At 47.8% G+C, this 141345-nt stretch overlaps 1 protein-coding gene across 6 annotated transcripts; it reads left to right on the top strand.

The window, feature by feature from the left end:
- Nucleotides 1–36357: 36357 nt before the first annotated feature.
- LRP4 (LDL receptor related protein 4) lies at nt 36358–141122 on the top strand. 6 transcript variants are annotated; one of them, XM_073348231.1, is made up of 38 exons: nt 36358–36650; nt 84614–84760; nt 101471–101587; nt 103914–104027; nt 104541–104657; nt 107027–107149; nt 107675–107794; nt 107925–108050; nt 110060–110185; nt 110652–110786; nt 110981–111106; nt 112066–112296; nt 112556–112712; nt 113334–113551; nt 113928–114104; nt 115152–115277; nt 116059–116267; nt 117000–117081; nt 117711–117816; nt 118953–119154; nt 119502–119691; nt 119936–120067; nt 120826–120966; nt 122004–122090; nt 122308–122479; nt 122579–122741; nt 123019–123244; nt 124541–124844; nt 125265–125483; nt 125877–126011; nt 126222–126330; nt 126657–126801; nt 129363–129476; nt 129808–129931; nt 131634–131701; nt 132285–132372; nt 135864–136005; nt 137977–141122. In XM_073348231.1, exons 1-38 carry the CDS (start codon nt 36446–36448, stop codon nt 138310–138312), a joined length of 5859 nt encoding a protein of 1952 aa, XP_073204332.1. In that variant the 5' UTR covers nt 36358–36445; the 3' UTR covers nt 138313–141122. The 6 variants fall into 6 exon arrangements, with proteins under 6 accessions (XP_073204332.1, XP_073204331.1, XP_073204330.1 ...); XM_073348230.1 differs by having other exon boundaries at nt 107021–107149; nt 115155–115277; XM_073348229.1 differs by having other exon boundaries at nt 107021–107149.
- Nucleotides 141123–141345: the final 223 nt, after the last annotated feature.

Raw genomic sequence — 141345 nt, 5'->3', positions numbered from 1 at the left:
TATCATCATGCCCCGTTCAGAGAGAGTAGAGCAGGAACTCTTGGTCACCCTTTCCTCATACAAGGGCAAGGAGCCAGTCCCTGAGGTTGAAAGGCACATTTAAACGTGACAACATTTTTGTGGTACATTACCAGTTACCTTGTGGAACTCACTCCCCAGGACATCATTGAGGCCAGGAGCTCAGCCCAGTTTGAAAAAGGATCAGATATTTTGGATAATGAGTACATACAGAGTTGCATTAGTATGAATTAAAAGAAAACCAAAAAAAGCCAGAAATTTGGAAGGAATGCACACTCTTATGTGTAAGGACACAGGCCAGTTATCTAGCTGATGGGGGTTTGGAATATAATTTTTCCTTATGAGTAAGTTATTCCATAACTGTCCACTTTGAGGTTTCTTGCATCTTCCTCTGAACCATCTGGTACTGCCCACAATTGGAGATGGGATAGTGGGTGAAATGGACCCCTAGTCTGAGCAGATTTAGCAGTTCCTATGCTCTTAAACCTGGCAAAGATTTCGACTTTCAAGAGCAGCTAAAATGATCTACTAGAGCAAGTCAATTTAGCTACCACTGAAAAGCCAAATCTGAATGACTTGCTTCCCCTCAGCTGCCAATAAACTCAGCTAGGAGGAAACTTCCATGGGTTGTACACTGCTCCTTGGTTGGTTATTCTCTGTAAACCACAAGCTCTCTTCTGTCAACATCTGGAGCTCTCATTTATGAGAGGCCTTTTAAGTCCAGTTTTAAATGTTATGTTCTAATATTTCTCTAATTCTCTGGGATTCTTCTGCTGTTACTTTTTGGCCTCTGTGGATTCGATTTTTTTTCTTTTTTTAACTAGCTAAGGGAATAAATCTTCCTTTTGGACACTAAGAACATTTGTGGTTGTAATAATGATATGTTACAGCACGAGTGGCGCCTGACTGTTAATGACTCAAAGAAAACTAAATAAAAACAAGATGTCATTTCTGGAGCCATTCACAGAGTTTCCCTTACGTACTATCACTTGTCCCTTGTCCTGCTGGAGCCTGGCTCGGGTGACCTGCAGGACCAGCTGTAGGACTCACCTGTTCTCCCAGGCTTATCTGGTGAGGGGGGAGAGTTACTGAGATGGAGCTTGTTTTTAGGGCTGTGGATGTTTGAAGCTGGTTTGGGGTTGCAATGTCTTTGGGACCTGTTTCTTTATTATGTGATTTTAACTTTATGATGAGTTTGGAGAACTCGGATGGGCTCAAATGGAAACAAAGGTCAATAAATAAACACAAAGATCCCTCTATATTAAGCAACTATTGGGACTGTCACTTGTCACAGACATATTGAAGGAATTTGTAATGGACTCCAGTGGAGTAGCAGAAGATTAAACCATTCTGGAGAATAAACAGCCTTATAAAGAGAAATCTCTTGTGGTTCAATACTATTTTTTCTAGACACTCCACCTTCAATTCTTGTTTTTCTTTGCTGTCACTGTATTTAAGGAATTAGGAGTTATAATTTCTGTTCATTAATAACTTTGCTACACTGAAGCTAGTCCCATGCAGAGATGAGATGACAGAAAACTTCAGTGATAAGAGGATTTTGGGAGTGTAGCTTGGTTTCTATTTACAGAGTCACAAACATTAAAGGTTGAAAAGACCTATTGGGTCACACAGTCCATCTCCCATGCAGGGTAGGTGTGACATCAGGGTCCATACACACCAACGGGAGAATAGGGGTCTGAACCCCAAGTGAATAAGCAATTGAATCAAGATATGTCAAGTAATGGTCATTTGGAGATATGTATACAGACTGTGGTTGTGAATTTATGTATTTGTGTAGATATAAAGCTGTGCTCAATTTGTGCTGCAACATTCAGCTCCACCTCACACCAGGAAGGTGGTCAGCCAGGCGGGGAGGGGCTGCCTCCCCAAACCGACAAGACTAGCTCCAAGAGTCTAACATTTTACAATGCAGGAAAAGACAAATGATGGACCTTTACAGTTAGTGGAAACACATTGAAACTGAAAAGAAAACCCCAGTCTTGGAAAACTAAGAAAGGGGGAAGTTTCCCCCACTCTGAATAACCATGAGTCATCCTGCCAGGAGAAAGAGGAAAAAAGAGCCAAAAAGCAGACAATTGGCTGAGTTTTATGTCTAAAACTGAAGGACAGTCTCAAAGGCAGTGAACACTGGATCCCATCTTAGGGCTGCAGGCACACTGGGAAACTGTTCAGAGGCAATAGTAACTGGTATTAGAAAAGGCAATTTGTCTAATACATAAGTGTAGAGCCTGGAGTTGTGCCTTTCTGTTTATTTTCTATCTAACTTCTATGTGTCCATTTTCCTTGCTATTTCACCTTTGAATCTGTGGTTTTTCTATTAAATAAACCCTTTGTTTATTTTTACCCCAAACAGGTCTCTGTTGTACAAACTGTGTGTCGCAAAGTGAACTGAAAACGGGTGAGCAGTGTTCACTTCTTCAGTGGTGACGATCTAGAGGGGAAAAGTCCAAGTGGCTGGTAGTCAAGAACTCAGGGTAGACAGATTTGGGGCAAGTTGGGACTGGGAGGGATGTTGAAGTCACCCTGCAAGGAGTAATGAGGCTGGTGGAAGCCAGCTGTAGGCTGGCTACAGGTGACAAGGCTCTGAGCCATAGCAATATAGCAGTAAGGCACCCAAATTTATAAAGCAGGCAGTGAAAGAACCCTTCACTGGTGTGAGAGATCCCAAAAAAACACAGTAGGATTGTTTATGACTATATTTTTTAGTGTTTTGTTCAGACTAGTTTGAATCGTCCACTGTGGTAGGATTCCATCCCTTCATTTGGGAGACTTTTACATCACACATTAGCCACTGACATATCCCAGGGAACCATTTCTGATATTCATCCTGGATTATTTCTTTCTTAATTTCATTCAGGTTCTCCTTCTGCTACTCTTCCCCTGCATCCTACCTCAATAATTCCTCTCTTCTCAATTTCTATACCCTTCAGGTATTTGTAGATTGATGTCTCCCCTGCAAGCCCATTTAATCATCTTTTAGACAAACATGAAAGCAGCTCAGACTTAACACAGATTCCTGCAATATCCCCCTATAGACTTAAACTCAGTATACTATTGTTTATCATTAGCTTTTGTTCATGATTCATTAGTCAAATGGACCATAATCCCAATTACAATATTTATAGCTAAAACAGTTTGAATTAATTTTGAGAGTAAGATTTATAAGATGCAGTATCAAATACTTCACTAAAATCCAAATGTATTTAATATCGCATCTACTGTTTTCTATTAATCCACTCATGTTTTAATCCTATTAGAAAAAGCAATCAAGTTTGTTAGGCAACATTTACTCTTTATAAATGCCCTATGCTGTTTATTGCTTGTGGTTCCATTAGCTGGTCACTGAATTTCTCCATCCCATATGTTCAACTATTTTACAAGGGATAGAAGTTAGATTTACAAGATCGTAACTGTCAGGATCACTCTTCTTCCCTTTTGTGAAAACCAGTACCACATTTACTCTTCTCCAATCTGCAAGTACCTCCCAAGCTCTTAATTACTTAAAGAAAAATTGTCAGTGGTACAGTAAACTTCTTAGCTAAAGTCATTATCCAAGTACCTAGAGTTATAAATGTTATAGATAATTTCCTTGATATCTTAGAATATGTATCCTCAATTTTATGTCAGTATTATAAATGTTTCTCAGCAAATTAATGATCAAACTTAGATCAGACTCCTTTGCTTTCATTCATTCAAACATATTTTGGGTGCACTGCTGAGTTTTCTCCTTACTGTTTCTCTCTTTGGCCTTTTGCTTGGTGTTATCAAAGCCAAAGAGAAACCTCTTTCCCTTCATTAAAGTTCTCTTAAACAGGAGCTACTCATTCAGAAAAATAGGCTGTGTGTCTTATAAAAAATAATAAATAGAAACAGATATCAAGCAAAATTTCCAAGGGAAATATCTTGGTATAAACGGGCTCCATCATTGGAAATGTTTCATCTGGCTCCCTTATCTTCCAGTTAGATTAAAACATTCTAATTGCCTAGGACTTTGGCAACTATTTCTACAATAACTACATAAACCCTGACTATGCTAGAGGGAGCAATTTAACTGAACTCCAAGGTCTGTGGAATAGTCTTGAAGCAAGAAGAGCGATAGAAACCCTCTTGCTTAAGACATTTATAACTAAGTTGTATACTCAGGTTCTTTGTACTGTGTAGGCAGTCTCCAGTCCTGCTTTGGCTCTAACTTCTATTAAATTACTGTAAACTAGGTTCACAAGACACTTTGGGAACAAGTCTCTTGCTTCTAATCTGACCTTTAAGCTCTCACTCTGATGGGCATAGCTATGGCCTCACCTCCTACACCACTTAGTTTTTGTTTAAAAAAAATGAGGAGTACTTGTGGCACCTTAGAGACTAACAAATTTATTTGGGCATACGCTTTCGTGGGCTAAAACCCACTTCATCAGATGCATGCAGTGGAAAATACAGTAGGAAGATAATATATACACACAGAGAACATGAAAAAATGGGCGTTGCCATACCAACTCTAACGAGACCAATTAATTAAGGTGGGCATTATCAGCAGGAGAAAAAAAAACTTTTGTAGTGATAATCAGGATGGCCCATTTCAAACAGTTAACAAGAAGGTGTGAGTAACGGTGTGTGTGGGGGAAATTAGCATGGGGAAATAGTTTTTACTTTGTGTAATGACCCATTCACTCCCAGTCTTTATTCAAGCCTAATTTAATGGTGTCCAGTTTGCAAATTAATTTCAACTCTGCAATTTCTCGTTGGAGTCTGTTTTGAAGGTTTTTGTTGTTGAATAATTGCGACTTTTAGGTCTGTAATTGAGTGTCCAGGGAGGTTGAAGGGTTCTCCGACTGGTTTTTGAATGTTACAATTCTTGATGTCTGATTTGTGTCCATTTATTCTTTTGCGTAGAGATTGTCTGGTTTGTACATGGCAGAGGGGCATTGCTGGCACATGATGACATATCGCATTGGTAGATGCGCAGGTGAACGAGCCTCTGATAGTGTGGCTGATGTGGTTAGGTCCTATGATGCTGATCCTTGAATAGATATGTGGACAGAGTTGGCAATGGGCTTTGTAGCAAGGATAGGTTCCTGGGTTAATGTTTTTGTTATGTGGTGTGTGGTTGCTGGTGAATATTTGCTTCAGGTTGTGGGGGCTGTCTGTAAGCAAGGACTGGCCTGTCGCCCAGCATCTGTGAGAGTGAGGGATCATCCTTCAGGATAGGTTGTAGATCCCTGATGATGCGCTGGAGAGGTTTAAGTTGGGGGCTGAAGGTGACAGCTAGTGGCGTTCTGTTACTTTCTTCGTTGGGCCTGTCCTGGAGTAGGTGACTTCTGGGTATTCTTCTGGCTCTGTCAATCTATTTCTTCACTTCAGTAGGTGGGTATTGTAGTTTTTAGAATGCTTGATAGAGATCTTGTAGGTGTTTGTCTCTGTCTGAGGGATTGGAGCAAATGCGGTTGTATCTTAGCCCTGGTCTACACTAGGAGTTGAGGTCGAATTTAGCAGCATTAAATCGATTTAACCCTGCACCCATCCACATGACGAAGCCCTTTTTTTCGACTTAAAGGGCTCTTAAAATCTGTTTCCTTACTCCACCCCCAACAAGGGGACTAGCGCTGAAATCGGCCTTGCTGGGTTGAATTTGGGGTACTGTGGACGCAATTAGACGGTATTGGCCTCCGGGAGCTATCCCACAGTGCTCCATTGTGACCGCTCTGGACAGCACTCTCAACTCAGATGCACTGGCCAGGTAGACAGGAAAAGGCCCGCAAACTTTTGAATTTCAATTTCCTGTTTAGCCAGCGTGGCAAGCTGCAGGTGACCATGCAGAGCTCATCAGCAGCGGTGACCATGATGGAGTCCCAGAATCACAAAAGAGCTCCAGCATGGACCGAACGGGAGGTACGGGATCTGATCGCTGTATGGGGAGAGGAATCCGTGCTATCAGAACTACGTTCCAGTTTTCAAAATGCCAAAACATTTGTCAAAATCTCCCAGGGCATGAAGGACAGAGGTCATAACAGGGACCCAAAGCAGTGCTGTGTGAAACTTAAGGAGCTGAGGCAAGCCTACCAGAAAACCAGAGAGGCGAACGGCCGCTCCGGGTCCGAGCCCCAAACATGCCGCTTCTATGATGAGCTGCATGCCATTTTAGGGGGTTCAGCCACCACTACCCCAGCCGTGTTGTTTGACTCCTTCAATGGAGATGGAGGCAACACAGAAGCAGGTTTTGGGGATGAGGAAGATGATGAGGAGGAGGAGGTTGTAGATAGCTCACAGCAAGCAAGCGGAGAAACCGATTTTCCCAACAGCCAGGAACTGTTTCTCAAGCTGGACCTGGAGCCAGTACGCCCCGAACCCACCCAAGGCTGCCTCCCGGACCCGCTAGGTGGAGAAGGGACCTCTGGTGAGTGTACCCTTTAAAATACTATACATGGTTTAAAAGCAAGCATATTTAATGATTAATTTGCCCGGCTGGATATACTCCCAAAGCTTTTGCAAAAGGTTTCTGGAGAGGGCAGCCTTATTCTATCCACCATGGTAGGACACTTTACCACTCCAGGCCAGTAGCACGTACTCAGGAATCATTGTAGAACAAAGCATTGCAGTGTATGTTTACTGGCGTTCAAACAACATCCGTTCTTTATCTCTCTGTGTTATCCTCAGGAGAGTGATATCATTCATGGTCACCTGGTTGAAATAGGGTGCTTTTCTTAAGGAAACATTCAGAGGTGCCCGTTCCTGCTGGGCTGTTTGCCTGTGGCTGAACAGAAACGTTCCCCGCTGTTAGCCACCGGGAGGGGGGAGGGGCTAGCCACGTGCTGGTGGGAGGCAAAATGCAACCTTGGAATGAAAGCACATGTGCTATGTATGTAATGTTAACAGCAAGGTTTACCGTGAAAGAGTGTACCCATTGTTCTATAAAATGTTTCTTTTTAAATACCACTGTCCCTTTTTTTCTCTCCACCAGCTGCATGTGTTTCAAGGATCACAGGATCTTCTCCTTCCCAGAGGCTAGCGAAGATTAGAAGGCGAAAAAAACGCACTCGCGATGAAATGTTCTCTGAGCTCATGCTGTCCTCCCACACTGACAGAGCACAGACGAATGCATGGAGGCAGACAATGTCAAAGTGCAGGAAAGCACAAAATGACCGGGAGGAGAGGTGGTGGGCTGAAGAGAGTAAGTGGCGGGCTGAAGAGAGGGCTGAATCTGAAAGGTGGCAGGATTCAATGCTGAGGCTGCTGGAGGATCAAACTAATATGCTCCAGCATATGGTTGAGCTGCAGGAAAGGCAGCAGGAGCACAGACTGCTGCTACAGCCCTTGTGTAACCAACTGCCCTCCTCCCCAAGTTCCATAGCCTCCTCACCCAGACACCCAAGAACACGGTGAGGGGGCCTACGGCCACCCAGCCACTCCACCCCAGAGGATTGCCCAAGCAACAGAAGGCTGGCATTCAATAACTTTTAAAGTTTTAAACTTTTAAAGTGCTGTGTGGCCTTGTCCTTCCCTCCTCCACCTTCCTGGGCTACCTTGGCAGTTATCCCCCTATTTGTGTGATGAATGAATAAAGAATGCATGAATGTGAAGCAACAATGACTTTATTGCCTCTGCAAGCGGTGATCGAAGGGAGGAGGGGAGAGTGGTTAGCTTACAAGGAAGTACAGTGAACCAAGGAGCGGGGGGAGTGGGGTTTCATCAAGGAGAGAGAAACAGAACTTTCACACTGTAGCCTGGCCAGTCATGAAACTGGTTTTCAAAGCTTCTCTGATAGGCACCGTGCCCTCCTGTGCTCTTCTAACCACCCTGGTATCTGGCTGTGCGTAACCAGCAGCCAGGCGATTTGCCTCAACCTCCCACCCCGCCATAAACGTCTCCCCCTTGCTCTCACAGAGTGCACAGCAAGCAGTAATAACAGTGGGAATATTGGTTTCGCTGAGGTCTAACCGAGTCAGTAAACTGCGCCAGTGCACTTTTAAACATCCAAATGCACATTCTACCACCATTCCGCACTTTCTCAGCCTGTAGTTGAACAGCTCCTGACTACTGTCCAGGCTGCCTGTGTACGGCTTCATGAGCCATGGCATTAAGGGGTAGGCTGGGTCCCCAAGGATAACTATAGGCATTTCAACATCCCCAACGGTTATTTTCTGGTCTGGGAAGAAAGTCCCTTCCTGCAGCTTTTGAAACAGACCCCAGAGTTCCTGAAGGTGTGCGCGTCATGTACCTTTCCTGGCCATCCCACGTTGATGTTAGTGAAACGTCCCATGTGATCCACCAGTGCTTGCAGCACTATTGAAAAGTACCCCTTGCGATTTATGTACTCGGCGGCTTGGTGCTCCGGTGCCAAGATAGGGATATGGGTTCCGTCTATGGCCCCACCACAGTTAGGGAATCCCATTGCAGCAAAGCCATCCACTATGACCTGCACATTTCCCAGGGTCACCACCCTTGATATCAGCAGATCTTTGATTGCGTTGGCTACTTGCATCGCAGCAGCCCCCACAGTAGATTTGCCCACTCCAAATTGATTCCCGACTGACCGGTAGCTGTCTGGCGTTGCAAGCTTCCACAGGGCTATTGCCACTCGCTTCTTAACTGTGAGGGCTGCTTTCATCTTGGTATTCTTGCGCCTCAGAGCAGGGGAAAGCAAGTCACAAAGTTCCATGAAAGTGCCCTTACGCATGCGAAAGTTTCGCAGCCACTGGGAATTGTCCCAGACCTGCAACACTATGCGGTCCCACCAGTCTGTGCTTGTTTCCCGGGCCCAGAATCGGCATTCCACTGCATGAGCCTGCCCCATTAGCACCATGATGCCCACATTGCCAGGGCCCATGCTTTGAGAGAAGTCTATGTCCATGTCCTCATCACTCTCGTCACCGCGCTGACTTCGCCTACTTGCCCGGTTTCACTTTGGCAGGTTCTGGTGCTGCATATACTGCTGGATAATGCGTGTGGTGTTTAATGTGCTCCTATTTGCCAAAGTGATCTGAGCGGGCTCCATGCTTGCCATGGTATGGCGTCTGCACAGAAAAAAGGCGTGGAATGATTGTCTGCCATTGCCCTGACGGAGGGAGGGGCGACTGATGACATGGCTTACAGGGTAAGCTTACAGGGAATTAAAATCAACAAAGGGGGTGGCTTTGAGAGAAACTGAATGGCCCCCTCAAGGATAGAACTCAAAACCTCACAGATAGAATTCAAAACTGGGTTTAGCAGGCCGTTGATTTCACAGAGGGAGGGAGGAGAAAATGAATACAAAACAAATCTGGTCTCTTTCTTATTTTGAGCCACTTCATCTATCTTTATACATCTTGCTGGCAGCAGACTGTGCAGTACGACCGCTAGCCATCGTCATCTCCTGGGAGCTCGGCAGAAGATGGTGCATTATGACTACTGGTCATCGTCTTCTGCTAGCTGGAGATTAAAAGACAGTGCACTGCCGGTAGGACTCAATCGCCATGAGACGAAACAAGGGAAATGACCTGCCTGAGTCACTCCCATGTTTGCCCAGGTGCCCGGTTAAAAGAGCACCCAGGACTACGTTGACGACGGCTACCAGTCATATTGCACTGTCTGCTGCCAAAAGGCAATAAACTGCTGCTGTGTAGCAATGCAGTACCACGTCTGCCAGCACCCAGGAGACATATGGTGACGGTTAGCTAAGCGGGCTCCATGCTTGCCCGTGGTATGGCGTCTGCACAGGTAACTGAAGAAAAAAGGTGCAAAACGATTGTCTGTCCTTGCTTTCACGGAGGGAGGGAGGGAAGGGGGGCCTGACGATATGTACCCAGAATCACCCGCGACCATGTTTTAGCCCCATCAGGCACTGGGATTTCTACCCAGAATTCAAGTGGGCGGCGGAGACTGCGGGAACTGTGGGATAGCCACCCACAGTGCAACACTCCGGAAGTCGACGGTTGCCTTGGTACTGTGGACACACTCCGCCGACTACATGCACTTAGAGCATTTGTGTGGGGGGACACACAATCAACTGTATAAAAATGCTTTCTACAAAACCGACTTCTATAAATTCGACCTAATTTCATAGTGTAGACATACCCTTAGAGCTTGGCTGTAGATAATAGATCGTGTCATGTGGTCTGGATGAAAGCTGGAGGCATGTCGGTAAGTATAGCGGTCAGTATAGGGTGAGGTTTATGTGGCCATCGCTTATTAGCACTGTAGTGTCCAGGAACTGGATCTCTTGTGTGGACTGGTCCAGGCTGAGGTTGACGATGGGATGGAAATTGTTGAAATCATGGTGGAATTCCTCAAGGGCTTCTTTTCTAGGAGTCCAGATGATGAAGATGTCATCAATGTAGCGTAAGTAGAGTAGGGGTGTGTAGTGAGGTCATATTGGAAAACCCGGGAGATGTTTCTAAAGGCCCCTCCCGCAGCCTAGTGGGAGGGACCACAGGGACCAAGTAAATGCAAGGGACAACTAATGAAAAACAGGATGGAGTGAAGGTCATAGGTTCAAAAACAAGGATACCAGATGGGGACACCAAGCAGAGAACCCTGGACAGCTCCCACTGCTCCTCAAAGCTGTCAAGGGAGCCAGCGGACACTGCCCAGTGGAACTCTGCCTGGATGCATGAAACTAGGGAGGAACAGAAATAGGCCCCACAGTCGCAGAGCACCCCCTCGTCCAACATCCTCCTCCTGGTATTATAGATGGAAACTTTGGCCAGGTCCAGGAGGAGGTTGACAAGGAGGTCTTGTGACTTCATGGGGCTATGGACAGGGTGTGCAAAGAGGAACAAGTGTGGGAAGAAGTGCAGCCAGAACTTCAACAAGAGGTTCTGGAGGAGCCGGAATAGGGACTGTAACCTGGCGCATTCAAGATAGGCGTGCACCAGGTTCTCCCTCACACCGCAAAAAGGGCAGGCCACAGTTAGAGGGGTGAACCGCGCCAGGTGCACACCTGTGCTCATGGCTCCATGAAGGAGCCACCAACCGATGTCCCCAGCGGGCCGTGAGACCAAGGTGGTATAAAGGCTGGCCCACCGGGGCTCCTCACCCTCTTTCGGTGGAAAATAGTCCCGCCATTTGATGTTGGGGCGGGACGCAAGGGTGAGGAAGTGCAGTGTGTGGAGCTCGAGCATGTACAGATGGTTTCTGGGCGCAGTTCGAAACCGGACCAGCTGTTGGGTATGCAGCCAGCTCGGAGTGTGAGAGCGGGGAGGCCAGGGAAGGGGGCTCGTGGAACAGGGGCCAAAGAAAAATGTCTGGAGGGCCAGGGGTAAGGGGTGGGCGGAGAGTGCCCTCTCACAGGGCTCATCACAGGAAAATGAGAGAATCGGGTGACAAGGCAGCCTTCACCTCCTGGAGTACATGCCTAGGGGTCGGAAGGGTGGAAAGCCCCATGCGTTGACTGAGCACGCGGGCGTCACCCAGTCCCCGCTGTCGTAGTCTAGGAGGTCTCCGACTCTGGTGGTTTCTGCCAGGACCAATCTCCAACACACCGAGGGAGACTCCGCCACCTGCACACGTAGATCGAGGTTGTGTAGCAGGGACACCACGAGGAGATCCACCCCCTCGGTGGCCACAAAGGACCTGGTCACCGAAAAAAGGTTCGAGATCTGGAGGAGGTCCTGGTAGAAGACTGGCAGCTCGGAGGTGTCTCGCGGAAGACCTCTCGGATAGATAAAAAAGAGCTGCCGGTCATATTAGAGCCCTCGGAGACAGTGGAGGAAGGCGTGCGCCAACGTGCTCCACGCTGGTATACCTGTACCATAAAGGAGCCTCTGCAGGGCCTGGAGACGGAAGACATGGACCTGGCTGTGCAAGCAAACCAGGCTCTGTCCTCCCTCCTCCAGGGGGAAGACTCAGGACCCCTGTGGAGACCCAGTGCAGCCCTGGCCAGAAGATCTCCAGAGCCATCCTCTGGAGCCTGGCCAGGATCCTCGGGGCTGGGGTCAGGGTGTTGAGCCGGTGCCAGAGCATGGACAGGACTAGCTGGTTCAGCACCAGCATGCTCCCTCAAAGGGAGAGGCACCAGAGTAGTCCTGTCCATTTCCAGAGCCACTCTGTCACCCTGCCCTGTAAACCATGCCAGTTCTCCGGCGGAAACGGATGCATGGCAGAAAGGTAAACGCCAAGATAGAGCAGTAGACCTGTGCTCCACTGGATGGCTTGAAGCACAGACAGGAGGGAGCTTGCCTGCCACCTGTCCCCAACCACCAGGCCAGAGCTCTTGACCCAGTTGACCCGGGCGGAGGAGGCCACTGAGTAAACGGCCTTGCAGGCCTCCACCCGTACCAGGTCATCTGGGTCCTGGACCATGAGGAGCACGTCGGCGGCATACACCGACAGGACCAGCCACAGCTCCAGCTCCCGAAGCACCAACCCCATCAACCTCTGGCGGAGGAGATGGAGGAAGGGCTCGATCAGCAGAGCATACAGCTGGCCTGAGAGGGGGCACCCTGCCGTAGTCCCCGTCCGAAGCTGGCCGGTTCAGTCATGGTTCAGTTGAGCCTGACCAGACACTCTGCGTCAGTGTACAGCACCTGGAGAAAGCCCACGAACTGGGGCCCAAAGCCGAACACCCGCAGGGTGCCTAGGAAATACCCGTGGTCCATCCTGTCGAATGCCTTCTCCTGGTCCAGGGACAGGAGGACGAACGACAGACCATCCCTACACCCAGCTCCAAGAGGTCCTGGACCAAATACAAGTTATCAAATATGGTCCAGCCTGGGACAGTGTAGGTCTGGTCGGGATGGACCACGTCCGCCAGCATGGACCCCAGCCGCAGCGAGATGGCCTTCGCTACGACCTTGTAGTCCGTGCTGAGGAGCGAGACGGGACGCCAATTCCAGAGGTCGCGGAGGTCCCCCTTCTTTGGCAATAAGGCGAACATGGCTCGCCTGCATGAGAGAGGGAGGACCCCGCTTTGCAAGGACTCGGCCCAGACGAAGACAAGGTCCGGGCCGAGGACATCCCAGAACACGCGGTAGAACTCCATGGTCAGCCCGTCCATACCCAGAGATTTATTGGTGGGCATGCGGCAGAGGGCTTCCAAGAGCTCGGCCAGTGAGAGAGGCAGCTCCAGCCAGTCTCGGTCGCCCACGCTGACCATCGGGAGTTCGGTCCAGAGCACCCTATGGGTTTTGGTGTCGGTCGGATCTGGAGAGAAAAGGTTAGCATAGAAGGCCCTGGCCCTTCCACGCATCTCCTCTGGATCTGTGAGGGGGGTACCGTCCTCTGCCAGGAGGCAGGTGACGTGCTTTTTGCCCCCCCTCCTTTTCTCCAGGGCATAGAAGAAGCGGGAGCCGCGACCATCTCCCAAAGGGGACGGATGCAGGATCGAACAAAAGCTCCCCAGGCTCGATGGTCCTCCAGGGCCTGGAGCTTCTCCTGCTTCTCCTGGTATGCTGCGCAGAGGGCTGGATCCTTGGGGCTGGAGGCCAGACACCTCTCTAGTTCTAAGACCTCCCGCTCCAACTGCCCTATCACCACATCCCTCCGCTGGTGGTGCCCCAGGTGTAGTTGCAGCAGAAGAGCTGTGCGCGCACCTTCCCCACATCCCACCACTGCCTTGCTGAGGGAAAGGCACACCACTGCCCCCGCCAGGCCAGCCAGAACTCCTGGAAGGACACCACGAAGCCCACGTCCTCCAGCAAGCTGTTGTTAAAATGCCAATAGGCCGGCCCTGGCCTCTCCAAACTGAGAGAGGCTGTCACAGTCACCATGTGGTTATCCGAGAATGGGGCCTGCCAGACGCTGGAGGCATGGGCTTGTGCCAGATGGAAACGCGAAAAATAAATGCGGTCCAACCCAGAGTGGCGCAACCGATCCTCCTCCACCCAGACATAGGTAAAGGTGACATCGTCATCCAGATGGTGGTTGTGCCAGACATCCACCAGGGAGTGATGGTCCACGATCTCCCTGAGGACGCCCGCGGCTGCCTGCGATGTCTCGACTCCTGAGTGGTCGCAGTCCTCAATTCCAGAAGTCGCGGAGGTCCCCCTTCTTTGGCAATAAGGCAAACATGGCTCGCCTGCATGAGAGAGGGAGGACCCCGCTTTGCAAGGACTCGGCCCAGACGAAGACAAGGTCCGGGCCGAGGACATCCCAGAACTCGCGGTAGAACTCCATGGTCAGCCCGTCCATACCCAGAGATTTATTGGTGGGCATGCAGCAGAGGGCTTCCAAGAGCTCGGCCAGTGAGAGAGGCAGCTCCAGCCAGTCTCGGTCGCCCACGCTGACCATCGGGAGTTCGGTCCAGAGCACCCTATGGGTTTTGGTGTCGGTCGGATCTGGAGAGAAAAGGTTAGCATAGAAGGCCCTGGCCCTTCCACGCATCTCCTCTGGATCTGTGAGGGGGGTACCGTCCTGTTGAAGTGGTGTTGAAGTCCCTGCCCAGGACCAGGCACTCGCGAGGATCCAGGGCGCTGGATGGAGGCCGACGCCTGCCGATAGAAACGCACTTGTTCCAGGCCCGCGTTCAGGGCATAGACATTGACCAGGTTTAATATCAGACCCTCCACACAGGCCCGGACGTGCAACAGATGACCCGGCACGACCTTGGCTATCCCCAGCACCTCGGGCCATAGCTCGAGGGAGAACAGGGTGGCCACCCCAGCTGAACAAGCGCCGAGGTGGTTAAAGTAAACCTCATCCCCCAACTCCAGTCACCAGCTAGCCGCAACGGCTGGAGCCATGTGGGTCTCCTGCAGGAAGATCACAGAGTACCCCCACCTCCCGAAGAAAGGGGAGCACCTGGCTCCTGCGGAGACTCATGCTACAGTCCCTGGTGTTCAATGTAGCAAAGATGGTGTCCTTCATAGGGAGGTCTGGGGCGAATCCTCAAGGGCAGGGTGATCGACTGCCTCCAGCGGGCCCTGCAATAACCGATGTTCGACCCCAAAGGTCATCAGGGAGTTGTGGAACTTGTGGGCCCGCTGGTAGGCCGCAATGCCCTGCCTCTGGCTCCCTCACCCTTCCCCCAGAAGGGCCCTCATGGCCCGGAGGATGTGATGGAAATCCCCCCAGCACTGGAGGGTGAGCTGCACCTTGCCCTTTGAGCCACGGGTGTCCAGCAGGAAACGGCGCAGCTCTTCCCTCAGTGCAGAGGGGGACGTGGCAGCCAACCCGTCCTCTGAAAGATCGTCGCGGCCTGCAGAGACGGGCAAGCAAGGGGCGGAGCCCTGGCGCAGTTGCGCTGGACAGCCCGTCCCCGTCCCCATCCCCAGCACGGGAGGGAGCGGTGGAGGAAATAGTGCAGCCCCCATAGTGTTGGGAAGAGGGGACGCGAAAACCACCCCCTGAGGGTTGTCCATGAGTAATGAGAATGAGACAACCTCGGGGGCAGCAATAGCATGGGAGGTGGCAGGGAAGGGAGCGAGCAACACTTCAGGAACAGAAATGGGATCAGAGGCGGGAACAGGGACAGGGACTAGGGCAGAATCATAGAATCATAGAATATCAGGGTTGGAAGGGACCCCAGAAGGTCATCTAGTCCAACCCCCTGCTCAAAGCAGGACCAATTCCCAGTTAAATCATCCCAGCCAGGGCTTTGTCAAGCCTGACCTTAAAAACCTCTAAGGAAGGAGATTCTACCACCTCCCTAGGTAACGCATTCCAGTGTTTCACCACCCTCTTAGTGAAAAAGTTTTTCCTAATATCCAATCTAAACCTCCCCCACTGCAACTTGAGACCATTACTCCTCGTTCTGTCATCTGCTACCATTGAGAATAGTCTAGAGCCATCCTCTTTGGAACCCCCTTTCAGGTAGTTGAAAGCAGCTATCAAATCCCCCCTCATTCTTCTCTTCTGCAGGCTAAACAATCCCAGCTCCCTCAGCCTCTCCTCATAACTCATGTGTTCCAGTCCCCTAATCATTTTTGTTGCCCTTCGCTGGACTCTCTCCAATTTATCCACATCCTTCTTGAAGTGTGGGGCCCAAAACTGGACACAGTACTCCAGATGAGGCCTCACCAATGTCGAATAGAGGGGAACGATCACGTCCCTCGATCTGCTCGCTATGCCCCTACTTATACATCCCAAAATGCCATTGGCCTTCTTGGCAACAAGGGCACACTGCTGACTCATATCCAGCTTCTCGTCCACTGTCACCCCTAGGTCCTTTTCCACAGAACTGCTGCCTAGCCATTCGGTCCCTAGTCTGTAGCTGTGCATTGGGTTCTTCCGTCCTAAGTGCAGGACCCTGCACTTATCCTTATTGAACCTCATCAGATTTCTTTTGGCCCAATCCTCCAATTTGTCTAGGTCTTTCTGTATCCTATCCCTCCCCTCCAGCGTATCTACCACTCCTCCCAGTTTAGTATCATCCGCAAATTTGCTGAGAGTGCAATCCACACCATCCTCCAGATCATTTATGAAGATATTGAACAAAACCGGCCCCAGGACCGACCCTTGGGGTACTCCACTTGATACCGGCTGCCAACTAGATATGGAGCCATTGATCACTACCCGTTGAGCCCGACAATCTAGCCAGCTTTCTACCCACCTTGTAGTGCATTCATCCAGCCCATACTTCCTTAACTTGCTGACAAGAATACTGTGGGAGACCGTGTCAAAAGCTTTGCTAAAGTCAAGAAACAATACATCCACTGCTTTCCCTTCATCCACAGAACCAGTAATCTCATCATAAAAGGCGATTAGATTAGTCAGGCATGACCTTCCCTTGGTGAATCCTTGCTCGCTGTTCCTGATCACTTTCCTCTCATGCAAGTGCTTCAGGATTGATTCTTTGAGGACCTGCTCCATGATTTTTCCAGGGACTGAAGTGAGGCTGACTGGCCTGTAGTTCCCAGGATCCTCCTTCTTCCCTTTTTTAAAGATTGGCACTACATTAGCCTTTTTCCAGTCATCCGGGACTTCCCCGGTTCGCCACGAGTTTTCAAAGATAATGGCCAATGGCCATTAAGAAGAAGGGGTGGGAACAGGGACAAGGGTTGATATTGGGACCAGGACAGGAGAGGGGTTGGGAGGAGGCATAGGAACAGGAGCGGGTTCACGGTTCCTGGCAGCCGGGCTGCCGGAATGCAGCTCCTCTCAGCCAGGATTGGGGGCCAAAGGAACAGGGGCTAGAGGGGGGCCTTCACAGACACTGGGCAAGGGAGCTGTGATAAACATGTCATCTGCAGCCACCGTGTCAGGCACTACGGAAACTTCAGTGGGGACCCCCTCCAGAGGGGAGACTAACCGCTCCGTCCAGGTGGTAGAGGGTGCGCCCACAGGCTCAGGGCCCGACCGCTCGGCATCGGCCGTCGCCTCTGGGGGCTCAGTGGCCTCGGGTGAGGTGCCATCCGCAGCCGGGCAGATAGGGAGAGCCAGGGGTGCCCCAAGGACCAGAGCGGGGGCTACAGCTGGGAGTGAGGGGCAGGGAAAAGGAGGAGGGGACAGTGGAACTGAGCCGCCACCCAGATCAAGGCCCGCTGGCGGGGGAGTCGTCCTCCCCCTGGGTGACCAGGGTCAGACCCAGGGCCTCGATCTCCTCAAATATGGATGTAAATTCAGTCCCTGCAGCTCCAGAGTCCTCCCTGCCAGTAAACGGGGCAGTAATAGCCCCGGTATCAACGGCGGCGGAGGGCACAGATGGCAAGGGGGCCGGGGGAACTCCCACAGAGGCCTCCTCATGGGGGGGGACCTCAACAAGGGGGGCGGGGGTGTCTCCGTCCGCTGCCATGGCTCCCGTGGCTAGCGCCTCCTGCCGGGCTCCTTCCGGGGGTGTGGCGGAAGATGTAGCGACGTCAGCCCCACACAGCATCTTTCGGGGGGCCTCCTCTCCCTCCTCATCAGAGGGGAGGGATCGAGCCCGCAATTTGCGTGCGCCGCGGTTCCCCTGGATGAGGACCCAGCCCTCCAAGGTGGAGGCGGAGGGCTAGTCGGCAGGGGCAGGGCTAGGGTTCTTGGGCATGGGGCAGCAAAGGCGGGACAATGCGGGGAGGGGAAACCTCCCCCTGGGGCGGACCCTCTCCCTCAGCTGGGAAAGGTCTTGCCGCCCTCTCCTCCACAGGAGGAGGGGCAGCGGCAGCCGGGTTGCCAGGGTTGCCGGTGATGACAGGGCTGGCGCCCTCCCAGGTCTCGGGGGTCCCAGATGCTCCTCCGGGCTGGGCCAGGGGGCAGTCCCTCCGGACGTGCCCCATCGCCCGGCAGAGAAAGCACTGGGCCTCCCCCGTCGAATAATGGACCCAGTAATGGGCCCCCTGATAGGGTACCAAGAAGGACCCCTCGAGCGCCACCCCGCCACACGTTGCCGGCGGCACTTGGATCTGCACCTGCCGGCAGAAGGACAGAACGTGGCGGAGGGCAGGGTCCTTGCAGCCCAGCGGGAGAGGGCTGATGACGGAAATGGGCTCCCCAGGGCGGAGAGGGCAGGCAACAGGGCAACACTGGGCAGGAAGGGCGGGACGGAGGTCAATACCACCCATACGTCCAAGTCCTCCAGGGGTTCTAAAGGGACGAACATGCCCCCTACCGCCAGGCCCTTCTGTACTGCCTCCTGAGCGGCGGCCTCCGACACTAGGAAGAACATAACTTTACCATACATCTTGGAGGCTGCCACGACGTCTGTGGGCCCTACCACCCTCGCCAGTGCCCGTACGTACGTTTCAATGTGGGGCGAGGTGGGCACCAGGAGGCAGCGGATGCCATGCCTCCTGGTCAGCGAGGGGAAGGGATCCCGGTCACCAGGGATGGTACTGGAGGCAGCAGTTGGGGCAGATGGCACGGTGGCATGTGGAGGGGTGGTGGCCACCTGAGCATATGCTTTGGGGGCTAAGGATGGAACACTCCCAGAGCTGGTGGAGGGAACGGCTGGGGAGGAAGGGGCCATGGCAGATGTCGGGGCCGCGGTAGGGAGGGCAGCCCTGCCAATGGAACGTTTTGTTTTCCGGGTGGGGCCTTTGCCCTTTTTATTCCCCTGGCCCTTTTTGCTGGTGGAAGGGGTGACCATGGCAGTGGTGGAATCTGGGCTAGTGGTGTCCAAGAGGACATCCGCTGTGGTGGGCAGGGATGGTGGCAAGGAAGGAACCACGGGGTCAGCAGGGGCAGGGGAAGGAGCAGGAACAGGGTCCTCCTCCATGATGGCGAGAGGCAGGAGGAGGCCCCAATATGGGGGTGGGGGCAAGATGGGTAGCCGCTCCTCCCCACTAAGCAATGGGCAGGGGAGGAGGGTCCTGTGGGAGGGGCAGGGGAATGTGGCAGAAAGGGCTAACCACTCCTCCCTGTTAAGCTGTAAGCAGGGAAGAAGGGCACCCCTTGGGTGGGGGAAAGTGACCACTCCTCCCCATTATGCTGCAGGCAGGGGAGGAGGGCGCCAGCAGGGGCAGAAAAGGGGCACAGTTATGGGGCAGGGATACTGGCTCCTCCAGCTGCACTGGGAGTGGGAGGGACTACAGTTTCATCAGGAGGGCTGTGAACAGTTGGGGGGGGGACTGAAAAGGACACAAGCGCTTATGGGGGGCACATAAGGAGAGCTGAACTGGGGGGGGGGGAAGGGAGGGCAGGGGGAAAAGGGAAAAGCTAGGCAAGTCACAAATGCTACCTACAAATAAAAGGGCGGGGCAGGCAACCAAACTAAAACCCAAAGTTTGGGGCGGGGCAGGTAGCAAACGCGGAAGGGCTGGGGCGGGAGAGGCAGAACTAACAGAAAGGGAACTTCCAGGGGAACAAAGCAAGTAGCAGGTGGGGCAGGCTGCAGGCGGGGTGGGCGAGCTAGCACAGGGGGGCTGCGGGGCACAGCAGGGAGGGGACCTCACCAGCCAAACACAACTTGTGGGACGGAAAGTCCAAGGTAAGGAGACATGTGTGCCCACATGCGCTTGTGTAGCTTAGTCTATTGCCGCTCACTGACGCAAACAGTCCCAGGTGGTGAAGGGGGGGAAAACAATCAGCCACGTCAAGGGGCAAAGAGCAGGTCCAGTTGGTATGTGGGGTGGTGGAGGGGGTGGTGGTGATGGTGGGGGTGGTGGCGGGGGAGCAGATGGGCAAGGAGAAGGGCTCCACGCCTCTCCCCCTTGCTCCCCACAGCAACAATAGTCACCACCGCCCCAGGGGCAGAGATGTCAAAAGTCACTCAGTTTGTAAATAAACCCCCTCCAAAATGTCCCTCTGTGGGAGTCCTCTTCTTCCTCCTCCTCGAGGGCAGCAGTGGTTCCCACAGCAGCAGCAGCAATCAGCTGGCCAGGCAGGAGGGACCCATAGATGGTGGCAGTGGTGATGGTGGTGGGGTCCTGGCTCCTCCCTCCCTCCTGAGTGTTCCCCCTCACTCAGCAGCAGTGGCAGCAGCAGTCCAAAGGGGGGAACTCCAGCCAGCTGGGCAGCCCGAGCAGACTGACCTCTCCCTCCTGCAGCAGGGTGGATACCTGCTCCTGCCCTGTGGGGCTTGAAATCAGCCCTGGGAGAGGGCTGTGGCTGGGACCTATTGGGTTCTGGGAAGTGGGCGGGCGGGAGCCCGCCCACTGCTTAAGGACCCGCCCCCCAGCCTAAGAGGAGGATCTAAAGGCCTGGAAACCAAATGATTCTGTGGGACAACTAATGAAATAACAGGGACGGAAGTGCAGTCAAAGGGTCAAAAGAAGGGAGCCTGACGGGGACACCGAGCAGAGAACCCCAGACAGCACCCACTGCTCCTGAAAGGTGTCAAGGGAGCCAGTGGACGCCGCTCAGAGGAACTCTGCCTGGATACGTGAAAGGACAGATGATCGGAAACAGGCCCCACAGTCACAAGAGTCTCCATTGGCCAACCTCCTCTCCCTGGTTTTATAGATGGCCGTTTTAGCCAGGGCCAGGAGGAGGTTGACCAGGAGGTCCCATGACTTTGTGGGGCCATGGATAGGGAGTACATAGAGAAGGAGGTGTGGGGAAAAGTGCAGCCAGAAATATAACAGGATATTAAGAAGCGGGAGTCGCACTCCATCTCCCGAAGGAAGCAGATGCAGGATTGAAAAAAAGCACCCCGGGCCTGATGGTCATCGAGGGCCCAGAGCTCCTCCCGCTTCTCCTGGCATGCGCTGCAAAGGGATGGATCCTCAGGGTTGGTGGCCAGACACCTCTTTAGCTCTAAGACCTCCCATTCCAACTGCTCTATTGCCGCATCCCTCCATTGGCTGTTGCCCCGGGTGTAGTCATGGCAGAAGAGCCGGGCACGCACCTTCCCCAGGTCCCACCACCGCCGCACCAAGGGAAAGGCAAGCTGCTGCCCTCGCCAGCCCAGCCAGAACTCCCGGAAGGATGCCATAAAGCCCACATCCTCCAGCAAGCTGTTGTTAAAATGCCAATAGGCTGACCCCAGCCTCCCTGCACAGAGAGAGGCCGTCACGGTGGCTAAATGATGATCGGAGAATGGGGCCGGCAGGATGCTGGAGGAGTGGGCCCGTGAAAGGTGGAAACGTGATAAGTAGATGCGGTCCAAATACGGGAGCCTCCACCCGGCCAAAGGTGAACGTTGAGACGTCGTCCGGGTGGTGGTCGTGCCAGACGTCCACCAGGGAATGATGGTCGACTATCTCCTGGAGGACATCCGTGGCGGCCGGGCACTGCTCGGTCCCCAAGTGGTCCCGCTTCTCGAGGTTAGTATTAAAGTTCCCACCCAGGACCAGGCACTCGCGAGGATCCAAGGTGCCGAGGAAGGCGGACACCTGCTGAAAGTAATGCAACCACTGCGGGCCTGATGTCGGGGCATAGACGTTAACAAGGTTGACCACGAACCCCTCCATGTGGACCCAGAGGTGCAGCAGGCGGCCTGGCACAGCCTCAGTGACCCCCAACACCTCAGGCCGTAGGTCGGGGGAGAACAGGTTTGCCACTCCAGGGGTACGAACTGTGAGATGGCTAAAGTAGACCCTGTCCCCCCACTCCAGCGGCCAGCTGTCTTGGGCGGCCGGATCCATATGGGTCTCCTGCAGGAAAACCACAGAGTACCCCTCCTCCCAAAGGAAGGAGAGCACCTGACACTTGCGGAGACCCATCCTACAGCCCCGGGTGTTCATTGTTGCAAAGGTGATAGGTGCCATGAGGAGGGCTGGGGGGAATCCTCGCAAACCGTGACCTACCCCGAAGGTGAGCAAGGAGTCACGGAAGCTGCAGGCCCAGTGGTAAGCCACGGCGCCCTGCTTCCTGGTCCTTTTACCTTCCCCCATGAGGCCCTCACGGCCTGGAAGATTTGATGAAAATCCCCACATTGCTGGAGAGCGAGCTGCACCTTATTACTGGAGCCACGGACGTCGTCTAGAAACTCCTGCAGCTCTTCTCGCAGCTGATGGGAGGGTGGGGTCACTGGCCCCGGTTGTCCTCTGGTGGGGCCCCTGGCACAGCCCCATGGCCCACTGAGATGGACAGGCAAGGGGCGGACCCTCGACATGGCACCCAACGGGCTGGCACCACATGGCCTGCCTCAGACCCCAGCTCAATGGGGGGCGGTGGAGGGAAGATAGCAGCCCCTAGTGGTTCAGGACAGGGAAACACAAATGCCGCTCCCTGGGGGTCACCCTCTGGGAAAGGGAAGGAGACAGCCCCAGGGACGGCAATGGCATCGCGGGAGGTGGAGGGGATAGGGACGGGGTCAGGAGTAGGGGCAGGGCAGGGGTCAGGAATAGGGTCAGGGAGATGGACAGAGGCAGGATCCTGGGCCCCAGTAACTGGACCGCTGGGATGTGGCTCCCCTCGGTCTGGCTCAGGGGTCTGATGGATGGGGAGGGAATCCCCAGTGATGCCAGGCTAAGGCTCAATGGCAGGTGTGATAGCCACAACATCAGGAGGTGGGCAAGTTTCAGTGGGGCCCCTGCCAGGGAAGGAAGTCAGTTGCCCCACGCCAACGGGGGATACCCCTGGTAACTCAGCTCCCGGCCGCGAGGCACTGGCTGTGACCTCAGCAGGCTCGGCCGCCGTCAGCAGAGTGCCACCTGTGACCAGGCAGGTCGAAGAGTCCAGGGAACCCTCGGAGGCGGGAGCAGAAGTAGTGGTTTTGGGGAGGGGGCATGGAGAAAGGGGGGCTGGGGTGAGGTCGCTCAGGTTGAGGCCCGCTGGCAGAGAGTCGTCCTCCCTCAGGGTGAGCGGGGTCAGACCCAGGGCCTCGATCTCCTCATAGATGGAGGGGAGATCGCCTCCCACCACCCTGGGGCCCTCCCTGCCAATGCCCGGGGCGATGCTCGCTTCGGGGCTTGCAGGGGTTTCAGATGTTAAGGGGGCAGGAGAGGCTCTATCGGAGGCCTCCGTGGGAAGGGACCCCGACGGAGAGGCGGCGCTCCTCTCTGGTGCTGCCACGTCTTCCCCCGCCAGCACCGGTGGATGGAACGCGGCCATGGGCAGGGCGGAAGGCTTAGCAGCGGTGCCCCCCTTCCTGGTTTTCCGGGGGGCCTCTGCATCGGATGGCAGGAGCGGAGCATGAGCCTTCCGCTTGCCCCGCTTTCCCTGTACTAGGGTCCAGCCCTCCATGGCATTGTCTGCGGGCTGAGTAACAGGGATTGGGGCTGGGGGCAGGGAGGATGACTCAGGGACCCGGGAAGGCAACGGTGGGGCAGCACGAGGGGAGGGGGGCAGATTCCCCCTGGGGCAGGCCCTCTCCCATGCCTGGCGATACCCCCACCACACCCTCCTCTGCAGGCCCCGCCAGAGTGCACACAGCAGAGGCGGGGCTCTCCTGCTCATCTGGGCGTACTGGGGGAGGTACCCCTAGGGCCTGAGTGAGAGCAATGGTGGGCTGGGAAAGAGGAGGGGTGGCTCTGGGTGCCGGGCAGCCAGGGTTGTTGGGGATATATTATTGGGGATACTGTTCCTGACGGCTTGTAGTCCATCTTTGTGTGGAATGTTGGTGTAGAGGGCTTCTACATCCATAGTGGCCAGGATGGTGTTTTCTGGAAGATCACCGATGGATTGTAGTTTCCTCAGGAAGTCAGTGGTGTCTCGAAGATAGCTAGGAGTGCTAGTAGCGTAGGGCCTGAGGAGAGAGTCTACATAGCCAGACAATCCTGCTGTCAGGGTGCCAATGTCTGAAATGATGAGGCGTCCAGGATTCCCAGGTTTATGGATCTTGGGTAGCAGACAGAATACCCCTGGTCATGGTTCTAGGGTTGTGTCTGTGCAGATTTGCTCCTCTGCTTTTTCAGGGAGTTTCTTGAGCAAATGCTGTAGTTTCTTTTGGTAACCCTCAGTGGAATGAGAGGGTAACGGCCTGTGGAATGTGGTGTTAGAGAGCTGCCTAGCAGCCTCTCATTCATATTCTGACCTATTCATGACCTATTCGTATTTTTGTTGGTGGTTTCCGATCCAAATGTTGACCCAGCTCTACTTAGCATGTGAGATTTAGCTAGGTGACAGGCCAAAATGGTACAGTTGCAGGGATAAAGAAATGGTTATTTCAGGTAAACCATCAGCTAAAATCTGCCTCCTTCTGCCTTTAGTCCCCCCAGACTCAGCATTTGCCACATCAAGAAATATTTCTTCTTCTGTAATCCTTTAGAATCCCAATCAAAAGGGCTGAGCTGCCTCATAATGATCTGGATTATGAGTGATCTTGGAAGGGCATCTGGCTGCTCGTAAATGCAGATATGTAGAGCCCCAGAGCCACTGGACTGGAACATTCACAGAATGAGGGCTTTTCAGCTCTTTGATTATTTTTATTGGGTTGTTTGGGCACATACCTGTATGTTTAATATTTATTGTTATTTAAAATTATTTATTTGGATTGTTGACCCTTTGACCCAAGCAGTTAGCCAATATTTGGGGCCTTGGATTGTTTTAGTTAGGATGAGAATTTGATTACAAGAGTCAGGTATTTCACTGGTACAATCCTGTTTATTTACAAAAAATGTACATAAAGTACTGTTTCTCTAAACACAATAGGAACAAACAAATGGAGGTGGTTTCCTTGTTCAGAAATCCAAGTGTGCCTTTCCAGCGAGCACTGTGCCCAAAAAGGGTCAGTCAGTCCTCCTGTCTCTGTGTCTGCAATCAGTCCCCACAGAAACCCCTCAGCCTACATAGCTTAGCTTCTGCTCAAACCTTGCCATGCTGGTCAGTATCTTCGGCAATGGCTTGTATTGTTTCAGCTGTCGCTATGCAAAGGGGCATGTGATTGCTCCTTCTATTTACCCTGATCAAAAAGTACCTAGTACACGCAACGGCTTTAACCAGGTCTGTGACTGATGACTGCCATTAACACCATCGAGCACAACAGTATCCTGGTAGGACAGACAAGGTAACAGGCACTGTTCACACACACAAGAACACAGTCCCTGCCCCAGACAGCTTCTAGTCTAAAAAGACAAACAGACAAAGGGTGGGTAAGAGGGGTAAAATCCATTTAAAAAAATTAATTTCATGCATTGGTTATTCTTTTAGCCTTGGCAGCAGAGAGAAATCTTGAGAGGGATATGAAGCCACAGAGAATTGTGGCTTTACAAACTATTATTTATTTGTATTACAATGTGTTTATAGATAAATAGATTACGTTTTGATTACTAGTGGTCCAGTTTTAGCTGGTAATAAAATAGTGCAACAGGAGTAGTCAAGCTTGATTGCCTTTATCAATAAAGTTCCCTTTATTCTTTAAGAATAGTGCATCATAAGAACAGATGTACAATACTCAGTCCTTATAGAACCAAAACTTGCAGCTGATGATAGTCTGATCCCAGTCCTGTCTGATTCAACCAACAACTCAGACTTACAGTTATTTATAGATAGATTGTTGACAGCCTATAACTTCCTTTTTTTTTTTTAAACATACAAGACAGTTATGCATACCCCTTTTGTCGGTTACATGTTGCAGATTTCCAAGCATATATTGAAATATCATCCAGACTTTCCATATGAATGTGGTTAGTGCATTTGTGGTTAACCACGCTTATTCTAATCAATAGGATATTAGACTAAACATTAAAAGTGGAAAGTTTTGTTGCTTAATAAAGGTTAAACAACTTTATATCATTATTACAAATTATTCCTAAAGATTCCGAAGGGTTTGATTCACTTAACAATAGGTCATTACTTAGCAATAATCCCTTTTGGCTTAATGGTCAGCAAGTAGTACCTAGAATGTTCAACTGAAATCAGGGTCCCATTGTTCTGTGCACTGTAGGAGTATGTACTAGCTGAGGCAGGGTGATTAATTTATGAGAGGCGTTGTGGAAATGGCCTAGAAACCCTTGTGGAATTACTGATTTAAGTATTGAAATGATAAATATGCTTACCAAATTCCCTAAGCACATTCACTACATAATAAAAAGATGAGCAAATTGACTTCATGTTAGTTAAAGGATTCAGCCAAAAACCCAGTGAAATGACTTTATGAAAATCCCTACCCTGTAGTATTAATGAGCTCTCAGGAGACAGGTTGGTTGCAGAGAAAGATTGGTACTTTTTATTAACTACTGCACTCAGCTCAGCCTGAGCCTGCTCAAGCTGCAGAAAACATCTAGAGCATGCTGGACACAACCCTTGGCTTAGTCACTCCTATGCTAGCAGTTTGATGCTACTCCTTTAATATCCCCTCGAAAGAAACCTCAACTCACTTTCTCAGGGAAAAGCCTAGGCAAACAGGTAGGCTTGCATTGTGATCTGGAGGTCAACAAACTTCAGGGGAGTCTTGGTCAGAGTTAAAGGCCTTTCACAGCCAACATCATGCCAGAAGTTATAATCTGGAGGCTATTAGCACAAGCATTTTAAGGGTTCTCAACAAATGGAAGACTTCACTATGAAAGATAGATGTCTCTGAAGCAGCCAAGTCTCACACCATAAAGTGCTTCAACTTTAACACCTGCAATTGCACCTAGAACTCTTATGACAAGTGCCTATTTCACTGCTAATGTAGCAGAAGCAAATAGAAATCTGCAATATCTTGGAAAATTTTCCATTTTTACTTATTCACCTGGATTCTTTATGGGTTGGTACGAGTTTTATTTTGTCCCCTTGGGCTGGTGAATATAAGGAACCTAAATGGAGATCTGATGTCCCCGTGAACATAGTGTTCTCATTTGGAAGTCTCTATAGGTTGCTGGAACCCTACATTCATAATGCCTTAGGTTTAATATTGTTCCCAGATCATAACACAAGAACTAGGGGTCACAAAATGAAATTAATAGGCAGCAGGTTTAAAACAAATAAAAGGAAATATTTCTTCACACAACACACAGTCAACTTGTGGAACTCCTTGCCAGAGGATGTTGTGAAGGCCAAGACCATAACAGGGTTCAAAAAAGAACTAGATAAATTCATGGAGAATAGGTCCATCAATGGCTATTAGCCAGGATGGGCAGGAATGATGTCCCTAGCCTCTGTTTGCCAGAAGCTGGGAATGAGCAACAGTTGATGATTACCTGTTCTGTTCATTCCCTCTGGGGTACCTGGCACTGGCCACTGTTGGAAGACAAGATACTGGGCTAGATGGACATTTGGTCTGACCCAGTAGGGCCATTCTTATGTTCTTATGTCCTTACATTCAAAATATAAATTGCTTTAAAAAAATTTAAAAAAAAAGTCCTGAAACATTTTTCCTTACCCCAGATCATAATATAGCTTTTAAAATCTGTGCGATCTGTTTAGGTCAAGAGGAAGCATTATATGCTGCGGAGTGTAGGTTGTGCAAGCTGCATCTTCATATCAGAGTCGAGGGTGGCTGCAAGTGGCATTATAGATCTCTAACCTACATTAAGAACAGAACCCAAATGTTGGCCATCCTTGAGTTCAAGCCTCAGCAACGAAAATTGGCTTTTTTCTGTGATAGTAAATTGGAGAATAATCTCTCAATAGTTTCTGTTCACATTATCTCTTCAGAAAGGAAAAGGCAACATCTTTAAAAGTACTTAAGTACCAAGTGAGTAACCCTTCTCTGCTGGAATGCCGCCCTGCTAATGATGCAGAGAAGAAAAACATCCATTTCTGGCAGAGTTTACAGGATATCTTATGCCAAACAAAAAAGTCTAAAACGCCTGGTAAAAATAAATATTGCTTGGAAATTCTGGCACAGGAAACATTTCTGACGGCCAAGGCTTAGCTCATCCTGGGGGGTAACCCAAGAAGGCCTGTGCTTTTCATTCTTCATTCTTGACTGTTGAATATTCCCTGTAACCCTCAGCAGCCAGGACTATGTCTATCCGCTGTGTATGTGTGTGCCTGTGCACACAAAAGAGAGATAGACAGAGTTTGAGTGTGACTGTGTATGAGAGAGATGCAGCCTCTTGGGCTGTAATCAGGCAATAATTCTGATGGATTATACAGCCTGTCATGGAAAAGAAGCCTGTTTTCTGTATTCAGAATGGAGAATATTTAATAATGTAAAAGGGACAAAGTAAGGAATGGTCATTGTCTCTCCTGCTGGTTACACAGCACCTGGGACATTTTCAAGAGTAACAATATTTGTAGTGCTATATGGAGAGAAAGTGGGAGCCATAAAGTTTTGTAGTAGTTGGGGAGCTTAGAAAAGAGAAACTCAGATGTACATGTGTGATGTTCCCCTTTTTGTTATCTGGACCGGTGATCTGCTAAATCACTCCAATTCGGAGAGCCAGCCTTACCCTGCTCCTGGTCTGTTCACGCACAGCCTCTGGCATGTAAGCTGCTCCTTGGATTGTGCAACCGAATGACACTAGCCAATATCTCTGGTCACAGACACAACCCTAGAAACCTCCATCTTGTAGTGCCCAGTTATGCCCGCTGGAAGCTGCAAACTTATGAGTTTGTCAGTTTAACAAAGAAATTGATATGTACCAGGTTTGTTATCCTAAGGGGAATCTCTGACATGTTTCAAACCAAACACACTGCTTCAGGTAGAATAAACAAATGAATTTATTAACTATAAAAATAGACTTTAAGTGATTATAAGTCAAATCATAACAAGTCGGATTTGGTCAAATGAAATAAAAGCAAAACACATTCTAAGCTGATCTTAACACTTCCAGTGCCCTTATAAACTTAGATGTTTCTCACCACAAGCTGGCTGGTTGCCCTTCAGCCAGGTTCTCCCCTTTTATCAGTGCTTCAGTCACTTGGTGGTGATGTCTGTAGTTGGAGGCGGAAGAGAGAGGAAGAGCATGCTAAACGTGTCTTCCTTTTCTCATGTCCTTTCTTCCCTCTTGGCTTTGTCTCTCTTTCCCCCCCACCTCCCGCCTTCAGAGTCAGGTGAGCATTACCTCATCATAGTCCCAAACTGACCAAAGGAAGTGGGGTGACTCACTCAAGAGTCCAACAGATCCTTTGTTGCTCCCTAGGCCAGTGTCCTTTGTTCCTGTGAGGCTGGGCTGGGTTTGTCCCATACATGCCCTGATAAGGTGTGAACTGCCCCTCTGCTCTTGGAGAATTTTGTCTGGACCTGTTTTAAGCCATGAGGACACATTTTCAGCCTCATAACTATATACATGAAATTACAACCAATAACATTACTATAAGATTTATGTAACAACAATTACTATAACAACAATGCTCAGTGCATCATGAGCCTTCTGAAGACACCCGACATGACAAACTTTGCATTGGATACCACACAATTATTTTATAAGGATGAACAAGGGGGTGTAGGGTGTTCCCACGAGGTACAGAACGTCACAACATGCAAGAAAGAAGAAGTTTTAGATAAATGAGTTAGTGAGAAGAGAAACTACAGCGAAAAGGAAGGGAACAAAAAAAAAGAGACCCTGGCAAATAATTCTAAAATGGAAGGGGGAAAAGATTTTCCAGAATGAAATAGAGAAATGTTGTTATGGCCTATTTAAAATTAAAATGAAAAATTTGGGAGATTGTATTTAAATTTCTCCTTATGGCTTGTGAAATAAACTGCACCATTAAGCTAGCTCCTAAAACACAGAAAATGAAATTGACTAGTCCAATCCCCTACCCAAATTGAGAGTGAAATACAAAATAGTAAAGAAACCTCTTTAGGGGTGAAAAGTCAATCCAAAGTTTATACGTCTTTCATTGAGTGTCGTACAGTAATAAGAACAGAGGTAAGAATTATTATTCCTTAATGAAGAGCTTGAACGTTGGGGGAAGCTCAGATCTAGATCAAAACTTTATGACTCGAGTCCATTTCTATGATTTACTGAGCATACCTGATCAGCAGTACCAGTGCTAACCCATTGGGAGCCCTAAGCAGGAATATTTTTGGCCCCCCCACCCCACATACTAATAACTAATAGGGAGGCTCCTGGAGCTACTCGGGGCTCTAAACAATTGCTTAGTTGCTTATGCCTTCCCCTGACTCTGCTGATCATATCTCTGGTGGTGTTCAAAACAGAGAAGATACTGTCTCTGCCAGGAAAGCTGATAGTTTGTATTAAGGGCTTGAACTTGTGCCCACTAAAGTCAATGGTAAAGCTTCCCCTGACTTCACTGGTTTAGGATCAGGAGCTAAATAAACAATGCAGCACACATACACTGCCTCAGATTGTCAGAATTTTAATGTATGTTTTAAATATGCAGCTTTCCCTACCACCCCCAGCCATTTCACAAAAAGGTTGTAAAAAAATATAATGGGAAGAATGATTTTTTTCCACTCTCCTCATTCTCAAAAGCACGTAAACTATTTTTGCTTCAACAATCCAGAAACTTCACCCTTGGGCAGAGACCAAATCTGGAAAATTTCAACACAAAACGTGAATATTTTGCAAGTTGATGAGTGCCTAAAACAGGGCTTTATAATGGAAACTGTTTGTATCCTTAACTATAACGGTTGATGCCTCTCCAACTTTGAGTTTCAAGTGAAAGGATTTGTGTGGATGCTGCAGAGGCCAGGCAAACTTCACTGCCACAGAGAAAATGCCAGCAACACAGAAGTGAGAGCTCAGATTAATTAGTATTACCCCTCCCCATAATAGTTTTATTGGCAATGAGATGTTTAGTCTTTCACCCCAGGTCACCAGTTCAAAGTTAGCCCATAACGGTAGTAAACAAATGTTATCATCTGTTTTCAGTGGCCTGTATGAAATGATGGGGGCAGGAAAAAAGATTCCCACTGGACTGGTAGCCCAATCACAAAATCTTACCATTACAATCAACAGTTTAGCCTTCCTGTTGCAGAGAGACAAATAACTGAATGAGACATGGAGATTGGATTTTTTCTTCCCCCATTAGAGGTGGGCCCTCTCTCTTTCAGGGTTTAGGCACACTGGCAGTGGGTAGATGTGAGAAAACATGCGGTACTGCCACTGCCTTTTCTGTGGATAAGTAGATGATTCCATCTCTAGGACTACCTAGATGGTGCCTTGCATGACCACTAAACACAAGTATAATATTTTAAATAATAATCAGATCTTTTACTATTAAAAAAACAATCCAGTGATCTAATGTTTGTGTGTAATGAAGTCCCAACTCTGCAGCGACCTGCGTGAACATATTGGTTGCAGGTATATATGGCTGGGAGGGAGGTTAGATGTGTGGGGAGGGTGGCCGACCTCAGACAGGTGTGGAGACATAGAGGGTGTGTGCAATTGTGTAACTTACCCTCATCAGTGCCTTCATGCAGCTCCAATTTAGTGCAGTCAAGAAGCAATTAGTTGGTTCCAATCTTCTCTCAGACACTTTTATCAAGAGCAAAGTAGAGAAATGGGAGAGGTATGAAGAGGAATCTCTGAGTCAGCCATCTGATAGGGAGGCAGAAGCTTGATAAGCTATATCTCTATCAGACAGATCTAAGGGTTCTGTCTTTTACCTGTTGGCAGCCCTTGCCCAGCCTACATGCCAAAAAAGTAAAAGGACTGATTCATCTCCAAGAAAGCACACACCCACATATTTCTAGGTTTCAGAGGAGCAGCTGTGTTAGTCTGTATCCACAAAGAGAAAAGGAGTACTTGTGGCACCTTAGAGACTAACAAATTTATTTGAGCATAAGCTTTTGTGAGCTACAGCTCGCTTCATCTGTCTACATTTTTACATATCCCTCATCACCATAGTAGCTGAGCTCTTGATAACAAGAGACCCATCTCTCTTACTGAGCAGATTTGTGGGGCTGAGAGAATTATATGTTTGTGCCTTTCACTTCCCTTTCCTTCCCATGAGGATTTGTGGAGCAACAGCTTCCCTTTGAGACCCAATTCATACACATCAGTGTTTCAGGAATGGGGAGCCTTATCTCATCAGGCACAGGAGCACCATGTCTCAGATGCTTGCTTAGGATAAGTCAATCCCCTCCTTTCTAGGTAATGTGATGGAATTCCACCACTTGGTCACAATGTTAGGCTGAGAGGCTAACATTTACAAACTAAATCGGTAGCCTGAAATCAAAGAGACTTATAGGTGCTCAGCTCCTTAGGAAAAATCAAACTACTTTTTTAGATGCTCAACACTGGAGTTAGGAAACCAACTTTATCCTCATACATTTGAATGCATAAGTCTGGGAGGTTAGGGGCATTTGCCATCCTTTAAACTAAATTACCAGAGTGCCATTGCGAGCTCTTAAATGGACATCTCCCTTGTTTACTTTTTCCTTTTTATCAGGCACAAGGCAGTCAATTGTGATGTTCCTGAGGCTAGATTTCAGGCTACATTTGCAACTTTGGCTCTGTGAAGAGCCTGAGTAATCACCATTTCACCGCAGGGAGGAGTCTCATCAACCATGCAAGAGTGTTAGATTTAGATTATTTTTCATAAAGTATTTAAGGGAACAGGTGCTAGAAGGAGAAGAGGACCAGCCTGGAGAAGACACTCAAGAAAACTTGGTGCCTAGAAGAAAAAGCAAGAGAAGGATTTTTGTATTTGTAATAAGTCAGTCTGTTTTAGTTTAACATTCATGGTGGCCACAGGGTGAGTGGGCTGGCAGGCTGGCCCGAGCCCTATCTTTCCATACAGTAACAGAGAGGTAAATTCAAATTCATTCTATAATTTGGTTATTAAGCTACAAAGCTATGTCTATGAGAGTTTCCTATCTCAGACTGTGAATAAAGACACTTAATGTGTGTTTTGTTTTGCAAATCTGCAGTGTAAAATATAGCACTGATGGTTGAAAGCAGTATACAGGAAAGCAGTAGAGTTTAACTGACAACCATAAGCACATCTGGGTAAAGTAAAAAAACCATCTATGGTTAGAAAACTTCAGGGAAAGCAACCAAGGGAAGAGGCGAATCCACAGTATAAAGTATTCACATGAAGATGCCAGAGTCAGGTATATGAAATAAATTTCACATACTCCTGGAGATGTGGAACTGGAACGTTGGCTCTTCAACTCCAAAACCCTAGGCCACTCAAGCTACAATCTGTTTTGATCACTAGAGATGTCACAGGCAAGGGAACTGAGATGCATGTTGTAATAATGCAGTACTTATGAATAATAATGGTAATGCAGGAAATCTTGAATTTTGACTGTTCAAGAGCCATAGCACTCTCTTGACCCAACTGCCCTGTGTGGAACAACTTGTTTCTTTCCTCATAGACTATAGTCCCAGTTAATCAATGCTCCACCTCCTGAGGTTTTTTACATACTCCAATTAGTCTTTCCTTCTTCTCATCAAGGTTTCTCTGTAAAATACTTATTTATTTAACAATAATAAGCCCTCATTTCTCTGCTAGTGGCCATACCTGCTTACGCCTCTGTCCGTGCTTCCCAAGCACAGGAGCTTACCCTCTTGATCATATTTTGATCATATCTTCTCTAGTGTTTTCACCAGAGAATCTCTAAATTATTTACAAAGCAGAGTAGGGATAATTATCCCCATTGTACAAATGGGGAATCTGAGGTATGGGCAGGGGAAGTGACTTGCCCAATGTCATGCACAGAAAAAGTGACAGAATCAGGACTAGAACCCAGGTCATCTGAATCCCACAATCCTATTCTAACCATGCTACTTTTTGGTAGCTTAGTAGGTATCCTCTGCCTTTTATAGCATAACTTTGTAAACACAACACAACCAAATACAAGGGAATAATAAATTTCCCAGGAAAGCAGAGGGGACAAAAGTTACCAGGCTTATTTGTTTATTAAAGGTCATGACAAAGTATTTCTCAAAAGGATTTGGTTTCATGTACAGGAAAATGCTTCCATCTCAATCCTTAGGAAACTATTATACAGCCTTATGCATGTCACCATCAGGAAGTTCTATGTCCAATCTATGTACTTTTACCATACTCAGCACTGATGCATCTGAGCATCTTACAAACTTCTATGGACCTGATCATAGAACTCAACAGAGCTATGCTGATTTACCAGCTGAGGATCTCACCCTATAGATCCTGCAGGGAATCTAAACATAAACAAGCTTTGAGTCTGTTCTCCTTTCCACAAATAGGTAGAAGTATTTTTGTTATTGTGGGAAACAGGTCTAATTTTATTCTAAAGCTGAGTAGGTTTCATCCCATTACTCCAAGTTCTACCCCTTGTTTCACCATAAACGATACTTCTCCCTCCTTGAAGTTTATACTCTTCAAATATTTGCATACTCTTCATGTTCCCCCATTGCCTCAGATGTTGCTTAGCCACAGTAAGCAACTATCTAGCCTTTTTCATCTCTCCTCCTACATCACTTCCTCCAGCTACCTGATCATTTTTGTTGCTCTTCTTTGAATTTCCTCCAATTCATTAATATATCTCTGGTGAGGCAGTGATCAGAATTAAATTCTGTTTTCCAGGTGCAGTTGTACTAGACCCATATAGAGGGAAATGTATCCCCTACCTGCTCAGGGCTGTGTTGGCATGTGTAGTAGCCACACCATATTTAAAACTTCTGTCTGACTTCCTGCCTATCTTAGGTTTCTTCTCCCCATTGAGGCTCTGTTTCAGATTAAGTCTTTCTAGATGCATTAGTTTAATTTGACCAGAATGAATCTATTTTTTCTTTTCTCACCCATTTTCTAATAACATTCTTTCTCCTCACTGTTTTTTTTTCTCAGTTCCTTCTAATTTAGCATAATTGGCACATTTCACTGGTGTGCCAGTTACTCACTCTGGCGGATCATTAGGTCTTGATCCTTAGAAGAGCTGAGCATCTGCAGCTCCCACTGAATGCATATTAATGAAGATGTTAGGTAATACCATTTCTACGTCGGACCCAGTGGTACCAATTTGACACAACTCGCACCTCAGCCAGCAGTTCAGACCCTTTGTTTAGAGTCTCTTAACCAGTTATTCATTCACATTAATGTTTTAAAGTAAACTAAGATTGATTTTTCAACTAAAGTTTATTCTAATGTAAATCCCCAGAGTCAAAAAATCCTGTCAGGTTCAAAAAAATAATGAGATTTGCTTAAAAATTGAGTTTACAAAACAAAAGAACCCAACAGTTTATTTGCTTTCTGGTTTATGAATCTTTGGGGGGCACTTGGATCAGATTTTTAAGTGTTTCTCCACAACTGTGAGGGCTAGAAACATATGTATTTATTTTTAATGAAAGCTAAGATTTCCCCCTAATCAGCTGTCTCTAGAATCTGGGGCTTTAAGAAGAACACTGAATTGCATGAGACTCACAATAAAATAGGGAAATTAAAACATGGTATCAGATATGTCCCGTGCGGACATTGCAGCATGCACTGAGTAATGGGTCCAGGAAAGCAATGGATGGGCAAGGGCTGGGGAGGAGTATTCACCTTACAGATGGCAAAAAACTTGATGAGATGCACTAGGGGCAAAAGGGGGGATGCTCCAGGGAGAAGGGGCAGGACTTTACAAAATAGCCCAGATAGAGTGTTCAAGTGTACTATAAACTACACAGAAATCTCAAAGAATTGGAATATTGATGTACTAAGATCGGACTCTGAGGGATGGAGATATACAAGGCAATGCACTCAGAAACCAGAGATGCTGCTCTGGAGGATGGGGATTGGCCTGAGGGATGCACTTATGGAGGAGGAAAGGGAATAGGAATAAACTAGTCAGAGAGCTTTTGGGGACTGGAGATATTTCAGGAGGCTGGGGAAATGAGGATTAAGGAATGGGGGTTAGGCAGGTACAGTTGGGAGCTTCCCTGTGGGGATAAGGGTGGGTGGAGACTGCCCCAGGCTAGGGAAATGCCCTAGGTTAGGGACTAGGACATACCTCCCTCTGGGAGGTGTGATGGGGAGGTGCCGGAGGCTAAGGCCTGCTACTCTGGTGCGGGGACCAGGGCTGGCTGGGAAGTGCCCTGTTGGGAGCAATGGAACTGCCCTTTTGGTTGGATACAGGGTGATGGTAGGGGTGCTGGCGGGGTCTGGGGGCCGCACTAGGAGGGTAACGGGGACACCGGGGCGGCCCCAGTGCCATTTTCTGGGGGGATGACTGGAAGGAGCCTGGAGACAGGGTAACGGGGGCTGCCCTAGGTTCGCCGCTGCCTGGGGACTCGGGAAGTTTAAGAAGTTTCCCCAGCGCTGCAGCTCTGGGGCTCTGGTTGGGGAGAGCGGAGGCTGCCTCGGCAAGGCTCCGCCTCTAGGGGCAGGGCCTGGGCCGGGGGCGGGCTGAGCTGGGAGCCTGAGCCCGCTGCGGACTCCCTCGGCTGCGGTCGCGCTAGAGAAGGCTGGACGAGCGAAAGCACCCTGGACACCAAGCCACCCGCAGCTCTGGTGCATGGTCCCAGCGGAGCTCGGCCGGCCGGAGGTGCAGCGAGCGCTCAGCCCGTCGGAGGAGCGGCCGGTGCTGCGGAGCGACCCGGAGAACTTTCCGTGCCCCGGAGCCCGGTGCAGGGCTGGAGCTGCGGCGCGGGCTGCCAGCATGAGGCGGCTCGGGGGCTCCCTCCTGCCGCTGTTGCTGGGAGCCCTGCTCTGCGTCCGAGGTAAGCGCTTGCCTCGGGATCGTCTCTTCCCCGGGCAGCCCCTTTCCCCAGCCCCCGCCGTGCGCTGAAGGCCCCTGGCGGGGGGGCAGTAGCGGTACCGCTCCTTCAGCGCTGTCGGGGTGCGGGACTCCCCCTGCGGGGCAGCGCAGGTGCAGGACCCCACTGCCCAGCTTCTCGGGCCAAGGTAGGCTGTACTCGCCCGGCTGAGACCTGGGGGTAGCAGCTTCTCCTTCCCCCGGGCCCTGGTGCTTGGAGCCCCAGCAGCTGCTCGGACTCTTGGGCCCTTTCCCCTCCAAAGCCGCGTCCCGAGTGCGGGGTGGGTCAGGTACCGCGCACCTGGCTGGCTCTCCCGCGGGGTGGGGCGCAGAGCGCTTCCCCCCTAGCGCCGCGTGCGGGGCACCCCGGGAAGGGGGCGCGCTGGCGGAATCTGTTGATTTAGTAGTGGGCTGGAGATGGCTGAGAGTTTGCCTCGCTCTGGCGCTGGAGGCATCCCACGGGGTTAGATACCTGGGCAACCTCATTGCCTTTTCCCCAGTTGGGCTTTGTCTGCTGTGTCCTCACCCCTTCCCTCCTCGGCACTCGCTTTTTCCACTGCCCCAGAGACGGGCGAGTTGATGGTGGGGGTCTGAAGGGAGCCCTGGGATTCCTGAAGATCACTGAACAACTTTCCCTGTAGATAATGCTGCCGCAATCGGGCCAGGCCCCTTACAAAGCCACAGAAAAGGAACCCAGCTCCCTTGATCTATTCTTGTATGATTCACGGTTTTCCAAAGGGCCCCTTCTCTTCGGCTGAACATGCAGCCTCCTCTCTCTGAAGTTTGGTCTCCAGTGGATTTAGCTCTTTGTTTCTGCTGCGCCCTCTGTTTGTTTCCTCTGCTCTGTGTGTTTTGAGAGACTGTGACAGAGAGGATAAGTTCTGAGCTGGAAGGTTGTATGTGTGCAGGTTATTTCCAGCCTCTCCTGCATGTTGGGACAGCAGCCCTTCCTGAGCAGGAATGCAGCTACTCATCCAATAACACGGCCCCTTAAAGGTACAGTCCTGCTTTGGTGAAACTTCTTTTAACTTACCCCCTCTGCTTTTGAAGGAATTAAGATGTTTTTCTCCCCACATGCCTTCTTGGAACTCTCTGAGATAGAAATGTCAAGAGAGGGGAACTGCCAAAGATACTGAATACTGTGTGTAATAACCTCTTTGTAGTAAGAGGTTGTGGAACAGCTTGAGAACTAGTCATGAGAATTGTGTCCACCTATTTGCTCTGTTTAAGTCCAGTCTAGTAAACAGAAGGACAAAATTCTTATGACTAGTTCTGCCCCCTACACAGTGATATATTAAAATTTTTTTTGGGTGGTGGTGTGATAGGGAGGAAAGGGCCTCTGTTGAGCATCTTTCAATACTGTTTACAAGGGAAGTTTACGTTTTGTGAGCTGGAGGTTATGGTACCTTATTTCTCTTCCTCCACGATTGGCTGATACAATGCATTTTTCTCCATGCTGGGTTGAAGTTGTAAGGAATCTTTGCACTGATCTCCATCATTGTGCAAGCATTGCCTCTTGGGTACAATTAGGTTGTGTTTAGTTTTCAAGCAGTGTTGTTCCCTTTCTATCAAGAACACTCTTCTTATTCGCACACTCTTTTGAAGAAGGCGCTAAAATGGTTTGAAAATGCTAGGTAAACAGTGCTGTAGCTTTGTATCTCAGAGAATCTGGTATTAGTAACCAGAGGAGATAGAAGTTCCTCTGGAATTGCCGTACAGGTGTTTAACTGGAATCCAGAAGGAGTGGAAAGAATCTTATCCATAGAGATTTGTATAGGTAAAAAACTGGATGGAATTTTAATTTGGCTGTTACCAAGGTGCTCCTAGTTAATGTGTCTTGGCTATTAACGAGGGACCTGGGTGAGGGATGTTTAACTGTAAAGTGCAGGTGAATTGCTGTTTTTGCTCTAAGCGATAGTACACTGATGTTCATGGGAAGCTTTTTATGGCAGTTTGTCTGTGCCTGAGGTTCCATGACAGTGTTTGTTCTTGGGTCTCCATGTGTAGGTGAATGTTGAGGTTTATGACGGGTGGTGCCAACTGTAGTTATGGGAAACTATATCCTCTTTACTTCACGAACATAAACCAGATTTGTTTCAATAAGAAAATAATTCCCAAATATTTTGCCTCCTTTTTGGTGGGTGTCAAGGAAGGTGCAAATGCCTACTTTTCAGGTGTCTGCCCTGCTGGTTCTGTAGTCTCTTTCCAACATTGCATCTTAGCAATATCCGTGTGGAGGGTTTAGGATTGAATCATTTTATTTACAAAACATCCACACCGGAGGTGCTCAGGGTGCCACACAGTTCAAAGTACAACAGCCATTAAAACAGCACACTTACTGCTGTGTCTCAGCTCAGGGACAAGAAGAGGGGCTCTTATCCAAACAACAAGCATGTCAGATTGAACTTTGACCCACTATTAATGGAGAGGGGCTGTGGAAGCTTGTGCCAAAGAAGTGTGCGTGCATACGTTTGATTCACTAGTGGAGAGGTGAGGCACAGAGAGAGACGCTTGCAAGTTAGTGTTAATGGTGTTGGTGGGGAAGGAAGGGTTTGATGGAATGATGGTCTGTTAGAGTTTGTCTGCAAGGTCACAGAATCTTTCTGAGTGTTGTGCCTGTAGGTTTATCTTTGGGATCAGGGGCAGCTCTACCAATTTTGCTGCCCCAAGCAGTCGCTGCCAAATTGCCACTGCTGCAATAGCGGCAGAGCTGCTGCCAAATTGCTGTCGCACCCAGAAGAGTGGTGGAGCTGCCACCCAAAAGCTGCTTCGGTGCCGCCGAATTGCCACCGCGGAGCACGGACTGCTGCCCCAAGCTCCTGCTTGCAAAGCTAGTGCCTGGAGCCAGCCATGTTTGGGATCTTTATTTAAAAGTTTTACTTCTCAAACCCACTGATGACATTTTTAGAGTCCCAAACTAAAATGAAACTTTCCATTAGATGAAGTGTGGTCAGGACTGGGAGTCGGGATCCCTGGGTTCTGATCCTGGCTCTGCTACTGATTTGTGAGATCCTGGGCAAGTCACTGAACACTACTCTACCTACCTACCTCACTCACTCACAGGTTATGCTGAGGGTCCACAGGATCTCTGTTGACCGCATTACCATAGCACTGGAGGTTGCGAGGTGACCTTCCTGAGGCAAGAAAATCTGTTTATAAAGGTTGGTGTTGGACACTGGCCTGCTTCTTTCTTGTCAGAGCGATGAAGAAGTTGCAGGTCCAATGAAAATAATTCTACCCCAGATCTTTCCAAATGAAGACTAGGTGCTGCAGAAAGAAGAATGGGGGCCTTTTTTTATGTACTTCTGCCAGCAACAAAACTTGCTGACGGTAGCAAAGAAACTTACATTTCCATGATGAAATTAATATGGTTTGTCAGTTAATACAGGAGAGCACAGCCTGATTACATTAAACAAATGTTTTGAATTGGATTTAGTTTTGTGCGTTCACTAGCATTTTCTGCAATGGAGAGTCCCCCTTTCTCTGGGCTTATACCATGGAAATTAGGGTGCATATTGTAACTATATTAAAAAGTACTTTAAAGAGACTAAGTATTTTCATTTTAAAAGGGGAATTGTCAGATCAATTCAGGCCCCAAACTAGATTCTATAAAAATAAGGCTTTCCAAAACCTTAAGAGTGATGTAAGTGTTTCCATGCAATCTCTTGGACATTTAAAAAGAAAAGCATTCTCCAGTTGTGTCTGCAGCTCAAATTTGCAAACTACTAGTAAAAAAAAAAAATCCACAAAACGGGGGAAGACTGACCGACTGTACAGGGAAAACAGTGAACCTGACTCTAATGAAAGTGACTGTCGACTACAGAAAGTAATTAGAGTACAAAAATAGATAATTTGTTTCTCTAATTTCCTGTTGTCTTTTCCTAAGCTATTGCGTATAGTAGGTAAAACATTTCCAGACAGGTGTGTGTGTGGGTTTTTTTTTTTTTTTTAAAAAGTTGACAGCCTCCCTTTAAGTTTTAGAATCTAGAACAGGAGTTCTGGCATGCAGAAAACCCATCGCATTAATTTGCATGCTGTATTTAGTGGCTGTCTGTATTTCACAGAGACCTTTGCAAAGAACACTAATCATAGCTGCCATCCATGAATTTAATGTGCCTGACCGTAGGCTCTTAGAGTTGGGTTTGCAGTAACTTTGGTTCTTTGACACAGGTGTTATGCTAGGCGTCACTCTCCTATGGGATTTTGTTGTCTGCACTGGCCAGAGACTAGGTGCAGTAATATTTCTTTAATCCCTTCTTTTCGTCCCTTCTGCAAGGAATTGCATTTACCAATATTGAAGGCAAAAATGAAGAGAATTTGTAGGTCGGGGAATTCTTTCAATCCTGTAAGATAATGGGTTTATTCATTCTGTGAGTCTGGTGGTTCAGGGACAGTGTTATATTGAGGGTGATAGACTAATCCACCGCAAGGTGAAAATCAATATTGAGATTTTGTGCACATTCTCTCTACTTTAACCACACAGCACTACCCATTAAATGCTGAGATGCTCCAGTTTGCACGTCTAGCCTCCAAGAGCTTTGGGCCCCAGAGAATTAGTTCTGTTCTTAACAGATGACCTTTTTCAAATGTTACAAATCCAGGTGGAAGGAGGTTCCATGCCCTGGGTATGAAGAGAAGTTTTGATAGACACTTCACTAGTATCAAATGGAATTGGTGAATTTTGACAACAGTCTTGCAATATTTCAGGTGATTGAAATTCTCCAAATCTGACTGACTATTTTCTAGCAACATTAGGGTTTCTGAACTGACATGAGCCTGGCTTTTAAATGGGACATTGTGTCACAGGGCAGATACAGGCCTGCATGAGGGGTTTGAATGAGAGTGCAACCTTTGAGTTCTGATAAATAGTATTGGAAATTTTAAATGTCTGTTTCATGTAGGGTTGGCAGTTTTCAGATATTTGATGTTGTGGGCTGTATGGGTAACCAGGAGATCCACAGTCTAATGGTGTTCATTTAATGGTTAGGAGTACTTGTGGCACCTTAGAGACTAACTAATTTATTTGAGCATAAGCTTTCGTGAGCTACAGCTCACTTCAGTGGTTAACATTGTATATTTGTATTAAATGTTTGGATTGTAAATTGCAATCTAGTTGAATTAAAACGTAGATATGAACAAAGACCGTATGCTTTTGCTCCCCAAATACTGCAACATCTAAGCAGATGCATCACCTCTGATGGTAATACTCCTGGCTAAGTGAAGTGTCCAGCTATCTCACACCATGAGTTATGCAGTGGATTATTTTTGATTCCTTACTGACCTGTGGTAATAGGACATTTCCCGGAACAGGCCTCTGCTAGAAGCTGTGGTGAGGCAACAAGCTTGCATGAAACCAAATTCCAGGTGCTAGAGCAATTGACTGAGTCTTGTCCCTGAGGTTGAAGTTATCAGCAATGAGGAATGACTGGGACTGTAGGCAGTGGAGACCCCTCTCCTGTTTACTTGTGTAGTAAATTCCTTAGTATGCCCAAGCAAGGCATAATTTTCTGTGTCCTTTTGTAACTGCCTGACAGCCCCTCCTGGCTGCTGGAGCTTTCTATCCTTATTGCATTGCAGCAGTTCTTTAATCAGAAATCTTGTTAGTATTCAGGGATAATTGATCCGACTCTCTGGTAGGGGGTGGGTGCCTCCTTCTACTTGCCACCCCCACTCTGACCCCTGTTGTCTCTTTGTTTTCCTCTATTAAGTTTGTGCCAGTGATGTAGTGTGTGTGCTGTTTTTCCAAGCAGCCTGAAGTTGGCTGTAACCAAGAGCAGCAGTTAAATAGAGCCTGATTTCCCCGCTTCCTGGAGTTCAGTTGTTTGACTCCATTTTCTGGTCTTCTGTGTTTTTGATTTACTGAGAAGCAAACCTCCTTGTTGCCCCTGGGCATCTCTTAAACCCATTAAAACAAACTCCATTATTTCCCTGTGCTTAGAAATCCCCCTCTTTAGTTCCAGGATCCATCAAAATAATGTATCCTCTGTAAGGCCCTCTGAAAAATGTTTAATAGGACCGTTTCAAACTCAAGGACAGTTCCAGGTTGGAAGGGGGAGGGGAGCCAGGAGCCAGCCTAATGGAAGGTATGACTGTGACTTGCAGTGAGCCCTGACTTGGCCTGTCAGCTCTCCCTTCACCTCTGTGCAGAGGGAGCTGTGAACCGAGCAGATCCAAAACTGGGATCAAAGCTGGAAACAAAAGACCTGAGGAGAAAAATTTCCCATCTGGCCAAGAGGCAGCTACACAAAGGTGCTGTATAATGTATCAGACACGGTGTTTCTTCTGTGTGCTTCTTCTGGAAAGACAGAAAAAGTGACTCTGGTTACTTTTTAGAGGGAAAAGTGGTGGCTGCAGTCCTGCTACTGGGAGCTGGGGATGCACAAGGGAAAAAACGTATTTAAAAAGTCCAGTCTCAGTCACCCTTCTTTCCCCACTCATGCAGTCTCCTCTTGCAGGGGAAACTGCCTTCGGCGGGGAACCTACTCTTGGACCTGTCTTTGGACCTACCAGAAGAGCCAGTTTCTTTACCTTCCAGGTGTTGGCAAAGCATATGTTGTTTAAAGAAAAGGAGTACTTGTGGCACCTTAGAGACTAACCAATTTATTTGAGCATGAGCTTTCATGAGCTACAGCATCCGATGAAGTGAGCTGTAGCTCACGAAAGCTTATGCTCAAATAAATTGGTTAGTCTCTAAGGTGCCACAAGTCCTCCTTTTCTTTTTGCGAATACAGACTAACACGGCTGTTACTCTGAAACCTGTCATATGTTGTTTGGGTCTCTTGTGTATTTTTCTCACCCAGCAGATGAGGTGGAAAGTGTGGCACTGCATGATACAGAGGAAGATGCTGTGTCTGCCCCTGAGCGGTTTTGTTCTAAATTAGAGAGATGTTACAGATCAAACACATAGGATGCTGGTAGGGCAGATAAGGTCCAATATTAAAATAGCACAGCCTTCTAATTTTTCTCTGGGTTTTGGATTAATGGGAGCTGTGTTCTAGGGAGGGATTGGAATTGAAAGAGGGTGCTTAGTTGGGGAGCAAGGAGAGGGAGGGGATTCCAAGGGTAGGAGGTGGCACGGAAGATGGCACAAAGTTGAGAGTGGGAGAAGTAGATAGATGGAGGGTTTTGTTAGGAAGCAGGCTCAGGTGCAGCACAAGCAATGAGAAGAGTCCTAGGTGAGAACAAGAGTGGAGGGTGTAGGCAGGGGCCAGGATGTGTACAGTCATGAAAATGAGGGCCAGAAACTTGAGCATGATGAGGAGTGAAGTGGGTAATGAGTCAAGGAGATCCAACCTTAGGGAAGTAAAAGGCTCTGAGTAGCAGAAGGAGGAGGTGATTTAGCTACAGCATTTTGAAGGATTATATGGGAGCAAAGTTGGAGTCAGGGAGGACAAAGAAGAGGAGGTTGCAAGGTGAGAGGTGACTGAGATGTGGGTGAAGGCCCAGAAAAAGATCATCCTCGTCGACATCACGGTCCCCTTCGAGAACAGGACCCTGGCCTTCCGAGAAGCCCGAGCTCGGAAGCTGGAAAAATATGCCCCCCTGGCCGACACCCTGAGAGCAAAGGGCTACGAGGTACAGATGGATGCCCTGATCGTCGGAGCCCTGGGCGCTTGGGACTCCCGCAACGAGCGTATGCTGCAGACCTGTGGGATCGGTCGACGCTATGCACGGCTCATGCGGCGCCTCATGGTCTCGGACACCATCCGATGGTCCAGGGACATCTACATCAAACACTTCACCGGCCACCGACGGTACCAGGAGGTGTGAGCTGGTACGACATTGTGCATCCACTATGGGAAAGGGACTGAGAGGCTTTTTCCATTGGACCGTATGAACTGGAACCATAAACTCACTGAACATTAAATCCCACCAAATGAGGGTAGATCCATCCCCATCATCGTATCCGCTAATTATACTCCACACCTGAACATAGCCATTATATGGACAACATACTCCCATATCTCAATATCTGTACTTTGACTGGTTAAACTTTTACCCCCAATCGGGGAGATTACAGATTATGTATTCCTTACGCCACCAGCTCCTAACCGAATTTCGCACCCCTTGATAATCTGTACCGTATTCCCTGATAACCAGAAACTTCTATGCTTGAACTCTGTACCGTTTTCATTTTATTAGCTGCTGGGCTGGAGAGAGTGAGCCGATTTCAGCAATGCTTTAAAGGAAAAAGTGACAGAGCATGGCAACTGGGCAGAGAATGCATCTTTATACCTGTTTGTGCAGCATCTATATATGGGGGCCTCGCAGTTTCTGTTCTTGGTATCTGTTGTTCCTGTTCTTAGAATGCCTGAGTGTGCATCTTTACTGCTCTGAGGGCATCCCCCAAACCTGTTTCTCCTAGGTGTTTTTAGGGTGCCTATCACCATAGGCCCTAAGCATCAATATGATGAGAACCTAGGCTCCCCTGGCCAGGACAGAAGTGTGAACAGGTTGGGGGTAGGATAAAGGGTGTCATCCCTGGGACTAAAATCTGAAACTTCTGATAGAAAAGTATAGACTTGGGCAAGTAGCAATGGCAACAACTGTGCATAGAGTGTGGCCAGGGATCCCAACCCAAGTGCAGAATCTGTGGAACTCCTTGGAAGTGTACAGTGGGAGGTTGGGTGGTTTTTTGTGTTTTTTTTTTTTTTTTTCTTCAAGCACGAGCATTTTCTTTATTTACATATAGAAAATATTTTCCCTAAGCATCATTTACTTCAGAGGAATGAACCTAGATGGGTGGATGGCACCGATACCAGGTCTGCCGTGTTTCACTGGCTTGTAGGTGATGGAAAACTCGCCCAGGTAGTGGCCCATCATCTCGGGCTTGATTTCCACCTGGTTGAAGGTTTTGCCGTTGGTAGGTAGGAGGTTATTCAGAGTTTGAAGTGGCCCTCATTGAGCACTGGCTGACTCCTCTGGGCTGCCTGTCTGAATGAACAAGGGCACTTAGGAACACTTATCACTTGCAGACAAAAGCATCTGTGCCCTCCTCCCCATTGTTTTGGTGTTGTGCTTTGTGCCCTTTCTCTGTGTTGATTGGTGCTCACCCAGTGATCTGCTCAGGGAACAAACTCACTAAGCAAACAGTACTCACTCTGCCTGTACTTTTCAAATGCATGGGGAGAGAGGGAAATTCCCTCAAAGGGATGAGTCTTCTGATGAAGCCAGTTAATGGTCTCCCTGCTCCAAGCTTTGAACAAGCCAGGGTTTGATGGCGTGAAGAGCAGGGTTTGCACTTGAGGAAAGAGAGGAACAAGGCTGGAGCAGGAGCTGGTCTTGGCAGTGCGGAGCACGGGAGAAGTTTTTTCATTCTGCTTTTCTCTGTGTTCGTTTATTCTTTCTGCTACTTTGGGATTTGCTCTAGCTCAGAATGCTGCACCTTCCAGTCACTGTATCTCTAGAAAATGTTTACTCTCCACTCCTACCAATTTGAATGGTCCTAGCGCCAGCCATAACGCCCTAGGACTTTCATCTACAGTGCTCTTTGATATTGGAGGCATGAGTGTCCATAAGATTAGGGTAAAGTCACCAGGAAACATGATACTGACATGAGTACACACTCCTCTGGTATTAGCTGGTTCTGGTGGGGTGATGGACAGATAGTATCAGTGGTGCTAGTGCTGTGGGAGGAAGAGAGGAAGCTCAGGAGCCTTCTTGCTGAGAAATGAACCTTGACCACATCTTCTTTATGTTCCAGATGCTCATTAACAGCTATGTGTGCGTGGTGGTGGGAAAAGGGGGAATCATAACAATGGAAGATATTTGCCTGCTCTATGGATTTTAAAAAAACCTATTTGACTCTGTGTGGCTCCCAGGACTGAACCCTACCATGCTACAGAAAGAAACTGTTAGGAAATCATGGCACAACTAAATCCATGTACCAATCCATCAAACGCAGGATATGCAAACAGGTTTTCAAGCAAGGAAGGGGAGTGAGACAAGGATAACAGCTTCAGTGTGTACATCATGGCTTACTCCTCTGAGCTGAGGGCTCCTATTAAATGACTGTGACAGCTGCTAACACACCTACATTTTCTAGAAACATACTTCAGTGCATGGGTCCTAAAGGCTAACCTCGAAAAGAGAAAAGTGATATTTTTGAGAAAAAGCCCAAAACAAACTCGAGTGATATCATAGCAACACAGTCTACATCCTACGTTCCAGGACTTTAAAATAAATATGATGGGGAGCTTCAAACTGGCTATTTAAGTATTACTAGGGAAAGAAGGTCCTCTGAGCCATAAAGGAACAACTATATGAATACAACACACTGATAATCCTGTTATAGCTATTTGATAGTGTAATTCAACCCATTCCCCTGTATGAGAGTGAAGTCTGGGGTTCCAAGCTATCGACACTAACTGGGGCAAAATTCTGTATTTACACTGTTTTCCCCCCAGCACTATATGTACACAGGAATTTCCATGACAGCGGCTGCAGAACAGAACTGGGATGATTCCCCTTCCTGATGATTGCATAAAAAGAGATTTGTTTCTGGTACTACCTCAGCCAAAGCAGCAAATACTCCCACCACCTAAAAATACTTGAGGACTACAAACTAAAATTAAATGAAAAAGTAATCCGCTCCTCTTATATAAACATCACACCTGGGATTTAGCACTACTCTCCAAGTCAATGGAGCAAACAGCTTCTTCCAGAATCATACAATGCTTAATAAGACTCCAGACTAAACCTACCCTAGCTGTGAGGAACAGATCAAAACCAATAGCCACCTAGACTGTGACAAATTCTTGTATACAAAAGTCACACTGGCAAATACTTCAGCGTAGTGAAATGTGCACAACCAATTTGGGAGTCTCTTACCAGATACAGAACTGGTCATTGTCAATTGGAATAGGAAGCTGGGGGAAGCTTCATAAACCTAGCAATAAATGGCTGTGCTGCTGAAATGACAGGAGAGAGACTTTCTATTCTTGTGTTCAGAATGAGTAGGCATGAGAGAGAGAGAGATTTCCTTACCTTATCAGAAATAAGACTTTCCCCTAGTCTGGGTTCTGAACAGTGTTTCCTTATCATATTTTAATGGAGTCAGAATCAATGGCATTATGCTATGTAGCCTCCCTGTAAGCAAAACCCCAAACACATTGGAGCGCTGGCCTGGGCAGATGCTCCATGTATTGAATCTGTCTCTTGACAGAATCCCAGTGTTCTGTCTTTTATATGTGAGCAGTACTTGTATAACTTGTCATGCCAATAAAATATCTTTGAATGGAGTTTAGTGGGATGGGGGTGCAAATTCTGACACAATGTGAGAGTGTTGGTGGGGGGGATTTTGATGAGAGCTTTTTTCAAAAATTTACTGGAGGTTTTATTCTTGTCACTAGTGGCTCGTCACCTTTCTCTTGGCACCCTCCCTTCCCCAAGTCCTCTGTTTCATGGTTTATCCAACATGTTTTCCTTCTTTTAAGGAAATTTCATTTATCCTTGGAAGCCAAAACTGCTTCTCCTCTTCCCCTTAATAATGTTCCCAGTTTGTCATAATGATAACTTGTCTGTCTTCCTTCCTGTCCCCATTTCTTTCAGGGGCACAAGGAGAAATGACCTGCAGCAGATCATGAATCTCACCTGTGCTCTCCACCATCCCTGGATATTTGCCTCCTTGGACCCCCTCTCTGGTGTTGTCTTGTTAGTTACACTTTAAAAAAAGTCTAGTATATAATCTTCAAAGGGGTTTATTTTGGGGGTGGGGTTTGGTCTTTATCTCTGCAGTTGCCTAGCTCACACCTTACTGTTGCTGCTCAGGTAATTATGGAAATAAATTGCAAATGACTTGTGTGACTGCCAACAAGGGCACAAGGTCAAGCTGGAACACCACGACTGGGGTTTAGTGCAATCTAGGTTGTGGCTGATTTATTTTAAAAAAACACATCTAGAATAGCAGAAGTCCCATGTTTGGGAACCGGTGATGGGAGCACTATTGTATTTCCCCTATCACATACCTGATGTCCGTCTCTACATTTTTAAAAAGTGAATTTCTTGTGGTGAGGGTGCCAGGCTGACTTTGCTGAGAATTGTTCTTTTTATTTCTGGAATACATATAGCACTGCCAATAGCCCATGTGAATGTCCTCAACTGACAATGTGTCTCAGTCTTAACCTGAAAGGATTAGAGAGGGGGAATTCAGTCACCATAGCCTATTTAGGTGTTGGTCTTTCACTACTATTTATATATAGGAGGGGGAAAAAGCTGCTATCCTACTGATGGCATTCTCCTGTTCCTCTGCGAAATCCCGTGGACCCTTATATTTCCTTGTTTTCTGCCAGTATGTTTATTAACTTATTGGCATTGACAATTGCCAGTAATGGAGCATCCTGTCTGTGAATCCAGCTCGTTGCTAAGGTCTCTTTTCTGGCTGTAATGGCTCCGGTAGAATGGATTGTGGATGGGCAGGAAATTGAGAATGGAGGATAAACTGTCTGACTCTCTTGGTAGACTCCAAGTGTTAGACCTAACTTGGAATCTTCTGGCTTCAGCAAACTTCAAACAATAACCATTAAATGTCCCCTTCAATTCTTTTAGCATTAAACTAAGTTTCTACTTTAGAGCTCAGTAAATATGTGATTGACCTTTGCAGCCGTATTTACTCAATAACTTAAGTGTCTTTCTCTGGAATCTCTGAGGATTATCTGCACGAGACCTATTTTGAGAGTGCTCTATTTACAGATTTTTGACTTCATGGTCTTCTAGGGCTGTTGGCTCAGTGATGCTGTGAATGGGGCTTATGCTTAGATCTTCCCCAGGCTGTTTAGTCTCTTCCCTGCATACAGAGAAGCAGAAGGCTTTATTTTGGAGGATATTGGAGTTTCTCCCAGTCAGGGATAAGGAATTGTGGAGCTGAAGTTGGTTGCTTTCCTCAAAGTTCATGTACTGAAGTTGATGGTATATTCCCTGATTAGGAAGTTACATTTTTAAACATTTACTGTATTGAAGTATAGAATGAACTGATTGACAATGTTTGTTCCTCTTCACAGTAATATCCGGATGTCTTTAGTACACATGAACCCCTTTCCCCATATACACAAACACTTGGTAAACAGAATATAAGAAACAAAATAGCTCTTGAGTCGTTGCAGAAACACATCTGTGAAAGCCTGGACAGGAAATGACCCTCTGCTCCTTGTCCTTGCACTTAATTTCTGCATAAAGTGCTGCTCCCTGACAGCCCCCTTCCCCTTCTATTTAAAAACTGCATTTTTTTGTGACCTGAGAGCTGTTTTGTCACTTAGGCACATTCACATCAGTGTTATAGTTGGGGTTAAGGGAGGATATAGGGAGGTTTGTCTTGGAACAATATCTTGCACAGAAACAAAATGCTGGGATAAGGAGTAGAGGTTGTTTTTTGGCCACAGAAAATAAGTCTGCACAATTTTGGTGACTGGAGAGCTAATTTTTCTCTTATATTTGTTCAAATCCCAGTTAATTTTTCAAATTACTGAGCATTTGTACTTGGGGAGGATGAGGCGTCTGAAGTATGGGGAGTCATAACGCTGCCTGGACATCATCGTCAAGAATTAGTGTGTGTAATTTAGTATCATTTTAGTACTTGCATTTAGAAAAAATAAATACAATTTGAAGTGGGATTAAGTTACCAAATTGAGCCTATGAATAAGAAACTGGGATCAGGGGAAAATTGCTTGAGTTCAGCCAATAAGAGGGAATGTGTGCTGCAGCTTGAAGAAAGGAGCGATAACATCATCCTACCTCTGGCTGGTTTAGTGGCATCCCTTTGCTTCATTAGGTTTGACCCTGACCTCACAAGGTTCACTTCCTGCACGTCCAGCCATTGCACATGTTCTTATACAACAGAATGCACTAAACTTACCTATTCTTAGTACATTTCTATTGTGAATTAGTTTATAAATATATTGCCTTAATTAAAACCAATCACACATTTTGGGATGAGAGGAGCTGTAGTTATGTAGCACCAAAAGCACTTCACAAACTTAACAGAGATGTGAACTGCACGTAGAGGTCTCTGTACCACCATGGAAATACAGCTGCCTCTAAGTGGAACAAAACAGATTTTTTAACAGCTACATGGCAGTCTTAAGAGTGGAAGTGAAGAAGAATCCATATCCAATTGAAAAAGCAAGAAAGATTTAGAGAGACAGAATCTAATTACTGGAGTTGGAATTTTGCCAGGACATGAGAGTTAACACACCAACTAGAGTAGGGAAAAGTTCCACAGGGTCAATAATTACCACAAATCAGTTTCAGAGTAACAGCCGTGTTAGTCTGTATTCGCAAAAAGAAAAGGAGTACTTGTGGCACCTTAGAGACTAACCAATTTATTTGAGCATGAACTTTCGTGAGCTACAGCTCACTTCATCGGATGCATACCGTGGAAACTGCAGCAGACTTTATATACACACAGAGATCATAAAACAATACCTCCCCCCACCCCACTGTCCCGCTACCCCCCCCCCCCCACAAACTCACTCTCCTGTCCAATTTATTTGAGCATGAGCTTTCGTGAGCTACAGCTCACTTCATCGGATGCATACCGACCAATTTATTTGAGCATGAGCTTTTGTGAGCTACAGCTCACTTCATCGGATGCATACATGCATGCATACATACAGCAGGAGAGTGAGTTTGTGTGGGGGGGTGGAAGGTGAGAAAACCTGGATTTGTGCTGGAAATGGCCCAACTTGATGATCACTTTAGATAAGCTATTACCAGCAGGACAGTGGGGTGGGAGGAGGTATTGTTTTATGATCTCCGTGTGTATATAAAGTCTGCTGCAGTTTCCACGGTATGCATCCGATGAAGTGAGCTGTAGCTCACGAAAGCTCATGCTCAAGTAAATTGGTTAGTCTCTAAGGTGCCACAAGTACTCCTTTTCTTTTCACAAATCAGTTTCATTTCCTTTGAAAGATGGTATGTCCAGAAGTACAGCGTCCCATAACACGGTGGTGGTGGTGGGAAAGCGGGGAGTGCCATGGGTCATTCTTGGTTCAGTGACAGGAATGCACTCTGTTAAATCACCAACACCACTTTTTGTAGCTCTTTCAGTTTCTTGAAGGCTTTCCATCTAAGTATTGACTCAGACAGACCCAGTCTAATGTGTGGGTTCTGATGGGGTTGCAGCACAAGGTGCTGGGTATGTCTGCAGCTATGGGTGAGCTTTATTTTCTCTGAAAAGGTTTGTAACTAGAAGAGGTTAAATAGTTTAATAAATGTGAAGAAACTTGGGGCTGGATCCAGTGTCCATTGCAGTTAATTGGAGTCTTAACATTGATTTAATGAGTTTTAGATTAGTCCCAGAGTTCTTTAAAAGGGAGATTTCCCCCCACAATGATATTGGCCCTCTCCATTAGGGGTGCCTGCATGCCCTTTGGTACTCAGGTTTGCAAGCTGGCGGGCTTGCTGGATACTTGGGTGCTTCTAGATTCCCATGTCGCACTTTATGGGGCTCCACTTTAAGACCTGTACCGTTCCAGTTACAAAAAGCTCTACTGGCTGCTGGTTTGGGTTCAGATGAAATCGAAGGTGTTTGATTTTAACCTGTAAAGTTCTAATCAGGTTGGATCTTATATGTCTATTTAAATGCTTACACTGTTCTCATCACAGTGTTATCCGAGGGACCTGGTCACCTTAGTCTTTCCAATTGATACTGTGGCTGTTGAGATCATCTGAGTCACTGGATTGAACATTGCCCTGATTTAATTGGGGGAAGTCTGAAGGCAGGGTATGCTTGTCCCTACTGGAGCTTAAATTGGTTGATCTTTGGGTCACCATACAAGGCCTGCCTCTCTTAGCCTTTTTCTGGGTAGGAGGGATGCTGGTTCAGAGGTTTTGTTGGAAAAATGGGACAGTTTTTCTCTTCCTTCCCCGCCCTAACCACTGCTCCTGTGTGGTGATCTGCAGTTTTAAGACTGTGCCTTGGCTCAAAGCCTTAGATGAGCACATTTTGAAACCAAACCTAAGGTGGTCTTCCCTGAACTCCTATTGAGTGTTCCAGTTACAAAAGACTGTGAAGCTTTGTCAGTATTCATGATTGATTTGCTGTATTTTACTTTGGCACAGGGTACTACTTGCTTTCCTTAAGTCATCATCTGCATCTGGTATTGTATGGGGCTGCTGGTCTATCTGTCTTCCCACTGGGGCAATGTGATGCCCCTTGAGGGTCTCTGTTGCTTTTGGAATTCACCTTCCAGGCTTGGTGCTCTTTAAGAATCTCTTGTTTGTTTCATACTGTGAGAAGAGGTCCTTCTGAAAGCAGAAGAATTAACTCTCAGCAGTGTCTGCTTGGAGGAGGAAGTGTGTTTGTGTGTACATAGAGAAGATTTAAAAGGGTTCTGCTATTGGCAAAGGAGCAGTTGTGGAATTTTTAAAGGAATATTGTTGCACTGAGTTGGCACTCGGAGGCCCTTGGGAAACAAGGGGCTGAAGAATTCCTATCTGCTTTTGCTTGATCGGAGAGGGCCTGTGCTCTCATGAGCTGCTGTGCTGTCCTTTTGAACCATTGTCTCCTCTCCCCTGCCTAAATTGCAGAATAGTCACTCTTTTTTTGTTGTTGTTTGTTAGAGAAGAGAAACATTCCAGATTTTTCGACCTTTACATTCTGTACTTTTCTCTTTTTTGTTGTGCTTCTCCCCCGTCGAGCATTGTGGGAGAATCTTCCCCTCTGCAGGGGATTGTGGGAATGGTTCTGGCCTCACTTATCACCAGTGACAAATCAATGGAAGCCTTCAGAAAGCTGGCCCCCAGGATTCCAGCTCAACCCAGCCCTGGAGCAGTGGGAGGCTTCCCTGGTGGATAAAGGACTCCTTGCAGCTCTGACTTGTTGCCTTAAATCTATCTCAGGAAACCTTTTCTCTCTCTTTAGAAGCAGCCCCCTCCGGTCTCGATTTGTCTTGAGGAAGGTGGCAGCTGGCGGGTGGGAGATACGAACGGGGGAAACTTGAGGGGGGGCAGCGTTTGAGTTTGTAACGGTTTTTCTGTTTGTTTCCCTTTCACAATAGTCTGGCCAGTGCACACAGAGTTAGCCTGACAAAGCCTCCCTGAAGCCGCTGGAGTCCCGCAGTGCTCCTCACAGTGCATGTTTGCTGTGTGTATTTCCATCAACAATACAGCCAGGCCCAGCAACGGGCTCCAGCATTGGGCAAATATTTCTACAGCTTTTTCCTTAACTGCTCTTGGGGGGTGGGTGTGTGTGTGTGTGTGTGTGTGGCGGGGGGGAGGGAGGGGTGAAAGGGGGAGGAGATTTGTGTATGTGGGCAAGGGGAGAGGAGATGGTGGGGATGAGTGGAGGGGCTTATCCCTACCCTTTTGGAAAAGTGGGATTTAGTCAGCACTTGGCTTCAGTGTTGACGCTAGAGGATCTGCATTCAATGTTGATATTTGGGGAGTGGGTGAGTGAGCTTTTGGGACGTGGTGGCTCTGGGCCAGCCTGTCTCCTAGCTCTGCTAGGGTGCATTAGCTGAGATGCCCTGTGGTCTGAGCAGTTTAGGCAGAATGGTTGGGTATGCTCTAATGTCAAAGCCTGCTCTCTTGATAGAGAACCATATAAGCCTTGCTCCTACCATGCTGATGTGAGCGCAATTCTTCCAACTTTCCCGCTTCTTCTGCTCCTAGTTAAATGTCTTTCAATTCCTAGTTTTTGTTGGTCTTTGTGTCCAGGCTCCAGAGGCTGAAGAAACAGCAAAGGTGGTTATATATTTAAAGCAAATGGTTCCAGTGTGGCTGTAAACTGCTGAGGTTTATACTGTAATGTTGTATTGATACTCAGCTGCCCTGGAGTGGCTCTGGTCCATCTGAAGACAGTTCCGTGGCCTTTGTACCCTTACTCTTCCTCTACCACATTACCATATTCTTGCAATAGTCATGTAAGCACCTTCCTTCAGGTGGGGTCTGACTAACACAAATGCTTCCTGCTGGCTAGTCTGTGAATACAGACTGCCATTCCTTTATGTCCCCATCCTGAAGCTGAAACGTCTAACTGGGGTAACTGGAGACTCTTGCTCCCACAAAACCTCCATGTTAGCCCTCCTCTGCCTACCATCCCCAAAGAGGCTAATGGGGCTAACATTTGAAGCATGCCATTCCAGCCAAGCAGTAGGGTTAGTAACAAGCTGGGTATATAAATGATATTGGCCTGAATTCTCATCTTGGCTGCTCTGTATGGCATGCTCTATGAGCTGTGTATTATAGATTAAAATGTCTCTTTAAATTGTTTCTCTGAACATGGTGGGAGTGATGCAAGAAGGCTTATTTCTACTCCTGACATATCTTACCATACCTGAGCAGGAGATGCTTACAGCCTGGCCCAATGTTGGCATGTGGCTAGGGGAGAGGGTTCTGTTGCATATGGACACTTCCTCTCTAATAGGTCATTGTTGTTGATTTTCTGCCCAGGCTCTAAAAATTCTCAAATTTTCAGCATAGTAACTAAATTAAAAAACAAGCAAACCCCAAACACCTTTCTAACCCTAGATGTCTGTTCTGGTCAGCTGAACTAACATGCGTTCATACTAAGCTGATGAACACTTTAGAAATAGAGAGAGGGTGGCAGGTTGGTGACTTTGGGGCAGGCTTGAATCCCAGACCAGCAAAATGAATCTTGTCCCTGAAGCTTTGAAACCCAGGAACCCACGTGTTGTGGGATATGGGAACCCTCCTCTCTTTCCATTCCCAGAGAGCCCCAGGAATTTCTGACAAGCCGCTTGTACATAATAAGGAGTTGTGCATATGAGTGCCATGTTCCTCCATCCAGGCCCTGGGAGGTGCTTTGCAGGGAACAGTATCTGCAATTGTTTGGAGTGTAAAGTTTGATGCTTTGTGCATGTGTTGGCTGAGCTGGCGCTGATGGAGCCCTCTGGAAGAAAGTTGAGCTTGTCGTTTCAAATGGATTGGAGGGGGGAACCTGCAAGGAACATGCCTACACACTGTCTCTCTCTCTCACATACACATACCATTTCATCCTGGGGAAAATATGCTAAGGAAGCTATGACAAACAGCTTTGACAATTAATGTGTTGGAGAGTCTGAGTTTAACTGAGACTGAGCCTAAATATGAAGGGTGAGGAATATTGTATTACTTAGATTGTAAGATCCTCAGGCAGACTTTCTTTTTGTGTTTGTACAGTGCCTCACGCATTGGGGTCTGGACTATGACTGAAGTCCCTGCATGCTACCAGAGTACAAATAATACTAGAGAAATATTTTGCAGATACTCAAGTGTCCTCTCTGCCTCTTTCTCTTGGAGTGCTGTGAACAATGCATTTGTTTTTTGAGTCACTCCCATGGTCAGAAGCATGCTGCCTACCTTCTTTTATTGTGCCTCGTATTAGTCACTGAGCAAGAAGACTTGTACACCTACTGCCCTGGTTAATGATCCCCTGGGGGCAGAGAGGAGTAAATTCACTTCATTTGGTGTGGTTTAAGATGCGCTTGCAGTTTTGCTGCCAAGTTGTTCAGAAGCTTGGGTTGCTCTGTGGGATGTGAGAGGAGGCAGCCTTGGTACTTTGGTGGCTGTGCAAAATGCATTTGTCCCTCTAAGCGCTGATGTGTGCAGGTGCAGAGAGAACAGTGGTAATAGTAAGGCTGCTAGTGAAGTTTTGCCTACACCAGGTGCATCTGTGCCACTCCCTTTACAAATCTCTCCATTTATAACTGGTTTCTGTGGGGGAAGCTGCTGCCGCTGATCAGATGTGAATGCTAGGGAGAAAATAGAGATATCCCAGACAGGAAATGGATTCTGGGGAAGCCCAAATGTTGAACCTACCTATTGTGACGGGGTCAGGACAGATGGCTACAGGAGAGTTGTGTGTTTGTTTGTTTTTGTTTTTAAGAAAGAAACTGACTTTATTCTTAGGACACTGGCGTCTTTACAAGTCATGGCAGCTCATTGAGTCTCCTTGACTGGTTTTGCCTTCAAAGGCAGGACTCTGATTGGTTTTATTGTTTTTGTTTTTGTTTTTGTTTTTAAAAATGTGAGAATTTTATTAGCATTTTTGGTAATTGGAACTGCTCATTTGCCGGGAAGGATGATGCCATCGTACTTCTGCTGGAACCAACGCATGGCCTCCTCCTTCCAATTCTATGCTTGGCTCCAGTGGAGCCAGTGTTTGTTGTTGATGGGGTTTGTTTGTTTTTTTCCAAAAAAGGATTGGCTCTTTATATGGACAAGAATTATCATAACAAAACATTTGGAAGGGATATTAAATTTTGTGCTTCCACACTTAAGACAGTCTCTAGCTATTGCAGACCAGAATGAGACCTAATGTGGGGGAGAGATTATCCCATCTCTGCCTACTGTGGGGTCCTTAAATCTTCCTCTTAATCATCTGGTAGTAGTCACTGTCAAATATGTGTTACCAGATGGGCCTTTGTTCTGATCCAATATGGAAATTCGGTGCAGTAATGGTTCTAGCAGCTCTTTCTTGAAGGCAGATATATTAGTCCCAGATTAAGCAGGTCCACTTTCCCTGGGTAAGGTAACAGGGGAAGTTCCAGAACAAGAAAGAACTTGCTGGAACAAATTCAGGCAGGCAGGGGAATTAGGACATCTGGAGCCAATTAAGAAGCTGCTAGAATCAATTAGGGCAGGCTGGCTAATCAGGGCATCTGAGTTTAAAAAGGACCTCACTTCAGTGGGTGGTGCGCGTGTGAGGAGCTGGGAGCAAGATGCACTAGGAGCTGAGAGTGAGAAGGCGTACTGCTGGAGGACTGAGGAGTACAAGCATTGTCAGACACCAGGAGGAAGATCCTGTGATGAGGATAAAGAAGGTGTTGGGAGGAGGCCATAGGGAAGTAGCCCAGGGAGTTGTAGCTGTCGTGCAGCTGTTCCAGGAGGCACTCTAGACAGCTGCAGTCCACAGGGCCCTGGGCTGGAACCCAGAGTAGAGGGCAGGCCTGGGTTCCCCCCAAATCTCCCAACTCCTGGTCAGACACAGGAGGAGTTGATCTGGACTGTGGGTTCCAGCAGAGGGGAAGGTCTCTGGGCTGTTCCCTGACCCACGTGGTGGATCAGCAGAGACTGCGGGGATTGTTCTCCTTCTTTTTTCCCATGCTGGCCAGTGATGAGGTTAGCTGAGTGAAGGGCAGGTTTGAGCCACTAGCAAAAGTGGCCAAATTGAGGGCTGCTGTGAATCTCTGAGGCAAGCAAATCCGCCAATAAGCACAGGACCCACAGGACTATGTAGATTCTTTTAAGACCCTCATCATTGTAATATGAGTGCCTTACTGAGATGTGGTGAGAGCCTCCCCCTCCTTGTGACTTCCCCTAGTTATACACAGAGGCAGAACTTGCTGCAATACCTGAAGGTAAGGTTGTCTAATATTTTCTATTATAAACTCTTCTTTTCAGTTGCTTATAACTTTGGCAAACTAACCATTCAGGCTGAAATTTTACATGCTGAGTGTCTGCCTCAGTTTGAATCTTTCTGGAAAGTTTCAGCTGAAAATGGTTCAGTCATTTCTGAGAACAAGGTTAGGGGAAAATGTTATTTAGTCCATGTTAAAATCTTACAACTGTTTCATTGAGAAACTCTAGGACTTCCACGCTTTGCACCAAGGACTTGAAATAGGCAGGGGATCACCTTTAGATTAAAGAGATGGGACTTGCTGCCCTTGTGAAAATTCACACATATTTGGCCAAGTTATAAACATCTTAAAATTGCCACTTGCATTTGCTCAGTAGAAGTTTGTTTGAGGCTGGCAAAAATCTCCAGGAATTTGGTCTGCACTGAGCATGCTCCAGGCTATGGCTTCAGGGACTTTTGTGACAATTGTTCATTCAGGTAGCTAGGGGCTGCTGTGGCATTGTGTACTAGAACTGATGGTTGGGAAGCTTTCTCTCCTGTGCTGAATATTCCCCCAGCTGGCACCTACTCAGCCTAAAAGAGAAAGAGGAAACAGCCTGACTTGAATACAGAGGAGAGAGCAGTGAAGGGACACGGTATGGGCAGAGGGGATAGGAGGAGTGAAGGACAGTGACAAGGTTGGGGAAGCAGGGAAACAAGGGACAGGGCAAAAACGGGCTAGGCTGTGTGCGGTGGGTAAAAGGTGGGGTAATAAGGAACAGGTACAGAATAAGGGAGGCCAGTTCATACTCTTCAACCTCTTCCCTCTCCTCCTCTAAAGCCTCCAGGCTCTCTCCGATAGTCTGTTCCTGTTTCCCACTAGCTTCTCCAGGCTCTTCAGTCCCTCTTCATGTCCCATATCACTCTGCTTGTGCATGGAACTATGCTCGTGCCTCCTCTCGCATCTTTCCCACTGCGCTGGGGCATCCTGGGATGGGGAGGAATAAATGACCAGTTTCTTATTGGTGAGAAATATCACACACACACCTTTGTTTCCATTTTTCTTTTCTTCCTGACAAACTTGACAGCTATGCAGCATGAGATGTCTCGGGCCTGATTATTTTTTTTTCAGAGTGCTTAGCATTTTTATAGCACTCTGTATGTTCAGAGCACAGCTCCCATGCCTTCTGTTGCAGTTCTGAGTGCTCAGCGTTTGTGCAAATCATGCCCAAAGCTTCTCAAGTTGGGCACCCAGTAGTGGACACTTGGCCTTAATCCCTCTGTGCCTCAGTTCCCCATCTGTAGAATAGGGATAATAATACTTGCCTACCTCACAGGGGTATTGTGAAGATAAATCCATAGTGTTTGTAGACCATTCAGATATAGTGCTACAGAAAGCTCAGGGGAAATTTTTAATAATTTGGTATTCATTGCAAGGGTTGGGTGGTGTGCAGCAAATATGGCATAGAGCCATACATTGAATGATGAGGCTAAAAAGAAATATTCAATAGCTACTCATTCCATGAGCACCATCTGTCCTATGTACTGAATGAGGCTGGAGTGCAGTGGAAACATAATATATGATACCTTCTAATGACATAATCACATGCGTACACACACACACACGGAGGCCAATTAAGGTTGCACAGGCAACCTTAATTCTATCCCTTCTTAACTTTTGAGTTCTTGACTTTGCAGCCTTAATGTTCTTTTGTAGGTAATTTTATATACACTTTGCTATCAATAGCAGTTTGTTTAAGTTTTCTCTGAAGCATGCAATACGAGAGACCAGACTACCGGAATTATGGCTCAGTCCTGCTGTGGCAATTTCTTTGTACCAAAGAGCAGCACTTCTAATTCTCACCAATGCAAAATTATTCTAAAATCGAATGAGCTCTTTATGCAGCACTCCAAGCCTGGTAGTTTTTCTTCTGCTCGGAGAGATTGGTATTGGGGAGCCCACAACTGCTCCATAGCCAGTGATTCTTCTATGCTGTTCCCTACAGCGCCATCTCAGTGGTCTGGGTGACTAACTTACCCTGCCTGTTCTAGTGGAGCAGCGGTGGTGCCTGATTGTTACACTGACAGCTCCCATCCTGATGACTGGAGGTGGGGTGTGTTTTTCTCAGGGTCCTGTTTGATATTTTTCCTTTTCCATTTTTGAATTTTCCTGTAGTAACTGCCTCCTATTTTTGCTGCTTTGGGGTGTAGAGAATGTTCTGAATCTTCTCTTACCCTGTGTTCACCTCCTACTTCCCCTTCTCTGGCCTGAGACCTGGTGAATTAAGGGTGGGGGCTAAAGGCTACATTTCTGCACGTGAAATAAACAGAAAACATGAGTTGGGATCCACATGGATTTCCACCAGGAAACTGCTTTCTGCACTTATAGCTCCAACTTCCTAAAGAAGAAAGGGGTTTTGTCCCCTTACCCCCTTCAAACCTGGTTCTTCCTGCAGCAGGCAAACCAGGCATGCAATGGAGTAGGTCATTGGGGGCCTGAGAACTTTTGGGTTTTGTGTCTTCACTGTGCTACACTGTGGAAGGGGGACTGTTTTCTTCTCTCCAGCCCCCCCACCCCGCCAAAAATAAATACGATTTTATTTCGTTGTATTGCTGCTGAACTGCTGTTGCTTTTCATACAAAAAAAGGTGGAAGGGGCAAGCAGGAACGAAAGAGTCTGGCGACAGGAGGAGATGAATTGCTGGAGAATGACACTGGCAGGGACTATTGTTCATTTTAACGCTGGAGCAGGGGCAGAGAGAAACGTTCACACGCCATTCTTGGGCATCCTGCTGGGCAGGCTAGGAAAGGGGCATTCCAGCTGGTCATGAGATTTGGCTAGCCGGATTGAATTGGGCTGAATAGAGTGCTGGCCGTTCATTTTATTTTTTAAAAAGCAGCTTGCTGATTAACTGCAATGGAACCTGATTAAAGGGAGACTCTGAAACTCACATAGACCATTACAGACATAAAACTGTCAGCCTACCAGCATGTGATAACCAGGCCTTAACTCTTTGCAGGCTGAGGACATTGCTATGAGAGCCAGCATTGCACAAGAGATGTGTGTCTCAGAGAGAGAGAAGGATTTACTACCATTTGGGGAAGGGGCTGCATGCACCATAGAAGACCTGTAAACAGCTTATGAAAGACAAATGACTAGGAAGTGAAAATGGGGCAAGGGGCTGCTGCACAGAATAAAGGCTTCTTTACGTCACTTGAAGGCTGCAAATCAGAACCAAACTCCCCTTGTGGTGGTGGTTGCTGAGAACTGTGCAGCAGTCTGGGCCCATATCTGTCTCCTTCTCCATAGATTCCTGAACCCTACAAATGCAAAAGGTAAGAATCCATAGACAGATTTGGAAAAAATTCCCTCTTCGGTCCCTTACAGGGGACCAATACAGGACTCCGCTCTTTATGACCTTGGATATTACCACGACATGTTTAGCATAAAAACTTAGACAGGACACATACTAGTATCTTGTAAGGGTGCCTAGTTAAATGTATGTTTGTTTGTTTTTTTCATTTGAGAACAAAGGAACAAAGCTGCATTCTAACTAAACCTACTGGTTGGGAGGGGGTGACTGCAGAAGGGCCTTTTGAAACACAGCTTCCTACCTCTGGTAACAAGTGTCTGGGCTGTCAAGGTTTGGCCTCTTCAGTGATGGGATTGTGCTCTAGGGGTATATCTACACTGCAATTAAATACCCACGGCTGGTCTGTGGCAGTTGGCTTGGGCTATGGAGCTGTTTAATTGTGTTTTAGATGTTCAGGCTTTTGGGGGAGGGTCCCAGAGGCTGGGCTCCAGCCTGAGCCCTAACATCTACACTGCAATTAAATAGCCTTGTAGTCTGAGCTCCCTGAGCTTCAATCAACTGTTTAATTGCAGTGTAGACCTACCCATGGCTCTGTACCAAGGGCTCTCCAAGCAGTTCTTTGGAACTAGATGGTATCTCTGTCCTGCCATTGCACCCTGGGGACTTCTCACTTCTGCTTGTTGAACCTTTTCCCCACTTTCGTCTGAATTCAGATAGGAAAAATTAGCCATAAGAATAGTTCTGCGGCTCTTGCTTGTCTTGTTACCCCATGAGTTACGTATTTGGTACTTCTCCCTGGTGCTGTGTCTGGAGATGTCCTGATCTGTGCCTTCTGCTCACCCTGTTGCTTGTTCAATGTCATGTTTTTTTTTATGCTGTTGAGTAGCACAGCTGATGTATTCATACAGGCTCCCAGAGCCTAGAAAGGGGTCTCTGTGCTCTGGTGTGGGGAGGGAGAGAGAGGCCATTCTTGCCTCCCATCACTGCCCAGCTTGCAGTATGGAGGAGTGGGGTGGTGGGAGATGGGAGTGTAGAAACTCTGAGTAAGTTCTCCAGCCATTTCGCCTTCTCCTAGGACACCCCTGCACGTGTGTGCCCACTGGTTCGGAAATGTTTCTGTAGCAAGGTGAAAAGGAGCAAGACACAACCGGGAGGAGAACAAAGGTCTTTTGTGGACTGCTCTTGAGGAGTTGCTTTTCAGTATCCAGTGCTCCTTGCTTGGGGAGGGGATGCAGTGGATACAGTCAGGAGGGGGATGGTGGTTTCTCAAGTGGGTGCTGTTCCTGTCCCACTCCAGTTCTCCTCTTCTTCCCCCTCCCCCCCGCCCGCTTTTGCCCATGCAAAAGCAGTAATGCAGTTTGCTCCCTTGCTAGCTGGCTCCGCAGGAGGTAGCTGTCTAGCACTGAGCTTCTTTCACTGAACTTTTCTTTTAGTGGGAGAAGGAAAGAATGTCTAGAGTGGATAGAAGAAATGTCTTCCTGCCTGTCCCTCCACTTCATCCCCTTTGCTATGAGTTGGACCTGTAGAATGTGTCTTTGTCTACACTTCCTGTAGAATGTGTCTGTGTGTGCTATGGGGAGGGTCCTGGGCAGAGAGGCTCCCTTCAGCCTAGGTCAGTTCATTCAATCAGTAGGTTGGAGAATACCATGGCGAGAATATGTTCTGAGAGAGAGGGGCCTCTCATTTCCCCCCATACTTGAAAAACACTGTTCTGTATAGCTCACTGCAGGTGCACGCCAAGAGAAATTTAAACTCCAGTGAGTGAGATTGAGGAGAACAGGATCTGTCACTAGCAGCATCGCTCTATCAGAGAGACTGGGAATAACCACCCTGCTCGTGGGTGTCCAGGAGCTCGTTGTCTGCATGGTCAAGGATTCAGGAATAATACAGTTTCCTCTGACTTATGATCCGTTTTCACGGCAAGTGTGGAGAGAGGTGGTAGAGATCCATGTAGACATAGCCAGCTACAAGAGAATCTGATCTGGGAAGTCTTGATCCCCCAATGTTCCTCCTTTCTGTTCCTTTTCTTCAGTGCAGGAGACCTGCTTCTCAATCCCAATACCGAGGTCCCCCTACCTGGGAATGGCTCTTCATTTCTGATAGCGGGTTCCCTCCCCCCACCCAGTAGTCCCCTCCTGAAGCTCTGTTAACATTTAACAAATTTCCCTCCACGTTTCTTTTGGCTGTGGATCAACGCAAACACCCTAGATCCAAAACCAATTTAGGGCTCTGAGCAACAGTAGCTTTTAAGTGTTGGCTTCATGCCAGCAGGCCAGACAGCCTCTTCACTGAGAAGAAATATAATTCCAGTGTTTATTAGATCAACAATGGCTTCAGGTCTGGGCTTGCTTTAATGCTAGCCTCTTAATAATTATAAGGCTAGTATAGGAACTTGGGACCCCCAGGAGTGTGTCAAGAGCCTAACTCTGGCCTTCCTTTGGGGTGGCAGGATGTAGATCCCATTTCATTTGGATCAGAGGGCATAAGGGGAGGGGACTGGTTGCACTTCAATCGCTGAAGCAGAGCAGGAGGCTTCATTTTGATTTCTCAGATGGACTGTGTAAATCCTGTCACATCTGTATGACAGTGATTTGTTTTCTAGAGAGTTTGTGTTTTAATCATCAGTTTAGGGGCACGGACCTACATGTGGGGGATGGATGGTCTTGTGGTTAAGGCATTGGACTGGAAATCAGGAGGATCTGGGATAGTTTCCTAGTTCTGGCACAGATTCCTTGTGCATCATTGAACAAGTTGCCTAGGACTTGAGTTTCAGAGGCTTTGAGCATCTCCAGTGCTGCTCGAAGTCAATGAGAGATGTGGGTGCTCAGCAATACTAAAAATCAGGTCCTAAATCTCTTTGTCTCCATTTCCTGTCTGTAAAGTGGTGATAATACTTCCCTAACTCCCAAAGGTGTTGAGGATAGATTCATTAACATACGTGATATTACAAAGACAGGGGCCATAGAAGTATCTAGGATATAGACCCCTGGTCAAATCTGGATCTGTAACTGGGCAGCCTTTTTTCTTCCGTGGTCTCTGTTGCTGTTCTTTCCCTTCAAGTTGATGTGAAATCCAATTTCCAGGCACAGATGTGAGGTGGCCTTTTAAGAGTACCATGGTGCTCCTCAGTTAGCATTGGAAGAATCTCTGAGGTGTGAATGAGAATGAATTGGAGAGTTTTCAGGTGCGTAGACACAGAGACCCTGATCTGGGACGAGGCTGGAGAGATTTGCTTTGTGCAACCGAAGTTGAAGAATTTAATAACCCCTTTCTAAAGATTGCAAAGGAGACTGAAGCCCAGGCGCAGTGGGAGTCTCAAGATGGTAGTTTGTGAGCTGCCTAGAAAGCAGGCAAGCACTTGTGGATGGGATGAATAGGGGCTGGTATCTCTTGCTAGGAGCAGGATGTAGGGCATGGACACCCTGCTGTAGCCCCACTGCTGAGGTTCTTGTTTTTTTCTGCTGGCAGTTCTGTTGGAAAGAGCTGGTCCTATCTGAGCCCATAAAACAAATTTGTGTTTGAATATTTTTTTTTACTGGTCATGGTTTCTTTTTACTTTTAAGTTAATTTCTTCCAGTTTTCTGGTAGGCAGTAGGGTTGCTGTGATGTCTTTGTGGCTGTGAGGTACTGTTTCTGCCAGGCCAAACCCAGCTCTGCCATAGCCAACTCAGTGTGGGCAGTTAATAATTGCCCCCTTGCTGCTCACCCTCTGAGGGTCACATCATACCAAGTGTTTGCTTTTATTTATTTTTTTAAAAGCTTTATAGAGCAGCTTCTCTCCCAAGATAGCTCCGTTTATCTTGTGGTTCTTGCTTTTGAAGTCCCTCTGTCTGTGGGATTGCAAAAATGAGTTTCTGCCTCCTTTTCACCACAAAACCACACTGTGTATCCTATCCCTTCCCTAGAGAACTCTTCTGCTAAGCTGAGCCATTGTGGTTTGTGTCCAGTCTCTAGTGTGGTAGGGAGCTGGGGAGCTACACAGCTCAGATGCTCCACCACCAACATGATGGCCTCTTCAGAGAACACCAAAATAACCCCCTTGAACCAACCCTCTAAGAGAACAGTCTCTGTCCTGTCCCAGGAGCCTAGCCTAGCCTCTCTGTATCATACCATAATGATGGGAAGAGTCTGACTGCAACCCACAAAAGCCAAAATAGGCTGTTTTGGAGAGAGCCCCTGTCCCCTCCTCACCCGGTGGGGCTTGGGTATTGCAGTCCTACTGGTGTATCCCCCACTACTGAGGGGCCTGTAACACTGATCAGCTTTATTCCTGAAAAGGAGGTGTGACTCCTGTGATGTTGATTTTTTGGGGGGTATTTGTGAGGGCAGTAGAACTAGATTTAGGGCATGAATGGGGTACAACAAGCAATGAATGTTGCATATTCTGGCTGTGGGGAAAGGAGAGTCACATGTCCTGAAAGAGAAGACAGAGCCCTTTTAACAGCAAGCCCAATGCCTGGGAACACCCTCCCAAAAGAGATCAGAGAGAGACCTACCTTAACTACTGTCAGCTCACTGTAAGATCCATCTATTTCTTTTTCTTTTTTTCTTTCTCTGACTTAGCATTCACCAAGGAGCCAGTTTTCACAGATCCACGGGATCGGTGCTACACCCTCAGCTTTGGAACAGTCTCTTGGAGGAACCCCTTCAGTGTCCCAAACCCGCAAAGGGTCTCACTCTTCTTTCAGGGTAGGCCTTATCAGGGCCAACCCTAGCCATTTTGGTACCCTACGCAGCCCCTCCACGGAGGGCGTGTGTGTGTGTGTGTGTGACCCCAGGCCCCTATGGGGGAGCTGGCCTCAGGCCTCTGTGGGAGGGGGGGCAGGAGCAGGCTTGGGGGCCAGGGAGGAAACCGCCCCCCAGCATGAGCCGGCGGAGCGGGTTGGGGCCGGGTTGCTCCACTTCCTGCTGCCCGGTGATGGCAGCAGGGGGCCTGACGCTGCACTCACAGGGCGGCGGGAAGTGGAGTGACCTGGCCCCAACCTGCTCTGCTCTGCTCCCCTGGCTCCCAGCCTTGGGGCTTGGGAGGGGGCAGGTGGAACTGCCCCCCAGCACTCACTGGCGGTGTGGCTGGGAGCTGGCAGCGCAGTGCAGAGTGGGCTGGGGCCGGGTCACTCCACTTACCGCCGCCCTCAGGGGAAGGGGTGGAGTGGGAGTGTGGCTGGGGTGGAGCAGGGGTGGGGGCTTTGGGGAAGTGGGGGTGGGGCTAGGGCAGAGCAGGGGCGGGGGTCATGGGGAAGAGGCGGGGGTGGGGCTGGGGCAGCATGCAGCTGCGTAGGGCACCAGGAAATTTGGTGCACCATGCAGCTGTGTACTTTGCATATGGGTAGGGACGGCCCTGGGCCTTACTGAACGCCGGGAGGCAGTTGGGCTGCATCAGGGTAAGCCACTTGGCCTCACTGCCTCCTCAGACTGAACCTCTGGAGCTTCAGCACTCCTGCCTCACACCTTAACTCTGTTTGGCAAGTCCAGCTAAGATGGACTCCTGGTAGAGACTTGTACGCTCTCCAGGGATTAATGCACCTCAGCAAGCATTTGCAGTGACACTCAAACAGCATTGTCAAAACGTGGGGTTATTAGTCAACTGAAACAAAGCACAGGAAGTCCTTTGGTTAGCCCAGAGAAATGAAGGTTAATGCACAGCCTAGCTATAGTGAACGCCCATATTCAAGCTCAGTCTCTCTCTCAGGGCTTGTCTACGTGTGGACAACTACGGCAGGACCACTGCAGCTGTGACACTGTAGCACTTCAGTGCAGGCACTACCTATGCCAAATGGAAGGGGTCTCTCATTAGCATAGGTAATCCACCTCCCCAAGAGGCAGTAGCTAGATTAATGGAAGAATTCTCCCGTCAATCTAGCACCGTCTATACCAGACATTAGGTCAATTTAACTGCGTCACTCGGTTGTGGATTTTTCACAGGTGAGTGTCTAGGTACCTTCAGCAGTCAACTCTTATTCCCCACCTCAGACCTTCCCAGTCCTTGGTTCTCAAACTGGGATCTTTGCTCAGCTTCCCTGCTGAGACATGGGGAAATCCATCTCCCTCTGGGTCATTAGCTGCTAAGTGTCAATGTCCTGGTAACTGGATTGTCCATTGTTGTCTTGACTTTTTCATAGATGTGGGGTTGGCCTCAGGCAGTCCTTTGTTAGTGACCCATTCAGGCTCAGCCATCTAGGCAACATTCATACCTATAGGTTTCAGAGTAGCAGCCGTGTTAGTCTGTATCCGCAAAAAGAAAAGGAGTACTTGTGGCACTTCAGAGACTAACACATTTATTCGCAAAAAGAAAAGGAGTACTTGTGGCACCTTAGAGACTAACCAATTTATTTGAGCATGAGCTTTCGTGAGCTCATGCTCAAATAAATTGGTTAGTCTCTAAGGTGCCACAAGTACTCCTTTTCTTTTTGCGAATAAATGTGTTAAACACGGCTGTTACTCTGAAACATTTATTTGAGCATAAGCTTTCATGAGCTACAGATCACTTCATCAGATGCATACGTCTCCCAGCCTGCCCTGAGAGCAAACAGCCCTTAATCTCCCACTGAGTAGCCATATGAAATTTAGGGAAAGCCAAGGCATACATAGGATTCATAAAAATATTGCATAAAATTCCCACTTGGTTACACCAGTGCATCAGGAAGCTTGATAGAAAAATAACACCCCCTGCCCATATAACTTACAGATACTTTTTAAATGCAAATAGAGAAGTGTGAGGGCCTGAATACCTTAAATACAAAATGCTCTCCTCTGTTGAGGAGACCCTCAGAAATGTACCAACAAGCACTGATGGACCGGATAATGGGATGACCAGAAGAGAGTGGAGATTTGGGCAGGGGGAGAGGAAGCTGAAAGTGAGAGAAGCCTGTGAGCCTGAAGAAAATGGAACCCAAATCCTTCAGAGAATGTGTAATAAGGAACTGTCGGCAAGTGGAATGAAGGACTGAGAGGGTTGAGAATCAGCTGTGTGCTAGAAATATTAGGGTGTTCACACACCAGCAAGGAAGTCCTTTGTTACCCAAAAGGTGAATGAGCTGGTGGGATGTGACACAGAAAAAGAGCCAATTCAACCTGATAAAAGTTAAGGTAAAGAACAACTAGTCTGGCAGCACCTACATTCTCATAATAGTAGGAGATAGGCTACAAAAATATCTTCTCCAAGAACCAAATTATGTTAACAGACTTAATCCTGGCAACCCCAGTCAGAGGAGATTCCTCCAAAGGCTCAAGAGAGCTAAGAGAAACTGCAACTTTGAGCCCTGCCAGACTGAGAGAGGTGTAGAACTATTCATTCTGGGATGACAGGAACGCCTCCCAACTGCTGAACAAGGTGACTTGTGAATTCCAGAGACTGGCAGCTTGGAAAAGACATGATAGAGATTTTGGGGAAAGATTGCATTTTGGAATGTTTGTCCTCTTCTATGCCGTTAATAAGGCAAGTAGGATAAACCAGGATGGTGATAATATTGCCATTACAGGAGGAAGTTCTAGAACTGTTCTGAAAGTTAATGCCTGAGTGATTGAAACAGAGAGAGGTTGAGGCAGAAGGGGGGAGGAATTCATGCATGTAATTCAAACTGCCAGTCTCCTATGCTACTGGCATGGGTGACATCCGATGAAGTGAGCTGTAGCACATGAAAGCTTATGCTCAAATAAATTGGTTAGTCTCTAAGGTGCTACAAGTACTCCTTTTCTTTTTGCGAATACAAACTAACATGGCTGTTACTCTGAAACACATCAAAGGGTTCTAAACCTCATGCGAAACAGTGGTAGGGCAGAGCTGTAAAGTTTCCTGACTTGTGAAATAACTCTGGTTCTGAAAAGATCCAAGAAATGACTCAGTAATGGATGGAGTTGGGGAGTGACTGCTGGATATCTGTTTGGTCACGAGAAAATAGCTGCTGGTGGGAGTGGGTTTAGTCCCTAGATGGATAATGGAAAAATCAGTGAAATCCAAAAGCCAGAACCCTTTTTGGCAGTGCTATAATAAGCAAATAATTCTCCAACTGTTTGGTCTATAGTCTGTTTGACCTCCAGGGTTCTGCAGAGCCCTTTGTGAATGAAATGTTGAGACCCAAGTAGTGGGGTTTTGAGGTCTGGAAGTAGAGAGTAGTTGGGTCTGTCATAGGACTTGCCATAATTGATTAGACTAGTGGCCCATCTCATTCAATATTGAGAGTGGCCAGTGTCAAATGCTACAGAGGAAGTTTCTTCTTAACCCTGGGCAGTTAGTGGTTGGCTTATGCCCTGACTCATGAGGGTTCTCAAACTCTTCATTATGTGAACCTCTACAGAGAGATTCTTTGAGATACCTCTGGTGTCCTCTCCTCCTATAGGTGATTTCATAACCCTCCCTCCGGCAACTATAGCAATTGTTTACAGGGGGAAATAAATATTGCAATCTTTAATGTATTTTTAGCTACTAATATAGTTTGGCAGCTGGGATCTAGAAGGAGACCACACCATGTGTCTAACCAGTGGTCCACCCAACACAATAGGAGTACCATCTCACTGAAGCTGGACAGCCTATGTCCTTCATGAAGTGGTATGCACAGTTGTAAGGTTGGAGGAGTTCCTCTGCCTATGAATTGGGGAAATGTCTCTCTGAAAGGTAGATAATTGGAAAGGTCCTGGGAGTGAAACCTTGGCATCAGGAGTCCTGTAACTGGGGAAGTTGGGAAGAGAAGCATATGTGATGGAGCAAAGTGCTGCCCTTGTTCTGTTGGGATGGAATAGGAGTTGTAAAGCAGGAAGGGGGCTCCCTGTTTGAATGGTCAACAAATTTCATTCCCTAAGGAGGGTGATTAATGAAATTCATTAGGACACTCCCCACTGCAGGGAGTGAAATACATCTGAAACACCTCCTAGCTCTGGTCTTCTGTCACAGCAGCATGTTGCTCCCTTACCCAGTCATCCAGCTTGGATTTAGCAGTTGTCCAATGTCTGATAAGGTCTCCTAATAGTGTAAGTTGGAAGAATGGTTAATTATTAATTTAACTTGACTGTCTTTTCATGAGTGGGAATGAGCAGTGGGTGACTTTACTGTTTGCTGTCCCATGCTGGTTGGGAGGCTTGGGGTAAACAACATCTGAGTGGAAGAGATAGATGGTCACTGTATCACGTTGCTGAGGTGACTGGCTAACTTGCAAGGTAGTTAGTACTGGGTTAGAGTTAGGAGACATTCAGTTGTGTTTGAATTTTTAGGGATTGAATCACTTACATTCTGTCTTGCAGGTGATGTCCTGACTATGAGTTCTCTGGCTGATGTTTCCAGAGGCTGGTGGTGACAGCTCTGGACCACATTGTACAGAAGTAATCTTTTCATGTTTACCTCTTTTCAATTGGTGGCTCATGACCACTCCACTGAGACACATTAAATGGTACTGTGTGAAAGTCATTTATCATTTTGGGTGGCCATGTAAGATCTGTCCCTGAGATGTTTAGTTGCAATGCTGTGTTTGTGTGGTAGGAAATAGTTACTGGTTGCATTTCACAGGAGCTTGTAACGAAGCAAGAAAAAGCCGCTCATGGCTTAAAGTAAAAGGCATTTCTCTGCAGTATCCTTCAAGAGTCGCTGAGTGCTTTGTATGAGCTATATGTTATAAAATGGTTTATGCTTAAGAGAAGGCAAAAGCTGCAGCAAACCTAATGTCAAGACAGCAGTATGTCTATTAGCAATAGGAAGTACATTCTACATGCAGGAAACATAATTCTCTTACTCTCTGGAACTCAAAGGTTCTATGTAGGACGAAGCAAGTAGCCAACTGAGTCTGGCCTCAGTGAATGAGTGTAAATACGTGGTGATAAAAGATTGAAGAAGCTGGACCTCAGCCAGTGAGTACCTTGGAGGTACGAAACTAAATATTAAACCTGATACAGAAATTAATGGGCCCCAGTGTAAGTTTTTGAGTGATGCATTCTACGGAGAAACTGTGAGGATGTAAACTGTCTTATTCAGGATCTAATGCTATCAGAAACTCTTGAGAAGAGAGTGATGATAGTTCAGCCTTGAAGACTAGGGTATTTCAGGCATGCCAAATTCTTCTCTGAAGGATAGAGGTTCTGGTTCTAGAAAAAAGATTTGCTCATTGATATTGGGGTGGAGGGATAGCTCAGTGGTGGTGGGGGTGGGGGAGGGATAGCTCAGTGGTTTGAGCATTGGTCTGCTAAACCCAGGGTTGTGAGTTCAATCCTTGAGGGGGCCATTTAGGGATCTGGGGCAAAAATTGGGGATTGGTCCTGCTTTGAGCAGGGGGTTAGACTAGATGACCTCCTGAGGTCCCTTCCAACCCTGATATTCTATGATTGTCATTGGATTTATAACTCTCCAAACTCATGATGCTTGAAGACTGGTTTGAGAGGCTGGTATTGTGTTGGACTGCTTGGATGGAGAGTATCCCTTGGCAAGCATTTGGAGCCAGCTAACAAGACCTGGGTTAAAAGAAAAAAAAGGACTTGTGGCACCTTAGAGACTAACAAATTTATTTGAGCATAAGCTTTTGTGAGCTACAGCTCACTTCATCAGATGATCCGATGAAGTGAGCTGTAGCTCACGGAAGCTTATGCTCAAATAAATTTGTTAGTCTCTAAGGTGCCATAAGTCCTTTTTTTTTTCTTTTTGTGGATACAGACTAACATGGCTGCTACTCTAAGACCTGGGTTGTGAGTCATGTGACATTTAGTTGTATTTGGCACAGTTAGAGTGACAGTGGAGGCCTTTTTAACTGGACCGAAGTGAGATACCTTGTTAAAACCCATATAACAATGCAAATTTTCTATCATTCAGTGGCAACTAAATGTAGAGAAAAGATCCATGAATTGTGCACTCCTACGTCAAGAGAAGTAGGGAACTAAAGAACGAAGGAGTTTCTTTTGGTTCTTTTAGACTCGTCCAGACTCTTGGATTTAGCTCTTTCCAGGCAATGTGTGGAGATGGAACTGTCTGAACTTTTGAGTGACTGACTTTATTTTCCTCTAAATAAATGGGCCTTGCCACACCAGTTATTTGGAGCAGCAGGTTCAGCTGTTGCCTAGTTGATACGGAAAACTTCTTATATTGTTTTTATATAGTCCATCCCTCTTTCACACTCCACACTTCCCTTCGAGCCGTTGCAAGGCAAGATTGTTTTCTACAGTCTCTTCTCCAGGTGCTTTGTCCAGTTTAGTCTTAAGTAGCTCAAGTAATGGGACTTCCATCCTTTCCCTAGGGAGACAATACCACAACCTAATGCATCTCACAGTCAGGAATAGGGAATGTTGCTGTTCAGCCTAAATGTTCCCTTGCTTTATTGCACTTCCTTACTCATAATTTTATCCCTGTGATCACCCTGAATAATCCCTCTCCTTTATTGGTATTAACCTCTTCAGATATTTGTAGATGGTTATTGCTATGTCTTCCCTTAGTTGTCACTTAACCCAAGCTATATACTATGTTTTTTCTCTGAAACCCCTTCAGCACTCTGATTAATTTTGTTCTAAGAATTCCCTCCACTTTCTCTACATTTTTCTGGTGCTGAGGTATCTAGAATTGAATATTTTATTTCAGATCTATTTAGGGAGGGACCTCTCAGGTCCCTGATGCCAGGCCTCTGCATATGTAGCTCATATCTATTTTCTGGCTTCAGTATTGTACTGTAAACCCATGTCTAACTTGTCCATTGTCTCGCCTTAGTTTCTCTAAGCATTGCTGCTTTCCAGATTTTTACTTCCCTCAGAGTATTTGAGAGTCTGTTTCAAATTATTTTCTACCAGATGCATTAGCTGCATTTTTTTTCTAGGTTGAATCTTAATTTCCTGCCCATATTTCTAATCTTTTCAGGTCCCTTTTGTATTACTTTTCAGTCTTCAGTGGTGTTTGCAGCAAGTCCTATTTTGGTATCAACTGCAGACTTCTTTAACGTGCCATTTATTCTCCTCCAGATCACTAATGAAGATATTAAATAAGACTTGATCTAACACTGTTCCCGATGGCATCTACTAGCACTTCCACCCCCCCCACCCCCCCAGCTTGACATGTTGCCACTTCTCATTTCCCTTTGTTTGTGGTCCTTTAGCCAGAGTTTGATCATGTGGGTTCATAACCAAGACAAGTTGAATTAGTTTTGTGAATAGGAGGACTTTATAGTGATGATGATCGACCCTTCTATAGTACCTTTCATTCAGGGATACCAAAGTACTTTACAAGCATTAAGCCTTAAGGCAGGCGTCCTGCTGAAGTAGTATATTTTACAGATGAAAAGAAATAATTTGCCCAAGATATTGCGCTGAGTCAGTGGAAGAAGTGGGACTAGAATTTAGGAGTCTTGAGTTCCAGTGTTCTCTCTCACAGGGTGTGAGTATATAACGTAAAGGGAGAAGAAAGCAACTCTAAGTCATCCCCACCTCTTGAGCATTTAGTTCTTGAGGCTTATGTTCACATTTTCCAAATATTCCCCTATCTGCTCTTTACCAATAGCTCTTTCTATAAGCTCTTCATTATTCGCTAACTGCTGGCTCTGTCTTCCACTGAAGTTGGTGGCAATTCAGTGAGAGCAGGATTGGGCCCTAAGTGTCTAGACTTATTTATTTTTAAGATCTATTTTTAAAAAGCCTCCTGTCTCTTTTCCCCTTTAGTCATTAATTCTACTCCCTCCAGTTTTTCTTATATTTGTTTACTCTTAAAAGTACTCGTAAGAATCTGTCTCCACTTCCTCTGAATCCCTTTTGTTAGCATTAACTCCTATGTTCTTTTGCTGCTCTCAAATCTTAATTGACTGCAATCTTGTTGCACCTGTCTTCCTTATATTATAACCCAGACCTGCTGAACTTGGCCCTGGATGACAGTTGTACTAAGAGTAATAGGCTGAAGATAAAAGTCGAAAAAATTAGGCAATATTTTTGATTAAATAAATAAAACAGAGTTCTGATAGTAAAGTGTGAGAGCCAGGGAAGGTGTGGAAGCCTCACTGCTGGCAGTATATAAAATTACACTTGACAAGACACCAGAAAAGTTCAGTTGAAGGTCTAAAAGGCCTTTTTCATTTCTCTGTTACAAGATCCCACAATTGCTTGACAGCTTATTTGAAGCATGGCTAGAATTCATGTTTTCAGTAAGGCTCTGGGGCAAATTCTGTAGCATGCCCCTCTACCAGTGTTTGTAGCACCTATAGGTAACTGCAGGCCTATACCAGAATAGTTTTGTAGTCGTCCCCTGTTAAGAGCTGGGCTTGGTTTTGCATCATGCAATTTGTCTCTTGAGGTTAGGGCAGTTCTCTGATCTTTGAATTGCCCTGAGCATAGTTAGGTTGGAATGAAATTCCCTTCCTGGTCTGTAGGAAGTTGTTTCCCTGAATCAGTTTCTATAGTAAATGGCTATACTTTCTTTGCTTGCCTATCTTGAGGGAGACTGAACATTTTGGATTTTTCCTCTCTTCCCCAAATAGCAGTTTTCCACTGAAGGAGAGTACAGTTAATCCAGCTTTAGAAGAGAGATTTGTTGACCATTGTTTAAACAGAGAGCTCTACTGGCAGCCAGTGGAGAAGGAACATTAAACCAACACATTCTGATGTCAGAAGGGGCATTGCTCACTGATAAAGGCCACCAAGATGTTTTAGTAGTGGGAGAAGCTGAACTAACTTTGCCTGCATGTACCCTGGCCTCCAGAGATTTGATATCTGATTAAGAAGTTTGTATAACTTTCATTCTAATGTACCACTTGTAGGGACAGGCCAATAGTTTCAAAGGCTTCAAGCACCACTGCCTCAATTTTGTGTTCTGAGGGGAGTGTCAGAGACACTCCTGCTAAAAGGATAGCTTCTCTTGTAAGGCAGGTTTTGCAGTGTCTACTTTGGGGTTTCCCAATAAGGGGTTCAGATGCTTCAAATATTTTAGCATGTTATCTCACTGTCACAGCAGTGTGACTCCTCATAGTGAGCAAAGCACTGCAGCTGCTGTGCCTCAGTTTCCCGTACTGTGTTACCAGCCCTCTCTGGTGGCTCACCCTCCAGTCAGGTCATTACAAGCGTTCAACTCCCATCCAGAGTAACAGAGTCCAAAGTCAGTCCAAAACAAATAATGAAATAAAGGACTCTTGTTCTCAGCTGGGCCTAATAATTGAACAAGGTCTTTTGATCTCTAGCCTATCAGGATCAGTGGGGTGGGGGATCTCAGCCATCACAAGTGAGGCTGGGCCTGACTCTCCTTAATGGGTCAGCTAGCCTGTAACACCCTCTCCTCCCCTCCCCCCCCCCCATTCTCCAGAGACTTTATACATATTTAGTTTTTTTCCCCTCTCCCCATAATATTTTCTTTCAGCTTCTCTCCAATTTGTTTGTGTGTTTCTAGTGATGAGATGTGTCAGACAAAAGTCAGTATGCCATTAACATTTTGCTCTAGTGCACCAAGTGAAGGTAAATGTTTTGTCCATTGTGGAGGTTGTGTGTGACACTCTGTCTTGGACCTAAAGAATGATTGTTCTTCCTAGATCCATGTGGTTCAAAACTGAATAGTTTATACAGGCAATAAACCCAGGCAGATACTGTCTTCTCTGGATTTTCAGAGCATCATATCAGTACTCTCATCCCATCTCACCAAAAATCTCTCAGATTAGCAATACTATGAAAGGTATAGATGTATGTGTACCCAGAACATAGCGATTAGCTAATTATGGGTAAATGCATCACTCCTACCCAACAAGCAAAATTGTTGTCTGCCAGTTTCTGTAGAGTCATGTTAGGTTGAAATAGATAACTAAAAAGGTGTTGTTTTTGGGGGGGTGGGAGGGAAGCAGTACCCTGCTTACTCACTTGGTCATGTGTGTCTGGGAGTAAGGAATGTGGGTACTCCTGAGGACCCACCTAGGATCCATAGCAGCATCATTACATGTGCTACCCTCAGCCCATGTCCACATGAGGCAACTTCAACCTTATTCAGGGCTTACTAGAAAATGCTACCGTTCCAGAGTGAGCTTCCACATCTTGACAAAGAGTTGATCAGCCAACTAGCTATTAACTTCAGAGGCCAGCCTCCGCAGATGGGGAACTTTTTTAAGCAACAGTCTATGGAAGATGAACCAGCAACAGATTGGAAATGAGAGTAGCCACATAATCTCTGTTGTTCTGTTCATTCCCTCTGGGGCACCTGGCATTGGCCACTGTCGGAAGACAGGATACTGGGCTAGATGGACCTTTTTTCTGACCCAGTATGGCTGTTCTTATGTTCTTGCTGAAATTGGAATTAATATCCCTACCCTTGGAAGGAAAAGGGCCATGGGAAGTTAAATGAAGCAAGACTTTTAATCTCATCTGAAAAAGGGCACCTCTAATAAAACGGGGGGCTGCAAAATCCAGTCTGGGTGATTACATTCTGAGTCCCTAAATTCCCCTGCAATGGATGTATTTTTTGTGATGGATGTGGAGCTGCTATGTAATAATCCCAGACTACTGAAATGTAATAACTTTATGAACGCTGTATGTGACCTGGTCAGTAAGGGAAAGTTATTGTATGTTGGGTTATAAGACTTTCCTCTATGAATGTATTGATCTAGCTTAATAGGGAACTGGGATGGGGAGGAGGGAAACAACCAGGAAAGCAACACAGGAGCTAGAGAAAAGCAAACCTACCAACACACATTGAGGTGTAATTACAGGACAATGGCATGCTTCCAGGCTTCAGCCTGATGTTGCACAGCTGTTTTGCCAGGCTGCGAAACTAAAGATCAACAGGACACTAAACAAGTTAAAAAGCTCTCTCAGGAGAGGAAGAGGGGATCAGTTGTCAGGGACTGTTCAAGGGGACGGGTTGACACTGAGAAGCTCTGAAGAAGTTGGTCCTGCTAGACTAACATGAGAGGAGTAGAATCATAAAACTGTAGGGCTGGCAGGGACATTGAAAAGTCAAGTCCAGCCCCCTGCTCTGAGGCAGGACCAAGTAAACCTAGACCATCCTTGACCGGCGTTTCTCCAACCTGTTTTGAAAAACCTCCAGTGATGGGGAATCCATGAGCTCTTGGAAGCCTAGTCCAGAGCTTAACTACCACTATAGTTAGATTTTCCTAATATCTAAACTAAATTTCCCTTTCTGCAGATTAAGCCAGTTACTATTTGTCCTACCTTCGGTGGAATCATAGAATATCAGGGTTGGAAGGGACCTCAGGAGGTCATCTAGTCCAACCCCCTGCTCAAAGCAGGACCAATCCCCAATTAAATCATCCCAGCCAGGGTTTTGTCAAGCCTGACCTTAAAAACTTCTAAGGAAGGAGATTCTACCACCTCCCTAGGTAATGCATGGAGAACAGTTGATCACCGTCCTCTTTATAACAGCCCTTAACATATTGGAAGACTGGAGTCAGGTCCCCAGTCGGTCGTCTTTTCTCAAGGCTAAACGTGTCCAGTTTTTTGTAACCTTCCTTCATAGGTCAGGTTTTCTAAACCTTTTATCGTTGTTGCTCTCCTCTTGACTCTCTCTCCATTTTGTCCATATATTTGCTATATGTGCCCAGAATTGGACTCAATACTTCAGCTGAGGCCTCACCAGAGCTGAGTAGAGCCTAACAATTACATTCAGTGTCTTACATATGACACTCTTGCTAATTCACCCCAGAACATTAGTCTTTTTGTAGTGCATCACGTTGTTCACTGATATTCAATTTGTAATCCTCTATAACCTCCAGATCCTTTTCAACAGTACTACCACATGGCCAGCTATTCCCCACTTTAGAATCATACAGAGGTTATCTAGTCCAGTCCCCTGGACTCATAGCAGGACTAAGTATTTAGATCGATCCCTGACAGGTGTTTGCCTAACCTGCTCTTAAAAATCTCCAATATCTGAGATTCCACCACCTCCCTAGGCAGTTTATTCCAATGCTTGACCACTCTGACAGCTAGGAAGTTTTTCTTAACGTCCAACCTAGACTGCCCTTGCTGCAATTTAAGCCTATTGCTTCTTGTCCTATCCTCAGAGGTTAACAAAAACAATTTTTCTTCCTTTTTTTTTTTAACAGTCTTTTACATACTTGAAAAATTATCATGTCCTTTCTCAGTCTTCTCTTTTCCAGACTAAACAAAAAATTTGAAATTTTTTCAATTTCCCTCATAGGTCAGGTTTTCTAGACCTGTAATCATTTTTGTTGCTCTTCTCTGGACTTTCTCAGAATTGTCCACATCTTCCCTAAAATGTGGCACCCAGAACTGGACACAATACTCCAACTGAGGCCTAATCAGCGTGGAGTAGAGTTGAAGAATTACTTCTTGTGTCTTGCTTACAACACTAATAATCCCAGAATGATGTTTCCTTTTTTTGCAACAGTGTTACACTGTTGACTCATATTTATCTTGATTTGTAGTTGTGCATTTGATTTTTCTTTCTCAAATGAAGTAAAGATAGGCACTATGTTTGCCCAGTCTTTTGGGGCCTCACCCATCTGCCAGGAGTTTTCAAAGATGATTACTAATGGTTCCAAGGTTGCTTTAGCTTGTTGCTTAAGGACCCTAGGATGAATTTCATCAAGCTCTGCCATCCTGAATACATCTAACTTATCTCAATAGTCTTTAACCTGTTCTTTCCCAATTTTGGCCTGTGTTCCTTCTTCCTTGTCATTCGTATTAATTGTGTTGAGTATCCAGTTGCTATTAACCGTTTTAGTGCAGACTGAAGCAAAATAGGCATGAAACACCTCAGCTTTATTGATATAATCAGTTATTAGCTCTCCTTCCCTGCTACATTTTCCTTCATCTTTTTCTTGCTCCTAATGTATTTAAAGAATCTCTTGTCACTGCCTTATTATGAGTTACACCTAGCAAGGGTCATGTTGTGCCTTAGGCTTTTTGATTTTGTCCCTACATGCTTGTGCTATTGTTCTGTAGTCCTTAGCAATTCATCCATGTTTCCACTTTTTGTAGAATTCCTTTTTGATTTCAGGTCATTAAAGATCTCCTGATGGAGTGCTGATGGCCTCTGTTCTTCCCAGCATTTCCTTTGCATTGGGATACTTTGCAGTGGTACCTTTTAATATTGTCTCCTTGAGAAACTGCCAGTTCTCCTGAACTCCTTTTTCCCTTAAATTTTCTTCCTATGCCACCTTATCTACCAATTCTCTGAGTTTGTTTAGTCTGCTTTTTGGATGGTAAACTCTAGGTAGATAGGTCTGCATATAGGATGGTTGATTGTTTTTTATATCTGTTTTCTCTATATAATGCTTTCATTCTAAATAAATAAAATTTTGCTTGAAGAAGGTTGCTTGATTACTGGGCACCACTATCGTTGCTCTTGGAGGGAAGAGAACTTTAGGCACTGAAAATAAGTCTGTCCTGCTGAGGACTGCAGCCCAGGTCTAAGAATGGGAAAATTGTGTGACTCTACCCCTAGAGAGGTGACCGCTTGAGGCCCAAAACCCGAGGTGGTGCTCTTAAAGAGAGCAGGAGGGGTCAAAGGTGCAGTTAGCCCACCAACTGAGTCAATATTCTTACCATCTTCCTGTAGCTAGGGGGTTTCTATGTGCTGTTAAACAGTTTCCATTTTGCTTCAGAGACAGGTGAAGTGACTCTTATGTATAGAGAGTCAATAGTGTCTGGGTCTCCTTGACAATGAAAAGTTCTAGATAAATGTTTAGCAAAGTCAAGATTGGGGATGCCAGTGTGTGTTCCTGTTGTTGTAGAGGAGTCTGCAGTAGCCCAAGTGAGTGACATTCTAATGTGGTTATAAGGGGATGTTTCTGCCTTGTTGCTTATTTAGTTGCCCGGAGGGGAGACACCCTGACTTCCGGCCCATTTCCAGATTCCTCTAGCTGATTGGGATTGAAACGTGAGACGGGTCATGTTCCACACTGATGTGCACTTGGTTAGTTTCCTATCACATATGCCCTATTTTTAGAGAGAGCACTCATCAGCAAGGAATGACGCTTCATTGAATCTCCTCACACCCACTGCACTCTTTCTACTTTTCCTCAAGGTAATTTGGTACTCTAGGGATTAGGAGACTGTTCCTCCCAGTCTTCTTGGTGTCTCCTGTTACGGGGGGAGCAGCAATAAAGTTCCGGATATGCTGTATGTGAGAGGCTAGAGCAGAGTGTTGGACATGGAGGCTGAAATCCTGCCTCATTGAAATCAAGGACAAAACTCTCATTGACTTCGGAGGGGAAGGGGGGATTTTACCTTTTGTGTTTGTAGAAGAGAGATATTGTCCATCTATCTGTGGTTAGTTCTTTTACACAAATTAATTGTGATTAGTTATGTACAAAAATTTAAGCCTATTTCTCAGTCTTGGGGGCAGGTGGTTGTTGTATCTGTACAAGGGTGCAGTGTCCTCAGCTTGCAGTGTTGTCAGGGTAAAGTGGGGTTTATAAAAGGCACTTAGCAATAACCACAAGGCCAGTAAAACAAAAGATCGCAAACCACAAAATATTAGGCCGCTGAAGATCATAAAAGGCACATGGCTCAACTATTTTTCAGTTTAGGCCAAGCAAAGCACATTTACTTGGACAATCTCTTGTCAGGGATGGTCTAGCTGTATGTTGTCCTGCCTCAGCACAGGGGGCTGGACTTGATGACTTCTCGAGGTCCCTCCCAGCCCTACATTTCTATGATTAATAGAAGAGTTTAACTTTAAAGATAATAATAAAATTGGGAATACAGCAGACTAAGTTGCAGCACACACAGTGAATTCTTAATGTTACTAGACAGTTATTCCCCTTCAGCTCTCTAAGCTCCATCACCATCTTGATATTTGGCAGCAAAACTAATGCCCCATAAAAATAAACCTCTGATTGGCCATTCATCTAAAAATAATTTGTAAAAGTTTCCCCCCAAGTTTGGGAGTTGCCTGTCTTGACGCTTTACTTGTTGTGGTTGGCAGATGCCACCTCAAATTGGCTGGCTCAAACTTGCTCTAGGCTTAGCCCTCTGTTCAATTTGTTTTTATTCTGTTTTTTTGTGGAGAAGGGGACAACACTGAAACTATAAAATCTCATCCACTTTCCTTTACCTCCCAGATTGTTGCTGTATGGGAGCAGGAAGCTGGAGGTGCTGCTGTGTCTTCCCTTAGAGCACAGTCAGAGTTCAGACTAGCTCAGATAAGTTGCCAGGTAATGTTGGGCAAAATGGTAGAATAATTGGTGCTCTGTGAAGTTGACCATAGAAAGGGGTTAGGTAAGGTCAACTTGAGAGCACAGAGACAAAATGCAATAGGTTTCTGCCTTTCTAAGTAGTGGTAGGCTGCCAGCAGAAGACGGTTTGCCCTGAATTTTCATAAGTTTCCAGTTTGAGTGTTTTTCTATCACAGTGTGGGTTGGTGAAGAGCTTTGAAGGGGGTGCTTGTTCTTGTAAACTTAATTTTGAATTGGCAAGCTGATTATTTACCCCAAATGATTATCTTCCAATAGTCAGGCAAGTTCCATGGATGACATCTTGCTTTCCTGTTTGAACACCGTCCCTGGCTTTCCCCACCTTCTGAATCATGCTCAAGTTTCTTAGCTTGGCCTCATTTTCAGGGCTCTGTAATACTCAGCTAATGCCTACATTTCTGTGTTCTTCCCCCACCCCTTTGCTCTGCTATCAATTCCCACCTCATCATTCCCTTGGTCTCCTTTTCCCACTCTCTCATCTTTGTCCCAGCGCTTTACTCTTGAAGCATTTTTTTCTTTCCTTTTTGCACCAAATGTTGACTATTTCTCTATTCTTTAAAATTCCTTCTCAGAACATGTTTCCATGAAGCCTTTTAAAAATGATGTGCAAAGGAAGCAGGGGAGGGAGGAAAAGCTTGTATGTCTTCTCTCCTCCCCACAACTCTCCTTATGGTCTATTAAAGAAGGTCTAGGAGTCTTTAATTTAAAACAGATACACTAAAAGTTCAGATCTTATCAACCCTCTTTTTTTCCTTTAAGGATTCTGTAGAGGACTAGTAGGTGTTTGACTTTAGATAGCATGGAACCCCCATTGCTGGTGTTGCTGATCAGCTCAGCGTAGGGCTGGCAACTTTTTAATCAAACAAAACTGAGCACATTTGCCCCACCCCCGCTCACTCCATCTCCCCTCCCTCTGTCACTCATGCTTCCCCACCCTCACTCACTTTCACTGGGCTGGGGCAGGGGGTTGGGGTGCAGGAGGGGGTGAGGGCTCCAGCTGGGGGTGCGGGCTTTGGAGTGAGGCCGGGGATGTGGGGTTGGGGTGCAGGAGGGCTGGGGCAGGGGGTGAGAGGTGCAGGCTCTGGGTGGCACCCACCTTAGGTGGCTCCCAGAAGCAACCGGTAGCTCCCTCTGGCTCCTAGGCACAGGGGTGGCCAGGTGGCTCCATGCGCTGCGCCTCTCTGCCAATGGGAGCTACGGAGCTGGCGCTTGGGGCGGGAGCAGTGCGTGGAGCCCCTGTGGCCACCACTGTGCCTAGGGACTGGACATGCCGGCCGCTTCCAGGAGTAGCGCGGAGCCAGGGCAGGCAGGGAGCCTGCCTAAGCCCTGCGGTGCCGCTGACTGGATTTTTAGAGGTCCACCTGGCAACCCTAGCTCCGCACTGTCTGGGTCTGATGGCCTCCTTTGTTTTCCTTCCTACTAAGTCATTCTGGAGTGCTCTGTATGTGTGAGGGGGGGCTGGGACGTCTGCTGCAAGTGTTCAGTATTGCCAGCTCATATGTTCAAAAATCATGCATCAGACCCTCAAAATTCATGAGATTAGTTTAAAAATTGAGATATTTAAAAATTAATAATCATGTTGGTTTTTGCCTCCCTTCTGATTTTTCACCTGGAAGAGAAGACCAGCCCCTTCCCCAATTTGTGCGCCATCATCTTAGGTTCAAAACTGAGCTTTAAATATACCCCCATACACAAATGCAATCCTCCCTGTTCACTGCTCAAAGGGGGCTCTGTTTATCCCCTCCTGTTGCTGAGGGGGTGGGGAACTGCCACTCTGTACCCCTCCCTAGCTTGGCTGCCCCACTTGATCTCTCTTGCCCCTCCTATACTTCCCTTCCTTTCCCCTCACAGCTTCCTACCATTCACATTCTCCTTTTCTGCCATGTTATGTTCCCTAAGCACAACCCTCTGTTGCTCGGGCTCCCCACATTCCCCTGACTCCATATAGTTTCCTGTCCCATTTCCAGTATTGCAAACCCAAATGTTCAATATCATGAGCTAGGCCCGTAGAGATCATGAGACTTTTATTTTAAAGTTTTATTTATATTTCTCTCCTGGTTTGTAAGCTCTTAGGATGCACTTGAGTCTCATGTCAACGCGTTTCTCCCCAATAGGTTAGAAACTGAGATGCTCATGTAATTGAGATGCCAGGAGGGCTTTAAGTAAAATATCAAATATTACAAGTGTAGGCAACACTCTGTTATGTAACAGATTCACCCTCCTTGCTGTCACTATAGTTTCATTCCTGCCTCCTCTGCATTCTCCTGGGAGATGGTGACCATCTTTCCTGGGGACAGTGTCACTTTCACAGGCAAAGATTAAAGGGACATGATGGCCAACTTGCTGAGGGCAGTCTGTGGTTTCATTTCCCATTATCATCAGTGAGACTGGTGGCCATTTTGGATAAGGATAAAACTTCATAAGATTGAAGGCAGAAATCAGAAAATCATGTGATTGTTTAGCACCCCGCACAATATCGCAAGACTTGGGATAAAATTGGAAGAGTTCTTAATTCACAAATCATAGAAATTAAAGATGCAAATGCCTATTAAGCCATCTTGTCCACCCATTCCTTCGGGTCTAGTCATGGAATATTCCCTATAGTCTGTTCTCTATGGCTTTTGTCTTCCCATCTCTGGTCCTAGGTTGCAGGGCTTCCACCTTATCTCTTGGAAGTTGATGCCAGAGCCTCACCCATCTCACTGTTACAGATCTTGTGGAAGATTCCACCCATGTTTACTTCTGTTCCGTTTTCTCTTAAATGGGTCCCGTGTTCTTCTCTTGTTTCCATGAGCACCACAATGAGGTGCGACAGCAAACGTCAGCAGATGAATTATAGTGCACTGTTTTAAATCCATAGAGGTCTGCTCTTAGATGAACTAGACTCAAGTAAATAACAAAGATGCACTGGTGACAAAGTGGCAATTACAATTAAATTTAAGGAAGCCCAAATATCTGCCTGCTATGCTGATCCCTAGGCCTCTTTCTGGCTGCTTGCTTTGTGGTGTTACCTCCAGATAGTGTCACTCCGGGAATCTATGCACATCATTGAGACCAAGGATAGAAGGTGTTTTTCTTTTTGCAATGGGTTGTATATGTGTTTGCACACGTGTGCATGTGTATTGTGTATGTGGAGAATAATTGTGACGTTGTTTGGAAGCTGGTGCGCTTATGTTAAAACAATGGGGTCCTTTCTCCCTCTCTCTGATCATCTGGTTATTTTCTTTCTCTCCCCGTGCAGGTGTAATAAGCAGCACTGACTGTTCCTGTGGACGCAATCACTTTACTTGTGCAGTCAGTGCCTTCGGCGAGTGCACATGCATCCCAGCTCAGTGGCAGTGTGATGGTGACAATGACTGTGGGGACCACAGTGATGAAGATGGCTGCAGTAAGGAAATAACTCCATTTGTGTGTATATGCGTGCGCGCATACTAGCAGGTATCTGCAGGCAGGAGGGGGTGTGTATGAGTGAGTGAGAGAGAGAGAAGGCTGAATATGAAGGCTTTAACTTTCCTCTACGGACCTGAGAACTCTGTGTCTGATTTACAATGAGTTCGTTATGGTTTGTTTCCCACCTGCTAACTGTCCTTTTTGACTGAGGCCTATTTCTGGAATAATAGAGAGCTATTGGTCAGGACTACATGTATAGATAGCGCAGGATGGGACTAGTGGAGGCAGCTGTAGTCAGAGTGGAAGTCAAGGAGGAGGCTTGCTCTGAACTATACCCATGTTTAGTCCCCAGCATGCTTTTTTTTTTTTTTTTTTTTTTAACTTTGATTTAATTCTGTTTGAGCTGGTGAAAATAGTTTTGAACTAAAATGTAAAACTTGTGAACAGACAGACACGCCAAACGAGCCTACTTCTCTGCTCCACCGTCCCTTCAAATCAATTGCCCTTGGGCAGTGTGTCTCCTTCACCACCTGGCTCCTTTTTAGGAGCCCCAGTGGCCCTGACTATATGAGATGCTTTTCCATTTACCATCACAACAGTTGAGGTTTACTAAGGTGCTTGAGCTGATGGTCCCCAGATTTCAGAGCTCAGGAGCTAGTAGCTGGGGGGCTCCGGACTCCGAGGCTCCCATATTCCCTGGTCTCACAGAGCCAGAATCCATTAACCTGGGGCATTGGGCAAGGCCATTCTTGCTTTTGGGACTGGTTGGGGGTCATGTGGGAGGAACTGTGTTTGTGTGAGGGGACGGGAGTGTCCTCTTCCTCATGTGAAAGGAACAGCTGCCCAGTAAATAACTGAGGTATATAGGTGGAGAAAATAAACGTGCTGTGTGAGTATGTTCTGAACTAGTGTGCACTCCCTCCATCTTGCAGGCTGCAATGTTACCCACCCTGGGTGCTCCGTGAGGGGAGGGGAAAGCAGCCCTTCTAAGCTACACTCCTGTCATTCATTCACCTGTTGCTATGGGATCCTGTGAGCAAGATCATCTGACAGCTGATGTCAGTGTCCGTTTAGCTGAGTGCACAGATGGGAACCGATGAAAAGCTGGGTTCCCAGTGGGCCTAGCAGGAAGGAAAAGAATTAGAATGCAGAAATGCTCTCCCTAAGACCACAAGGAAATGTAGCTGCTTCCTTTACTCACCTCCTGGGATTTCAGATTCCAGTGGAGGATAAAGCTCAACTTGAAAGAATTACTTTTCTTCAAATGACCTAGTATCCAAAGGGAATCCAGGCCCCTCTGTCTCTAGTGGAGGTGGGGAAATCTTTCTCCACTGAATTGTGTGTCCCTACCCAACCTCTCCTTGATTCCTGCTGTTCTGACATCTGTGCAGGAGAAAATTTCATTCCCCTTGTGCAATGGAGTATTGGAGAATCCCACTGATGTTTCTCTGCCCCCTTTTGCTTCTCTGCGTAGATGTGGGAGAATCCTGCACTGCTGGTAGGGAAGTTCCCTTCCTCCCCAACCTTGGTTCCTGCATCTCTGGACAGAATATTTAGAAACATGGGAAACTCACCGGGGGAAAATAGACCCTCAGGAAAATAAAGGGAGCAGGTCTCTGATATAAAGGTGACCAGTGGGAAGAGAACCCGAGAACCCTGTGCAGGAAGCAGGGAAATAATCTGAGACAATATTTGGAGAGTCCAAGAACAAAGGAGGAAGTGGAGCAATGGGGATGGAATCTGTCCAGACCTGCAGGACTGGGCCAAGGGAGAAAAAGCACAAAACCTCTGAGAAGAACCTTCGTGCTGTGGGGGTGGGTGACTGGGAGCCAGGGAAAGTCTCGATCCCTGAAAAAGGTGGGAGGAGAGAAACAGGAACCCACCAGTTGTCTGTCTCAGGTTGAGAATAGGGGAGTTGAGGCAGGAATATCTGATAACCAAGCACCCTGGGCTGACTTTGAAAATTGGTCTTGGTGGCCTCCAGTGCGCTTACTGAGGCAGGATGGAGATAAAAGGGAGACAGGGTCTACTTGGGCTTCACACAAGGAGTGAGGCTTCACACAAACTGGGGAGGGGTGGAAAACTGATTTGTGATCAGATTGGCTGAACTCCCTATGATTGGGAGGGAGAAGAAATAAACATGGCAGTTGCAGACAACCATGTGAGCTAGAAATCCTGGGAATATCAAGCCATCAACATGAATCAATCTGAGTGACTGACCCTTTGCACTCAGGGACAGGAGATAACACAGCTGCAAAGTGTGTGTGTGGGGGGGAGCTCTCTGGAAAACAGCAAGTCTGAGACAGGAGTGATTAGACCCCCTCCTGCCACACTATTGTGTGTAGTTCTGGTCTCCACAATTTAGAAGAAGAGAGACAAACTGCTAGAGCATACAAAGAAGGGTAACAAAACTGGTAAAATGGGAGAAGAGCTGGAAGGAGATACTTCTACCCTATATAAATGTAACTTGAGGGGAGGGGTTGGAAAACGATCTGCCTCTGTAAATACCTACAAATAAACAGGGTAGATAAAGGGAAAGAATTCTTCAGCTCACAGCTAGGGTAGGAAGGAGGGCAAAAGCAGAAGCTAGATGCTGGAGCTGAGGAGCTGGTGACTCTCACAAAGGACTTAAAAAGAACCCACCAATCCCAGGACTATGTGAGCATTCCCAGTTGCCAGGCTTAGTGAGGCACTCACAACACTTCTGCTCCATTGAGGCTGCTGAGTCATCTGAGTGGCTGTCTAGCATGCACCATGCTGTGTGATATTACCAGCCTGTTAGGGACAGGACAGCTTTGTGATGTGGGGTGCTGGTGACTGCTTTCTTTATTAATCTCCCATTCTGCCTGGCAATTATGGTGAAAGCTCCTTGTTGAAGCCAACAGTGCTGAATCCCTTTCCTAGCCTGGCTGTTAAAGTCTTCCCAGAGACTTCTGAAGGTGTTGGATCCTCACAAGCTCCTTGCAAAGCACCTTTAAGAGCACTCCCATCATGGCCTAACCCTTTCCGTCCTTCCACTTTCCCACTGTTCATCCAGCTTCTTCAAAATCCATATGTTGTCCCATTTAGAGTTGCTGCTACTGCCTCCTCCTGTTGGAACTTGTCTGCTTCCAGCTCCCCTCTCTCATTGTCTCCTATTCGGAACTTGCCCTGTTTCCTGTCTGCTCATTTTCACCATGTCTAAAACTCCTGAATTCCCAGGTAGCTTTTATAGGCATAAGTACCAGGCAGTGGAATAGGATTGCATGCTTCCCTTGCAGAAGTTAAAGGCCCAATTAAGACATCATTGAGATTCCTTGAAAACCATGGAGCTAGGAGTCAGACTGGAATGAGCCATGTGATGTGTTTTGGCCCATGAATCTAGTTCTGTGGAGCCACATGTGTGCTCCTATCTGAGACGGAGAAGAAGGTACAGGGACCAGCCTTCAGCAAGGTATGGTACTCTAGCTCCTCCTCTGGCCAATCAGTGAAGTAATGTTGATGAGCTCCTGAGAGTGCCATGCCCAACTCCCGAGAGGGAGGGGACTGTGGGGACTCTAGAACTCATAACCCCAAAGGCAAACAGTGACCCAGACCCAAAGGTCTCCGCTCTTGAGGTGGGATCTCTGACCATAAAGCGAGGTGTATGCTGGAGTAATTGAGCTAGTTAATTGCAATTAAATAATTTTACATTAGTTCCATTTGTAACTTTGAAGTGATAAGGTGCTAATTGTTGTTAAAGATCATGTGGGGAGGGCTTGAAATGGAAGGTGAACAAGAGCGCAAGACATGCAGCAATGAAAGGAGATGCGCCAGCCCAAAGCGGGTGCAGGAAGGGGATGCACAGAGGAGAACACGTCCTCCTTTAAGAGTGGGCCTTGTCTTAAGTTTTAAGCTCCGTCTAACTATGGTGGCTACCAACCACCTGTCAAATCTTCCCCCCGAGGCGGGAAATCTCACTCCCACCCCAAATCTAGGGCCTTGTCTACACTGGCAAGTTTCTGTGCAGTAAAGCAGCTTTCTGCGATGTAACGCCTGAGGTGTAACTGCCAAGCCATTTAGTGCACAGAAACGGCACAGTTGCAGCACTGTAAAAGCTCTATGCCTTTCGTCAGGGTGTTTTTTTTTTTAGTGCTGGGGCTACAGTGTCGTGGTGCCAATGTAGACACCCTGGTTGATTACAGCACTGCAGTTGGCCACCTGGAGGTGTCCCACAATGCCTGTTCTCGCCTCTTTGGTCATTGGTTTGAACTCCTACTGCCCTGCCTCAGGTGACCAACCGTGAGCCCCACCCCTTAAATTCCTTGGTAATTTTGAAAGCCCCCTTCCTGTTTGCTTGGTGATGCGTGCAGTGGTCTCAGCACATCTTTCCAGGTGGCCATGCCTGCTCCACACACCAGGCGATCCCCCACTTGGAGCAATGCCGAGCTGCTGGACCTCATCAGCATTTGGGGAGAGGAGGCTGTCCAGTCCCAGCTGTGCTCCAGCCATAGGAATTATGATACCTATGGACAGATTTCACAATGCATGACTGAAAGAGGCCGTGACTTGGACACACTGAAGTGCAGGGTCAAAGTGAAGGAGCTGCAGAACGCCTACCACAAGGTCTGGGAGGCAAACCACCGCTCCAGTGCTGCGCCCACAAGCTGCTGATTCTACAAAGAGCTGGACATGATACGTGGGGGAGACCCCACCTCCACTGTAAAGGCCACTGTGGCTATTTTGGTGGCTTGCGTGCCAGTCGAGAGTGGATCGAGCAAGGAGGAGGAGATCTCGGATGAGGATGTGGAGGGGGAGGGGCACTCAGAGAATGACTCAGAGGTCAGAGATACATGCAGCCAGGAGCTCTTCCCTACTGCAGAGGAGGCTAGCCAGTCACAGCGGTCAGAGCTTGGTGAAGCGCAAACAGGAGAGGAGGCCCCTGGTAAGTGGCTTTGATTTTGGGAATCGCTGAAGCGAGTTATTGGGGACAAGGGGGTTGCAGGAAGCAGGCTTGTGTCTCTATGATGCTCATACCACCACATGCCTAGTCTGAGCATTGGAACAGGGTGTTGATTAACTCCCTCACTTCGCAGCAATCTGCCTCCGAGATTTCCAGGAAACTCTCATGGAGATACTGGGCAATCCACTGCTGCAGGTTCTGTAGCAGAGCTGCTTTGTTTCATGCCCCATTAAGGGTAACTTTCCTGCGCCACTCTGCCGTCACTGGGGGGGGTGGGAACCGTTGCTGCACACAGGCGAGCTGCATAAGGGCCAGGGCGGAAGCTGCAGTCATGGAGAAGACCCTCCCTTGATTCCGTGCTCACCCTCAGCAGCGAGATAATGAACACAGCCTGTGGAAAATGTGGGGACAGTAGTGATTATAAGGCTCCCCCTACACTGGTGGCTCTCCCCAAAAGCCACGTGCCCAATGTACAGCAGGGACTGGGAACACTGATTTACCCTCCCCCTGTGGCTACTTACCATTTTGGGGGTCTTGTGGCTCATGTGTGCTTGCCTGGGGTCAGCCAGTTAGTGACAGGTATGTGAATAGTGGCTGTGCTTTAAATCACTGAATCAGTGGTCTGTGTGTTGCATTTTGGCTTCACAGATATGACCTTGGGAGCCCAACCTCCCTCTTTGTTATCATTGGCTGAACGGCTGCACAGAATTAGAAAGCGACCATGAAGAACTAAAGAGGACGTTCTGCGTGATGTCATGATGCACTCTGCGGCCGAAAAACAAGAATTGAAGGAGTGGCGGGACAGCGAGAAGAGGGACCGAAAGGAGAATGCGGCGCGCCAGAACAAAGCCGCAGAGCGGCTCTTAAGCGTTATGGAGCGCCAAGTGGACGTGCTCCAGGCACTATTAGCACTGCAAACCGCGCCCGCCCTCCCCTGCAGCCGCTGTCGCAAAACTCTTTCCCGTGCGCCCCCCAGACACTGCCAACGCACTGTCAACCTCCTGGCTCCAGTCTGTACATACTGCATTCCATTCCTGCCCCGTCACAGTTGACTCCCAGTACCCGCTGCACTCAACACCCGTCCCTCTGCAGTTTAGCCCTGCTGAAGAACAGTATCCTCTGCACTGTACTCCAAAGGAGAAGGTTGCATATGATACCTGAACATACACAAATCTTTAACTGTCCCAGGACCCTACCTCCTCCTGGGACCCTCCCTTCCTCCATCCCCGACAGTGCTGATGTGTTTTTTTTTTGTGTGTCTCCTCCTCCTGTTTTTTTTTTTTTTTTATATAAGAATTATTTTGGTTTGAAAGCACTCTTTATTCCATTAATTGAAAGCAAACAGAGCCCTGCAAAGCAACAGGCAATTTTCTTAAATCTTCACAGTGCATCGTCTGCACCAATCACAATCACCTCCTAGCACTACAAGCACTGCACTCCCGAGCATAGCAACAAATATTAGTGGATTTCAGCTTTAAATTGCTGCCTCAAGGCATCCCTGATCCTTATGGCCCCACGCTGCGCCCCTCTAATATCCCTGGTCTCTGGCTGTTCAAATTCAGCCTCCAGGCGCTGAGCCTCAGCGGTCCAGCCCTGAGTGAAACTTTCACCCTTCCCTTCACAAATATTATGGAGTGCACAGCACGCGGCTATAAGCATAGGAATATTGTCATCGGCCAGGTCCAGCCTCCCATATAGGCAGTGCCAGCAGGCCTTTAAACAGCCAAAAGCGCACTCAACAGTTATTTTGCACTTGCTCAGCCTGTTGTTGAACTGCTCCTTACTGCTGTCAAGGTTCCCCGTGTATGGCTTCATAAGCCACTGCATTAAGTGGGAGGCAGGGTCTCCCAGGATCAGAATGGGCATTTTCCCATTCTCCCATTTTCCCGTAGTTTCCCCTACGGTGATCTTCTGGTCGGGGAAGAAAGTCCCTACTTGCAGCTTCCTGAACTGGCTAATGTTCCAAAAGATGCGTGTGTCATGCACCTTTCCAGACTAGCCTGCGTTAATGTCTGTAAAACACCCACAGTGATCCACAAGCACCTGGAGAACCATAGAGAAATACCCCTTCAGATTAATGTACTCAGTGGCTAGATGGTCTGGTGCCAGAATTGGAATGTGCATTCCATCTATCACCCCTCCACAGTTAGGGAAGCCCATTTGTGCAAAGCCATCCACAATGTCTCACATGTTGCCCAGAGTCACAGTCTTTTGGAACAGGATGCAATTAATGGCCCTGCACACTTCTGTCAACACGAGTGCAATGGTTGACTTTCCCACTCCAAACTGGTTATTGACTCATCGGTAGCAGTCTGGAGTAGCTAGTTTCCACAGTGCAATCGCCATGCACTTCTCCAACGACAGGGCAGCTCTCTTTCTGGTGTCCTTGCACTGCAGGGCAGGGGCAAGCTCATCACATAGTCCCATGAACGTGGCTTTCCTCATCTAAAAGTTCTGCAGCCCAAACGTGCATGACAATGTGATCCCGCCACTGAGCAAAGAGGAAGGGTAACAACTGGGGAACAAAGGAAGAGTGACTGACCCAGAAACCATGCAAACTTGCTTCATAGCTGGAAATGGAAAAAAGGCTACTCCAACGCCTTTACTCACTGGAGCATTTCTTCACCTTAAATTGGAAATATAGGGGAGAAACTCCACACACACACACACACGCTTTCTCTCTCTCTTTGGGTAGGTCTACACTGGCAGTGTTACATCACTGATCAGAGAGCGCTGAAGGGAAACCGCTTCCCTAAGGACTTGCTCAGTTTTATTGCATCAGAGTAACTGGTGTATCTGACTTTGAACAGGGACTTCCCATGGCCCTGAGGATTATCAGTAATGGCCTGGGCAAGGAGAACTTACCCTCTGCCAGCATATGGGTTCTCTGCTTATCTCTCTATGGCAGGGATTGCTTCCCTCCCAAAGCTGAACCCCTGCTATTACAGGAGCCAATTAGTCCATGTCATATTTGCTTCCTGCTTTGGATCATGTTTAGAAGCCAAAGTGCTGTAGTAATCATAGTAATAAGCACCCTTGCAGCTGTCATGCCAGCTTCATAGAGTTTCTTTCGGGTGTCGGCTCTTTGGCTCCATGACAGCATCTGTTTTGGATCCACTTGCTGCTATGTGTGCCAGAGCAGCTCAGCTGCCTACACACCTTCTGCCAGCAGAGGCTGCCTGGGATTGTTGCTAACCAAAGCAGAGTGTAAGCAGAAGACTGGTCTTCATGTCTGCATTCACTTGCGAGTGCAGCCTGGCCCTTTCCCAGTCACTGGGAATATTTCTGTCTTTTTTGTACATGTGGGTCCCGCTTTGAGGCCAGGGTGGGAGGAGAACTGAGTAAATTCAGCCTCAGCCTTGACAAACTGGCTGCTCCCCAAAAGATTTCCCTTGTTTTATCCCAGCTGTCCTCTTTTCCATGGAGTCTTCCTGCTCTGATGAACATACTCCACCTGTGCATGTATTGGTCCCCTTCTGCCTTTGAACTGTCTGCTCTTTGGGACAGAGACTTGCTTGCTTGGTCCAGCATCTTGTTGTGTCACACTTTCTGGACTTAAGGAGAGTGGGGGACTGGTTATTCTTTTTGTCCTAGGTTATTGAAAATGGGATAAAAGTCCACTGCTCTGAACCCAGTAGGAAGTGTAGACAGCTTCTCTTGAGCCACGTGAGTGTGTAACTCATTTTGTTTGAGACATTTTCCTGGGCTCTGTCTCTTTTCACCTATGAGAACTGGGCTGTGTGTGAGATTACTAAACTAATCTGTCCCAGACCAAAACTGTGAGGTGATGCTAAGGGTAAAAATTCTTACAGGAGCCTTTTGCTGTAGTTAGTGTGAATAAAAAAAAAACAAACAAACAGTCCACAAACCACATAACCATTGCTCAAAAGTCAGGAATTTAAGAGTTCAGGTTAAACTTAAAAGAATCCCCAATCTTTGAAAGTCTGAAAATTCAAAGTAAAGTCCACAACCTACATTAACTCTACTCCTGAAGTGACACCAGCCCCACATCTGCCCTACTTTGGGTATTTTGACTTTGCAGTAGGCTTAATTCATATCTCCGAAATGATCAGACAAACTACATCACAGAAGATATGGTGTTCCCCGGCATTGGCCCTTGCCACTTAAGGATTGCAAAGTATTTGGTGCTGGTCGCAGATGGTCCCTTTCTATTTCTTTCTCACTTTTGCACAGCTTGTGTGGGAGTCCAGATTTTCTGACAGTACATTTGAACATCGAATTCAATGATACCACTAGAGGGAGTATTTTCTATTTTGGTTTCTGGAGAAATAGCAAAATGCAGTGGCCCCTGCTGAGCATCCTGATTTCTGCTCAAGGCTGGATTAAGAGTCTCCGCCCTCTATCTTGGGCCTGCTGCACACTCTGCTGATTTCCTTTAGCTGGTAAGCGTCAGCAATTAACACAGGCGCAGTGTTCCTGGCCTCTGTGTGTGGAGCAGATCTGTGTGATGTGCTCTCAGCTGGCACCCCAAACTCTGGGGAGGCACCACTGGGAAAGAAGGGGTGGGGAAAGTCAACTCTAATGGCATTCTCCTCCTTAGCAAATGTGTGGAGCATGATTGCTTATCACAAACACCATCTTTAGACAGAGGGACAAATATAAGACCATTTGGAAACACCCACATTCTGGACACTAGCATCTTCTTGACTATATCATCGTTAGAGCCCGTGATTGTACTGAAATCCATATTAAACAAGTCATGAAAGGTATGGATGACTGCTGGACAGATCACTGTTTGGTCAGAACAATCATGAACACGTGGCTTACACCACAACACCATAAACAACCAAAAGGAACGTGGAAGAGATTTAACATCAGGGCACTTCAAAAATCACGCTAGCCGTGAGACCCTTCATCAACGCCTCATTCAGAGGCTCTCTGACCTACCATATCCAAACACATTGGGAGGAGTTCAAGACCATTTATTCACAAAGCATGTGCTGAATTGATTGGATACTCCACTCACTGCCATCAGGATTGGTTTGATGAGAACAGCAAGGAAATTCTAGCACTGACTCAGCAGATGAGAAGCGCATTTTGCACTTGGCAATATAAATCCTCGAACCAGCAAAAACAAGAGAGTTATCAGCTTAAAGCTGTAGTTCAAAGGAGGCTGGGTGACATCAAGAATCAGTGGTGGCAAGCAAAGCCCATGAAGATCCAAAACTTCACTGATCAACATGATATGAGCAAGCTTTTTTTCAAGCAACGAAAGCCATCTATGGGGCCAAGCTCAAGCAACACAACCCCTCTGCAATCTCAGGACAGCTCCATCCTTCTTAAGGACAAGGTAGCTCTCAAGCAACATTGGAAGGAGCACTTTGAGACTCTATTAAACCATGGATCTAAAGTCTCAGCTGCCAGCATAGAGTCCATTCCCCAGCAACCAGTAATAGAACCTCTTGCTGACCCCCATCTTCTGAGGAAGTTTGGCGAGCCATCACTCAGACTAGAAACAACAAGGCACCAGGCCCAGATGGCATCCCCATGGAGGTCTTCAAAACTGGTGGAATAGCACTCGTGCACAAACTTCATCAACTTCTTGTTAGAATTTGGGTTAATGAGGAAATTCCATCTGACCTAAAGAATGCGAATACCCGTTTTTCAGAAAGGGGACAAGGCAATGTGTGGGAATTACCAAGGCATTGCCCTCCTCTTCATTGCAGGGAAGATCTTTGCTCACATCCTTTTGAACCATCTCCTCCCTCTTGCCGAAGATATCCTTCCGGAATCCCAATGTGGTTTCATACCATCTCAGGGCACCACTGACATGATTTTTGTTGCACGACAGATCCAAGAGAAGTGTAGAGAACAACACCAGCCATTGTTTATGGCATTTATTAACTTAACTAAGGCTGTTGATTCCATCAATCATGAAGCATTATGGAAGCTGCTATCTAGATTCGGTTGTCCATTTAAGTTCATTCGTGTTCTCGGGCTACTTCATGATGAGATGACTGCCACTGTCCTCTATAATGGGTTGTAGATGGACCTGTTTACCATCTGTACTGGTGTTAAGCAGGGCTGTGTTATTGCCTCAACCCTTTTTTCCATCTACCCTGCCGTGATCTTGATTCTTATTCATGACAACCTTTCTTCTGGAGTTAGGATTGAGTATCGAATGGATGGCCAGCTCTTCAACCTGTGGCGTCCTTATTCTAAAACTAAGGTCAGCAGGACTGTTATTACCAACCTTCAGTATGCTGAAGACTGTGCTATCCTTCCGCACACCAAGGCTGACTTGCAATCCACCCTAGATCTTTTCTCAGGCCTTTCATAGCCTGGGACTTTCCCTCATCTTTGGGAAGACTAAGGTGCTCCACCAGCCTGCCCCAGTGCAAGTTGCCTTCCTTATCCCACAAATTGCTATCGGTGGTGAACTCCTGGAAAACATTGAGCATTTCCCTTACTTTGGTAGCCACCTCTCCCAGACAGACAATCTTGATGTGGAGATCGAACATAGGATCCATTGTGCCAGCGCATCCTTCGGAACGTTGCTGCGTTGTGACTTTATTGACAGAGAGCTGCAGATGGAAACTAAGATCCTGGTCTGCAATGCAGTAGTCATCCCCACTATTCTTTTTTGGTGCGAGACATGGGTGACATACCGAAGCCGTCTTTAGTGGTGCCACCAGTTCTGCCTTAGGAAGCTTCTCCATATCAGATGGAAAGATCATCGCACCAATGCCAGAGTTCTCTCTGCAGCTAACATCACCAGTGTTGATGCTAAGATTATGAACCATCAGTTTTGTTGGGCTGGCCATTATGTGCAGATGGCTGATACTCTTCTTCAGAAGCAAGTCCTCTTTTCTCAGCTTAGTCATGGTAAGAGGACTTGCGGGGGAAAGAAATGCTACAAGGACATCCTGAAAGTATATCTTCAGAAGGGAGGCGTTGACCCCACGAACTGGGACAAGCTGGCCGGCGTTGCATCATACATCAAGCCTCAGCCCATTTTGAGAGAATTGCCTTGCTCGAGAGGCTGAGAAATGGCAGAGGAGGAAGGAAAGGGTACAGCATCCCAGCCAGCAGTTATGCTCTCTCCAAGCAACCACCTGTCAAATATGTGGAAAAACCTGTAGAGCACAGATTGGTCCATCTAATGTCTCAGCAATGACTTCCCCCCCCCGCAGATAGCCATCGTCAGCTGTTCCTCGATACGAGGAGGATATCAGCTGGAGAGCAGCATGTTGAGTTGTTTGTGAGGTTCAAACCCAGCCTGGAGATAGTGTTATGAAACGTTAATGTAGATTCTGTGAAGAATATAAAAAGCAACCTCTCTTGTTCTTAGTGTCAAGCGAACAGCCCATCTGGTAAGGACTGTGAGGCACTTGCTTTCCTGGGTGCCAGGTGATTTCTGATGCAGCACTCAGCAGGGCTGGAGCATTCCAAGGACTGTGGCACATGATTCAGCCTGTTCGTCTTTCATGACTTTCCCCCCCGGACCATAAAAACCAGGGGGAAGTAGTGGATACAACAGGCCTATGGTAGACCTAGCTCTGCTGAAATCTTGGATGACTTTTAGTGTGATTGTGCAGTAGGCATAAGTACAGGGAAGTGGTCAGGAGTTCAAAGGCCTTTTTGTGTTGGTCACTGGCAGTAGGCAGAATTAGCCTGTGGAACGCATCACCACAAGGTGCCAACTGAGGCTAAGAGCTCAGGAGGATTCAAAAAAGGATTAGGCATATATCGTTAATGAGAACATCCACAGTAACATTAGAAAGGATTACAAATACAGTACATAAAATTGATGCATAAAATTAGCTGATGAGAGGTAGAAGGGAGTGAGTTTAGGAATAAGTTTACCCTCTGGGGATGCTGTTGCATAATGGCACACATGGGGGTTTCCTACATTTTCCTCTGAAGCATCTGCTACTGGCCACTGTCAGAATAGGTCCACACTGGAAAATAAAAAAGGTGTTCTTAACTGGGGTAGGTAGCTAGCTTGAGTGTTGGCTAATTCAGGTTAAAATAGCAGTGGAGATATGGTAACTCAGTTTTTAGGCTTGAACTCAAGCTGCTAACTTGAGTGAAAAGTTGAGTTGCTATGTTTTTGCTGCTGTTGTAAATCCAAGTTAGTTTATGTGGGTTAGCTAACTTTTTTTTTTTTCCCCCGCTCCCAGCCCAGGGCACTGGATTAGATGGACACTAGTGGTCTGGTCTGAGCTGGAAATTCCTATGTTCTGTGAAACTTCAGCCTTCATTCATCAGCCTTGGGTTTCTTTACAGGAGGCTCTTGTGGAAGAGGCGACTCTATCTGTGTCCTGGTGTTGTCTGGGCTGGCAGACACACTTGCTGTCTGCTGGGGTGGAAATGGGGCCCTTCTTTGCATGTAGCAGTTTCTGTGTGTCATTTTCTCTTTTTTCTAGCTCCTCAAGCTTATTTTTCATATTTAAGGAGAGTATGAAATTGGCTGAACTGCTCCCTGTAGGGGTGGAATTTCATTTTGCGCAGTTACCTCATGAAGAGAAGCAGGAGTTCAGTGGGATGTTGGTATCCGCTCTGAACCAGTGCTAAAGGCCTAAACCTCTGGGAGCCTGAAAAATTCTTCCCTGGAGAGTCAGTATGCAAATTCCCTTCCAGGCAGCTCCTGCGCAGCCCTTTGGTGATTAGTCATGCTGGGGCTGGGGAGAGCAGACAGTAATGTATGTGCTATGGGGGGGATGGTTTTATCCTTGAAACTGCTGCTGAGGCCAGGAAGGGTCTGGTCTGTGTGCAGTCTACAGAGGCTGCATTGAGGGGAGAGAGGCAGAGCTATGGGCTTGGCTTGTCTCTCAAGATCCAAGAAGCTGCACTTCCTGGTTGTTTTTTCTGGGAGTAAAGTTGGGGGAGGAGAGTGTAACCCCCTCTTCCCGCCACAGGGCAGGAGGGGAATTCCAGTCTCCATGTTCAGTCAGCACTGGGATTCTCTAGGAGGAGGTTGTTGGATGTGTGCACCCACCTTGAAGCATGGTCAAAGGAAACAAACCAGCAGCTAGAAAACGTGCTCCGCTGTTGAGTCTCTGGTTGGTGAATGTAGAGATGTGTATGTGTGTGCCTTCCTCTCCATCCAGGCCTCAGACAGATGGGAGGTTACGTCTACAGAGGGAGTGGCAACCTGTGGCAGCAAGACTCAGAGCCTGGGTCAGTAGACTCAGAATTGTGCTACAGCGCTAAAAATAGCAGTGTAGACACAAGGGCTTTGAAGCCTTGGAGGGTGGTGGACATCAGTGCCCGAGCTCCGGCCTGAGCCACAATGTTTATACAATGATTTTTAATGCCATAGCATGAGCCCTGTGAGCCCGAGTCTGTTGACCAGGCTCTGAGACTTGCTGCTCTGGGCTGTGGAGATGTATCTGAAAAGGCTAGGTGTGATCTGAACACAGGTCTTTGTAGAATCCTAGGCAGTAAAAATGGAAAAGGCCTTTTGGATCCTCGACTCTGTCTCTCTGGGGCCAGTGCAGGATTCTATAGGGGTTTGTTTTAAATGCTCTGTGTGGTGGGGCTTCTGCTCCTTCCCTGGGGAGAATATCCTACACCCTGAGATACCTTATTGTCAGGAAGTTTTCCTTCATATTTGGCCTGCTTGTTCCCTCTTAATTTCAACCCGTTGCACCTACTTATATCCCTATGCATCTCTCTAAATAGGAGTGAATGAAATATCCATTGTGAAAGTTCTTTTCAACAGATGTCTTGTTTTTGAGTCCCCTAAACTTCTGTAAAGTTGTATTGTACCTATAGCCTTTGTTTAGTTACAAAGTATCTCTAAGACCAGTCAGTGGCTGTGGTGGGATTAGAGTTCAGGTCCTCTTGGCTTCCAGCCCTGAGCCTAGTCTGCTATCCCATGTGGCTTTTGCTATGATGGGAGGGGGAACTGTTCTTTTCCGTTTCCTCCATGGAATGGCGTTGTCAGCTGGAGGGGCTAGCATTGCAACAGATGGTGTTTAAGGGTGAAACTGTGTTGTAGTGAGTTAGCTCATTAAGAGAGTAAAAGTGGGACGGGAACTGGGTGTCTCGAGAGGTAGTCAAAAAAGCACACTCAGCTCTTAAATACCCTAGTGCTAGCTGCCTTCCTTAGCTAGAGAAGGGTGACAAACAGGCTGGGATGCAGAGAGGCTGTGCACTGAGGATTGGGTGGGCTGCAGAGGTGCCCTGTGTTAGGAGATGAACCCTGTCCCAGGATGCACCAAGCAGAGACAAGACCCAGCGAAAGGACCTGAAGTTGCCCTTAGGAAGGGGGAACCATGTGTCTGTGAGGCAGAGCAGGCCCTACGCCTCTTGCACCTTTGTGCTGTCAGCTTTGGAGCTGTCTGGGACAGGCGCTCGGTTCTTTGCCATTTTCCACCCAGAGTAGAGAGCCATGCGCGCTTCTGGGCTTAGGTCCCTAATATCCCTGCTGAGAAGGGAGACTATTGGGTCCTACAGAGAGGCCATTTAGGAGGGTTAGTGAAGCTGTAGGAGCTGGGGTGCAGGCACTTGCTCTGTGGGTTCTGAGAAGCTGCAGGAGGTGCTTTCCCATGCTGAGTTTAATCCTGTTACAATCCCAGGTGGGTCTGATTAAGTAAAAGAGCCCCTAGGGTTCTTCCTCCGTCTAATCTGCACTGGTGACACAGGATGTTGGCAGCAATTCTGAGCTGTTAGGGACCGGAGGGTCGAAGGGACTGGAAAACGGAAAGTGTGGCCATCCAATATGTTCTCTCTAGCCCACAGGGGATCTGCCCCTTCCCTTGTCTATTGTGTTGCTGCTGTATTCACCCCCCACCAAGAGTGGTTGGCAGGGGAGGGAGGAGTTATGAGCCTAGCAGAGCAGGACTGGCCTGGCTGGTGACAGCTGGGAGATGCTATCAGCAGGCTGGGCTGGGATGAAAGGGTTTCAGAGACCCAGCCTCTCCCTACTCTGCTCCTCTTTGTATCATTAAGGTAACATTGTTCTTTGGAGAACACACCTGTCAGGAGCAGAGCCCTGTGTAACCTCCTTCCCACAGCAGCTGGCAGCACTTGAAAGCATGAACCTCTCAGGGCTTGGAGTGTTCCTCTCATCTGTGAGGGAAGGGCAGAGCTGGGCTTATGCTCTTCCCTCAAATTCCAGCCTTTGTTCACAGGGCCCTTTGAAGCCAGAGTCCAGCAGCCCCACTTTGTTGCCACTCTATTGAATTCCTAAAGGTGTCTCCCATCCTCCTCCTCCTTCCTACAATGCCTGGATTCTGCCATATACTGTGCCTGGGGCAGGGGGTAGCATCTTCATCTGCTGCCTTAAACTCCTTCTTATGAGCCCTAGAAACAACACCTCATTGGGAGAGCCCCCCTCACACACACGGTATGGGAGGCTGGGCATGTGCCTCAGAAACCCAACAGCATCACTTCAGAGACTCTACCTGTGTAACCGACAAGGGAGGACAGGACGCACTGGGGGAGCATGCAGGGAGAGAAAGAATTTAGATATATTTTTATGTTGCTAACTCTCTTTTGAATGTCCAGAAGGACGTGAAACTACAGGGAGAGGGCTGGGAGGGGGAGAACCGCCTTGTGTCGGCGATGGGAAAGGAAGAAGAAGCTGAAGGGGGCACTGTGGCTCGGCCCCCTGTATTGGGAAGGTCGGTGCTTCTGTGGTGATGCAGCACTGCTCAGCCACAGGTTCCCAGGGTCTTTTCTCACTGATAACCCGAAACTCATCTTCATTTTCGCTAGGGGGCTAGCCCCTTGCTAGCGGGGGAGAGGGAGAAAACGGTCATTATAGGAACGCTGCTGCAGGCACATAGTGAGTTGTCTCCTTTCTCCTGTGTCCAGTGCTGCCTACTTGCTCGTCCTTGGATTTCCACTGTGACAATGGGAAGTGCATCCGTCGCTCATGGGTCTGTGATGGAGACAATGACTGTGAAGATGATTCTGATGAACAGGACTGCCGTAAGTTAACCCTTCAAGGGGAAGATGACATGCTGCTGAAAGGATGGGTGCCACACTGACTTGCTAGGCCTCTGGGAAGCTGGCACCCAAACGGTTAACCAGTGTTAACTTTGTTGACACAGGAACATGGGAGTTTTTCCACTCAGACCAATGGCCCACATAATTCTATATGCTGCAGTACCTGATGCTTCAGAGGAGGGTGACCCTCCCCCAGTGCACCTGGCCAGACAATTGTGTAGCTCTTTATTCTGGGAGAGGGGATGCTTCCTGGTCCCAGCTGGAGAACAGTTTACGTCCTGCAGCCTGCTAGTTAATGTCCCATGAAGCACTTCCCCAAGCTTCCCAGTGAGCCGTGTTTGTGTGCTCCTTGTTCATGGAAATGCCTAACCCCTGCTAAATCCCACTAAACTGTTTGTCTGGCTGGTTTCCTGTGGCCTCAGGTTCCACTGTCTGACTCCACTGCTATGTGAGGCCATCCTCAGGGTCCTCTCCCTTCAAACAGCTTCACTGAGGAGTGTTGCAGGGATATTGGCCTGGTCAGAGGCCCGGTTACTCTGAGACATGGTAACCTGGCACCACATGAGAGAGCCCAGCCACTTTTACTGTACCACAATAGTTCTGGCAGCATCTAAGGCTGTTGTCATGCCAGTAAAGTTGTCAGAATGTGAATGGAAATGTACCTGATCTCTTGCAACTCCACCCTCTTCCTTCTGTGCTGGAGACAGGGGTTACTTAGGGATGTTTTTTTGTAAGTAAAGTGATTTAAATGCCCCTCCCTGCTCTATGGTTGCCTCATTGCACCCATCTCAGTGACTGTCAGCATGTGCTAGAGAATCCGCTTTTCCTACTGCACACATCAACGACCGCTCTCTGGAGCTGCACCGGACATTAGGGCTGGTGTCAGGCTGCTGTTAGATGCTGAGATGTGTGCTGTCAGGCTGGTGCTCGGAGCAACTCAACACTCCCTTCTCCCCAGGTACGCTGAGCAATGGGGGAGGAGTGTACAGGGTGATACATGTGTATGTGCTCCTGAGCCTGCTCCCAGAGCACCTGACTTGATGCTTTCCCTGATGACCCCCTTCCACCTCCCAGACAACTGCAGAGCTTAACTCACCCCCACCTAGTGCCATTTTGTCAGTCCTCAGAATGCTCCCCATGGGACTGTAGCTATTTAATGTGGACTATCCTGATCTCTGCCTCTTATATAGACTGGGGACGGGGGTGTGTGGAATTAGGGCTCTGTGGGTTCGAGAATTTATATGACAGTTTAGCTGTCCAGCTTTCCGGTATCTTTTCCATGTCTTTCTCAATCCATAGAGCTCATTAATCAGGGCAAGCGCACATGGACATTCCTCTGGACAGAGATTGGGATGCCCATAGATTTGGGGTGCAAGTGTTTGGTCATTTACGGCAATATTCTCTGGTTCCATCCCCTATCCCACCTTGAGAGATCAGTGCAGCAAGGCATGGGGTGGTGATTTTAATGGGAACTCTGAGACCAAATCTGGTGTCACTGAGAGAGACCCTTCCTCATAACTGTTACATGGCAGCAAATCTAGGGGAAACAGGAGACCTGGCAAACCAATATTATGTGTGGGACCCAATGGCAAGCTCCTGCTCCTGTATGGGGCTAACCCACAAGAGGGACATGTTGGTGAGAAGCATCTTTATCCCCTGCAGAGCGCAGTGCTGTGGAATAGGGCAGACTTCTGTGGACCTGAAGCCAAGAGCTTGCTTGAGATTGTCTGCTGTGGGCTTTGGCGCGTACTGTTGCTAACTTGTTTAGGTCTGATCCGTGCTGACCTTTTACCCTCTGCTGAAATGCTGAGTTGGGTGTTGGAGGAGTATGGGCTGTGGATAGGCCCTTTCCAGGGGGTAGGGAAGGGGAAGGAGAGGGATTTGGAACTGTGGGAAGGAGGAGGACAAAGTTGACTACATGCGTGAGCTCCCAGAAAGTGAGGTGAGCTGCCCAGTCTGCAGTACAGGAGATTCTTGTCCCAGTTGAAACTTTCTGTTGGATCCAGTTCCTCTCAATGAAGGAAGGGTCCCCCTGAAAAGATGCTGATACTGCAGCCCTTTCTCATTGTCCTGCAAGGAAATCTCTGGGAAGGGATCTGAAGAGATGACTTGGAATCCTGGGCTGGCTTTGGCTCCCTCTAACCTCCACCCCATGTTTTGCTGTGGTGATGGGGGACGAGTTTTCCCTTCATGGTGGCACCCTCTTGGAGGACATTGTTCCAAAGGTCCCCTTTGTGCTGGGGTGAAGACTTGGCTCTGTAAGGTAAATCAGCTTGTCTTCAGTTCCCTCTCGGCTGTGTCCTTGTAGCGCCACGGGAATGCGAGGAGGACGAGTTCTCGTGCCAGAACGGATATTGCATCCGCAGCCTGTGGCACTGTGACGGTGACAACGACTGTGGTGACAACAGCGATGAGCAGTGTGGTGAGTGGCATGACCATGCGAATGCCATGAATGGGGTGCCTGCGCGGTCGGCCTAGGACAGTTGCTTACAAAAGGGCTTGCGTACAGTCCCATCCACTGGGTGCTAATCTCCTAAAGCATGGTAAGGCCACACAGTTGGATGGCCTGAGATGAGCAGCTGGGGACATGCTTACCCGGATTACTGCTTGGGATCTGTCTGTGGGGCTTCTCTTCCAACCAGCAGCCCAGCCTAGTCTCATTTGTCCATGCTGGGACCTGTTGTTTCTTGACACAGAGCTCTGAATTCTTGAGGATTCCTTTCTAATCCAACACCCAATGCTAAACAGAATGAGCACTGCTGGTGTGCCCAGGCACCAAAGGGCATGGGTGTGTTTGGGTGCCCTGGGGGATTCAGTGGGTGGCACAGGCATATGTGGGTGCTCTGGGAGACCTGGGTACAGTGGGTGGCATGGATACGTTTGGGTACCCCTGGGGGACATGTGCTCTGATTGCATTGTTGTCTCTGGCTTGCAGACATGAGGAAATGTTCGGAGAAGGAATTCCGCTGCAGCGATGGCAGCTGCATAGCCGAGCACTGGTTCTGTGATGGCGATACAGACTGCAAGGATGGCTCGGATGAGGAGAGCTGCCGTGAGTATCCTCCTTCCCTCGTAGCCTTGGGAGCTAGCTGCTTGTCCCTGCTACCAACCTGGGGCCTAATGTGCCTTCTGTAATTGATGTTGGAAATGAACTGGCCCTGGTTGTGCTAGCAGTTTTGCTGTGATCCATCGCTGGTGGTGGGGGCCATCATCAGCCCCATGGTGTAGACGAGTACTGTCTGTCTGTCTGAGTGGTAACCTGGGCTGGCTGCTTCTCCCTTCTGCTCCCAGGCTGGTGTGACCTTGAGCCAGAGCCAGGGATCCTGTGCATATCAGATGGGCCATATAATGAAGTGGGGAAGGAGAGGAAGGATTCGTCTCCCCGCCCCTCCCCCTTTGATTCCTGCAGAGAATTCTAAAGGAGCCCCTCGTGCCTGCACACCCTTTGGAGTCCCTCTGACCCACATCTCTTTACTGGGATAGTTTGTTGAAAATTTTGTCCAGTATTAGCTAAGCGGATAAAAGAGCTGGAAGCAGATCTCTGGAGTGTGGGGGAGCCAGCAGCAGCTGTCCCCATTCTACAGGCCTGTAGCAACAGGGCCAGGATCCTGTTACTCCCTCCACCCCCTTGCTCTTGAGTCTCTGAGCGGCAGTTAGTGTCTGTGGAAGTTGCAGAGCTCCCCTCCCCCACTCTGCTCTCAAGGGCATTTTGCAGAATTTGTTCTAGATAGGAGGAAACTTCAAAAGGCTCTGGGAGGGGGATCAGGGCCGCCAGCTCCTGAAGGGTGGGAGGGGTATGGAGGGGGGGAGGGTGGGGGGGGGAGGGTGAATTGTCTTTTATCTCTCCAGATAATGAGAGCTGGCAGGGAGCCAGGGCTGCAAAGATTTCTGAGCTGGGAAAGGACTCTGGGAAGAATCCAGCCTCTCTCCTTCCTTCCAGCTCCCCCTGCCTGTCCCTTCCCTGCTGGCCATGGACAGGCCCTGGGGAAGGGAGAAGGAGACACTCCAACTTCCCGCTGCATGGCAGGATGGGGTAGAAATCGTGTCCCCTCCTCTCAGGCTTGGTTTGTGTTTCCCAAAGCTTGCCTAGTCCCTTTTTCTATTCTCTAACTGTTTTGCAGATAAGCATTATATTTGGATAGCAGGGTTGGTCTCCTACCCTCTCTCCTTTTATCCCCCTCTCCTGGGCTGCCAGCTGCCCTCTTTTCCCTGAACCCCACTGCCTGCCGGTTCAGCTCTCTGGAAGAGCACCTGGAGTCAGTCAGCTGGGCTCCTCTTCAGCATCTGGATATCAGACACTGGCATGAAATAAAGCTCTTACTGGATATCTGTTGCCTTTGCCCCATGCTCCCAGCTGGAGAGGCAGTTCTGTGTGAATTCCCAGCAGTGGCAGCTTTTGGTCCAGTCCCCATCCCAAAGCCTCTCCATGACTCCAGAGATCACCAAGTTATTAGTTGGGTTCTTTAGCCTCCATGTGCTTAAATGTTGCATTTCCTTCTCTGGACAGTGTCCCACGGCTCCCTGCCCAAGGTGAGGGAGGAATTCAGTCTCCATTGCACTGAACTCTCCAAGAATTCCTTGGTGAGGGCACGTTCCTGTGCAGCACCCAGCTGTCCCAGAGCAGGGCAGCGGGCAAACTCTTGACTCTGAATGTGCCAGATCCTGCACAGGGTCAGAGTCTGCTGGGAAGGATTTCAGTGATTTGGAGCAGTTTTTTTGGCAGCATGTCAGGGGAAGCAACACTTCAAAGGCCTGGTGTAAACCTGGGCACCTTGCTGCTCCACTGCTTACCTTCCCATCACATTTCTGAGTCCTTAAAGGAACAGTCCCATACTTCAGACCTGCAGTCTGACCTATCTCAAACCTCAATGCGGTGAGGTTCATCGCACCCCAAAGGCTGACTTTATTCTAAGAGGTATAGGGTTGGGAGAGGCTTGTTGCTTTGAGTCTACCCCTTACGCCACTCCCACCCCTTGAGGTATTATATAAGCCTTTATTATAGGGCAGTATGATCTAGTGCTCTGACCACAGAATGAGGGAGTTAGCGCTCCTGGGTTCTGTCCCTGGCGTTCCCTCTGTTGCTTCACCTCTCCATGCCTCAGTTCCCCATCTGTAACTCAGAGCTAAGGTTATGGTTCTTGTGAGGGTTAATTTCCGCAGGATGGATCCCCGTGTTGTGCTGAGTGGGTTGGTTCCATTGCATGCAGCTGTCAACAGCTTTCCAGTGAAGTGTCTGTGTCCCTGTCAGTGCTGTGGACACGCTGAGGGCTGGAGGGAGGGAGCGAGCCACTTGTGTACATGCACTGCACCTGCTGCATTGCGTGTCTGCCAGGCCCCTCTTGTTCCCACAAATATAAGCATAAACTGGCTTGGTCCCTGCCCTTAGCCTTTCTTTCCCCTTGGTTTCCTTGTTAGCATCAGATGTTCCAGCCACAGCCTGTAGCCTAGAGGAGTTCCAGTGTGCCTACGGGCGCTGCATCCTGGATATCTACCACTGTGATGGGGACGATGACTGCGGGGACTGGTCTGATGAGTCCGACTGCTGTGAGTCAGCAGCAAGGGAGAGTAATCCCCTGGGTCCCCCTGGCAGCTGGCACATTGATCCAAATGGGAGGATTTGGCTGGAGCTGGGGAAGGTGTCCCTCCCCAGTGCCCTGGCTGGAATTGGTTGGGGAGGGACACTGCCTAGAGGGAAAGTTCCTATTGGTGGAGCCCAAACTGCTTTTGTTGGCTTGGGTGGCAGGGTCATTGTCTAGCTAGGAGCTCTAGATACAGGGGCTGAAGCATTCAAGAATGGGTCAATTACATAAGAACGACCATAGTGGGTCAGACCAATGGTCCATCTAGCTAGGTATCCTGTCTTCAACAGATGCCAGTATCAGAGCTTCATGGGGAGTGTACAGAACAGAGCAGCTGGAGTGATCCACCCAAGTTCCCTTCTTTGCTTCTGGCAGTCAGAGATTTAGGGTTGCACTCAGCATGGGGTTCAAGTTCATGCCAGTTCGATGTGAGGATGGCCTGGGGGGAATTGGAATGCCTTGGTACTAATGTGCTGTGCCCTCTCTGCAGCATCTCACCAGCCATGCCGCTCCGGGGAATTCATGTGCAACAGTGGCTTGTGTATCAACGCAGGCTGGCGGTGTGATGGCGACTTCGATTGTGATGACCAGTCAGATGAGAAGAACTGCAGTGAGTGTCTGGGATGCCAGGCAGAGGCTTGATCTGTGGTGATGATCTGGAGTGAAAGGGAATTCGGATATGGGGCTGGTGGGCTACATTATAATTGCTCTGTATAGTAGTTTTTCCTCTGTCTCCCCAGCCACATCCATGTGCACAGCTGACCAGTTCCGCTGTAAATCTGGGCGCTGTGTCCGTCTGTCATGGCGTTGCGATGGAGAGGACGACTGTTCTGACAACAGTGATGAGGAGAGCTGTGAGAACACAGGTAGGTCTTGGCAGGGGGCAGCCGCACTGTTTTGTTACAGCTAATGGCTCTGAATTAGACATCATAGGTGGCTAAGCACTGATTCCTCCACCTCCCCCCTTTCCCCACCCTTCAGCAACAACTTCTGGTATGGAGACTGCACTTATTGCATTAGTCAATAACATCTCTGTAGATATTGACTGAAGTTCAAGTGTCCATGCTGATCGTTTTAGAGCTATCAGCTGTTGTAGGTACCTTTGTGCAGGAGACGCTAATCCTGAAAATGCAATTACACATGTAACCACAACTACAAGGAGTATGATAACACCACTGGTCCTCACCCCAGTAATGAAAGGTATCTAAACAAAAAGTCAAAGGAATGATGACAGCCAAGAAACCAAACCAAACCTGCAGTACCCCTGAAATAAAATATCAGGGGCAGGATGAATGGATACATCCAACACTATAATAAAGCCAGCTCTCTGGAGAGTCTTCACTGAACAGCCAAGACCTACCATAAATATGGTGAAGGTCAGCTGGTAACAGTTAACTGATGGGATCCAATGCGCACACTCTGTAAAATGTCTAAGGATTTGTCTGGCCAGGAATGTTACCTAATGTTCAGTGACTTATAGTAAAGTTGACCTTTAAGAGTCCAAAGCTGGTGCTGAAATTTGGCTCAGTGGAGAATTAGTCTTACCAGCTATGAAAAAAAACATAGGACACAAGCACCTTCCAGACACGTAATTTCCAGTGAGACAAAGCTGATCAGTTGGTGTTGCTTTAGTCTGTCTAATCAGCTATTTGAAATCACAAATCCAGAAATAATATGGTATCTTTCTGTCAGTTATAATGAACAAGTTTCAGATGTTAAAATGGCTCATTTAAACTGTGGCTCTGCTCTGAAAAGTGACTCTGTAAATATATTGTTGGATTCCAGGTTTGTGTCTCTATCTGGATCTTTTATTGGTGTCCATCACCATAGTCTTTTGATTTTTCTTCTCACACATCACTTGTAATAAAGGTTCTGGAGGTCAAATTATTTCATTAGTACATCTGTAGAGCCCCATTGCCTTTCGTGGGTTTGCCCAGGTGTTACCATAACCAATTCCGCTGACGATTTACAAGAAGGAATCGGTTCCAGCTCCCTCCCTCTGAGCTAGGTTGGTTCTGCAAGACTAATAGGAGTAAACAGCAGTTACAACGTATTTTAGTAATTCGGATCATCAGATCTGACTCTGATGATAAAGATGATCCCATTTTATATAGTGACCTTTTACAGTACAAAATTAATTTCAAAAACAAATAAAAGGAGAAAGGAAGGTCCTGGATAAAACTGCACAGCGTCTGTCATCAGCAGAAACTGAAGAGTGTGGCTCACTTGTGAAATCCTCTTTCCACAGCTGATTTTTCAAGGCTTTGTATAAATCCTAGTCCAAATCCATCAAAGAGCTTTCCATCTAGAACAGGGTAAAACTCTGTTTTCGACAAATGTAAGATTGCATTGGGGTGACATCTCAGATGATGAAAGGAGGAGGAAGCGTACAGGCTAGCTCCTCAGACGCATGTTGAGAAGGGGCCCAGGACGCTTGTGGAATCTGGTATCAACAGGAATTAAACCATGATCTTGCACTCAATCTGAGAGAAATAAAATATCTGGACTTCTTCGTAGAGTAACAACACTTGGTACAGTCTGGAGGGGAATCTGAGGTCCTCTGAAGCAACACAAGGGAGGAGGCAGTAGTGGGGAGTGTAAAGTGAATTGAAGCTGCTTTCCCAGGATCCACAGAAACACAAAACAATAGGTTCAATCTAATCCCAAAAGAGAAGACTGTAATGAATGTGATGGAGATGCAGTAACCTAGCACAGCCAAGGGGTAAGGGTGCTCTTCTCTTCTCTTCTCTTTTCTCTTCTATTCTCTTCTCTTCTCTCTGCCCTGGGACTTGCCATTCTGTGCAGCAAACCTCTGCTGAGCTGTTCTTGTTTGAATCCTAGTTCTGGGTGTGTGACTTCCCTTCTGCCCCCACAGGGAGTCCCCAGTGTGCCCCTGACCAGTTCCTTTGTGGGAACGGGCGCTGTATTGGCCAGAGGAAGCTGTGCAACAGTGTGAACGACTGTGGAGATGGCAGCGATGAGAGTCCCCACCAAAACTGCCGTAAGTCTCCCCATTCCCAGTGCCTCATGGTTGAACTGGGGACGGTGGGAGTCACTGCCCGTGATGTTATTGAGAGCCATGTGCCTAGGGAAAGCGACCATAGTGATCTTAATAGGAGTTATGAGGAAGAGACCCCATCCATAGTCTCTGGGCTGATTGATGTGCAAGCTTGGGCAGGAGCAATAGGAAGATCAATCCTAGTGCTGTCAAACACCTGAATGTTTTTTCAGAGAGCGAATTCCAAAGGTTCCTGTTCTAACCGCAAATGCACAGATCTTGGGAGGAGTTGTTACCCTCTGTCTGAGTGGAGTGTTGCTGCCACCTGAGGAGATGCGGCCTTCTTCAGGACGTGTCTCCTCCCTTCTGGGTCAGCCTCCTCCACAAGGCTGCTGCTGTCTAACAGCTGAGCATAATAGCAGCTGCCTTGTCTCGTCTCTATCCTCTTTACATGTTACTGCCCCTACAGGTCCACGGACAGGTGAGGAGCACTGCAATCTCAGCAATGGGGGCTGTGCCCAGAAGTGCCAGATGGTGCGAGGGACGGTACAGTGCACCTGCCACACAGGTTACAGGCTGCTGGAGGATGCCCGATTGTGTCAAGGTGAGCCGGCAGGGTCACAGTCATTCTATTTCTCCTCACTGCGGCAATAAGGTACTTGCAGCTGGAGGTCTATGACAGGAGTGGAAGTTGGAACACGGACATAGAGATAGAGCAGCAGGGAGATGTGGACAGCTCCTGGTAGGGGTGGGAGCTTTGTGACCTAATTGTAACTTTGTTCCCTTGACCTTTTGTAGATGTGAATGAATGTGCTGAGGAGGGTTACTGCAGCCAGGGCTGCACCAACAGTGAAGGTGGCTTCCAATGCTGGTGTGAGCAAGGCTATGAGCTTCGCCCGGACAAGCGCAGCTGTAAAGCCCTGGGTAAGAAGGAACTATCAGCTCTGGCATGCACACGTGTGTGTGTGCACATGCTGGTAATTCAGTTCAGTAATACTTGGTTAACCTGGCTAGGTGGATAAGTCCTATTAATATGTAAGAGAGGTGGGGCTCTCAAGTCTGTGTCAGAGATTCACCCTCCAGGTTTACTGTCCAATGGTTGGTAGCTGTGTAGTGCCACAACTCTCCCTGCGCTAGGGTCAAGCCCAGCTCCTCTCCTTCTGGCTCCCTTGTGTCCCGGACCCTGCAGCAGAAAGAATTTCCCTGTCATGCTGGTTGCACAGTCGTGCCTCTGTGGGTTTGGACTGTGCTTTGTAACCAGAAATGGAAACAGACTCATGATCACCAATTCTGTATTGGCAAGGCTCTGCTTTATGTTTTGCATATTTCATTCTCTGAGTGTGGACACGATGTGCTTTTAAAGACACACATTGTTTTCACCTTAGCTTGGTTACTTAGCTCCCCTAATGTAGCATAGCTCAGCAAGTGCTGTTGTATACCTACTTACAAGACAAAACCAAAAAAAGAAAGAAAAAAGGCAGCCCCCTCTGCTAAGCTTGCTCTGACTGTCTAGGACTGACTGACTAACTGTTGTCTCACCTGACCTTTCAGACTGTAAGCTGTGTTGCAGAGAGGGAGGGCGGAGTACACCATATGCTTGTGATGTCAGCATACTGTGGGCAGGTGCTTGTGTCTGGTGGAATGGCTGCTGGGGCTGATGTGAGAAGCTCAGGCAGGGGATGGGGTTGATCAACTCTTGGTGCAAAGTGCTTCAAAGCTGCCCAACCCAGTGTCATTAGTGTGAACACTCACCTTGTCTCCTCTTCCCAGTGCTTTACACCCACCAGTTGGCTCTCTGGTACCAACGTAACGAAGTGATAACACTGGGCTCAGAGGCTGACCATGCCAGGTTCCCCTCATGCTCTCTTCTGTATGTCCCTCAGGGCCAGAGCCAGTGCTGCTCTTTGCCAATCGGATTGACATCCGGCAGGTGCTGCCTCACCGCTCGGAGTACACCTTGCTCCTGAACAACCTGGAGAATGCCATTGCCCTTGATTTCCACCACAGCAAGGAGCTGGTGTTCTGGTCTGATGTCACACTGGACCGCATCATGAGGGCCAACCTTAATGGCAGCAACGTAGAAGAGGTGGTGTCCACAGGGCTGGAGAGCCCAGGTGTGTGGCCAGGAATCAGAGCAAAGGCATGGGAAGCTGACCAGACCACACAATGTGGGAGTGGAGGAAGAGAGAGACAGCTGGGATGTATCCCCTGTGTATGGCTCTTGTTAGATGGGGATGGTGGAGGGTACTCTCCTCCTGGAGTTTATCTAGAGGCTGGGTCTCTAGTGGGATTGAGGGAGAAGAGGAATTGTTCCTAGCAGCATAATCTGCCCTCCTTGGTTTTGGTCTGTGATTAATTCTTCCCCTTGGCTAGGTGGACTTGCCATTGACTGGATCCATGACAAGCTGTATTGGACAGACTCTGGTACATCTCGGATTGAAGTGGCAAATCTGGATGGCACGCACAGAAAGGTGCTTCTGTGGGAGAACCTGGAGAAACCACGAGCAATCGCACTTCACCCCATGGAGGGGTGAGTAGGGGCATGGGGCTCCACTAACTCCTCTGTTGGACTCTATTGCGGGAACCCTCTAAATCAGTGCTTAATTTGTGCGAGGGCTTGCCAGGGCTGACCCCGACACCTCTAGGCTTGGAAGTTCATAGCCCCGGCATCTCTGGGCTTGCCATGTCAGTTATGAGAGTAAAAAAATTGCTTGATCCCTAGCACCTAATTGGTTGAGCCCCGGCACCTCTTTCGTTACAAATTAAGTACTGTTCCAAATACATGGGACTCAGCAGTGAGGGCCCTATCCTTGATCTAGACTTCTCCTTGTTTCGTGGCCCAGGGCTGCCTCAGTGTGCGCACAGTATTGCCTTTGATCACAGCGTTAGGGAGCCTTACGAAGCAGGAGGCTCCAGGCCAGGATGCACCCATGGAGTGTTTGCCCTTCCCTTGGGTGACTGCAAATTGAATCCAAAGAGTGGTGCATGGCAGGCTAGGGGGCTGCTCTTGGCTTCCCTGTGATCGAGATCAAGTATCCCATGGCTTGAGGTTACAGAGCCAGCTTATTCTCTCCTTGCTGTGAAGTGATGCCTGGTGCCATACTTAGGGCCTCAATTTCCTAGCCTTCAGGCCTCTCCTTCTCTCCTCTAGCACCATCTACTGGACAGATTGGGGCAACACACCTCGCATAGAATACTCCAGCATGGATGGCTCCAATCGACGTATCATTGCTGATACGCACCTCTTCTGGCCCAATGGGCTGACCATCGACTATGCTGGGCACAGGATGTACTGGGTGGACGCCAAGCACCATGTCATTGAGAGGGCTGACTTGGATGGGCGGAACAGGAAGGCTGTTATCAGCCAAGGTGAGACCGAGGCTTCAGCTGTGGGGAGAGCTATGCTGCACCAGGAAAGATACAGCAGCACAGAGTGAGCTTTGGAGCAACCTGTATGAGGGCTACTACATTTACTTTCCATTCCCTCAAATCCCTGAACACCACCATGGGGTGAGTCTGCCATACTTCTCCCATCCCTTGGGGACAGGCTCTGCCCCTCTCATCCCAGCCCTTGAAGAGAAGCACAGTTATTTTGGTGAATGCTGGATTTGGCTCTGCTGAGTCTGTTAGGGTCAGAGACCCCTGGGTGTGCAGAAGCGCCCCAGAGGGACAGGCTCAGGGGCTTTCCTCTGGTTTTCCTGGGGTCCGGATTAACCTGTATGTCTGTGCTGGACTCTTGCTGCAGGCCTCCCACACCCCTTTGCTATCACAGTGTTTGAGGATAGCCTGTACTGGACGGACTGGCACACCAAGAGCATCAATAGTGCCAACAAATTCACCGGCAAGAACCAGGAGATCATCCGCAACAAGCTCCACTTCCCCATGGACATTCACACACTGCACCCTCAGCGCCAGCCAGCAGGTAACTGCAAAGGGGGCAGGGAGACACATCTGCAGGGGGAAAGCCAACCAGCTGGGGACCTGTCACTGCCCAGCGTCTACGGCAGGGAGCATCCAGGCCTAGGGGCCTCAGGGATACTGTTCTATCCACTACTCACTGTCTCCCTTGTGAGACCCACGCATGACCCCAAGTTTACCTCTGCTACCAGAGTCCAGCACTAATTTCTCCATCCAGCAACTTTTGGTTTGATGTTATTTCAAGGCTCTCATCTCCAGTTATTGGATGGGTGTACCACAGCCTGCCCCCGCCCCCTTGCTGGCACAGGGGGACAGTTGCTTTCTGATAACGAATGTTTAGGGGAGTGATCCCCAAACTGTGGGGCGTGCCCCCCTAGGGGAGTGTGGTGGAAGGTTTGGGGGGGTGCAGTGGGGCCTGGGTCAGCCCCCATAGGGGGCAAGGAGGGAGTGCCTCCCAGCTCCACTCTGGACACGCCTCCCCCAGCCACCGGCTCCTGACTGCAGTTCCACTCCTGGCCATGGTGCCAGCTGCAGCCTGACGGCGGCCCCGACCGTGGCCCCGCTCCCGGCCACAGCTCTGCTCCCAGCCGTGGCCTCTGGCTCCCAGCCCCGAATATAGCCCTGTTCCTGGCCGCAACCTCAGCTGCAGCACTGGCGCTGCTCCCAAGCATGGCTCCCAGCCCCAACTGCAGTTCCTGGTAGGGGGATGTGGACCAGGTAAGGGGGGAACGCAACCAAAAAAGTTTGGGGACCACTAGTTTAAGGCTTGTCTAAACACAAGTTATTGTGAAATAGTTACACCACTTTAAGTTCACTCCCTACCCTATTCCAGAATAATTTCCCTATGTAGACAAGCCCTTTGTGCCCATGTCCCTGTGGGGCTGGTCTTTGTGAATGGGCAGGAGGTTCAAATAGCTACCCCAGAGTAGAACATTTCCCAGCTCTTGTGTGTGTGCCTGCGTGTTCTCTCTCTGCCCTCACCCCTGCTACATCTCTTGCTCTCTTTATTGGTTGCCTTATGCGTGGTTGTTTTTGTTTTTGGCTATTTGAGCAGGGAAAAACCGCTGTGGGGCCAACAATGGGGGCTGCACTCACCTGTGCTTGCCAAACAGCAAGGATTACACCTGTGCCTGCCCCACAGGCTTCCGCAAGACCAGCAGCCACACCTGTGCTCAGAGTAAGTGGGGTGGGATCGGAGCCTGCATGCCACAGTCCCAAATGCTCCCAGTCTCGGATGTGCTCACGCAGCCCCATGTCCCATGTGTAGAAGTGGGTCAGAAATCTGAGTAAGCAGCAGCTGTGTCACTTCCAGACACAGGGTGAGAGGGGTGCAGCAGGAAAAGCCTTTAGAAGAGAGTAGGGTAACATAAAAGGCCTGCTGTACGCTCACGTTCTCCTTTTGCACCCCCCACTCCAGCCCCACCTACTGAGCACCAGCTTGGCACAAGATGTGTGCTTGCTTTGCATGTCCACTCCAGCCTACTTACAGCTGAGGTAGTGCTGATGCCACAGTTGAATGGGTGTGTCACCTGGAAACTCCCACATAAACTACCCCCTTTGGCCTTTGTGAGGAATGAACAGCTTAATTCCAAGGACTGCAAGGGAGTTACTCCTGATTTACAGTGCGCTCAATTACAGGAGAATTAGCCCCCTTGTCTCCTGGAATCAGAGAAGATGGCAAAGCTACCTGCTGTAGGTCAGATCTGTGCCATCCTCTGAGGGCCATAGTGGGCTTGTTCTTTGCAGTGTGATCTCTCCCACCCCCAGGAAACAGCTGCCCATACTATGTTCTCCTTCCTCCCCCCACACTATTCCCAGCAGTGAGGGCCTGGTGTGTGAATCAGCATTGAGTGGTGTGTATGCAGTGGAGCTCCGATGTAACAGGAGAATTGTCTGTGTCTGTCACTATGTTGTTGAACTTAGAGAAATTAAAAGAAGACCTTTCGACCTTTGATCAGGTCTTGACAAGTTCCTGCTTTTTGCCCGAAGGATGGACATCCGTCGGATCAGCTTTGACACAGAAGACCTGTCAGATGATGTCATCCCCCTGGCTGATGTGCGCAGTGCTGTGGCTCTGGACTGGGACTCAAAGGATGACTATGTCTACTGGACAGATGTCAGCACTGACTCCATTAGCAGAGCAAAATGGGATGGCTCAGGCCAGGAGGTACAGTATTCTGTATATGTGGGGTTACTAGGCCAAGCAGCTTCTGGGGATCTCAGCCTTCTGTGTTGTGAATCTGGCTCGAGGTTTCTGTATGAACCATTGGGGCTGTATCAGCCTTCTGCGGGTCTGCTACCCTGGTCCTGTCCATGCCCACATTAGTTTTGGCTCCTGTTAATCGCTGGTGATCCGAGGTGAGCTCTTAAACCTTCGTGTGTGCTGTGTTTGCACCTCCTTGTCTGGGACTCCCTGCAGTTAGGGCAGGAGAAAACATTGATTTGTAAATACCGAGCTCCGGCTTTGATTTTTCACAGGCCGAGTTTCAATAAAACGCAAATGAACAAGGTTCTAAATCCCCTTTTCCCTGGCTCAGCAGGAACTGAGAGTGTGGCAGGGACTGTGCTTTCCCTTGAGTTACTTTCTCGGCATCCCCTTTGACTCATGCTCAGGCTGCCATTGACAGAGCTCAAGAGTTTGGCGGTTGGGGAATGAAATAAAGGTAGAAAATGGGGATGTCCAACAACCATTCTTTAAAAGTCATTTTTGAATTCTAAACTCCTCAACACTTTTTCTCATGTGGATTTTTGCTGCATGGATTTTGCTAGCCTGAGTTGTTTGTATTGCTGGCAGTGGACAGGAGGAGAGCCAGGCTCAAGGACTTTTCTCACTGGAGTTTCTTGTTTGGTGACCTTTGGAGTTTCTTGTTTGGTGACCTTTGTTTTGGTTCTTGCTCAGGTTGTGGTGGATACCAGCTTGGAAAGCCCAGCTGGACTGGCTATCGATTGGGTCACCAACAAGCTGTATTGGACTGACGCAGGTACTGGGGTCTTCTGCTCTCTACAGGCTGTAACCTTCTTCCCTGTTCATAAAAACTCAGTATTAGCTTGGCAGCCCGATCTGTTTCAGTTTTGTCTTTCTCCATTTGGCAAACATGGGTTCTCCTTTCCCATCTTTCTTATGAAGCAGGAACCAACTTGGCTTCCTGTGTTACTTCTAGTGGGGCTACAACCCCATTGCTGATGTCTGCAGGAATGTGTATGTCTGAGGACAACAGCTGCTCGTTGCAGAAGGCTTTCACTTATGTTTTCCAGCCACGTACCTCAGGACAGAATGGTTAGAATCTGGAGGATATTTCTGCCAGAGAATTAGAGTTCTGAGGTATGTCAGGAAGGTATCTCCCTAGACATCCTCTGGGGCCTTGCCAGATGCCTGTGATGGTCTGGCAGAGCACTGCCTCCCATCTGCACAAGGTTTCAGCAGTTGCTGGGGTTGGGAAGTTGAACGTGAGAGTTCTCTGCTGAGTAAGTCTGTTCCACACTCACTCTAGTCCTCCCAGGTCAGGTGAGGGGATGGCAGGCAGGGAAACGGAATCACTGTATCAATGTTTGTTTCTTCTGTCTCCTGTGGTTCTAGAGGTCTTTGATCTTTCTCTCCTGATCTCTGTAGGAACAGACCGGATAGAGGTCTCCAACACAGATGGGACCATGAGGACTGTACTGATCTGGGAGAACCTAGACAGACCACGAGATATTGTGGTGGATCCTGTTGGAGGGTGAGAACTTCTTTCCTCTGAGGATTACATGGCAATAACTTCTGTGTCTCTGAACTGTTTGGATTTGATTCATTGTGCCATTGCCCTTATATCGGACACTTTTTGGAGCTTAAGAGAGACGCACGCCTAGAAAGGCCTCCATAACAGGTCTACCAAGGACTGAAAAGAAGGGCCTGACTTGTGGATGCTGATGGCATCGACAAGACAACCAGCAGGCACTTCTAGAACAGTCAGCTCAGAGTGATAGCTCTTATTTTGGGCCTCCTCCCACTCACACAGTGTAAATCAGGAGTAACCCACTAGAGTCCATATAGTTACACTAGTGTAAAATAAGTTTGAGAAGAGAATGAGGGGTTTTATTTATTTATTTAGGGTGTTCTTCATTCCACATTGATGCTGAGCTCTTGTGAGGGCCCTGCTATCCGCTTGGCCATTAGGTTAATCTGAAGACAGAGAAGTGAATTACACTGGCATATCACCAGCTAAATTAGTGCAAACATTATAGGTCCCAAGTGAGCTGCAGAATCAGTGGGCCCAGGAATATTAAATCCAGTGAGAGTCTCCAACATTTCCCACAGAAAGAAAATCTCAAAATAGCAGGTTTGTAGGAAATGAATTGTTGTAATAAAAGCTTCTGCCTTTGAGCCACAGGACCTTGCAGAGCCAAGCATCAGACTAGGTTGGGTGGCTGGGCTCAAACCCAGCAGCTCTTGCTTCCCAAGTGCTGGAAGGCTGGAATAAATCTGCACTGTTCTCTTCTTTTGTGTTTACTGGGAGGCTGATGCAGAGCAGCTCTACTTCCATCTCATGATTGCAGGGATTTGAAAACGGTTAAGAAATATCTTCTTAAGGCAATAATAGGCCAACTTGCTTCTGCATCCTATTTCAGTCTTACCATCTCCCTCCTTCTTGCCAGGTTCTTGGCAGAGGAGGGACTATGGATTCTGGACCAGGACAATGTGTATAAAAATGTGGCAGGGCCCTAAGAAAGGAAGCACAGATCATGTTAGCCTGACACTGTTTCCCACTGGCTGCTGAAGGCACCAAGACACTTGACTTCTTTAGCTAATGGTGAGCAGCTGTGGGAGCAGGAGCAGGAGTGCAGGTGCTCACTTCCCTTTGGGCCCCGTGTTCAGGTTCATGTACTGGACTGACTGGGGAGTCAGCCCGAAGATTGAGCGTGCCGGTATGGATGCCTCCAGCCGCTTGGTGATCATCTCCTCCAATCTGACTTGGCCCAATGGGCTGGCCATTGACTACGAGTCTCAGCGCCTGTACTGGGCGGATGCTGGCATGAAGACCATTGAGTATGCTAACCTGGATGGCAGTGAGAGAAAGGTAAGAGAACCATGCCAGAGGGAAGGGGAGGCTGGGATACTGAATGCCTGTCCTACAGGGCAAAGTGCCGGCAGGAAAGAATGTCATGGGCCAAATGGAAGTAAAGTGCCCATATCAAGACATTGTCAGCTACTTGTACAGAGAGAAAAGAGCCCCCTTTTATGAGTGCAAAGTATGTGGGCAGCCACCTATCCCACACCAACCTTTCCCCACCTTGATGCTACCAGGCCATTTACATATCACCTTTGTTGTTCTCCAAGCCCCATCCAGTCTAGGGGATGACTGGAGGTGTGGGTGGAAGCACTACCATCTGATTTCCTGAGGACTTTTGTTTTGGGGGCTGACAGGTGCTGATTGGAAGCAATCTGCCCCATCCATTTGGACTTACTCTTTATGGTGAGCGGATCTACTGGACAGACTGGCAGGCCAAGAGCATCCAGAGTGCAGACAGAAGGACGGGGCAGGCTCGTGAAACGCTGCAGGATAACTTGGAGAACCTCATGGACATTCATGTTTTCCACCGGCACAGACCTACAGGTACAGAGTCAGCCTCACCCCCATGGGGAGCTCTGAACTCACCCAGGCTCTTGCTGCCCTGAATATCTGGAGTGCGTGTGTAATAAATCCCTATTGGCCTCTTAAAGAGAGTGTGCTCCCATACCCCCAGCCTGCATCTCTATAGCTGTTGCCCACTTTGATAGTGACCGTCCCTCCAGGAGCCCAAGGCTGAGCTCACGGGGGTGTGCCTGTGCCTCATGGTTTTCTCCTCTCCCCCTTCCAGTACGCACAGCATGTGGAGTTAGTAATGGTGGCTGCAGCCACCTGTGCCTCCTGGCACCTCTCCCTAAAGGTTATAGCTGTACCTGCCCCACTGGTATCAACCTCCAACCTGATGGCAAGACCTGCTCCTCTGGTAAGTTTCCTCTGTAGGGTTCCCACTGTAGTTGGATCTCAGGCCCCACGTTCCACTCCTGGCCCCTTGGCACAAGTTACTGGAACCCACTCCTCATGGGACTTGGTTGTGACTCCACCATCCTCGGCCCCTTGAGAAGCCCATGTAGTGCTTGTGCCCTCAGGACTGGTGGTAAAAGTCGATGGGTTGGCTTGGGGTGCCCTGGGAGGGATGTGGGGAGATTAAATTATCCAAAAGGAAAACTTCACCAATGTGATGCCATATGGTACATCTGTATGTCAGACTCTCCCGTAGATCTGTCTTGAGTTTGAAGTGGGCTCAGTCCCTTCCTGGAAAGGTGTTGTACTCTACAGTACAGCTGAATAGATCCTACCCCTCCTCTCACAGCCACCTTCCCTTTCAGTACCATGAAGAATCTTGGCTTCAGGCCTTTGAAGCAATAACTCTGCATGGGTCCCATCTTGTTCACCTCAGTAGGAAAACTGGTTTCCACTCCCCCACAATTAACACTTCTGTGAAGGCTTTCCCCTTCCCACCCCACAGGTAACTAGAGAACTGTTCTGTGTTACTCAGTGGAGTGGGAGAGTCTTTCCATGTATGGTATTTCAGATCTAGGACCTTCCCTTCTCCCTAAAGGTTGAAGCTGTCTCTTGGGTGGCTCAAGGATATGATTCAGCAGACGGTGCCCAAGGGACAATTGGCTTGACCTTCTCCCTGCCCTTCACTGACACTGTTGGTCTATCCTCAACTTTCTGCAGGGATGACCAGCTTCCTGATCTTTGCCAGAAGGATGGACATCCGCATGGTGTCCTTGGATATCCCGTATTTTGCAGACGTCGTTGTCTCAGTCAATGTCACTATGAAAAACACCATTGCCATTGGGGTGGATCCTCAGGAAGGTCTGAACTGCCTTGTATATCTAACCACATTCACAACTGATTATTTCAGGGCTGCAGCTCTTAATTAACGGTGTCTCTCTGCGGGAAGGCACTGCCAGTGGTTCACTCGGTGTCCATAAACGTGGACAGATGTAGGCTCCTGTTTCTCCAATGCATGCTGCATAGATTCCCTTCCTTCGCCACTGTTGTGATTCTAAGACAGGCTCCAGTTGGCTGACATGCAGGGCTAAAACCCCAACTAGCTGGAAGAAGCGGCCTTGTTCATTGAGACAGGCTCACGTAGTCTGAATTTAAATAATTTGCTCTCCTATCTAAGTCTTGTTAATGTAAAGAGAGCTGAGTTGGTGGCTGTTGGTTACACTGAGGGCTTGTGTACACTTGAAATGCTGCAGCTGCGCTGCTGTAGCATTTCAAGTATAGACACTCACTACAGTGCTGGGAAGGGTTCTCCCATTGGCGTAGGTAACCCACCTCGCTGAGAGGCAGTAGTTCAATTAACAGAAGAATTCTGTCTATGTTGCTCAGGGCTGTGGATTTTTCACACCCCTGAGCAATGTAATTGGTTTGACTTAAATTCTGAGGATTGACTTGGCCTGTGTATCTGGCATTATCTGTCTGGGTTGAACCCCATTTTGTGTGGTGGGTGAGAATGTCTGAGTCTTGTCCTCTGGGACCATCCTGAAATCCAGACATGGGTCTGATTACACTATTGGTCAGTAACATCTTAAATAATAAACTGCATCATTCTGTACAGGGACCCTTTCAAGAGCAGCCGTGAGCTCCCCAGAGGCAGTGTTCCTCACCATTCACTATGGCACCTCCCTCTGGGAGAGGCTGGAACTGGAGGAGCTGTGGCTTTTCTATCCCTTTAACTGAATTACTGTGACTCTGTGTCCTATGGCGCTGGACACTGACAGACCACTGGACTGCATGACCCTGCTGCTCTTCAGAGTAATCCAGGTGCCGATAATCTCAAGGAGGCCTGGGGCTATATAAAGGAGTTTGCTGATTTTTGATTTTTCCAATTTCCCTACCAGGAAAGGTTTACTGGTCAGATAGCACGCTGCGGAAAATCAGCAGGGCTGCCCTGAATGGCTCACAGTATGAAGACATCATCACCACAGGTGAGGGATGCTTTGCCAGAGTGCACCATATCTTTATGTGGCAGCCTGGAGCGGAATTCCTTGGGTTTCCAGCTCTAGGGGAGTCAGGGGTGAAAGTCCTATAGGTACTGTAGGGGGAGCACTCCCAGACTTGAGTGGTGAGCAGGGGCAATCCCCAGGGTTATCTGATCGGTGTTGAAGGATGAGAAGTTACCTTGGTACAATTCTGCTTTCTCAGGTCTGCTGACCACAGATGGGCTGGCAGTGGATGCTATTGGCCGCAAGGTATATTGGACAGACACGGGAACCAATCGGATTGAAGTGGGCAACCTGGATGGATCAATGAGGAAGGTTTTGGTCTGGCAGAACTTGGACAGCCCAAGGGCAATTGCACTGTACCATGAGATGGGGTTAGTGCTGGCAGGGTACTGTCTTGAGGAAGAAGGCCTGGAGGCATTAACCTCTCTGCTATTTCTCTGATGTGTTCTTGGCTTTCCCCTTTTCCCTAGATACATGTACTGGACGGACTGGGGTGAGAATGCCAAGCTGGAACGCTCTGGCATGGATGGCTCAGGACGCCTGGTGCTGATCAGCAACAACCTGGGCTGGCCCAATGGGCTGGCAGTGGATAAGGCTGGATCGCAGCTGCTCTGGGCCGATGCGCACACAGAGGTTGGTGTCTTCTCTGTAATGATTCCTATGGGATTAACATTGCAGCCTTGGTATCCTAGAGGCCGTTTCTGAAGTCCCTGGGTAAGGTGTCAGAAAAGAAAGGAACTGTGTGGAAGCACTCTGAGACTTCGTGTGGGCCTGGGCTGTTGGGGATGGTGGACCAGAGCCATGTTGCTTACTTGGACTCCAGTCCCAGCTTCACACATGCTTGTCTTTGCTCAGGACATTATCTAAGGGAAAGGACTGAACAGGGTGTTCCTTCTTGCCCCCTCTCTAGCGCATTGAGGCTGCAGACCTAAATGGTGCAAACCGCCACACCCTGCTGTCACCAGTGCAGCATCCCTATGGTCTCACCCTACTGGACTCATACATCTACTGGACTGACTGGCAAACCCGCAGCATTCACCGGGCTGACAAGGATACCGGCGCCAACGTCATCCTGGTGAGGGCAAACCTGCCCGGCCTGATGGACATTCAAGCTGTTGACAGGACACGGCCCCTTGGTGAGTTTCCAGACTGCCTTGGAGCCAGGAGTATCATCAGGCCTTGGAGCCAGGAGTATCATCTCCATATGACTAGAGGGGCCTCTGGAAGCTGTCATTGAGAGGGCTCTTCTGGTATTTCATTGGGAGATCATGCAGGGCCGAAAATAAATTCCTTCTCCAACCCCCGTCCCTACCCCAACCCCCTCCCACAGTAACTGACTGTTTCCATTATCCACCCAGGTGCACAGTCTTGGTGTCATTTTTGGCTCCTGCTTCCCCTTCTCTCCTTGCATTTAGGCTGTCACTCAGTCCAGACCATTCATAGACACAGCAAATACTCAAGCCTACTGCTGCTAAAACCCTTTTCCTCATTTGCTGCTTTCATCACATCCTCCTCCTCCTCCTCCAATGTCTCCTTGGCAGTGTAAAATTCCTTACCCTACCCTTCTGGGGTCTGCACAGCCATTCCCTGTCTCCTATTCATTTCCCATCCTCAGTGTTCCCTTGCTCTGCTGGCTTGGTTCACTGGAATGTGCCTCCTTACCTTCTCCTACAGGCAGCTCTTGGCCTCTTCTCACATGGCTGAAACATCCTCCCTAACACTGTGCACTATGCAACCTCACTCCTTCCTCAACACCTGCTGCTTTTGGTCAGCATCCCAGTCCCACTCCCTCCTGTTTGCTCCAGCCCTGACACCGCCCTTGTCCCATACCTGTTGCCTTCTCCCTTGCTTCTGCTGGACTTTCCTCCCTCACACTAAATATATATAGATTTAATAATAAAAAAAAGCCTGACTATTCCCATGATAAAACTAAATATGCATACCCACTAAGAAGCCATTTGCTTAATGTGGGCCTATGTAGCACCACTGCTACATGTGTCTAACTCAGAATGGAAACTTCTGGGCCAGACTGGCTAGGGGTGGCTTATTATGCCACTCCTGCACTCTTTCCAGCTGGGGTGGTGTTGCTGCTATTGCAAATAGCAGAGCTAAACTGGAATCACATGATCCTCAGACGGCCAGTGGAAACCAGCTGTTTGCTGTTTCTTCCATTGGGAAGTTCTAATATCAAGGAGTACAGGCCAGGGGGCTGCCCCTACTGGCCCCCCACATCCACTGATCCTGCAGAGCACAGTTGAATCTTTGGGTAAGTGTCCCTTCGTGGTGACCTACAATCTAGTCCTAGCAAGGATGCCGTTGGAATGAAATCAGCGGCCAGTGAATTATGTGTTTGTGCCCTGTAAACAGATGGAAGGCTTAGGTCTCTGGAAACATGGAGTCAGGCTGACTTTTCCTCTTCCTTTTTCCCAAAGGCTTTAACAAGTGCAGCATAAGGAATGGTGGCTGCTCCCACCTCTGCCTGCCCCACCCTGCTGGCTTCTCTTGTGCCTGCCCCACCGGCATCCAGCTGAAGAGTGATGAGCAGACCTGTGATCCCTCTCCGGAGACCTATCTGCTCTTCTCCAGCCGTGGCTCCATCCGACGCATCTCACTGGACACAAATGATCACACTGATGTGCATGTCCCTGTCCCAGAGCTGAACAATGTCATCTCTCTGGACTATGACAGTGTGGACGGCAAGATTTACTACACAGATGTCTTCCTTGATGTCATCAGGTAGGTGCCCAGGGGTAAGTGGCTGCTGGGCGCCCAGCCTCTTAGGCTGAGTTTGTCTTTGCACTGTTGGCTGCTCTTATAGATTAGTGTTTTACAGTAGGCGGAGGTGGTTCCTGCCTGAAGGGCTGGGAATGTAGTGATACTCACCGACAGCATACACAGCATCCGATGAAGTGAGCTGTAACTCACGAAAGCTTATGCTCAGATAAATTTGTTAGTCTCTAAGGTGCCACAAGTACTCCTTTTCTTCTTACAGCAGTTTGTGTTACTGAACTAATTGTTGGAGACACATGTAGCCTTCATGGGAACTGGGGGGGAAGAGCTGGTGGTCCCACTGATAGAGAAGAATGGCACAGGGAGACTTGAAGGATCATGAGGAGCCCTCTTATGCCTTATCCTGTTTGGCACTGATTTCCCCAGGCGGGCAGACCTGAATGGCAGCAGCATGGAGACCGTCATTGGTCATGGGCTGAAGACGACGGATGGCTTGGCAGTGGACTGGGTTGCCAGGAACCTGTACTGGACTGACACAGGTCGCAACACCATTGAAGTGGCCAGACTGGATGGCAGCTGCAGAAAAGTGCTTATTAATAACAGCCTGGATGAACCCCGAGCAATTGCTGCCTTTCCCAAGAAGGGGTAGGTTTAGGGCCAAGTGGAGGGGAAGATGTGGGAGGTCAGGATGTACAAGGCCAGTTCAATGGGAGGGAGATCTGGGAGGAAGGAAGGATGTGTGGTCTGAGTCTGGCAAGTTCCTGGAGACTGGGCTGCCTTTGTTTGGAGTGGGATGATGTTAGCGGCTGGGGAAGAGTTAGGTCCAGCTTGGAGTGATGCGGGCCAAGATTGGGAAAATGGGGTGTGATAAGTGAACAAAACTGGAACTTTTAGTGAAAAATGTACACTCAGCTGTTTTAGTCCACAAGTAAAGTTTTTAGTGGACTTAATAATGCAAAGTCTCATACCTGTCCTTCTGCCTCTTCCCCATCCTCTGGGAGCTTACCTGTCTCTTGCATCTGCCTTGTCTCTGTTCAGGTACCTCTTCTGGACAGACTGGGGTCACATCGCTAAAATTGAGCGGGCAAACTTGGATGGCTCTGAGCGCAAAATTCTAATCAACACTGACCTGGGCTGGCCCAATGGACTGACATTAGACTATGATACTAGAAGGTCAGTTCAAGAGTGGGAGTGATGCTGTCATACCCAGGAGAACTGAGTAAGATATGTAGTGCACCTGAGCCTTTTTAGCTCAATCCTCTGAAGAGTTTTGCCTGATCTGAGGCATCTTGGGCTAGTGAGTGACTCAGAAGTGTGACGTGTGAGTATGGGTAGAAGACTAACAGTGGGGTTTGGTCTCATCTCTTTTCCCTGTCTCTATAGGATTTACTGGGTGGATGCACATCTTGACCGTATAGAGAGTGCTGATCTCAATGGGAAGTTACGCCAGGTCCTGGTCAGCCAGGTTTCACACCCCTTTGCCCTGACACAGGTAAAAAGGAGCCTGCTGGTATTGGTGAATGCAGTGACTGCTGTACAGCCAGGCTCCACAGGGGATAGTACAGACTGCTTGGGTATATATGGGGTAGTGGGGGATCTGGTGTGTTCCTCTTTGGGTTGAGATTTACCTAAGGCTGTTTCTAGAAAAAGAGTTTGGCTGAGGGGATGCGGGAAGCTCCTGATTGACATTGAGAAGAGGGAAGTTAGGCTGGGAAGGGGATTTGTCTGGAGTCCTAAGCCCTATGAATACTCTTGTTGCAGTTCCTGTATATATGTGACCAAATGCTCTAATGCCTTTGATTTTTTCCCTCTGAGCAGCAGGACAGGTGGATCTACTGGACTGACTGGCAAACCAAATCTATCCAGCGAGTGGACAAATACTCAGGCCGAAACAAGGAGACTGTCCTGGCTAATGTTGAGGGGCTAATGGATATCATTGTGGTCTCCCCACAGAGGCAGACAGGTATATGGGGTGATCCTAATTGCTGCATCTGCTAGTTGTTGCCAAGCAGGTTGCAGGTACTCTGGCATGTTTAATGAGTGCAGTCTCTCACCAGAGAGCCCTTGCCCTCCACTCACCCCCCTTTGTGTGGCCTACAAACTGTGACTCTTCCCTCAGTCTTGGTTGGGCACGTTCTCTGCATCTCTAAGATTTCAGCTGTGGAAGCCTATGTTATAACTTCCTTATAACTGCCTGTCTTTCCTCATTCAGGAAGGGCAGGCAGGGAAAAAAGGGAGGAGTTGCATTGTACATCCAGAATATATATTCTTGTTCTGAGGTCCAAAAGGAGGTGAGAGGAAGGCCCGTTGAAAGTCTCTGGGTGAAGATAAGGAGGGGAAAAACCAGGGGCAATGTCATGGTAGGAGACTACTACAGCCTACCAAATCAGGAGGAGGATGAAGCATGTCCAGAACAAATAACAGAAATACCAAAACACAAGATCTGATAGTAATGGGAGACTTGAACTACCCTGACGTCTCTTGAAAAAGTAACACAAAATGGCCAGTAATTTCATGGAACGTGTTGGGGACAACTTCTTGTTTCAGAAGGTGGAGGAAGTAACTGGGGGACGGTCAGTTTAGACTTGTCTTACTAATGGAGAATTGTGTTGCAAATCTGAAGGTGGACAGCAACTGAGGGGAAAGTGATCATAAAATGGTAGATTTCATGAGCCTAAGGAAAGGATGTAGTGAGAGCAGCTGAATAAGGAAGATGGACTTAAAAAAAAAAAATTCTTTAACCAACTCAGAGAACTGGTAGGTAAGGTTCAATGGGAAGAAACTCTAAGGGTATGTCTTCACTACCCGCCGGATCGGCGGGCAGCAATCGATCCAGCAGGTATCGATCTATTTTGTCTAGTCTAGACACGATAAATCGACCCCCAAGCGCTCTCCTGTCGACTCCTGTACTCCACAGGCAGAGTCGACGGGGGAGCGGTAGCAGTCGACTCACCTTGGTGAAGACACCATGGTAAGTCGATCTAAGTATGTCGACTTCAGCTATGTTATTCACGTAGCTGAAGTTGCGTAACTTAGCTCGATTCCCCCCTTCAGTGTAGACCAGGGCTAAGAGAAAAAGGAGTTCTGGAGAGCTGGTTGTTTCTCAAAGAGTTTGCTGTTGCTCCTTTGATATTGTCAATCTTGATGTGAAGGAAAGATAGGAAGAATAGTAAAAGGCCAATATGACTCCATCAGGAGTTCTTTAATTACCTGAAAATAAAAAAAAAAAAGAAACCTACAAAAAGTGGAAATGTGGACAAATTGCTAAGGATGATTACAAAACAATAACACAAGCATGTAGGGACTAAGCCAGACAGGCTAAGGAACAAAAAGAGTTATACCTAACAAGTGACAAAAGGCAATAGGAAGAGGTTCTATAAACACATTAGGAGCAATGGAAAGATGAAGAAAAGTGTAGACCTCTACTTAGCAGGGAAGGAGAGCAAATAAACAATTTGAAGAAGACTGAGGGGTTTCATCCCTATTTTGCTTCAGTCTTCACTAAAAGAATTAATTATGACCAGATGCTTCACATAATTAATATTAACAACAAGGGGAAGGAAGGCAAGCCAAAATAGAGAAAGATCAGGTTAAAGAACATCTAGATAAATTAGATATATTCAAGTTGGCTGGACCGGATGAAATTTATTCTAGTGTCTGTAAGGAACTCGTAGAAGCAATTTGGAAACCATAAGCAATTATCTTTTGAGAACTCATGGAGCGGAGGGTGAATTCCCAGAGGACAGGAGAAGGCAAATATAGTATCTATCTTTAAAAAGGTGAACGAAGGACTCAGAGAATCAAAGCCAGTCAGCTTAACTTTGATACCTGGAAAATATACTGGAACAAATTATTAAACAATCAGTTTAGACTCAGACTTTAATGCCAGAAGGGACTATCATGATCATGTCGTCTGACCTCATGCACATCCCAGTCCACAGGACCTCACTCACCTGCCCTATGCCCAGTTATTGACTGGGTTATTGAAGTCCTCAAATCTTGATTTAAAGACTTCAAGTTACAGAGAATCGACCGTTTACTCTAGGTCAAACCAGCAAGTGGCCCATGCCCCATGTTGCAGAGGAAGGCCACAGGGTCGTTGCCAATCTGACCTGGGCATTCCTTCACAACCTCAAATATGGTGATCAGTTAGATCCTGAGCATGTGGGCAAGAGCCTCCAGACAGAGACCTGGGAAAGAATTCTCTGTAGTAACCACCAAGCGTCTATTCCGAAGATTTATCTGTTTGGATGCAATGGTTGGGCTCCTCTCTGCTGATTTCCAGAATATTTTAGCCCCTTTTTGACACAGTTATTGTAATCTGTTGGTGCCTGGCTCTCTCCATCATTCTCTCAGTACTGTGGGGTAGAGGGGTTGGTTCATGTGGCACAGAAGTTCCTTGGCCTTCTGAGCAGTGTATCTTGATTGAGAGGGAAGTGAGGCTCCTGCTCTTGTGTACTGAACTCCATCAAGGCCTCACCTGATCACTTGCTCCAGGTTTAATGCCTTGGTTGTCTCCTTCAGGTACGAATGCCTGTGGAGTGAATAATGGAGGCTGCACCCATCTCTGCTTTGCCAGGGTTTCTGACTTTGTTTGTGCATGTCCAGATGAACCAGATGGACGACCCTGCTCCACCGGTGAGTTCAGAGAGATTCTCTGGGGTAATAGCATCCATATGTGAACCACAGCCAGCACTCCCACCCTGGCCTTTAGCATCTCCTGTTGAGAAGCAGGGTATCTGGGAGGTCTCCAAACCTACAAAAGTCCCTACAATGTAAGTCAAGCAGCTGTGAGCTGCAAATACCTTTCCTACATTGCTTCCTGCTGGAGCAGATGGGCATTGGGTATCTGAGCTCTGTACACAAATTCTTGGTCTCACTATTTAGGAAGTGATCTGTGGTCTAGCAGACTTCTTCATCTGTCTCACAAAACCAGGCTCATATTTCTTTTTCTGTCTATATTGTTTAGTTCCTGGAATGGTCCCCCCTGTTCCTGAAACAACCAGTATGAGCGAGAGGAGCCAGACCTCACCTGGCAGATCAGGCTCTGCAACGACCAAACCCCACACATCCCTGGAAGCAACAGAAGGAAAGTGAGTGACTTTGCAGCTTGCAATCTGGACTTGAGAGTTAAATGCAGGATGTGCATGTCCCTTTCAGCTTCCACCACCTTATCACACCTCCCCAAGGTAGAGTGAGACCATACAAACTCTAGACACCCTGTAAATAGCCACAGAAGACCCTGTCTACGAAGGCAGAGGCCCGCACTAGAGCCCTGCAAATCTGTGGATAACTGAGGACCATTTTTGTAGATTGGATGGTAAATACAAATTTTGTATTCGTGCAGGGCTCTAAATATAGGATCTCAAAGGTGGGGAAGCAGCTGTCTGCAGCTCATAGCCTGTGAGGCTGCTTCCTTCCAGATCCTATATTCCCTCCCCCTGCTCCATACAGAGAAAGGGGCGGTGATAGATCAAGACAGGCAGCAAAATCCCCCAGCTCCTATTGATGCAGTTTAAGCAGCCAAGAAATTTAGGAAACTCCCGACTTCAGTATTGCTATATCAGGTCAGTTGGAGAGGGAGGCAGCTGCTTCTGCAAAGTAAGTTAGGAAGCCATATGAGCTACAGACAGCTGCCTCTTGATCTATCTCCTCTCCTTTCCTCTGTATTTGGCGGGAGGGGGGAGAAAGGGGAGAGGAATACAGGATCTAGAAGGCAAGGAAGCAGCCTCATAGGCTAGGAGCTACAGACAGCTGCTTCCCCACTTTTGAGATCCTGTATACAGTACACTTGCACACAGACACTGCTCCTAAGAGGCACTGAGAGATAGCTGGCTGCTGGTGTGGTTTGCGGATAAAAGACAGAGGGCAGATTGCGGGTCAGATACAAGTTGATTCTTTTGGATGCGGATCCACATTTTTATCTGCGCAGGGCTCTAGCCAGCACTCTTTGGAGCTGGCATGGGCTGCATAGGCCTTGCTGCCCACTTTCAAATGTGCCTGCAAGTGTGATTGGTTGTTCAAGGTGCAGGAATCCTCTTGGCCCTGCCTATGGTACCCTGTGCTTCACATGTATGACTGCTGAACTCTTAACATGGAGAATGATTTCCCATGGGATGGGGGGGTGGGAGCTCCATTGCTTTGATCATTTTAAACTATACTGGGCAGAGCCCTGGAAGCAGCCCTGCCTTGGCCCTGAAGAGATAGCTAGGATGGGACCAAACAGCATGTCTGCAGGTCTTACTTTTATGATTAAATGCATAGAAAGTATTTTCTGCCATTGTCCCTTGGCCCACTTCTCTCCCATCGCATATTGGGGTATTAACTGCAAGCAAAGACATACCTCTTTCTCTTTGCTGGGAATAAAAATCCCTGCAGAAAATTTTTTCTCTGCAGGGCTGGCTTTTCTTCTGTTCCTTTCCTAAGAGATTAGCACTATGTAGCCTCAATGTAGAGGGAAGGGGAAGAGTGACTGCTCAGCGCTAATGCCCTTTCTTGAATATGTCCCGTGAACAAGCTGTCCAAAGATCCCAGCTTCACTTGCAGTGCGACAGAAGAGTGTGGAGACTCTAAGACCTACATAGTTAGGTCCAGAGAAACCTCTTTCATCTGGGTAGAAGGGTATACTTGAGCAGGCAAAGGAATCTCTTATCATAATGCCCCTTCTCAAACCCCCAGCTTACCCTCCATTCCCAGCTGCAGCCTGCCCTATCCTGCATGGCTCCATCCATACCCAGATGATGACTGGCCGCTCTGTGCAGCGAGATGATAACTCTGTGTCTTTGTGCCCTTCAGCTGCTCTGACAAAGATATTGGCCAAGGCCTGTGCACCCGGAAGAACGAGGCAGTACTGGCAACCACAGGTGAGTTCTTCTTCCTTACTCTCTGCTAGCTGAACCTTTCTTCCAGATTATGCCAGGGCCTTTCGCTCTAAGGTGTTCAGGACTCAAATGTGACTTTCTTCAATCTCATTCTGAGCAGGACAAGGAGTATCCCAAGGATGAAAATCAGTCATGCTCTCTTTCAGCCCCAAACAGGCTCTTCCCTAGGTGGCCAGAGGAGAGGATTTTAGTCTGAAGGACAGCAGAGTTCCCCAACCCCCACATTCATCACTCAGGCGGAACAAGTTTAGCTCCCAAAGGGTGCTTTCCCCCTCTAGTCTGGTTGGTGAGGAAGACTAACCCAGCCAGGGAGTAAGCTGTGAGCAGAAGGGGGTTAACTTGCCCCTATCTTTGAAAAATAATATCACCCCTACTTCAGAGGTCTTCTCCAGATTCCCTGAAGAGGAGAGAATGGGCTCAAGCTGTGCCAAGATCCACCCTAGAGTTGGGCTGCTAAACCCCAATACATAGGTGTGTACATGTATGCACACACAGCTACACTAGTTTTGAACATATTCCAGTGGCACAGAAAGGGCCTCCTCTCACCCTTGCTATTCTTTTTCAGGAGAAGGGCTGCATGTCACCTACATTATTGGAGGCCTCCTGAGTGTCTTGGTCATTCTGCTGCTTATTGCTGCTCTAATTATATACAGGTATCTGACCCCCACTTCCCATCCTGTCCCCTTCTTCCTTGTTGTTGGTGAATTGAGTCTTTTGGTTGAAGGAGACTTTCAACAAAGGTCCTTCATCGCTGGGGCTACAGGCATCTCATTATCTGGAAACAGTAATAATAACGATTTCATTTTATTTACGAAGACCCCTGGCCCACGTAGACCTTGGGGAGCAGACTGAGGTCTGTTGGGGAGCCCTAAAGTTCTCCTCCTCCTTATAAAGAGCATATGGGAAGAGCCACCCCCTGCACTTGCACCCAGCCCTCCTGCTCCCTGCTCTGCAAAACCCTGTTTAGCTTGATGTTATAGAGAGTCTGGAAAATCATATGCAGGAGCGTGATGGAATTTGTATCACCATGGCATTGGATCTCGTCTAGTACAGAAGTTCTCAAATTTCATTGTATCGCGACCCCCTTCTGACAACAAAAATTACTACATGATCCCAGGACAGGGGACTGAAGCCTGAGCCCACCCAAGCATTGCTGCCCCGGGTTTGGGGGCCAAAGCCCAAGCCTGAGCCGTACCACCAAGGGCTAGGGGGCAAAGTTGAAGCCCAGGCAAAGGGCCTGTAACCTGAGCCCCGCTGCCCATGGCTGCAGCGCTCGGGTTTCAGCTTCAGCCTGGGGCAGTGGGGCTCGGGCTTTGGCACCAGGTTCCAGCAAGTCTAACACCAGCCATGGTGACCTCATTAAAATGGGGTCATGACCCACTTTGGGGTCCCGACCCACAGTTTGAGAAACGCTGGTCTAGTAAATCTGTGCGTTCCAAACGCTTTCAGCCAGCTGCTCTCACAAGCTCTTCCAGAGCGTGACCCTCTCCTAAGGGGCACTTGTTTTGTTCTACTGATCTCTGTCTCTGTAAAGTCCATGACCTGATTCTGCTCTTATGGGTTTTACACTAATATGACTCCATTGCCTAATAGTGAAGTCACCTCTGACTTGTACTGGTGTAAGTGAGAGACAACCCGACTGCCTGGCCCTAGTGCATGGTGGCTGTACAGGCAGCTGAAGGGCACACCTGTACCTGATGAAACAGGCTCTCCTCTGGCTTGAGGGAACAAATAGATCATTGGAGCTTTCTGGTCACTAGGTTGGGGCCTTGTCTGTAGAAACAGACCTTTTGGCAGTGGGACCGTAATTCTCTACTGACAGAATCATAGAAATGTAGGGCTGGAAGGGACCTCAAGGTCATGTAGTCCAGTCCTCTGCACTGAGTCAGGACCAAGTAAACCTAGACAGTCTGTGACAGATGGTTTTTAAGAACAGGTTAGACAAACTCCAATTATGGGGATTCCACAACCTCCTTTGAAAACTTATTCCAGCGCTTAAATATTCGTATAGTTAGAAAGTTTTTCTCACATCTAGCCAAAGTCTCCCTTGCTGCAGATTAAGCCTGTTATTTCTTCACCTACCCTCTGGTCATCAGTCACAGTCCTCTTTGTAACGGCCCCTAACATATTTAAAGACTGTTATCAGGTGCCCCTCTCAGTCTTGAGCAAAGAAGACTAAACATACCCAGTTTTTTTAAACCTTTCCTCATTGGTCAGGTTTTGTAAATCATTTATCATTTTTGCTGCTGTCCTCTGGACACACTATCATCTATTCACATGTTTCTTAAAGTGTGGCTCTCAGAACTGGACACAGAACTCCAGATGAGGCCTACCAGTGCCAAGTAGAGCAGAATAATTATCCCATGTCTTACATATGAAACTCCTGTTAATATACTCCAGAAAAATTAGTGTTTTTCACAGCATATCACATTATTGGCTCATATTAAATTAGTGATCCACTATAGCCCGCCCCCTCCCCGCTTTTCAGCAGTACTATCCCCATTTTGTAGTTGTGCACTTAATTTTTCCTTCCTAAATGTAGTACTTTATACTGGTCTTTACTGAATTTCATCTTGTTGATTTCAGTCCAATTTGTCAGTCACTTTGAATTTTAATCTTGTCCTGCAAAGTGCTTGCAACCCCTTCCAGCTTGGTGTCATCCTCAAATTTTATAAGTATACTCTCCACTCCATTATGAGAGTCACTAATTAAAATATTGAATAGTACCAGACCCAGGACAATACCACCTATTTGGGACCCCATTAGATATGTCCCAATAGTCCGACAGTGAATCATTGATAACTACGATTTGAGTACGGTCTTTCAACAAGTTGTATGCTTTATAATAATTTTTATCACATTTCCTTATTTTGCTGATGGGACTATAATGTAGGACTGTGTCAAAAGCCTTACGAAAATCAAGATATATCATGAGTATTGCTTCCCCTCTATTCACTAGACAAGTAACCCTGTCAAAAAGGAAGTTAGTTTGGTTTGGCATGATTTGTTCTTGGCAAATCCATTTTAACTATTCCTTATAACCCTGTTCTCTCCTAATCCAAGTTAGGCTGACTGGTCTATAATTCTCCAGGTGCTCTGTGTTTCTCCTTTTAAAATATAGTTGCTATGTTTCCCCTTCGCCAGTCATCAGGGACCTCACCTGTTCTCCATCAGTTCTCAATGATAATTGGTAAAAGTTCCGAGATTGCTTCAGCTAGTTCCTTAAGGACACTAGGATGAATTTCATCAGGTCTAGCCAATTTGAATACATCTCACTTGTTTAAATATTCTCTAATCTGTTCTCTCTCTATTTTGGCTTGCGTTCCTTCCCCCTTGTTGTTAAATTAATTCTATTAACCTTTTTAGTGAAGACTGAAGCAAAGTAAGCAATACCTCAGCTTTCTAGAGTTCTCTGTTAGTTCTCCTTCACCACTAAGTAGAGGACCTACACTTTCATTTGTCTTTCTCTTGCTCTTAGTGTATTGATAGCTCTTCTTATTGCCTTTTATGTCCCTTGCTAGGTGTAACTCATTTTGTGTCTTAGACTTTCTGACTTTGTCTCTGCATGTTTATGCTATTCTTTTGTACTCCTCCTTGGCAGTTTGTCCATGTTTCCACTTTTTGTAGGTTTCCTTTTTGATTTTCAGGTCATTAAAGGCTCCTAATGGAGATATACTGTCCTCTTACTGGTCTTTCTATCTTTCCTTACCGTCGAGATAGTTTGCTGTTGCTGAGAATTTCTTCCCATGAGGCCTTCTCTACCAGTTCTGAGTTAGTTAAAGTCTGATTTTTTGAAGTCCATCTTCCTTATTCTGCTGTTTTCACTTCTTCCTTTCCTTATAATCGTGAAGTCCATCATTTCATGATCACTTTCACCCAAGTTGCCATACACCTTTAGATTAGCAACCAATTCCTTCCTGTTAAGTTAGCTAGTTTATACTTGATTCTATATCCTTAGTTACTGCCTCCACCTTCTGAAACAAGAAGTTGTCCCCTAACACATTCCAAGAACTTACTGGACATTTTGTGTTACCTTGCCAACAGATATCTGGGTAGTTAGTCTCCCATTACTACCAGGTCATGTGTTTTGGATATTTCTGTTGTTTGTTCTTCCACCTCCTCTTCCTGATTTCTCCTCCTACAGACACAAGAAGTCTAAGTTCACAGACCCTGGCTTGGGGAACCTGACTTACAGTAACCCGTCATACCGGACAGCTACCCAGGAGGTGAAGATCGAAACTATTCCCAAGCCGACCTTGTACAACCAGCTGTGCTATAAGAAGGAGGTAAGAGCTGCTCTTAGAGGCCTCCGGGACCAACTTCTAACTGTCCTAACATTACAAATCTATGTAAATAGTGAAAGTGAATTGTGCTTGGTTCTTGGCAGGTACCTGAACCCTGAGAACATCCCCATCCCCAGAGCTCTCCAAAATCTGTCCCAGGAAGATCCCTGGGATGGGTGAGGGCAGCTGCAGTAAGCTACCAAGCAAGACTCACAGGGCTTAACTAGCACATCTCTCAGTTCCTCATTGTTTCCCACTTGCGCAGACCTGCCTTAGGCTCCAACTTACCCCCTATTCCTGTAGTCTCCTGTGTCCCTCTTACAGTGTTGCTGGCCACCAGGCTGTTGGGTTTAAAGGGAAAATTCTACCTTTGGACCCATGTTCCTTGGCTGAGTCCTGTCCTTCCCCACTGACCCTAACACTGCCCTGGGCAGTCACGGATAGAACCAGGAAGAGTCTGGCTTGAAGGGACACAGCTCTTGTCTATGCACCATGTGGAGGGGCAGGGTGGAGAGAAGAACTGAAAATCCTGATGACTAGGACATTGGTATGGGCCCCATATAGAGCTGTATCTATTTTTATCGTGTAGCACTTAGTTTCTCCTCTTTGTTTCCTCAGCAACTTTCTCATCCCCCTGATAGCTTCTCATCTTTCTTCTTCTGATTTCTGCTCACATCCTCACGTCAGGTATCACTGCTCTGTTTGTATATGTGTGAGTGACCCCCATCTCCTTCACTCCTGCAGCACTGAAAGGCTCTAACACTGTCATGTACAAATTGCTGCTCGGCTGGCTTTCCCATGTGTCTGTGTTTGTGCCTTTGAACTAGCTCAACTAAACTCCCTGGGCTGGGGATGCACAGGGCATTTTCTCGCACTGGTCTTTTGGTTGTGCGGCTAAGGGTTTGCAGTTTATGCTACTTAAAGAAAATAACTTATCTGGGGGAGTTTATGATTCTTGTAGACCCTGGAGATGGATAAGGCCTGTTATACCATTGACTTCCTTTCCCAGGGGCCAGGATAGGATTGTTCCATATAGGACAATTTTTAGTGGTTTTGTTTGAAATGCCCCAAGAAATAGATCCCTCAATCTTTCCTCTGTATTTCACAGCCTCCAATACTCCATTGTCAGAATGGTTTCCCTGAGATTCACTCTAAACCTTTCCCATTTTTTTCTTGGTCTCATTACTTAGATATACCCACATGTGTCACACACACAATTCTTCTCTCCTCTGGGGGGGGCGGGTTTACAAACACCTATGAGATGTCTACCCCCATGCCTCTTCAGTCATCACTGAGCCAAGCTAGACAGAATTCACTCTTAATCTCTGCTCATAACTTTGTCCCTCTAGCCCTCTGATAATGTCTGTTGTTCTCTATACTTCCTCTGTTATTTTCACTGCAGTGAGGTGCTCAAACCCAACACAGTAGACCAGGTGGGCTGTCTCAAGATGTGTATAAAGGGCAACTTGCTCCTCCCTGCTCTGGGATATAAAGCCACTGTATATGCAGCTCCCAAACTGATTAACCTTTTTAGCAGCCTTGTCCCATTGCAAACTCCTACCTGATTTCCTGCCTACTTCTGCCCTTTAGTCTCTCTTGGCTGTTCCTGCTTCCCAGGTTTCTCCTTCCTATTCAGGCTCTGGTATTATTCCTGCCCCCAAATGGCATTGACTCCATTTGTCCAAGTGAAGCAGAAGAGCCATCTTCCCTCACCTTTTTCCATGGATTGAAGGAGCCTGGAGATTTGGAATGGGTATTCCTTTGGGGAGGGCTTGGGTGTGCTGGGCTGAGCATTGTGAGGGGGAAGACTAGAATGGTCTCTGCTGCCCTGATGGCAGCAGCCAGTTACTCTTTTCATTGAGGGCCATCCCTTTGCTTGCTTCTTTGCCTGTCTCATTCCAGCCGCTGCTTTGTTCTTTGGCTAGAAGTGACTGATGCTCTGTGGGTATTTTTATTCTGTTGTCTCCCCGCTAGGCTGGTCATGATCATTGCTACACCAAGGAAAAGATCAAGATTGTGGAAGGAATATGCCTCTTGTCCGGTGACGAGTCTGAGTGGGATGACCTCAAGCAGATACGGAGCTCCCGGGGAGGGATACTCCGGGACCACGTCTGCATGAAGACTGACACTGTCTCTATCCAGGCCAGCTCTGGCTCACTGGATGACACCGAAACTGAGCAGCTGCTGCAGGAGGAGCAGTCTGAGTGCAGCAGTGTCAACACGGCAGCAGCCACCCCGGAACGGCGCGGCTCACTCCCAGACACAGGTTGGAAACACCAATGCAAGCCCTCCACGGAGAGTGAGGTCTAAAGCATGCACTACCTTGGAGATGCCCAGCTCCTCCTCAGCCCCTGCTCTATATGAATGAGACAGGACTCATTTTGTCATGCAGGGAGAAGCCCAGAGACAAGCCTTCCTGTTGCAAGGAGCCCAGAGACTGACTGCCTTTCAGCAAGGAGCTGGGGCCAGACTGTTCCCTCATGGCAGGGGGGAATGGACCCCAGAGACCCTTTTGGCTCATTCTCACTGTTTTGTGGTTTATTTATATGTTCCCTTTTCCTGGAAGCTGCCATGGTAACTTCTGCAGTGACTCCTCTGGGCTGAGTCTAATTCAGATTCTGTCCCCTCTGGCAATCTGCGAGTTCTGCACTGTCAAGCTCACAATTCATGCCTCTGGGAGAGCAGAGCTCCTCCACTGCCAGCTTCTCATCAGGCTCAGCACCTCTTGCCCGATTCATTCAGAGGCCAGCTCTGCTCTCTCTACTTTGGGGAATTGGTGGAGGGCTGAAAGAGGGGACAGTGTAGCAGCAGGTCACTTCTAAGGGGATAAAGAGAGCAACCACAGCTGCTATGTTTCTTGTGATTGATGTCATTAGAATGTCACTGCCACTTTCCCCACCTTCTGGCACATCTCTACAGGAGTGGTGAAGCTTGGTGCTGGAGCACTGTGTCTGTTGCTGGCAATGGACACTGCTCCTATTCACCTTGTTGCTATCACCCACTTCAAAAAGCAACTGAATGCAGATAGGACTCTCCTAACTGCTTTCAGTGTACAGTGGAGTTAGAGCTGCCATATCGGGGGACAGAATATATTTTTACTGCTCTTAGCTTCACAGGCCTACTGCGAGGAAACTCAGCTCAGAGGGAGAGAGTCTGGAGTGTATTCCTTCTTTTACATCATCAACAAAGCTGTTTATAAAGTTCCCATCAGAAGGCCAGCCAGTTACACTTGTGCAAACCTATGGAAGACCATGGGCCTGACTAGATGTCACTGAGGATCTGTTGTGGCTGGTAGAACCTTTTTTTTACTAGTGGCGTGTGAAGTGGGATGATTGGGGAAACCATTCTATTAGTAAACTGAGCCCATTTGACATGGAATCGGAGAAATAACCATGGCGCTCTAGGGGCCATTTTTGAATAGTCACTTATCAACTAGAAGTTGTGCTTTAAGCTCCATTTTTTTTACTGGCAAATAATTCTTCTTGCAGAGGTCTCTATTCTTCCCCTTAGCTGTATGGGGACCCAGTTCTATTCTGGCTCTGCAGCCTATGAGGCCTTTCACTTATACCTGGCTCCTATACACAGTGCTTTCCTTGGGTTTTCTTGGGTGGGTTTCTTGCTGGGCCCTGGTAGCTTTGGGGTGTGCTTGGGCCTGGGTGCTGACTGGTGTCCATGCATGACATTGGCAATAGGCATCCATGTGGAATAGGGCTCATGGGAACCCAAAGACCAACCACATTTGAACTAGTCTCTGCAAATCCTCATTTTTTAGGAGGGAAGGGGAGAGCAGGGAAGGCAGGGGGTGGAAAACCCACACACCTAATTATCTGAGCTTCAAGAGAGACATCCCTGGCAGCCTTTGAAGCTTTAGCTCCTTCTGGGCCCAAAGCTCTTCTTTTAATATTCTCTTGACTTGCCACATCTAAAGGAAAAAAACCTCTTCCCCTTCCAAAAGAGGGTTTAGTCCCCACATTTCCTTCATAGGAATTTTATCTAAGGTAAAGAATAAAATCCCAAGCTAGGTGTTTGGAAACAGAACTGTCCCAAGGAGTGATCCCCTGAGATAATCCCAGCCTTGCCTCCTGCTGTGAAAAGGCCATGTGCATTCCCATCCAGGGTGTAGGGAGGACCTAGCTGGTGCTAGGGGTGCTTCATGGAGTGGTGATTTGGATTCAGTGGGGAGAAAAAGCAGCAGGAGCCAGAGCTTTGCCATTTCACTAACATGGACTTGGGCTAGCCAGGCTGCAACACACAGGGGCAAGAGCAAGGGCTCAAATGTAGGAGGAAGACCCCAGTTGGGAGGGAGCCTGTGTGTAGGGTAGTGGAAGCAGGGTGGGGAACTAGCCTGTGTGGGAAAAGGCTCTAACATCCTGGGAGAACAGCCCTACCTCTCTTCTCTCCTGATGAGTTATGTGAATGCATCACTCTGCACTACACATTAAACATCCAGGTGTGTGGGGAAGAGGGACTGGAAACACCCACCCATTCCCCTCAGTGGGGACGCAGTGGACCTATGGAAATAATAGCTGCGTGAGTTGAGAATGCAGAACAGAAGGAAAAGCTCAATCAGTCTTTCCAACAGCTACTGGTGTTCAAACTCTCTCTGAAACTATGCACATTCCTACTCTTAGGTAGGAAACCTGTACATTCCAGCCCCAAGACCATTCACAGCTACCCTCCAAACTTCCCCAGTCCCTTCCCCTCCAACCCCAACAGAGATCATATGTCTGCTACGCTGGGGAGATGAAGCAGTGAAATCTCCTACAGCCCTAGTTCAACTACTGGTGTGAGCGGACATAAGATCCCCCAATGTGAGCAAACAGCCCTTGTGAGATGCTGCCTCGGGGGTGCATTGCATTTCCCTGTTCTGGGGAGGAAAAGGCCTTACTTGCATGAGGGCTATACAGAATGTAGAAAGGGCAGAACTGGGGGATGATCTCTTGAGCACTGATTTGCTATGTAAAAAGCAAACTTCTCTCTCCTGTTTGTCCTGAGCTAATGGCAGTGATTCCCCTGCATTCTTGTGTAATGATTTTAACGTTACTCACTGGAGAGATTGGACTTTCTGGAGTTATTTAACCACTATGTTCAGTATTTTAGGAGTTGATAATTTAATATAAATTTAGCTTTTCTTAATCACTCTGCTTGGCTTTGAGTTGTGAATCATGCATGTTATACTGGCTCCCTTTGGAGAATGAGGAGCTCCAGGCCTTGTTTGCATAGAACCTCATCTCTGCTCACTGAGCACCGCAGCTGGAGGGATTGAAAAGATGAAAATGGAAGCAGTGTTCTGTGGATAATCCAGCTGACTGTGACACACACATTCTTCAGCAGTGAAGCCTG

Source organism: Lepidochelys kempii, chromosome 6, assembly GCF_965140265.1.
Source record: "Lepidochelys kempii isolate rLepKem1 chromosome 6, rLepKem1.hap2, whole genome shotgun sequence".
NCBI classification, from domain to species: domain Eukaryota; kingdom Metazoa; phylum Chordata; order Testudines; family Cheloniidae; genus Lepidochelys; species Lepidochelys kempii.
Note: the sequence above shows the minus strand (reverse complement) of the source record. Positions and strands in the feature narration are given on the sequence as shown.

Excerpts from the sequence above, each read along its gene's own strand:
- LRP4 (XM_073348229.1), top strand. The coding sequence starts at position 36,446 with ATGGTCCCAGCGGAGCTCGGCCGGCCGGAGGTGCAGCGAGCGCTCAGC. Across the intron at positions 107,150-107,674 it reads GTCTGATGAGTCCGACTGCT|CATCTCACCAGCCATGCCGC; the intron begins GTGAGTCAGCAG and ends CCCTCTCTGCAG. Across the intron at positions 126,802-129,362 it reads CTCCCCACAGAGGCAGACAG|GTACGAATGCCTGTGGAGTG; the intron begins GTATATGGGGTG and ends TGTCTCCTTCAG.